Source organism: Doryrhamphus excisus, linkage group LG15, assembly GCF_037039965.1.
Source record: "Doryrhamphus excisus strain RoL-2023G ecotype Guam linkage group LG15, RoL_Dexc_Guam_v1.1, whole genome shotgun sequence".
NCBI lineage: Eukaryota > Metazoa > Chordata > Actinopteri > Syngnathiformes > Syngnathidae > Doryrhamphus > Doryrhamphus excisus.
In genome coordinates, this window is record NC_136371.1 from 11892374 (window position 1) to 12036552 (window position 144179).

General features: G+C 45.0%; 4 protein-coding genes and 3 long non-coding RNA genes across 14 annotated transcripts; 3 read left to right on the forward strand and 4 right to left on the reverse strand.

The window, feature by feature from the left end:
• Nucleotides 1-2546: 2546 nt before the first annotated feature.
• LOC131104711 (transmembrane protein 182-like) lies at nt 2547-5257 on the reverse strand. Its single transcript, XM_078796818.1, has 5 exons — nt 5057-5257; nt 4903-4993; nt 4708-4830; nt 4499-4636; nt 2547-2856 (listed from the first exon to the last, which is right to left on the reverse strand). The coding sequence occupies exons 1-5, from the start codon at nt 5255-5257 to the stop codon at nt 2582-2584; spliced, it is 828 nt and encodes a 275-aa protein (XP_078652944.1). The 3' UTR covers nt 2547-2581.
• A 680-nt stretch (nt 5258-5937) lies between these two features.
• LOC131104207 (actin-related protein 3) lies at nt 5938-10849 on the reverse strand. Its single transcript, XM_058051146.2, has 12 exons — nt 10655-10849; nt 10227-10282; nt 9127-9251; nt 8945-9055; nt 8759-8854; nt 8575-8682; nt 8345-8488; nt 7586-7759; nt 7436-7528; nt 7230-7355; nt 6757-6840; nt 5938-6620 (listed from the first exon to the last, which is right to left on the reverse strand). Exons 1-12 carry the CDS (start codon nt 10696-10698, stop codon nt 6525-6527), a joined length of 1257 nt encoding a protein of 418 aa, XP_057907129.1. The 5' UTR covers nt 10699-10849; the 3' UTR covers nt 5938-6524.
• A 2907-nt stretch (nt 10850-13756) lies between these two features.
• Nucleotides 13757-18879, reverse strand: LOC131104479 (ly6/PLAUR domain-containing protein 1-like). Its single transcript, XM_078796575.1, has 3 exons — nt 18680-18879; nt 16426-16566; nt 13757-15064 (listed from the first exon to the last, which is right to left on the reverse strand). The coding sequence occupies exons 1-3, from the start codon at nt 18726-18728 to the stop codon at nt 14838-14840; spliced, it is 417 nt and encodes a 138-aa protein (XP_078652701.1). The 5' UTR covers nt 18729-18879; the 3' UTR covers nt 13757-14837.
• Nucleotides 18880-20341: 1462 nt separating this feature from the next.
• LOC131104068 (nck-associated protein 5-like) lies at nt 20342-101322 on the reverse strand. Of its 8 annotated transcripts, none has more exons than XM_078796930.1 (19): nt 101305-101322; nt 76656-76729; nt 61137-61200; nt 53401-53534; nt 44854-44944; nt 42215-42388; nt 41390-41458; nt 40140-40178; nt 39948-40067; nt 35342-35446; nt 33761-33949; nt 30126-33685; nt 29468-29573; nt 28798-28885; nt 26653-26958; nt 26129-26235; nt 25726-25864; nt 25479-25642; nt 20342-23063 (listed from the first exon to the last, which is right to left on the reverse strand). In XM_078796930.1, exons 2-19 carry the CDS (start codon nt 76721-76723, stop codon nt 22809-22811), a joined length of 5778 nt encoding a protein of 1925 aa, XP_078653056.1. In that variant the 5' UTR covers nt 76724-76729; nt 101305-101322; the 3' UTR covers nt 20342-22808. The 8 variants fall into 8 exon arrangements, with proteins under 8 accessions (XP_078653056.1, XP_057906801.2, XP_057906796.2 ...); XM_058050818.2 differs by lacking the exon at nt 101305-101322 and adding an exon at nt 89633-89744 and having other exon boundaries at nt 25479-25639; nt 30126-33682; XM_058050813.2 differs by lacking the exon at nt 101305-101322 and adding an exon at nt 89633-89744 and having other exon boundaries at nt 25479-25639.
• Nucleotides 101323-115635: 14313 nt separating this feature from the next.
• Nucleotides 115636-117086, forward strand: LOC131104404 (uncharacterized). Its single transcript, XR_013629870.1, has 6 exons — nt 115636-115697; nt 115796-115823; nt 115901-115983; nt 116089-116217; nt 116781-116883; nt 116967-117086. It is a non-coding gene; the product is annotated as an uncharacterized LOC131104404 (long non-coding RNA).
• An 11183-nt stretch (nt 117087-128269) lies between these two features.
• LOC131104580 (uncharacterized) lies at nt 128270-129349 on the forward strand. Its single transcript, XR_013629851.1, has 4 exons — nt 128270-128357; nt 128666-128794; nt 128986-129088; nt 129173-129349. It is a non-coding gene; the product is annotated as an uncharacterized LOC131104580 (long non-coding RNA).
• A 6805-nt stretch (nt 129350-136154) lies between these two features.
• On the forward strand, nt 136155-137234 carry LOC131104459 (uncharacterized). The gene is made up of 4 exons (XR_013629855.1): nt 136155-136242; nt 136551-136679; nt 136871-136973; nt 137058-137234. It is a non-coding gene; the product is annotated as an uncharacterized LOC131104459 (long non-coding RNA).
• The last annotated feature ends 6945 nt before the right edge of the window (nt 137235-144179 follow it).

Genomic DNA, 144179 nt, shown 5'->3' on the forward strand with positions numbered 1-144179 from the left:
GCTTTAGTCTGATAATTAATACCAGTGTCAGAAATAGATTTGAGATTTAGCAGGGCGGCCCTGATGCGATGATGTACGAGCTCGAATCCCGTCTGACTAATTCTCCTCTCAATGGTTGGGATTCTTTCTGCTAAAGCCGGTTAGCTCATTGAGACCCTGCCATGAGATGCGATGGCATCCTCACATCTGTGCTATTTTCTCTGCAAATTAGTCCTGACACGCTTTTTAAGAGAAGAAAAAAAAGATTCACAGACGAAGGGAAGGGGTGACAGGTTTGGGATCCTCTGTTAATTTTGGTTTTGAAAGAATTCAGTCTGTTTCTATGGCATAGATGTTAATGATATTTGGCTGTCGTAGAGTGAAACCCGCTTTTGAGTCTTTTGTTTTCATGTGATGTTGTAGCAACTGGAGAACAGTCGTCCCTCGCCAAATGAGAGTAGCCCAAACTCAACTCTGAAACCTCGGCATCACTTCCCGTGCACCCCACACCTAGCTGCCTTGCACTGGAACACATTTACAGCAACAGACAGTCACCAGTGACCTACATGTCGATGTCAATAAAACCCCAGGAGCACAATGACAGAAACACTTTCCTTCATTTGCAGTGTTATTATTGACCAGTGTTATCAATCTGCTAAATTCTTGTGACATATAACTGTCTTTATGTTTTTCGGCAACATGAAAAATAACAAATCTGGTCTTTTGGACCGTCATTTAGAGTAATTAATGGTTGTGCAGTGTACAAGGGTATGTTTACAACGCGATGTTTCCGGATTGTGCTCACCATCATGGCGGCCAAGTCCGCGTACGGTGCAATACGGAAGTTCAATGTGAGACGTGGACCTATTTTTAACTCTAGTGTCCTTGGTACTACTATCGGCGACAGTGCAGTTAGCATTAGCATTAGCATTAGCTCGTTAGTCGTCATGCATTTAACCTCGTGAACTCAACATGCACACGTACTTTAAGTGACACAGCCGTGAAGCAAACTACTTAGATGAGACAAGTTATACCTGAAAAGGGTGAATATTTGCGTATAGGACACAAAGTTTCCACACGTCACTTGTGCACTGAGAGGAGGATTCCAGGTGTCCCGTCATCCACGATGTGCGGATCGATACTGAAATATCGCTATGAATAAACGATTCTCAAATCAAAATGCCGATACTTTTGATAATTCAGTCATTTGCGATAAGGTTTGTCTGTTAAAGCACGTGTCGACAGAGGCCGAAGCACTGCAGGTTTTCTTTCCAAGCAGTTTCTCGAGCAGGTGATTTCATTGACGAGCTGCTTCCCTCAAACCAAAGGAGGGTTCATCATTCTAATCACCTGCTTTGAGAAGAAAACCTGGAGTGTCTCGGCCCTCCATGACAGGGATAGGCCATTGTAAACGGATAATTTGTGATTAAAGTTTTCATTCGTATTTGTCCTGTTGTATATTAATTTAGCTAATCTCAATCAATTTAAGATTAAAATAAAACTTTTTTCATTAAAACTTTCCTTACGTTCTTCATGATACGAAATACACAACGTTTAAACATTTACCACATATAGTACATATCGCCAATATCACCCTTAATGTTACAATCGGAAACGAAATCAGTGGTATCGTACACCACTTGTCCCTAAGAGCTCAATAGCGCCATTCACCCCATGTTGGAGATCCTCGGTACTACATTGAATGATAGCTGGTTGTATAGGTGGAATAGTTGCATTTTTGCTCCTTTTATTTCTTTACAACACACAGGAAAGAGAAAGACGTGTCTTCAAGGATTATGTGCAGTTTCAGTAGCATATCTACATTTGTTCTGTGTAGTTTTCCTTTCAAAGTGTATTTTCTTCAAATGTTTTTATTTGCTGATGTCAAAGGAGAGACAGAAGGCGACCTGCGCCGCCCTTCAGGAGCCACGAGGCACGCTGCGTGGGTGGCAGGGATGTTGAAGTGCGGCGTGTGCTTGTGACATGCTCAGGTGTAATGACACTCACCTAAATGGAAAAGTGGAGGATGCTGGCTGACGCCTCACCTAGCCCCACTTGCCTTTTCTCCCAATTATCAGCTTGTAAGCTTCCATGGCGCCACCTCATCCCTCCAATTACACCAAAGCGGATGGAATTGTGTTTTATGAGAAAGAATGAAATATGCATTCATTAATTATCACTCCAAAGGCCCCACTCTACCTTGTATGCCATGAGGGGTTGTTATGAGACAACACCCCTCTCTAGCGGCGGCGTAAAGTTGTCGTCCTGTCAGGAAATGGATTCTGACAGCCTCATTTATTATCTCCGTGCATCTCTCTCAAGTCCACGTTGGAGCTAGACAGCCTTCTTTTCAGCACTTCTGTCACATCGCATTCATCACTTATAATAAAGGAGGAACGCTTCTCAGCGTTAGATTAAAAAAAAGAGATTTAAACTTCAAATGAAGCATTCCAATTATCCTCACTGATAGAGGTCAGAAGGATGCTCTGGTTTATTTTACACTCAGTGAGATGGTGAGTGTGTGCACGAGATGTCATTTTCAGGTCGTGCGGGAGGATCTTGCTGTGACTTTCCGATGCTTGGGAGTGTGAAATACTGAGAGTTACAAGTCCGTTTCAAGCTCTGCAGGTTCTGGTCTTTTGTGTTTGTGGTCCCGCACTAAAGAGCGAGCGCTCCGTGCGAGCACAAGGAAGAGCGGGCCAGACAGCAGGCAGAAGAAAGAGGCCACGGGCGCCAGGAGGAAGGACGGCCCCTGCTGGACGCTGAGGTGGAAGGTCGGGCAGCCGCCGACACGCTGCCAAAGGGCATACTCCTCCAGGGTGTCCAGCGCCTGGACCCATATCAGATACATGAGCACCACGGCAAGCAGGCACGCACCTGTCAGACATAGATGAGGGTTGCTCAGGGACGCAGCAGCGGCGCCAATATGGATTATGTGTGACATCACACATTTCCACATCAACACGAGCGTATCATGCATACGCGTAGCGCTGTTCATTTTTACATGTTTATGTCTTTACGCGTCACTGACGTTTTTTTGTCAAGCGTTGAGATTTCACACTTTTTTGGTACTCCTCCAATGCATCATTAATACAAATTTGTTCATGCAAAGTTTTGGATGCCCATTTGATTTTACACCTTTTCTTTTCTTTGAAGTTACAGTGGACCGAGGCACAATCGCAGATTTTTGGTAATTTTTTAAATCTATTTGTATTAGAAAATGTAATTTATTAAATTTTTTTATATTATAAACTGAGGGCGGCACGGCGGTCTAGTGGTTAGCGTGCAGACCTCACAGCTAGGAGACCAGGGTTAAATTCCCACCCTCGGCCATCTCTGTGTGGAGCATGTTCTCCCCATGCACGCGTGGGTTTTCTCCGGGTACTCCGGTTTCCTCCCACATTCCAAAAACATGCTAGGTTAATTGGTGACTCCAAATTGTCCATAGGCATGAATGTGAGTGTGAATGGTTGTTTGTCTATATGTGCCCTGTGATTGGCTGGCCACCAGTCCAGGGTGTACCCCGCCTCTCGCCCAAAGACAGCTGGGATAGGCTCCAGCACCCCCCGCGACCCTTGTGAGGAAAAAGCGGTAGAAAATGAATGAATGAATATTATAAACTGCATTTTACTATACTTTATTACATCATTGTATATATAGTCAAGCATTGATTTGATTATATAATTTTATTTTCTGATTCTTTATATTTTTTCAAATTCTATTTTAGGGGCTGCACAACGGTCGAGTGGTTAGCGCGCAGACCTCAAAGCTATGACACCCGAGTTCAATCTCACCCTCGGCCATCTCTGTGTGGAGTTTGCATGTTCTCCCCGTGCATGCGTGGGTTTTCTCCGGGTACTCCGGTTTCCTCCCACATTCCAAAAACATGCTAGGTTAATTGGCGACTCCAAATTGTCCATAGGTATGAATGTGGGTGGGAATGGTTGTTTGTCTATATGTGCCCTGTGATTGGCTGGCCACCAGTCCAGGGTGTACCCCGCCTCTTGCCCGAAGACAGCTGGGATAGGCTCCAGCACCCCCGCAACTCTTGTGAGGATAAGCGGTAGAAAATGAATGAAATTCTATTTTATTTTTTTACTTATTTATTTTTTGGAGGGTCATACGCTGAGAGGTCTGTGAATGCACCGTAGAACCCAAATCTGTTCATGCTAACTTTTAGATGTCCATGTAAGTTTTTCTCCCTAAAAATAGGCCGTTTATTTTGTCCAGAAAACAGTTATCTCATACACCAAGCGTACAGCGTAGATGTTCCACTGTTGAAAAAGCTTGCAGGTTTATGTCTTTACATGTTTGGGAAATTATTATTATTATGTACTATTGAGGAATTTGAATTTTAGATATTTTTTTAATCAAATTGCTAAATAAATTGTGTGGTATTATTTAGTATCAGAATATCAGCATTGAAGTAAGCACTTTGTAAACAAAAGGCCTCTCCAAACTGGCCTTTCCATGTTCACACTGGAGTGCAAAGACAAGCAAATGGTAGGTTTATACTCACCGCCACAAAGCAGAAGGACCCCACCCACTTTGTAAAGCTTGTGATTGGTGAGAGGAGCGGCGCAGACAACGGTGAGCCCACCAGCGACCACACTGACCACACCCCCAATAAGGAAGACGCTCCAGAAGGTTCTGAAAACTGATAAAAGTGACACTGAGGTACTCTGAAGATGGAGTGTGCCGTCACGCGTGAATGTTGAGGTGTCCCACCAACAGCGGTGTGATGCTCATAGGGCTCGGCAGGTGTGTCTCCTGGCTCCGCCCAAAATGCTACCTTTGGGGGGAATGGGAAGAGGAATGCAGCATGGCACCCTTTTACATGCGGCGGCTTCACTGCAGGGAGAAAGCATTCCTTGGAATCAGAGTCAAACACAGCGGAAGGGAAATGTGTGCAAGGGGTCTCACTGATCCACAGATCCCAAACCGAGTACTTAGGAGACGGTGCTGGCAAGGTGCAGCGCCAGAACAGACCCTCATGGAAGATCCTCACAACATCCTTGTGTCAGAACATGGCGGCATGATGAATACTTGGCCTAGACTCTCAATGAGTGGACTGTACCTGAGGAACGTTTGATCCCCTTCCCGAGTCGCAGAGCTCAGCGGCACCCAACAGCCAGTAGTCAGTGGCACAGGAGATGAGTGTGGACAGAACCCCCACTGTCCCGGTGAATAAAGCAAAGAAGAGAAGCACACTTAAGCTCCCTTTGCCTGTCAGAGGCCCGCACTCCGGCACACCTCCATGCTTCTGGTTTGGGAGCATGGTGATAGGATTGAGTGACCAGCCGATTGAGGGACGGAAATAAATGCTTACGTCACGTGTTGGGGGGCTCAGTTTCAAGGAGAGGAGGGGCACTGACAGAGCTGGCACCACCCAAAACGAAATAAAATACAGTAAGTCAACATTTATGGCGTTAAGGGAAGTGCATTAGACAGAATCAAATATTTTCATAGTTTGAGCATAGAAAACCTGTTTACAACCTTGTACTGTTAACATTAGAGTCCTCTTCACATGATATACATAACACCCCTATAGTCAGCTTTACACTGGTATTACCCAATATGGTGGACATGCATAAGACTTATGCTCATGTGGGGGGCGGACAGGAAGTGACATTGCAGGTTCATGGCATGTGTTACAGCCAGGGGTAGTCCACGTTAGAGACCGTCTGTGAACGTCAGAGGAATATTACAGACATTTAGCGACCAATGTAGGACACTACAGACCACCACGTCTTCTGAATGCCTTATACTTGTATATTAATTTTTATGTTTGAAAATTCTTAATTCAGGATAGACATATCGAATGTGCTTAACGAATAGGCCGTAGTCCACCATTATCTTATGAATATGTTGTGAAAAACCATTAGGAGGCCACAGCATCCTTAGCACCAACATTGCCTGTTGGCAAGGCATACTGAGTGGAAAGTCAAGAGAAATGTGTCAAAATATCTCAGCATTTATTGGAATGGCAGTAACACCGAGATTCAACAACAGTCATACTGCACGTTCATACAGGATTTCTTTTGACATGATCAAGATGCCACAGACAAGACAAAGAGTTAAAAGGTTAAAGTAGTGAATATTCTAGCCAGACTCGGTACCGTGCACGAGAGCATGGCGTGGGCTGGTGTTCTTCCAGATTGCCGTTTGGTTTATTTCACTAATTCATCGTAAAACACGCTGGAATGAAGTATTCTTCTTCTGAAAGAATTTGCCAAACTTTGTGCAGCCATTAGACGACACATCTTTTATTTGCAAAGCCTGACAGACAAGAAGCTGACTGAAGTGTGTTCAAAAAGGACTGGTGGGGTAAGAAGGTGGCCAACATGGAAGGATGCTTGCCACGCAGAAATCTAAACATTTACCAGCCATTATTCAACTACTTGCAGGAAACTTGATTGGTGTCGTCACGTGTCCCTTCTCATCGATGGAGGATGTTGCCAGTTTGGTTGGGTGCCGCTCGATCCGAATGAACAGGTCTGTTGGGAGTACCAAAGGCGGATGGGTCCCCTGGAGCTCCGCCTGGCCTAGGACATCACCCCGAACACAGGGTTGTGACGGCAGATGCTTGGCCCGATTTCCTCATAGTCTTTCTTGGTGTGGCACACTTGGTAGAACTCAGGCTGCAGAAACAATGTTTGTTACATGAACAAATAAAAAGCATTGAAATAAAATGTTAGAATCATTCAAATGGAATGTAAAAATAATTATGAATTCAAAACTAGAAAATATTGGCAAGCAAAACCATTTTATACTCACAGTGGACGCCAGCATCGATCCTCCGAACCAGACGGCATAGCGCTGCATGTGATGCGTGATGACCTGCACATCAATGGGTTTTGGCTGCAAGGAACAAAACCCAGAGAAAACATTTGAAGTCCAGCATACTAATCTCAACACATCCTGACTGGGATCACACCTTCCCAGAAAGCCACCTCCAGCATATGCTTGACTATCACAACAGTCCGGTACAGGAATCCCTCGTTTATCACGGCTAACTGGTTCCAGGCCTGACAGTGATACATGAATTTTCATGAAGTCGGATTCCTTACTTCCAATTGGAATCTTTTCATGGTTCGAGATTAGACCTTGTAGAGTTGATCATCTTCTAAATGGGTGTTTTAACCTCAACCAGGAACGATATGAATTTAGTAATATTAATCCTCCCGGTGCAAAATTGCGACAAGTCAACAAGCAGCACATTTCCCACAACTTCCTTCGTGGCGTCTCACCTTCAACTTGCCGCCACTCAGCTCCTCGCTGATCTTCAGCCGGGCGTCCACCGTCCGCTTAAGATCCCGCTGCAGACGTCTGCCGAAGTCTCGGAACATAGTCGACCCTCCGGAGAGCACAATGTTCTGCGGCACAGGTGACAAAGTAAGCTCAAGTAAGTCAGCCAAAGCAGACGCTTGCGACCTGCTTGCGGCTATTCCCATACCTTGTACAGCGGACGACGGACATCGATAGGGCAGTTCTGGATGACCTCATCGACCACCTCCGAGATCGGCTGTGTGAAATCTGGGTTGGCAAACTACACAAAGAGGAAAAGTTACCTCAGATATGGTTGGAGACAGGACTTGCTTCTCACCTCCGGGTGGAAGAAGATCTCAGGCCCTAAGAAGCGCTCGTAGCCGACATCTATCAGGAACTCTTTCTTGGTGATGGCGTTGACGCCCGTGTACTGCTTGATCCACTTGGACCCGTCCGTGTCGTACTTGTTAAACTCCTTGACGAGGTCAGGGCACACGTAACTGAAACGTTCCTGCAGTGACACAATCATTTTTAATTGGCCCACGAGAACGTTCTAAAAATGAACTAAAAAATAAGAATAACAATAATGAAAATGTGTTTTTTTCCTCAAATGTGGAAAAAATCTGCAATAATTAAAATAAAATAATAAAATAAATAAATTATATTATTATAATAATTATATTAAACATATTAAAATAATAAAAGAATAAAATCAAAATATTAAGACAAAAGTCACATATTGAATGAGACTATTGAGGAAAAACAACAGCATTTTAGAAGCATAAGACTGAATTATTAAAGAACATCTACATTACTTTTAAGTTACAATATTCTGAAAAACAAACTAAAAAAACTAACAAAGTTGTCATTTGTACAAGAATAAAGTAATGGTCAAAAAACTGGTCAAAAATGAGCAGAAAGCTGAGATGCAGTTTTTCTTGGAAATACATAACATCTTAGCATATCTACATTTGTTCTTTTACAAAATATCAAGTTTGGTCACCCCTACTTTATGGAAAAGGCTGGAGTTGTGCTGCCCTCTTGTGGACGCCTGGAGAAATGAATGGCATGGTGTTAAACGGCCCTTAAAACCAACCTTGACAGCTTTAGCCGTCTCCAGCGACTGCTCGGGAGGTATCCCCACTTCCCGCTCTCTGAGCAGCTGCTGGATGAAGTAGGTGATGTCCCGACCCGCGATGGGGATGTGTTTGATGCAGCTGCCAATGACGTAGCCCTCAGCCTGGAGGGTGGGGGGGGCACACAAGAAAGAGGATAAGGGCTGGGGAGGAAGCGGAAAATAGTTACGCACATGACCGGCGAGCGCACCACTGGGATGACGTGTGTGACACCGTCGCCGCTGTCGATCACTGTCCCGGTCAGTGTCCGCTCGCCCACCTGTCGGGAAGTCCAGGAGGCTGCGAGCGCCAGGACAGCCTGGTGGCCACAATTCATATTACTTTAAGTCACTAACGACTAGTGTCAAACTCAGGAGCTTTTCTCAGGGAATAACCTGGACAGCGATGTAGAGACCGGGGACGTTGAAGGACTCAAACATGATCTCTGCTGTGTACTCTCTGTTTTCTGGTGTGTTCAATGGCGGCTCCGTCTGAAGACACATAATGCAAGGTGGTACAGAAAACAAACCAACCTTCTGCTCTCCAAACACATTCCCAATGTAAGAAGTGTTTGCTTCTACCAGAAGAAAATAGTGATCTTCAGGTTCTGCCCGCAGATACTTGAAGATGACCTGCTCCATGAAGCGCTCCATCAGGTCCCAGTCTTCCACGATGCCGTGACGGATTGGCCACTGTGGGAGGATAAAAGGGAACAAGTGGTGATGCCCGCTACCGCGTTACTCAAGGCTAAAGGACGTCCCACCTTTGTTGCGTAGGAGGGTTTATCGATGGCCTCGTCCCCGATGTAAAAGTCCAGATCGTCCACGCCCTTCATCATCCTGCGCTGTGCCTGGTCGCCAACCTTTGCTGACTCTTTGATGGCAATGCCTGGTCATCAGTTCAAAGACATTAAACTCGCAGCTTTAGTTCAAATGCAACATCAGACAAGCGATAGTATAACTACTGAAGACCAGGGGTGTCCAAACTTTTTCCTCCAGGTGACAAAGATTTAAGGATGCAAAGACCACTCTTTTTTTTTTTTTTTTTACTTTTTCAAATATTTCAACAAAATTCCTTCTCGTAATATTGTAGGTTTATTCTCATATCATACCTCATTTTCCAAAATGTACAACTTCATTCATTCATTCTGTCTGTGTCTCACACTATGGTTTAAAAACATTTCAAACTTTGTAATATTTAACCTCTATGATCCTGTAAGGACATTTCCCTCCAAATATTAGGAGTTTATTCTCATAAAATTGTGATTTTTTTTTGCTTCTTCTTAGAATATGACTATTTCTGTAATATTTTGACTTAACTCTGGCAACATCACAGCTGTTTTTTAATTTGAGTTTTTTTGCTCTTAATAGTTTGATTTTATTCTTGAAAAATTAGACCGTTTTTTCTTAATTTCTGCTGGGTTTTGTTTTATGTTAATTTCCAACTCTTCTCTTCTTGTAAATTTTCTTCTCATGGCTGCACAGTGGAAGAGAGGTTAGTATTTAGGCCACAGTCAGGAGGTCGGGAAGCCCGGGTTTGATTCTCTGATGTTTTTATCTGATATAATTATGACTTCATCAATTCTTCAATATATATATATATATATATATATATATATATATATATATATATATATATATATATATATATATATATATATAAAATTCTTTTTTCCGGACCAAATTTTCCAAAAATTACCACTTTGTTTTCCATCAAATTATAACTATCTGTCTTTTGCCTTTTTTTTCACTTATTATTTTGCCTTTATTTTTCTAAAACCACTGGTGATTTTTTACTTTATCTTTCTCCTTTCCATTTTGGACACCCCCGTACTTCCTGTAGCACTTCTCTCTATTTACTTACATGACGGTATGATGAACTGTGGTTCTGTGTTTCCTGCATAGCCAAGCTTTGTGTACCTACGGAAGAACGGAATGAACATTTAGTGGAAAACCCCGCTTTTCCAGAAATTGCCGGGACTTGAAGGCGGCGGCAGCTAAAATAATGTTGACGTTGCGGTTTGTGTATGGAGGTTGAACCAGGAAGTAGCATTAGCTGCGGAAGCTAACTTAAGAAAACTGTATTAAAACGTAACTGTGTCGCTATAAGAACACGTTTAAAGTGTAATTCATTGCATTCGCCCTCTGTTAACTCAGAAGGAGAACGCGATACGGATAAACATGCTAGCGAACCACCTCTGTGGTTCAAGTGCTCCACTGCAGGGCGTTAGCTGGAACATTGGCATGCAAGCTAACAAGCAGCTAACAAGCGCTATCATGTTCCATACGTACCCTGTGCCACAGTCGACAACGCAAGCCGGTAGTCGACCAGCCATGCTCGTTCGCCTTCTCGCTAACTACAAAAGAAATATCCCCGGCGCCCGATATGGATGGATGCGCCGATCGCAGGTGATTGGAGTCGCCGCAGCCACAATGAACAGCAGCCGCTGTCGATGGATGAGCGCTTCCGGGTTCCGAGACGTCGAGATATTTGCTCAAGCTCAGACTACATTAAATGGTTAAACAGTGACCCCCTGTGGATGGTATTGTTATTGCAGTTTGTTTAGTAAGTGCAGAGCACATTTACCATAATATGTATCAAGGTACTGTGATAATATACATGTCTAAAAAAACATATTTCAATTAACAAAAAACAGTAAAGCAGTACGTTTAGGGGAACCACCACTTCATCAATGGCATTTTATAACTGTGAAAAAAAAACTTGATTTAAAAAAAAGGGGGGGGGGGGTGGCGAACTGAAATTACGAGAGGAAAGTCTAGGGGGCAGCAGTGCTCGATCAATTTATTTTAAAAAGTAAATCCCCCTTCACTAAGAAGAAGAATGTGATCAGCGTTTTGTTGAGGTGCATGATATTTGACATTGCTCTCATGAAGCTTATATTAATTTCTCCCCGTGAGTATGTTTGTACTGGACTGAAAATAGATGACAGAGGAGGCTTTAAGTAGCTTTTAACACTGCTCGTGTACTGAAGAGATGATTTTCGAGTCACCACGACGTGGATCCCTGCCCGTCCTCCAGGAAGAAATCTGGTGGATTATTTCAACCATAACGCTTGTGTGACTCCTTTGTGCCCACGTCGTTAGAGCCAGGCTTTAGGTTCACCTTATTATTTTTAATCATCTGCTGTTCTTGCTCTGAAAGTGTGTAGTGGGCGGTCGGCAATGGCCTGCACTGACCTCCTCGTCTACACTTGGCCTTAATGGCCGCCCTTGCTGCTGCACAAAGACAATGTGTTGAAGCAGCAGCCTGTTACAGCTGGAGAACAGGTCAGCACAAGGAGACACATTGGGCGGCTGTACTGAGGGAAACCAGGGGTGTTCAAACCTACTCCAACCAGGACCACATCGGGAATAATGAAAGGATGCAAGGGCCGCTTTGATACTTTGGAAAGTGACACATGTCGATATGCTAAGATCTTTCTTCACTCCATTCTTCATCCCATTTTTACTGTCCTTTGTTTTTCCAACTATTCGATTGTCTTCTCATAATGATGATTTTAATCCCATAATATTTTGACTTCATTCCCATAATATTATTACTTTTTCTGCTAACAAATTTCAAGTTTGCTTAAAAAAAAATAACTTTATCTTGAATATTTTGCTCTCCCTACTTCAAAAATTCAGTAGTCACAGAGGAACTAATGGAGTACTGATGAGGAACGAATGACTAAGGCACACAAATTTGGAGTAGTTACAGAAGAACTCATGAGGAGGCAATGACTAAGGCACGTACATTTAGAGTTCGTACTGAATAAATAATGACTAGAGTGGTAACAGAGGAACTAATAAAGAACCCATAAGGAGGTAATGACTAAGGCACGTACATTTAGAGTAGTTACTGAAGAACTAATGATTAGAGTGGTTACAGAGGAACTAATAAAGAACCCATAAGGAGGTAATGACTAAGGCACGTACATTTAGAGTTGTTGCTGAAGAAGTAATGATTAGAGTGGTTACAGAAAAGCTAATAAAGAACCCATGAGGAGGTAATGACTAAGGCACATACATTTAGAGTAGTTACTGAAGAACTAATGATTAGAGTGGTTACAGAAGAACTAATAAAGAACCAACGGGGAGGTAATGACTAAGCCACATACATTTAGAGTAGTTACTGAAGAAGTAATGATTAGAGTGGTTACAGAGGAACTAATAAAGAAGCAACGGGGAGGTAATGACTAAGCCACATACATTTAGAGTAGTTATTGAAGAACTAATGATTAGAGTGGTTACAGAGGAACTAATAAAGAATCAATGAGGAGGTAATGACTAAGGCACATACATTTAGAGTAGTTGCTGAAGAAGTAATGATTAGAGTGGTTACAGAGGAACTAATAAAGAACCAACGGGGAGGTAATGACTAAGCCACATACATTTAGAGTAGTTACTGAAGAACTAATGATTAGAGTGGTTACAGAAGAAATAATAAAGAACCAATGGGGAGGTAATGACTAAGCCACATACATTTAGAGTAGTTACTGAAGAATTAATAGAGTGGTTACAGAGGAACTAATAAAGAACCCATGAGGAGGTAATGACTAAGGCACATACATTTAGAATAGCTACTGAAGAACTAATGAGCAACTAATGAGTAGAGTAGTTGCAGAAGAACAAATGAAGAACTGATGAGGAAGTAATGAGAAGTTAGTGAGGAAATTATGAAGAAGGCAATATTTGAAATTTGAACATTTATTCTGGTACATGTCCATTTTTTTCTCATAAATGAATGTCTTTGTCCTCATATTCCAACGTTTTCCTTCTGGTACATTCATGAGTTACCCCTGGAAGTGGTACGTAAGAAGTGGCATGCAAATGCCATAAAACACTCGGTGCCGAGTCAATGCAATATTTATTTCCATCCCATATCAGCACAACACTTTGACTTATTATATCATAACATGAAGGATTTATTAGCCAACATACTGAGGGAACACAGACAGCGCATGACGGAGTCGTGGAAAGCATTTACTGTGTAATGCAGTGGAAATGGGTCCGTTTATGTCGACAGCCAGTCTGTGGGGACGTCAGTATATGTCATCACGCGGTGTCGACATCAAGAGATCCCGCTGTGTTATGCAACATGGCATCATGCACTAATCTTTCTAATTACACCCTGAAGCGGCTCTCAAGTGAGAGTTGGTTTGTGCTTATGGTCCTTATGTTCTCGCCACTCGTTGACTGCAAGGTAGCAGTGAGTCCTCTAAAGGCTTTTCTAGTGTCTCGTTGTCAGCTCTGCATGAGCACGTTCCAGGCGTTGTCCTTGCCTCCCAAAAGATGATGAACGTTTGTGAAAAAAGTTATTACGCTGACACAACAACTGATAGAAGCAGCTATTAAGGCCTAGGGTATCAGTGGACCCCCCCCCCCCCCCCCCCCCCCACAGTAATCTCTCTGAATTTTCATATAAATGTGTTATTTGTATTTTTTCCACATTAAACCCATCTCATTCACCCTAACTTGGTAATAACTCATAAATATGTGCTAATCCAGGTCCTATTTGACATGTTTACTGTATGTCTTTATGAATGGAGGTGACCCAAGATCATTTGGGTCAAATGACTAGAAGATCTACTTTTCGCTGAGCTTACAGTCCGGGACCACCAACAAATGATGAAAATTGTGAGTAATGGATACTAGGAATACTTCCCTTTTTCAAAGCGGATGGTAAATTTACAAACCTGACATTTCTAGTTCGTGGGGGCGGCCATGATGAACTCGCTGTTGCAGTTCAGCCTCTTTTCAGCGGGGTGACACCTCTCAGTTAAATAAAACAAAACATCCTAATAATATCCTTTTTCGCTGATATCACCATGCATTTTTGTTCCTGAAATATATTTGGGATGTTCGATATTGGCTTTTTTGCCGATAACCGATATTGACCAACTCTCACCTTCCAGATACCGATACGTGTCACATCACATCTATTTTTATTGATTAAGTTGTTGTCAAGCAGTGGTCCTCATTACGTCCTGTCATGCCCCCACCCCCGATTTGAAATACTAGAGGAACTGATAATGGTCGGTGGAATATCAACCGCCCGCCATTTCAATCAAGCTGGGGAGGTCATTATGGGCTCTGACGTTGAAGAGAGAAGGTGGGGCTTCTGGATCTGAATCTAATCCAACAGGTACAACAGTCCTTTCTATCGCAAATCCCAAATCCTGGGACAACGGCAATGTCAAGCAAAGGAGGTTTTGGAGGGGGAGGAGCCAACCGTGTGTCTAAAATAGACATTTTTATGGGCGTATCAATAACTGGTGGCGGTCCTAGATCACCCCTGTGTGAAGCGGGGATCTACTGTACTGGAACAGACCTCACAGTCCCCCCACAAAAGGTTGTTGCGCTTCCGGTACAAGAGCAGAAAGTGGTCGAGAAAGGGTGCTTTTTTCCAAAAAACGTCCACTCTCTTCCAACCGGTTGAGACCAAACAACATGTGGCGAGCAGGAGATGAGGCGTCTATATCAGAGACAGCAACGGCATGAGGAGGGCGAGAACGACACTTGTGTGTGGGTGGGGCCTGGCCGCAGAGGGAACAGGCCGCTTCTTCCTAGGACCGTTGCAGAGCGGCGTGTTGCAGCAGTAAATGCAGACGGAGTTCAGCCTCCCGGTGCAGAACTGCTGGTAGCCAGAGGAGGCGATGAGACACGCCCCGGAGGACGCACATGACTTCCGGTAATGAATCCCTACAAAGGATGGACAGGTTTGAAGATGAATTTTCGTCTTTTGGACTAGTGCCACTTCCACTGTGGGGCCCCTTGACACAAAGTCGTAAAAGTTTGAAAAACATTGGATATTTATTGTCTATCCCTTAATGGTTCATGTCTAAACCATTCATGGTTCATGTCTAACCATTGATGGTTCATGTCCAAACCATTCATGGTTCATGGCTAAGCCTTAATGGTTCATGTCTAAACCATTCATGGTTCATGTCTAACCCTTAATGGTTCATGCCTAAACCATTCATGGTTCATGTCTAAACCATTCATGGTTCATGTCTAAACCATTCATGGTTCATGGCTAACCATTCATGGTTCATGGCTAACCATTCATGGTTCATGGCTAACCATTCATGGTTCATGTCTAAACCATTCATGGTTCATGGCTAACCATTCATGGTTCATGGCTAACCATTCATGGTTCATGGCTAACCATTCATGGTTCATGGCTAACCATTCATGGTTCATGTCTAACCCTTAATGGTTCATGTCTAAACCATTCATGGTTCATGGCTAACCATTCATGGTTCATGTCTAACCCTTAATGGTTCATGTCTAAACCATTCATGGTTCATGGCTAACCATTCATGGTTCGTGTCTAAACCATTCATGGTTCATGGCTAACCATTCATGGTTTGTGTCTAACTATTCATGGTTCGTGTCTAACCATTAATGGTTCACGGCTAACCATTCATGGTTCATGGCTAAACCTTAATGGTTCGTGTCTAAACCATTAATGGTTCATGTGTGACTGCAGTACAAGAAGAGAAAGTCTAAGTAAAAAGCCGATATAGTTGGGGAAAAAAAATCAAAACAGCAACAGCAGAAACGAAACAAAAACAACTGGAATTTTATGAAAATAAAGTCAAAATATTACAAGAAAAAAAGTCTGATTCTAACAACAAAAAAGTCAAAATTTTACAAGAATAAATTATAAATTATAAATTAAGAATGTAATATTATATGTCATTTTTGTAGCAGAGAGTTGAAATAGGTAAAAAAAACCGTTTGAAACAAAAGTTGTAATATTATGAGAAAAAAAGTCATAATATTACCTGAATAAAGTCAAAATATGAGGGGAATAAAGCCATAATTGCAAGAAAAAAATTAAAAATTTTACAAGAAGAGAAATTAAAATGCAAAAATGGGGGGACGCAGAAAACTCTCTGAAAGCGAGCCATCCCAAACCTCATGATCTGAAACTTTGAGTCATTTAAAGCATCCTGTAGGGGTGTAGTCACCTCTGTGTCATACCGTATTTCTGTCTAAGAGGTGTTGAATGTAGCACAGAGGAAGTAGGAAAAAGCCTGGCGAAGATTGGCACTCACCATCAGATCTGACCAGCACCTCCTTCTGGCACATGTCCTGCACATTGACGGTGCAGTTGACGATGTACTCGGGCGTGGAGCAGTCGTTGTGCTTCATCTCCTCGCACTGGTAGCACTGGATCTGAAGGGCGTCTCCCACAGCTAAGTGGAAAGACAAAACACTCCCATTACTGCCGCCGCCGTTGGACCAGAGGTGGTAGAGTGTGGTACTCCAGCTTGCCTACAATAAACTGTGTTTACATTACATCATTAGAGGAGTGTGTTTAGCTGTCAGTGTTTTCTAACAAGACATATTGTGTAAGAAGCGATTTATCGTTTATGCCAAGGGTGTCCAAAATGTGAAAATGTGTCCATTATGGCATGCGGCTGCTTTTTTTCCCTTCAGCACATTCTAAAAATAAAACTTACAAGAAAACTAACACAAACAAAAATAATAATACCAAACATTTCAAAATGAGCAGCCATTTTAAACAATTAAGTGATGCTATTAACAGAAAAAAGTTATTTTATTCATCATTTTATCATTTTGTGGGAATTATTACATTGTAATATTGCGAGGAAAAATAACCAAAATAATAATCATTTTGGTAACATTTTGGTTCAAATATTAGAGTCTATATATATGTATTAGAGTCAAAACATTAAAATACATTAGGGGCAGAAAGTTTAAATAAAATGTAAAAAAAAAACAAGACTAGCAGAATCATAATTTTTCTTACAAGAATGAAGTCAAACTGTTTGTTTGTCTTCTAACAAGTAAAAAGTTGCAATTTCACAAGAATAAACTCAGAATATTAAACTTTGGTTCTCTCTTTCAGGCATTCTCCTCTCCAGCAGATATCTGCAGCTGTGTCGGACAGTCGAACAGCAGTCACGTCTCCTGCTCTACAATAGTTTCATGTCCTTCATGGCTGTGGTGGACCTCGGCATGCTGGGGATTACCTGACCGAGGTCAGCCAGGTTGTGTGTGACGTTAGCATGCACAACAACGCCGCTGCGTGTGAAAAGACAAGCAAATGACTTCCTGCTCTACTCTTAACTCTCTAATGCTGCAATTTCGCAGAATGTGAGGGTTACGTGTCAGAATAGCGATGAGTCCACGTGAGTGTGGGATGAGTGCTGATGGTAGCCATTAGCCGCGCACCCTCACCCCGCCATTCGCCTCAACCTGACTCACGTCTTTGCCGGCTTGTTTACGCCGCCTCTCACTTCTGAAAGTTTCCAAAGGCCATTGGAAGGTTTGTCTTTTGAGAGCACAGCCGCTCCAAACAAGACTAATGGAGCCGTCTCCCTGCTGCAGTGCCAGCTTGACATCACCTCTAGCTGGAGGGCGGCGCAGAACTGGGCGAAGGACGCCGAGCACATAATGACGTGTCCAGGAGGCGAGGGAAGGCCGTAAAAATAAGTCAGTCGCGCCTTTAACGGCCTGCTTTCTTAAGGTCGGTAAAGTTTGGTTTACAATGCAAACAGGGACGTCAGGAAGTGTTGATCTAAAACAAAAACAACTGATGTCTACCGCAGTATAAATGGTGATGTCAGAGCACCCACCCCTGGCACAAAACGGCCTTGCTTGGCCTGTTTCATAGTTCCTGTCAATGTCGTGTATTTTAGCTTTGGTGCAGGTGACAATGGCGGTGGATCCACACAGACTTTAACGCCAACGTTGACCATCTCCTATTGGGACCTGATGTGACGAAATGATACGCAGGATTCAAGTCCAACATCCTGACTTGCAATCACGGGAAAGGGGGCAGCTATTCATTTGTGACACCACGACCAGCCACTAGAAAAACCAAGCCATCAGTCTGTTGCTATCAGATTATGGACGCAAACAGCCCCCCCAGAGGGACTCTGTCATGCTGGGAGGCGAAATGAAGCTTATCAGCATTAACAGATAGCAGGCTATTCCATTATCCAGCAGGGGAATTGAGGACTGATAAGACGAATAAAGCACTTTGCTTTCAAGTGAGGCAGTAGAAAGGAAACAACGACATTATTCCAAAGGTAGTGGAGAAGTCCTATCACTCTGTTTGACAACATTTAGGAATAAAGTCATCCTAAATGGTTTGAGCCGTGCGTAATCCTCCTGACCAAAATAGCGCAAAAAGATTCCCAATTCCTCACGTTGCCGTAAAGTTTGCTCAAATTTGCTGTCTTATCAATGAAAGTGTAGCACGTTACATTTCAATACATTGGAACACACGCACGTCTCGCACCTCATCCATAGCGGGGCTGTGTTGCCATGCGCACCCACCTGCGAGCACCGAGAGTCCCAACAAAGTCACCACAACGAGGAGACTCATGTCTCCCGGTGGGAAGCATCCGACGACCGGGTGGAAGTGCTTCAGACGTCTGCCCGCGGGTGGCAGCGCCGCGAAAGGAGCGCAGAAACGCGCGCGCTCGTCAGCATCCTCCGAGCGGGGAGAAGGAAGTGTTTGCCTCCAGTGTGCGTGCGCGACGAGCCCGGAACCTTAATGAGAACCGGAGGAGGAGCAGCAAACGGGACGGAGGTTTGCTGCAGGGGGGGCATAGTCGCTTCTCAGCACCACTGGGACACGCCCCCGAATAGTGTAGATGAAATAATCATAATAAAATAATACATTTTCAAGCAGCTTAATGACCTAAAATACTAATATAAGGCATTGAGGAAATGCATTCAAAGACATTGTGAGGGGTGTCACGAGACGAGATTTGGTCTACGAGACGAGATGATATTTTAACATGACTTTTAAGTTGACTGAAAAAAATATGACAATATATTGCAAAATATCAATTACCGTGCATTGCTCCTCTTCTGCACTCTTCTGTTTTTATGCTACTTTGTATACTTTTCTACTATCTACTTTGTTATCATTGTTATCATCAACAGATTAACCACAATAAACTGGCGATTATTGTATATTATGGATAAATACTGGCCTAAAAATAAGATACTGTTCATAATGGTGTTGGTTCCTTGGAAGTATCGGAAGGTGTGCTTTGCTGCCCAGGTGTGTCCTACTGCATTGATTATTCAATCAATAAGTAGCACCGAATGGCTCCACTTAGTTTCAGATTGGCTTGGGGAGGTTCCGCTTGTGTGTTCTGCAATTACAGGTGAAAACAACATGGCAACCAGAGAGCTAACATCACGCTTCATGATAGCATTGAAGCGTTGACTCGTCATTGGTGTTCCGTTTTTTGTTTGATAGTCTTATCTAACACAGCTGCTGGGTTCATTTTGTTGTATGTTTTTGACTCAAACGACAATAAAGCTTCCGTACACGGGCAAATCCTTCTTCCGGCGGCTAGCAATCACGAACAAAGCACCATATTTTAGCAAACAAGGCAGCCACGTGCCATGTTAGCCTTACTCATTGCTTACAGAGGTACAGGACTGCTGTCCGCTTCCTACGACTTCTGTCATGCATCAGGGCGGAGACCAATGCAATCATCAACAAACTCGAAAGGAGATGTGAGTTGCAAAGAAGAGAAGAGAAGGGAGAGGGTCTGGCTATCCGCGGTTCGTAGAAGACCTCATGATAGTACGATGACTACACCAGAGAATGTACTCCACTTATTAGCAAGATGGAGAAAGTTTAAGGACTGATTTCCAGCATGGAACCTATGTTCTTATCCCGGCCCCAGCCAGCATAATATTCTGGATAGCTCGGTGATCTTTAAACCTCGGTAAAATAGCTAAGAAGCTTACTCATGCATGAGCGTCCTGTTGCAGCGCCACGCCAATGCAGAATATGAGGCCGATTATGGTGGAGATAAACTAATGGCATCTGTAATGAAGCATCATGGGACTGCTTTCTTGGAACTCCCTGCGAGTCTTGGCTGACTCCTGCTGACAGATTGTTAGGAGGAAACTGATTACAGGCAAAGTCCTTCTGAGCGTGCACGAGGGCAGACCATCACACTCACACTTGGCTAAACAGGAAATATTTCTCATTTTTATTTAAGAAATGGTTACATAAAATAGAGCATTAGTGTAACAGACAAGATTGCACGCAGGAATAATTATAATAATTAATAGTATTTACCAAAGTAACACTGTTGGTAACCGTTTTAAGGAGAGAGGTGAAACATGACACGATACTCTTGACAGTACAAAAACATGGGTATAAATACTGGACATCTCCAAAAATACACACACTCTCCGCATTCTATTCATACACTATAAACAGTTTCATAGAAAAATCGAGACGCACAGTCGGCTGTGTTGATTAGCACCAGCTTGCTCAGGCTCCGCATACGTCACCTTTTCAAATAAAACATATTTTAACTCTTTTTCTCATCAAAATAAAGATTTCTATTAGAACAAGAATCCCCACTTTACAAGCCATTTTCAAAAGCTTTACTTAAAAGGAACATTTTTGTGTGTATTGTTTTGCATATATCAATCAGCGATGGCCGTCTGATTGTAGCTTACACCGCATTTTATTTACAAAATCTTATACGCATGGGAGGAGAAGTGAGGTTTGCTTCAGGTTTGCCGCAGGAGACCATTTTGCATCGGGGGAAAAGAAACAATTACACCAGTCACTATTTTATGGTACAATCTACTTGAGTTCAGTTTGTTCCCTGAGCTACCCACAGTCTGATCAAAGTGGACTTTAATATGGAAAGAAGAACTTCAACGTCAACAGAAAGACGACATCCATCCATCATCCATCCATTCATTCTTCCATTCTTTCATCCATTGATCCATTCTTCCATCCATCCATCATCCATCCATCCATCCATCCATCCATCCATTCATCCATTCTTCCATCCATCCATCCATCCATCTATCCATTCTTCCATCCATCCATCATCCATCCATGCATCATCCATCCATTCATTCTTCCATCCATCCATCATCCATCCATGTATCCATCCATACATCCACCCATCCATCCATCCATTCATTCTTCCATCCATGCATCCATCATCCATCCATGTATCCATCCATACATCCACCCATCCATCCATACATCCACCCATCCATCCATCCATCCATCCATTCATTCTTCCATCCATCCATCCACCCATCCATCCATGAGGCGTTCCCAGGCCAGCTGACCAGCTGACAGATATAGCCTCTCCAACGGGTCCGAGGTTTTCCCCAAGGACTCCTCCCGTTTGGACGTGCCCTCCCCAGGGAGGCATCCTAACCGAATGGCTGAACGACCAGAGGAGCAGTGCTTCTCACGTTATACAGAGGAAACCCATTTTGGCCACTTGTGCCCACGATCTTGTTCTTTTGGTCACGGTGACCACGACCCAAAGCTCGTGACCAAAGGTGAGGGTCTGGATGGTCGGGACGTCATGTATTTAGTTGTCGAAGGATGAACTAAATGACACGCTAGCCAGTAAAAGCAAACTTTGCCCCGCCTTGTGTCACCTGTTTGTGGGATGGATTTTGGTAAAAAAAAAAGAGATAAGTGAAGAGTGGAATCCGCTTATCTTGACATCTCTTCAACCGGCTGACTGATGTCACCACCGGCGGTTATTGACAAAACTAACCCACTAACTTGTGTTTGGTTCCCAACTGTGATTCAGGGGTGGCTTCTATGGGGGCAGGGGTGTTTGCCTGGTGCTTGGACCTAGCTCAAGAAAGAAGAGTTGGCCAGCCGCATTTACCGCATTGAAGCGTGGACTCGTGCTGCGTCATTTCTTGTTTGATAGTCTTATCTAAGACAGCTGCTGGGTTCATTTTGTTGTATGTTTTTGACTCAAACGACAATAAAGCTTCCGTACACGGGCAAATCCTTCTTCCGGCGGCTAGCAATCGTGAACAAAGCACCATATTTTAGCAAATAGGTGTAGAACCTAGGTTACGTAATACTGCCATGATTTTATTTGGAAGCTTACTTGGCACTGAACAGGAAGTTCATGTTAAGTGACTAAGCAATCTTTTTGTTGCTGCTGTCACTTCCAGTGCTTAGCGATAATGAGGAAGTTGACAATGCTACATGACGTCATGGAAATCACCCCTGGGGACATACTGTATCGAAATGGATGGCGACAACAGCGGTCGACCGTCCTTAAGCGGCCACTTTTTCGATGTGTTGTGGACTTAAGCGGGTTCCAATGTATCATTCCAGACTACATGTAATAGCAGTTTACACTTCTTGGAGGATCCAAAGAAACCGCAAGTATGGTCACCGCCTCCCCGAACTGTACAGTGCAAACACAACAGGTCTCCGCCAGTTGCAACGATTGGTGTGTCTCTACCATCAAACTACATTCGTCCTGGTGTGAGCTGCCCTCCTCTAAGTGCTTTTTGTTGAGCTCTTCACGGATAGGCGGGAGGCAGGCCTGCAGTCACCCCCAAATCAAACGTGATTCTTCAAGGCCGCGGGGCAGTCAGTAAATCCAACCCTCGGACATCCAAATAATCACACATAATCCCGTCACACGTCATTGGAGCCCTGGCTGGTGCAGGACGAGAAGCTGTCGTAAAGCGAGTCGCTGAGGGAGCCCGTTGGATCAGCCCGAGCCTTGCTGGAGGACGGCTCGCACACCACCGCGTCAGGCCTTCCGCCGTCAGCAGCGGCCTCTTTCCGGATGCTGCTGCGACTGAGATTGCTGAGGGACTTTTCCATGGCGTCATCCAGGGAGCCCGGCTTGTTGGCGCCAACAACGGTTTTCTCCAGCGAAACCTCCATCTGCAAATATGCAAACATTAACATCCTCGGACTGAGTGAGAGAACAAAGGGGCGTCCGATATCAAAACATTAAAAAAGCTTCTTGTTTCAATTAATTGAGTGATTGGTTAGGCCAGGGGTGGGCAAACTACGGCCCGGGGGCCACATCCGGCCCGCCAAGTGTTCAAATACGGCGCGCCCGTTCTTTCCAAAGTATTTCATTGAAGCTTAACATTCAACCTGGCATCATGGCTTGAGCCAACCTTTTGATGGTTTAGGTAGCTTTTTTAACAATTTGTGGTCTGCACCTGAAAAAAGGGACACAAGTACATATAGCAGGTTGCATGACACTTTTATAGATACAATAATTCCAGGTGGACTATTAGAATTATATGTGTAAAATATATAATCTGGGCCCCCGTCAATTTTGTTAAATTAATGCGGCCCGTGAGTCAAAAAGTTTGTCCACCCCTGGGTTAGGCCCTAGACCAGGGATCAGCAACCCAGCGTCATTGTTGTGGCTCCCTTTGTAATGCTCAAGTATTTTTTGAAAAAGCACATGTCCTACTCTCATTTCCTGACTTCTCAGTTCTTCTTTCATTCATTTTTGTGAAACTGAACTCAGAACTCAGCCAAGATGCATTCATGGTCTAAGAGAAAGTGAGATATTTTTAAGTCTTTGCTGCTGTACAATCAGACCTAATAGTGATGGAATTTGTGGTCCAAATAACAAATATGGCTGAGCTGGCAGCTTAGTTATACTGCAGAGTAAACAAATTGATCTCAGCAGGAAACTCAAATTTCACATTCCTTGTGGGCAGCAATGTTCCTTTTCCACTCCCTCTCCATGCAAGCTAAACAAAAGTCAGGAACCGAGATGCATTGCATGCTAATGCTGGCCACTCTGGACCAAAAGCCACCAAGAATGGATCCAAGACTCCAACAATCCATTGTTCCTGTGACAATCTTATTCCCTGGCACCGACGATGAGAAGATGTGTGGGACAAGAATGAAAGAAGGGGAGACGGATGACGAGGTGAAAATAAAAGCGAGACAAGAGACCAAAGAGAGACATCAAACCGAGAGGATTACGGCAGGAGACGCGCTCCTGAAAATGGAGACTCAGAGGGAGGCGGGGAGAAGGTGCTGTTAGCTGGACTGTCAGGTGCTGTCAGGATGATGAATGGGGGGCCAGTGGGGGCCATGAGGGCTCTGATGAGAGCCACTGAGCTTTGCATCGCTCTCCCGAGTGTTTGCGGAAGGTTGTTAAAGGCGCTTAAATCTTTGAGCTTTGACAGCAGGCACCAAACTTGGCCAACGTGCCAACGACACCTCAGCGGTGGGACGCTTTAGTTTATTTTTGTAAAAACTGTTCCTCCTTAGAATACAACTTTTTTCTCTTAATGTTCCGACCTCATTCTTACTTTTTTTTTCTTCTTGTAAAATGTCTTCTAATAATTGTGACTTTATTCCCACAATAATTTGACTTTATTATTGACTGTATAATACCAGAACTTTTTTCTTGAATCAATTTTCCAAAAATGTACTCTTTGAAAATACTTTTTTTCTTAAATATTTAAACTCTATGCTACTAAAATAACATTTATTTTTCCTCATGATTAATTTTATTCCACTAGAGAATATGACTTTTTCTATTTCCGTTGTTTTTTTTCTCCAAAATATTTCAGCTTTCTTCTTACGTTGGAGTTATGTTCTCATAATTTGATCCATAATATTTTGACTTAATTTTGGTAACATTATAACGTGTTTTTGCATATTATTGAGTTTCATGAATATTTCCACTTTATGCTACTAAAATGGCATTCATTTTCTTCATGATATTATATTGTTATTGTCATGACATTACAGCTCTTTCTCTTAATATTTTCAATCTGTTAATAATGAAATTACTACTGATAAAAAGAGAGTTTCATTTGTTAAAATTCTGTTTTTAGAATGTGCCCCCAAATGGCCCCCAGACCCCTCTTTGAACAGCCCTGTTTTTGCATTTTAAAGTAATTGTACCGCACTGGTGGAGATCACTTGACAACGGCCACATCACTACTGCACGTCGGCCAAAGTGACAGTAAAGTTTGATTCCATTTAAAGTCGTCTCGTTTGAGTTCAGCGAAGGTCAAGAATAAAACCCACTGAACAAAGTCAAACGTACACAAGTGTTGAGTCAGATGCTTTTTCCCCGGAATATAGATTTTGATGTCAGGCCCGGCATCAGGGCAGTGGAGGGAAGCTGGGCTGTCCTGGGCAGCGGCTGGAGGCCATTTCACGGTCTCTGGTCCTCATTTGTCATTGACCGTTGTTAAATATGGGTAGGCAAATACCCGCTGACACGAGATGGCGAGCCGATCGAAAGCAATTAGTCGGCTTTTGCTATGAAAATCTCCCCATGAAAGAAAGCCTTGGGGCTTCAGCACTCACGCTGAGTATGTCTCCTGCTTGGAGGGGCGTGTCTTTGCACAACAGGTTGTAGTCGCAGATCCTGTTGCTGTCCTCCGCCAGGTGAGAGAACATCTCCTGCTGGTAGAAGTGCATGATGGACAGGGAGCTGTCCATACTGCCCCTCCTCAGTGTCTTCTCGGCTGCTGTGGAGGAAGCACGGGGACAATAGCTGTGACTTCCTGCTTTTCGAAAATGCGGTCTTATCTTCGGCAGGAAGGTGCCTGACCTGCGTCGTCCGTTTGGCAGCGGTTGATCCGCGGCCTTTGGAGCGGACTCAAAGAGCTCCTGGGTCGCTCCAGCTCTGTCTCGGTGTCGCTGCCACTGCTGCTGCCCGAATACATATTGCACACCAACAAGGCTCTCTCCTTGTTGGACGAAGAAGAAGAAGCTTGTTAAAGGCTTGACATGAAGAATAATCTACATTTGAGTCTTATGTTTGATTTGTCTGAAGGAAAATTAAGTTTATAGACACCCTTAGTAATATTGATGTTATTGTAGTTATAATAACAGTAACCCCCTCGGTAGCAGAGTTTGCTTGTACTGCACATGCTATGATTTTACTGCACATACTCATTTGCATCAGCTTTTGGAGTTAGATAGCCCCTACCCTCACCCGCAAACTAACTTACAGCAGGAACATCATTCTTCCTTCCGGTTTCATCCTCTATGGCCTCAGTGGAGGACAAGACGCTGCTCTGCGGGGTGAAGAGACTTAGCCTCTTGGTCCGACTGGCACCTGCAAGTCCAAAAAGACAGCAAAGGGATGAGTCACGCAAGGCACACGACTGCAGTGGCACGACTGCACCGAGGTGAAACGGGTTGCGGACATAATCAGCCAACTGATTACATCCCATGAATCCCGCCAATGGCGAGGCTGGGGGTGTTTTATGATCTTCACTGACAAACGAATAGCATTTCTGTGGCGTCCTTGACGCATACTAAGCTGCTGGAGAAAGTGAAGTCGTCAAGCTGTTAGCTAACACCAGATGCCTTAGTGTCCAAATGAGTGGAATCAACAACCTTAGCTGCTCAGCCATGAAAGACGTACACCACTGATTCCATGTGGAGCAAAGCAAAAGTGTGATGAGAACAACAGAATGAAGCCATAAGTAGAGTTTTTCTGACTGAATAAATTCATGAAGAGATGACTTACGGGACGGTTGGGGCAATCGAGTCTGGGCGTCCGAGGCGTCACCACCGTAGGTCACAGATGGGTCGGAAAGGGAGTGACTCAAGCTGGCAGGAGCATGCAGGGGGGATTTGGGAAGGGAAGGCACTTTGACACTGGATTGTGAGGGGTCTGTATGAGGAGAGGAAGACTCCGCCTGGAACTGGGCGGTCACCCCATCTGGGCTCGACTCAGATTTGGGGATGTGGCGACCACTAGCTCGGGTGACCGAGTCGGGGAGAGGAAAGGTGCCGATCCCGCTGTCCAGCGTTCTCATCTGACACCCGGTGCCTAAAGTGACAAGGAAAGGAGTGTGACAGGAGTGTGGGGAGGCAGGGGTCAACACAGGATGAGGGCAGAGGGCTTCACACACAACGGAAAGGCTGGTGAGCGTACAGGCCGTCTGCAGAGGGTTCAGCCACCGGTGGAAAGGAAAGAAAAGAAACATTTGAACCATGTTAAAAGGAATCCAAATCAATGATGCCTAATTGTCCGGTCAGAAAAGTCCTGGAGTAAAAACTGGCATGGAGCAAGTCCTGCTACAACTCAAGGACACGCTGGAGCCATTGGTCAGGGTGCATGAACAACAGCAGATGGTCATCGTTAAGTGAGCGCCCGTCTGCAGGCGGGAACAGACGGAGGGACACCGCGTGGCCCATGTCCTGGCGACATACTGGGTACATGGGGCTGCTTACTGAATTGCGTTTCTGGACATAAACTTTGTACTGTAGAACTTGACATTGGTATCTCCACAAATTAATTGTCTTTTCAGCAGAATTACGACTTGCCATTTTCATTTGTGCCTCTAGAAATTTAAGAACGCAAAAGAAAAACATGGCCAAGTCATCTTGTGTACACGTCGTCCAGCCGACATCTGCCAGCACATGCAGAACCTGCGAAATTGATTTGATGTAAACATGCACGGGCAGGCACAGACAGCTTGGTGCTCAAGAACATTCACTGTGCAGTATACAAGTGCTGCACAAATAACACACAGGAATGGTGTTGGGGGGGGGCTTTATTTGCAGGAGAGAAGGAGAAGAGCAGAGGCAGGCGTAGATTACTAAGCTGTATAATCGAATGCCAGACCTGGCGGTTCAAAATGCTCTCTATAAGCAAACTATAACAAGTTCCTCCGTAACTCCAGCCCCAGGCAACAGCAAGCAGACATAATGTAGTTTTTCACGAGCTGATATCAAGTCCACGCTGCATGCTCGGAGGCAAGAAAAAGCTGGTGTGATGACACCTTCACCGTCTGTTGGTTAGCTACGATTTGTTTCATTGTATTTATTGGTTTTGTGCTCTGGACCCTAAAAAGTTTGTATTGCTCATTTATAAGTCAAAGTGCAGAGAGAGTTTCCAAGTGTGTTGACTTTCCGTTCTAGTGTTTTATAGGGCGACCATACTTTCATTACAGAGAACAGATACTCCAGTCGTACTGGACGGTTACTCACAGATGCCTTATAATTTCAGTACATTTAAAGTATGGATAGAAAATGGTGATATTACAAAATGTATTACCAAAAACGCAGATTCCAAAGACAACATTTAAATGATGCCAGAAAGAGAATTTACCAGAGCTCAACAACAAGCTTCAGAGCATTAGCGTTCTTTTTCTTTGGATTTTTAGTCTTAATTCGAATCCCAGGACATTTTCATTTTCATTGAGTTTGATCTCCCACCCGAGAGTCTGATATGTGCTATAATTTAGAATATACATCCCGTCTGCTCTTCACATTGATGTGCCCCTTCAGGATTGGTTATTCCCTGTGTCAAGCCCTTAATTCCCAGCATATTGATGGCTGGTTGAGAGTTTTGTCAGATTCGACATAATTTAATTGTGTTTCTCCAAAGTTGTAACTTTGAAAGTGCAGCTTTGCCACTTTCCCCAAAGAGCGTAATGATGTGCAGTCACTGACATCGTGACCTTTTAGTTGGATGACTGAGTGACCAACACTGTAATTCCCCTGTGCTGAGTAAGCTGCTGTCACAATGCAATAATAGCCATCCTGTTGAACACATTTGTTTTATTTTATCCCGCTTCAGTGACTGCTAAGACATTGCCACATATCATCTGGGTGCACGTCATGTTTGACTGGACTTCTCCTTTTGCTCAGTGGTAACACTTACCCATCACGTGGTCTTGACAGCCGTTGTCTGCCATCCGCCCCTCTTTGTTGTCCACCCTGAGGTTGCTCTTCTCACTAATGAGGAGGGTCTGTGTGGTAAAACACAGATATTACATAGAAATGAGGGTATTGTTAATTACGTTTATTATGGGCTTGTTCTTAAAACTTGTGTTTTTCTGTGAGAGTCAAAGCGGCCGTAAAGTGTCAGCTTTGTGGTGTTTTGTAGGGAGAAGACGGATGGAAGGCTTGGGGAATGGTATTAAATGGCCTCTTTGTCAAATTGAGTGCCTCTGATAAGGGGGCTCTCCTCGGTGCTATCAAAACCCCACATCAGAATTAAATTCCCTACGTTATTCTGCAGGGCTCTCTTCTTGTCTCCATTTAGCTTTCTCCTTTCACATCCCTTTTATTGCTTTTTCCCAACCTCTCTCAACAACTCTTTTACTCATTCATAATAAAGAATAAAGATGCCAAGCCCTCACAAAATGGAGTTATTCTGAACAATCAAGGCAGTAAGCACAGTCTTAATTTAATGGCCCGACGCCTGCCTCGGAGGGAGATACGAACCAAAGTATGGATTGCTGGGGGGGTATCATACCAAAGAGGCAGACATTTGTTGATGCAGACACGTGGAGACAGACCCGTCCAAACAAAGCAAAATGTCCACTTACTGCCGCGTCTGGACAGATCTTCATATTGCCCTTCGTCTCCGTGTGTTTCCTGGGGCTAGAGATTCCAGTTGGAGAGCCAACCACCGAGTTGCTCTTTCCGGCAGCCCTGTGAGGAGACATAAAGAAAGAAAGGAAAGCTTTATTTCACATCTCATATTGTACAGCCACATTTGTCTCTGTATTTAACCCATCCGCGTGAGGAGCAGTGCAACGCCCGGGGACCAAATTTGGATCGTTGGGTGAAATATTTTTCCCAAGGACACAACAACAGTGACTGGCGGAGGAGGAAGTGAGATTTGAACCAAGAACACTCCAGTTACCAGATAACCAAGCTAGCGTCTGAGCCATGCCCCCCCAGGGAAGATTTCATCTCTATCTACAATTCCAGTAGAAATGAGTCTCTTCATGTTTGGACACTAAATCAAATGTGGAGTGAAGCGTTGGTGTGTGCTCGTACAAGTCAGAACTGGAGTATACAGCTGCTGTTGGGAAATTGATCTCACACTTTTTCGGCATGACGGCTCGTGCCTGGATGAAGGCAACCCATTTGTTAGAAAGATACAAATCGTTGGGTTGAGAGAGAGCGTGGGATAGCAACAGTCACAGGACGTCCCCAGCAATAGCTTAAAAAAAATGATGATTTAGTTGATTTACTCACCTGCCAAGAAGCTCCTTCACAAACTGGTCCTTGCCAATGAACGCTGTTGTGCATTGGATCTGTGTGGCAATCTGACCCATTTGATTGTTGCAGTGGTCCATGATGGAGCTGAGCTTGTTATTCATCTCAGACTGTTTCTGTGCCTCCTGACTCTCATTCTTCTTCTTCTCCTTCTTCTTGTCCACCCTGGTCTGTTTGCCTGCAAGCACTGAGCCGATCTTCAGTTCTTTCCTCTCATCTTTTCCTTTTGGTGACTCTGCTTTCTTTCCAGTCATAGCTGGAAGTTTGCTCTTCCGGAAACCAAACCAGTTTGCCAGAGAGGGACCCGTCTTCTGTTTAGACTCACTCGCTGCAACCTTCTGTTGCTCTTGACATTTGTGCAGATTTTCTTCGATTCCCATCATGACCTTCTCTTCAATAGTACAGGCTGAAGGGCTGATTCTTTTCTCCTCCATATCTGGGGGTTTGTTTGGCGAGTCTGACTGGGTTTTTACCTCTGAGCTAAATTCTGGCTCATTAGGGCTGCTCGCAGTGACTCCTGCATTTCGAACACGGTTTTCTGAGCCATAAGGACAGGAGGCCGGAGACTGAAACTGGGAGGTGACTTTACCAGACTTACAGATGTTTACAGATTGGTGATTCAGACCAGTCTTTTCACTGGTGGGAAAACCATGTGCCTCCTTGTGAGGGGTTACTGTCTCCCCCTCCACAGTGGACTGATGGCCATCGTATTTGAAGCTTAACTTGGAAGTTTTCTCAGGTAGTCCATCTAGATTGTTCACCCCAGTCATACCTCCATAGTAGCTGAGCCTTGCCCTGGGAGAACGGACTGGACTCTCTGCTAGTCCAGCAACACTGGGTGCCTCTAAGGAAGCCTGTCTAGACAGAGAATTCCCTCTTTCCGTTGAGTTGGTGATAATCTGAGTTCTGATTTTTCCTGGGCCCTCCAGAACATTAATGTGGGGCTTTTCAGTGCAGTTGGTGCTGAAACTCTGGCTGCGGGCCTTGGCCCCGTTCATTCCCAAGGCTGGCTTTAGATGGGTTTTGGTAGTGACAGATATGGATCTAGAGAAGAGTTGACTGTTCCTTTTCCCTTTATCGCAGACATCCTCCTCCTCCGCTGTCAGAGTGGGATTTATTTCTCCCTCCAGTGACCGACAGTGGACCTCACTTTTCCCCTCTGGAAGAGACATCTTGGGTGGGGAATCGATACTATACGAAGGCTGCAAGATGTCACACTGGCTAGAGGCATTTGCAGCCACGTTCTCCTTGGAGACTAAGTTGATATGATCTTTTTCTTGCTTTGCTGGTAAAGAGGGATTATTTTTGTGAGTAGGAGGTGATTTCAAAAATGCTTTGAAACCCATCGGGATGCGAGTCTTTTGGCTATTTTCCGCTGAATTAGGCGATGTGGCCACCGAGTTTGGTGGGCTGGCGACATTTTTAGCATTTTGTAGCTCTGTTTTAGATTGAGGAGCTTCCTTGACTGGTACAGCTAAGTGAACTTGGGGCTTTTGCACAGACTGATAGTCGTTTTCATGGCTAGATCCTCTCTTGCTTACAAATGAGTTGTGAAGATGGGGTCCTCTGAGGGCGCCATAAGGAGGAGGGACATTCCTTGAGTTTTTAGGTGCATTTTCGGAATCTAGGTCCAGTCCTGAGTTTGCGGGAGGGAGGTAGTCTTTTGTCATCGTACGCTTGGGAGTGCCTGTAGAAGGTGTCTCGGCGGGGGACTTTTGAAGGTGCTGACTAGTTTTGTCAACCAGTTTCTGAGGTGCAAGTGCAGTCCCGTAGCCCGCATCCGTATCCAAACACTCTTTATCTTTAATGGGAAGTGTAGCTTGCATATTTGGTTGAAGAGATGTGTGATAACTTGGGGGAGGGCCCCTCACAGTGGTTGGGTTGGATGGCTGAGCCACCCCTATTTTATGTGCTCGAGGCGACCCGTCATAATTTGGTTTGATCAGTAAAGAGGTGGTGCGGCCAGGAGGAAGGGGTGGCGAAGGGGACCTGAGTTTGTTTTTGATGCTTTCACAGTGTTTGTCTCTGGTTGGCTGTTCACCGTTGTCAGCGTACTGCACATGTCTCCTTGAGAGTTTAGGCGAACTAGGGGACGAGCCCTTACTCCATTCGGCCCTGCTCTGCAACTTGGAGTTGGCCACCTTGGGGCTCTGTGAGCTCTTCATGAACCTGGACATTTTAGTTGTTGGAGGTGGAGGTGTTTTTTCCTGACCAGGACTTCCTGAGTTTCCACTGTTACTGGGCTCAGTGGTGGTGCCCTTAGACAATCTGATTGGGGATGAGTAAGGTTTATTGTAACCAGGTAGTTTTACACCACCAGACTTAGTACTGGTAGACTCATGAAGGGGGGGGATAGAATGTCCTTTACTTGCTCGACCGCCCGGTGGTTTGATCAGCTTCTTCTGGGGAGTTAGCTGCATTGACAAACGTTCTGTGTTTCCCCCCCTGCTGTTGTTTGTTTTGCTTGTCCTGATCTCACATTCCGATGGTTCCACGACTGTATAGTTTCCTGTATTTGATGATTTCTGTCTTGTTGGCATCTCCTGGGGGGCTAGTCCATTGTATTCGGCCACCACTTTACCAAGCGTAACACTAATTTCAGGCATAGAGCTTTTGTCAAGTTTCTGAGGACTCAGTTCAATCGGCTGTCCCTGTGCATCAAATACTGCCAAGATGCTCTCCTCAGACATACTCTTGGCCGCTTTAGCTTCCTTAATTAGGCTGACAGGTTCTGGTCGCCCGTCTGCAGACTGGGTGCGTCCTTGGTCCCTATGCAAGCGCTGTGGGATGAGTAGCTTGGCACTATCCCTAGAAATCCTCTCTTTTTGCTCAGCTTGTTGGCTTAAGGGTGTCCACAAGTCTCTAGAATCACAGCTGAGCTCTTCTAGATCGTCCATATCTGACAAGCAATTCGAGGTGTCTGGGTTTGAAGGGGTCACATGCAGCATCGAAACTCGAGTGAAAGCTGACGGCCGCCCGGCCTCAGAAAGGCAACTGTTGATGAAACTCATGAGTTTCTCAGGACGCTCCTTTGAGTCCATCGCAGTGGGGGGCTTTGTCGCTGCAAGGCCTGAGCTACTGTCGCCTCCACCGCCAATCTCCTGGAATCCCTCCCAGCTAGACAGGCTGTCTGAGATGCTGTGGGAGAGCCTTGTGCAGTACAACCAGCTGTCTTTAGTGGGGACGTCATCTACATGGCCAGATTGTGCAAGCTCATCGTCTGCATCATCGGAATCATACAAGAACTTCTTGCCTACAAAGGCAGAAGCTCTTCCCGTGTGGGTTGGCTTGGACACCCCTTTCTTGCCTTTCTTGATACCAAGTGAGTAAATGCCCTCGTTGGAGTTCATGCAGTCTTTGTAGCCAGACTTGGAGACTCTGGAAGAGGATTTATGCTTTCTTCTCTGTAGCTTTCTCAGCCCCTCTAGGATGTTGGTCTCCTTGCGCCTGGTGGGCATCTGCTCCTCTACCGGCCCACTGACGTTACTTGGGGCAGATGACCCCAAACTTCGCCTCTTCTCCCATGTGAGGGACGACTGCTGTTAAACAAGAATAAATAAGAATAAAACTCTCCTCAAAATTTCCTCCGGGGCGCTGGAGTGAAGAATGCTTACCGCTTTCCCACAGGAGCGTCCATCATTCCAGGTGTAGGAGCCGCTGGAGAGCTCGCTGCATGCACTCGACAAAGACAACTCACTGCTGCTACAGCTGCTGCGTGGGTAGGCTGGCGCTTGTGCCGTCAGACTCAGCTGGCTCAGACACTTGGTGATGGGCAGACCGGACTTCCCATTCATCTGGATCTCCTGAGAGATCAAACGCAAACTGAACAGCTGTCCCCAACAAACATGTTTTAACTCGGCTCTAATAAACAAGACCAGGAAGTCTCACACGTGTTTATCATGCAAGGAAATCATCCATTTTGGACATGATTATTTCACAGCCAACTCACTTTGGAGCCTTAATGCCTCATGTAGAAGGTGACTCCACCCTCACCAACTGCTTAGCTGATATCAAAACGTGGATGGAACAAAATTTTCTTAAACTGAATAGTGACAAAACTGATATTATCATCAGTCCCAAAAACATCACAACACCCACCCAAAACTTCTATCTTCAATTTGACAGCGCCAACCTCACTCCATCCCCGCTCATCCGCAACCTTGGTATCCTCCTAGACTCCACCCTTTCATTTGAACCCCACATCAAACAGTTAACCCGGACTGCATTCTTCCATCTTAAGAACATAGCCCGACTCCGTCCATCACTTATATTCTCTGCCGCTGAATCCCTGATCCATGCATTCATCACAACCAGAATGGACTACTGCAACAGCATTCTCTACGGTACACCATCCAAAACCCTCAACAAACTACAATATATTCAGAACTCCGCTGCCCGCCTCCTCACCTCCACCCGCTCCCATGAACACATTACCCCGGTCCTTAAAAACCTCAGCTGGCTTCCTGTCCCCCAATGCATTCACTTCAAAGTTCTTCTCATAACCTCCTGGCACTCCCCTGTAAGACCAAGCTCCGAACCTGGGTGACAGAGCCTTCTCCATCGCTGCCCCCATCCTCTGGAACTCTTTGCCCCATTCACTCCGTGCTTGCCCTGACCTTCCCAGTTTCAAAAAACAACTAAAAACCCACCTCTTTAAATCTGTTTTTAATGTCTAACTTTTTATACCCGACTGCTGTGCCCCACCCTGCTTTTACTCATGTTTTAACTGTGTATAAACGAATGAATGTTGTATTTTAACGTATCTTTTACTCTGTTTACTTGTTTTTAATTCAACTCCATTTTCTGTAAACTGTATACAAATAAAATGTATTATTATTATTATTATTATTATTATTATTATTATTATTATTATTATTATTATTATTATTATTATTATTATTATTATTATTATTATTATTATTATTATTATTAATGCAGCACATTGTCCCATAAAGTCACTTTTACTGAAAACCACTCTCAATCGATGGCTTTCTGGTAATATGATAAGGATGTATTCTTCCTTGCGTTAGGTGATACCAGTAGCTCTCTCTGTGGAGAGTGGGTAGGGGTCAGGCCTTTAGATAGTCTGGTCTGTATTTTAATATCATGCAATGATTTCTTGAGTGGGTCGAGGGCACACTAATGGAAAATGTAAAAAAAAAAAAAAAAGACAAGATGCCTCCCATTAAGCTTACAGTCGAAGGAGAATCTGCGTTCCTAGCCAGTAAAAAGGCTTTGCTTTTCTCTGGTTCCTGGAGCAAGTCAGCTGCAGACAGATCCATGATTCGTGAATGGAGTTTCTGTAATGAAAAAATGATGAAGACTTAACATCTGGGATTCGAGGGCATTCAAAGGAGGCTGGCTATGAATTTGTGCAGCATGCAGCATAAAATGCATGTTTAAACTGAATGAGGTTAAGTCATACATTGATGTTATTTCCTGAAAAAGTCCATCAGATCCTCTCCAGTGGTGCCGTGTGCAGGCCGGATTCCAACTTACTGACATTTATATCATCAGTTGGAATAAAACATAAGTGAACAAGAAATAATTGCATCGGGGAATAAGGGACCCCTTTTAATTTCTCCCCCAATTCATTTGCTTGAGTGGGAAGAAGACAAATCCAAATACATTTCCAGCCATTCATCTTACAGCTTAATTAGCCTGGATTTTCTGTGATCATATTAACCTGTTTTGAATTTGCTCGCCAGAGATCACAATATATGTTTGTAAATGTATGTTTTGCCATGCATGCCGCAGTTATACAAAGTACATTTGCATGTTAATAGAAACAGCCTCACATTGAATCAATTGCAAAGCTCCAACGCCACCAGCTACCATTCCATTGGAGCGCTGTGTTTTCTAAAATCGGGATTTCTGTGGATGTCCTCAACATTTTTCAGAGAATAAAAAGACAAGGCTCCAAACGAGACAACATTTGTCTCTCATGAGCAAACTAGCAACACTTCGCCTGCAGCCAAAACACAACATGCATCTAAGCAACTTTTGTCAACTGTGAATACACTTTCATAGATGTTGCAAGATAGGTCATGGCGCCATGGAAACCAATCAATGCGTATTTCAGCATGAACAGAGCAAAGAGGGTCTTGTTCAAACGCTAGAGATTTACCAGTTACTGCAGTTCCCTTTTAATGGTACCACCATTTTAATGTCTACATTTAATGGTGGCATCGCCTTCCTGCGACATGTGACTGAAGCATCACAGGGTTTCCGATCTTATCGTAAGGTGCAGGATTTCACCTCCGCAGCATCCTCATAAAACATTCAGTCAATAATGTCGCCGGGTCACGGGGGGTGGGGTTTTAGTTGGCCAAAAAGTCGAGCGGGTGACACGGCAGCATGGATTTTTCTCTTTTTGGGGCTGAAGGCCAGAGTCAAAGTCAAATACACTGGCAAGCCTGCAGTTTTCTTAGGAATTATATCATGATATCATCTCACATGCAATACAGTATGTGTAATTACTGGGGATGTCCCATGTTAGCTTTTTTGGCAGAAAATAGATACTGTATGCAGATATTGCCCAACTCAATATTTTCCGATATCAGCCGATACGGATACCGATATGTATAGCATGACATGAACATTCATTCATTCATTTTCTACCGCTTGTCCTCACGAGGGTCACATATATTTTAAATATCGGTTTTCACGATTGGGAAAAAATCCGATACCGATATCGAGTGATATCACATTTTTATACTGATATTGATTCGGTGATTACCGGACATCCCTTGTAATTAAAAGCTACTATTTGAAAGATGGTCTCACTATGAAAGGCTCACTAGCGTGTTCCATTCCATGTTTCTACTATCTGCAGATTCTCGCTCCACACACAAATGAATAACAAACACTCCCACAGGACAACCACAAAGTGTGTGGCTCTATTTAGAGCTTTTCATACTGACAAAATGCCTCATGCGGTGCAACAGCAGCAATGAGGTCACACTCTGTCCTTGAGGCCCTGAAGTAGCGCAGCGTTTGTCCCAAGTAATGGGCCACTTAATTGCCAATTGCCAACCATATTTGATAAGCACTACAGGCGGGTCGGAGGTGGGGGGCAGCTGCACACCCATACTCCATTTCTATCAGAGAGAAGCAGTCATTGTTTTTCATTCCTACTTCCACAGTCCAGGTCAGTTTTGCTGTTGCTATGCGCCGTGAATGAGCAGCCTGAGGCGGCGAAGGTGCACCGCCATCAAAGGCGTGATGGCGTTTTATCAGGGAAGCTCAAGATGCCCATAGGGAAACAAAGAACATTTTAATTACTGATAAGCAAAAGCTTCAGAGCTGGACTAGAAAAAGCTGGTGATTAAGTCTCTGAGCGCTTGGCGCCGCAGGGAAGAGAAGTTATTTCATAATTCTACAACGTGAATGTTTGCGCCACCATATTGATCTTCCACATTCATCATACGACCATTCTTTACAGGGACAGCACATCGGAATCATTTGTGGGGAAGCAAAACTCTGAAATTGTATGTGAATGCTGACATATGCTTGAGTCCGAATAAAAAACAAAGAAACCATCAGCGCATCTTATGAGGTGAGCTGGGGGCGGGGGGGTAAGAGGCATAACATTTCTTCAAGGTCGGCAGGACTGTTAGCTCTGGACATTGTCATGCTACAACGATGCTGCTGCCAGCAACTCATACAGTGGTTTGTACAGATCAATAAAAAACAGTATCAATCCCATTGACAGAAACAGCCCAGCAATCTTGAACTGACTGTTGATAAAGTTCCAATGAAATATTGTTTTCTGTTATTAATTTGTTCCGAAGGGTCTACGAAAACCGAGGCAATTCCTCTCATAGGACATAACGGTAATGCAATGAATCCACTCCAGACACCCAAAAATATTAACTCAAAATAAATTTTATTTGAGAATAATTATAGTTAATTATAGTTAATTAAAAACCATGAATGGATGCAATGTTGGAATGTTGATGTGGATTTACTATACATTCTGGCAAGATGGGATTCAATAGTGTTACTCACCTTCTTCAACAACTTGCTGGCACTCGCAACTTTGTTTGGAAGACTATTTAGTCGCCATACTCAACAACAACAACAATGAACGGAGAGGGAGTCAGCAATGCATAGGATGCTTTGTTTTGGCACTAGATAGTGTACCAAAATGGTAGCCAACATTTTCTACAAAAACCGAGGGTTGACTGTTTTTCTCAAGTGAGTCTCAAGTCTCAACATGTAAATTGAGCTCTGAGCCAAAGGGCAAAGCTCTTCACCACAATGGACCAATGCAGAGTCCACATCACCGCAACAATCTGGCTGTCGATCTTGCATTTGATCCTTCCCTTGAAGGATCAATTCCTATTGAATATTAAACAATATTCAATAGTCCATGTTAACAAAGCACATTTCTTAGCATTACCTTGGAACAGGAATCCAAGGTACTTCAACTCCTCCACTTGGGGCAGATTCTGGAGCTGGTACTCTAATCTTTTCTGGTCGAGAACTATGGAGCAACACTTGCACTTGTCTTGGAGGTGCTGATTCTCATTTCAGCGGCTTTCGGCTTTCACTGGCTGGGCTGTGAACCCAGCCAGTGAAAGCCAAACATCATGCCCCGATGAGGCCAGGAGGACCACATCATCTGCACAAAGCAGAGACCCATAATATAAGTCTGACTTATTGCTGGCCATGCGAACCAGACTCTGACAAAGGTCATGACAAACCTGAATTAGGGGATCTGGTACCCAATAGTCCCTGAGTACTCAGGATCTCTAAAAGAACATGGTCAATTGCTTTCTCAAGGACCATCAGTCATTGATGTCATAATCCAAGTTGAGTTGCAAGTCTTTGGTGTTATTGTCAAGTCGAGTTCAAAGTCATGAAAATAGTGACACGACTCCACACCTCTGAGAACGCGGTCTGCAGTGGAAACGTGTATATTGAGTGTGGGCAAACACAGATATGGTGACTATCCAGAGAAGTCCAATCAATCCTGCACGTGCACCTCCCTCATGCACACGTATTAAACTGACCGACTACCTTTAAGCTCAATTATCCTGGAAGGCAAGAAAAATGACTGCAGAGGCTGAAGGAGCTCTACCGGTCGCCTTAGCAACATCATCACTATCCACTTGAAGCCTCTGACATATTTCAGATTGACACCAAACCCGCTTTTGTTTCACTCCTCCTTTCTCCGTCTGCTTTCTCCTCTTTCCCTGTGGCACCGGGACTCACTGATAGCTCCATTTTCAACTCCCGTTCTTCCCTTCTTATCTCCCCTGGCGGTCCCCAATGCCCGCTCATCCTCTCTCATCTATTTTGGTTCATTTTTTCAGCACTGACAGCTCTGTCCACTTTTTTTCACCAGCCTGTTTTGATATTGACAGCGAGGACCCGGTGGCCCAAGCGCTGACCTTCCACGCCTGCAATATTATACCATGACTAACAACAGATGGGTCCGTCTGTCTCATTACTTCTCCTTCAGACTGGCACTTTGCAGTAGATTGGTGCTGTTCAGGTGGACCTGCGATGATTTGAGGCAATTTCCAGCCATATCCTTTTATGAAGCAGAATAAACCTCTCAGGATCCAAATATTTGCTAAGTGCAAATAGTATACTTCTGCATCCAGGATGAAGTGGGAATATGAAGATAAACAAATCAGTTTTCCTGCCTATTTTGTCAGTCATGGCTTCATCACCAGCTGAGTCCAATCAGCCTTTGAGGAACAAATCAAGTGGAAAATAACTTCAGATGTGCTCAGAATGAGTTGCATGCTATTTGGGTGCCCAGCATGTGAGCAGAGCCAGGTAGCCCACCTGGAGGAGCAGGTCCGACGCAGGCTTGATCCGCTGCTGGAACAGAAAGCCCAGCGCCCGATTCTGCTGCTCCAAATCAAAAACCCGAGTGCGCAGCTTTAGACATTCCTCCCTCAGATCCTGATGGCAGCACAGATCAGAAGATGTAATGGTGCATTTTTACATCACGTACACGGGAAGAGGAAGACCGACCTTCTGGGTGACCAGCGCCTGAACCACTTGATTGGCAACCTGGAATGGTAAACAGAGATGCACAAACCAAACAATCAGACTGAGACTATATAGCAATGATAGTCCAAACTGTGGCCCGGGGACCATTTGCGGCCACAGCTGTTTTTTTAGTTGGCCATTCACATATCCTTGTTCTCACGATGGACAGTGATCTTGGATAAACAAATGACAAAATAAATCAAATCCAGAGTTAATCATCACGGACCTCATCCGAATTGACACTCCAGTGGGCTCATTGAGGTCCAAGGGCCAGCTCCAACGTGTGCCTAAGACGAGACGTGAGACCAGGAGAGACCTGGCCATTTCTAGTCGGCCCCAAGCTCTACCCCCTCATGGAAAAATGGCTGAGCGTGAGTTAAAAGCTTTAATTTGATCAGGTTTTACTCTTTTCTTTTTGTTGTTATACATTGTTTTTATTTATTTACTAGTTATTGTATCATTTGTATGTTTTTATTATTGATTGATTTACAGTTTTGTGCAGCACTTTTTTGAAACAGTTTGTGTTTCATAAATAAAGTGGACTGGATTTAAGAATCTTGTATATTAGTGTGTATAAGTACGTTTAACTGCACGGCACATCTTGGTGGAAGGTGCTTGGTCGCTACTGTTGTCAGATAATGAGAGAAAAGAGCAGAGATGTGACATTTGCTTTACTGCTAATCAATGAAAAAGTTTCAGCATTTTATTCAGCACTCGGAGTTGAACTTGCAACTCATAAAGAGAAAGCAGACCAGGCGTGTAGGACTTAAGTGCTGTTGCGTCTGGACCTTGTCTTCACGCTGACCACAGTTTAATAGAGAAGCAGCTCAGGTTGCCAGTATCGATCCCTCATTAAGACGCCGGCTCTGGAGTGTTCTGGCTTATTGAATGAGGAAAGGTGAGAGTAAATATGGCGAGTTGAGACTCAGCCTCTGATTGGACTCTTCAGGGTCCGGTGTCTGTAAATAATGAGGACTTAATGTGTTTGGCCAAATGCTCAGCAAGCCTGTGTAAACAATAAGCTCCCTTAATCAGCTACTTTCATCTCCAATCTCCGTCCCCCTCCAGCAGATGCTGATGCTGTCTCCATGAGAACTCCCACTCACTGTGATTCAGCAAGCAGTTACGTTTGTTTATTTCCCTCATGTTGCTCCCTGAGCAGCACCAGCTCACAAACAGCCACAGTGAAATGATCCTTTTGTTTTATTCAAGACAACTAACATCTCACTCACCTCGTCCAGGCAACGTTCGTACTGCTCTCTTTGGCTTTCGTTCTCCGAGGCCAAGACCGAGTTCCTCTCCTGGCAAGAAACGTGGTATGTTCAGATATTGTGGATGTTGTTTACGTGCAACCAGTGAAGGGGGTGAATGCAACAATTTAGCAGCTTCAGAAAGGTCAAGAAAGAGGCCGTGTGGCCAATAAAACTCTCCAAGGTACCACAGAGGAAAAGGTCAAGGGGATGCGAGTCATGATGCTGAACTTTAAGGTTCACATCTAATAAGAATATCTCCTCCAACTGACGAGGGACCGGTCAGAGCGCTATTGATCTCCTGGGGTTTTCAATTTGTCAGAGGCCGGCTGCGTGTTAGGAGCTGTCAGCCAGCCTGGCGCCGCTCACCCTCTGTCCTTTAGGAGGAGCTCACCATCCCTCTATGGGAATGCTGGAGACGTAATTATAGCCCCAAAGATTCTGGGGGAGGACCATAATTAAATCCCCAAAGCTTAGAAGATGGGGGAAGAGAGCACTTCAACCTCCTCCTGGAGCAGAGGCTTGCAGGCCCAGCAGGTCGACAGGAGACCCATAACATGAGGTAGAACAACACGGAGGATCGTGCAGGTCCAGGATGATCTGGTATGGTATGTGTATCATGTGGCGTAGCGTGACAGGATTAAATGGCCGCTCGCTTGTGATGAAAGCATCGCAGATGTAATGTACTCCATCAAACTTGAAAGATAACACACGCAGCAACAGGAAATGATGCTCCGCTGAGTCCAGGGTGTGGGTGTATTTCCTGTCAGTAAAAGGGAGGGATAGAGTGGCAGGTAGAGTAGTTACCTCCAGGGCCTTGAGGCGTTCCAACAACAGCTTGGTTCTGCCATCGTCCTCGTCAGTTTGGCTGGCATCGGCCTGCAGCGGCATCACGGATTCCTGCCCAGTCTGAGTTGCCGGCAGGGGGCTGGTCTTTTCTGGGCAGTCATGCTGCTTGTGGACTTCCTCTGAGAGTTTCTCCTGAGGCACAGCGATAGAGAGGCCAGGTTAGAGGAGGGAGGGGGCAAGAGGGAGATTTGGCAGGACCAAGCCACAGCAGATGGGATACAAACAGGAAAAAAGAGGGATGACCGGCCTGTGAAAAGCGAAGAAGAAGCTGTGAAAGGAATAAATCAGAGACGAAGGAGAAAGTGAAAGACAAGATGAAAGCAGGGGAGGGGAGCGGGTGGGGGGGAGCGGATCAAATGGGCAGATGGGCCGACGGGGAGGCAGCTTCAACTAAACATCCCATAATCCCTAATCATGTATCTCTTGTTTTCCAAATTGTAGCAGCGACCTTGATGGCGCTCCCGCTTGGCCCTCCTGCGTCTCTCTGCCATCTTCGATGGCTGATGATGTAGATGTATGTTCTGGCATCTCATTGCTAACTATTCTAATAGGGCGCTTTCTGTAGATGTGTAAGATGTGTATGGAGGACATCCACAGGTGCCCCCATAAAATGCTCAGGGATAGCCATAGCATTGTTAGCACTCAACATCCATCCATCCCATCATTTTCTATGCCGCCTGTCCAGGTATGCTGGAGCCTATCCCAGCTGACTTTGGGCGGGAGGTGGGGTACACCCATACAGGCCACATATAGGCAAACAACTAGCACGCAACATGAATGCAATAAAAATACAAAACCTCAGGTTGGCCACAATAAAAGGCCACTCCAAAATGTACTGGAGGGGAGGTGTCAGTATCTGATGTGACCACCATTGGCCTCAAATATAATATCCACTGATCTAGAGCATCCGGACATGACCAATGGGTGGCATGTCCCACGAGTATGAGTAGTACGAGCGTACAGACCCTTGCAACATGGTGCAATGCATTCATGGTTGTGGATGGATGAATGGATGGATGGACAATGGATGGATAAACCATGGATGGCTGAACCATGGATGGATGAACCATGGATGACCAGACCATGGATGGCCGGACCATGGATGGCTGGACCATGGATGGCTTGACCATGGATGGCTGGAACATGGATGGCTGGAGCATGGATGGATGGCTGGAGCATGAATGGATAGACCATGGATGGCTGGACCATGGGTATCTGAACCATGCGCCTCAGGATCTATAAAATGCTCCTGTGTTGGTTGTCCCCAACATAACCCCAGGGCCTCAATGGGTCACTCCATCATTTGTCTTTAGACGTAACAACGTGCAAGTGTTTTTGTCTCTAGCTTCATCCTATTTCCTTCATATTTCCTTTGGTTTTCAAAAAGTCTTGTAAGAGTCCATCTTAAAATTGTGGTCGATTCGATGCTTTATTGTGGCGGGCTCCAGTGAGCTGGTCTGCAGTTTGCTCTGAGAGGCTGCTCATCAGGCAGCATTAAAGGGACCCTGTAATGGCGTCCGCAGAGACAGGGGTGGGAACCTTGTCCCTGCCGCTGCCCTTTGAAGTTATTGAGTTGAGTTGTGCCTGCTGAATGCACAGAAAGCGCCTGGGTAGGACTGGCTGGCCTTCCGTTATGAAGCAACTGGGAATTGCCTAATAACCCTCCGTGTTTGCTCTTGTCCGCAATGTCCACAGGCGGCTGATCACAGGAGCCACCGAAACCTCAGCAGGGAAAACTTCAGCGGGAAGTTAGGACATGTAAAGCCAACTTCTAATGCTTAATGTTAGTAAAATCTACTTTTCATCAAACCTTCCAACAAACCTTTTCTTCATCGTATCACTTTTCAATCATGTAACACATATCTCATGAGGCATTGTTTTGACAATAAAGCTATTGCACCTCAGGCCAACCACCAGACTATCAGTCAAACAGGCTGCTAATCCTCGCTGGAGCGCATTAGCAGTGTGACATTTAGCCACATGCGAGCCATGGTTTTCTTCTGCCCTCGTTTATTTGCACTCATCACTCAATGCTAGGTTTTGTCACCAGTTCAGCCTTTTCTTGCACAATAATGAAAGCACGCGCTCATTCAGATGATCCTGCATGTGCCAAACTTGATGCCCTTTACTTCTAATCCCTTGCAGGCATTATGTTCTCTTTTGGGCATTTGGGGCTTAAAAGAATTAATTTGGTTGCCGCACCAAAGTAAGCGATAAAGAATGGACATCTGGATGTAAAGCATTCTTTTTTTGCTCATCTACAACTTTCTCTGCGGTGTTTAAAACAACGGAAGACAAATCTAGGCAGGTGCAAAAACAAATTGTCAAGTGTGACCTAAAAGGTGACCCTGTGCAATGTTTCTAATTCCCTCGCCTTTCCTGCTCCATCCCAGCAGCTATTTCTGCTACATAACAAGGTCAGCGATGATTGTTTTCCTCTCGGCTCTCGCTTTTTTTTCACGCCTAAACTGAAAAATACGTCAAACTCAGGCAGCTATTCCCAAGTCCCGAGTTCTTAGGGGGAACATGTCTTTGTAATGATACAGAGAAACCACAAATAACGACATTCATCTTAATTGCACTAATGAATTGTTTACTTTGTAGGCCTTCATGATGTCCGCCGTGTCTGCCGCAGTCGGTTCCACGATTCCCTGATTCTGCAGCAGCGACCGCACCGTCTCTTCCATCCTGCACATACAAGACAAGGCATTGGACTTTAGTTTATTGAATCACGTAGATGAGTGGTGCCCATTCCATTGTTACCCAAGTCATATATGTCACTTTTGAGATGTCATATCAGAGGGGGGGGCATACCAATAAGGGGGGGTGACATACCAAGAAGAGGGGGGACATAGCGAGAACAGGGGGGTACATACCAAGAAGAGTGGGTACATACCAATAAGAGGGGGGACATACCAAGAAGTGGGGATACATACCAATAAGAGGAGGGACATACCAAGAAGAGGGGGGACATACCAATAAGAGAAGGGACATACCAAGAAGAGGGGGTGACATACCAAGAAGAGGGGGGACATACCAATGAGAAAGGGGACATACAAAGAAGAGGGGGTTCGTACCAATAAGAGAAGGGACATACCAAGAAGTTGGGGGGACATACCAAGAAGAGGGGGGAGATACAGTATCGCTTTTTCACTTGTCTTGCTGTCCTCTCCGTACTGCACCCTGTCACCCTGTCATTTAACACACTTCAATATTTGACTGACTGTGGGTCTGGGTCCGTATCACATGCTTTCATGCTTTGTACTTGGACCGCGGGCCACCAGTTAGCGACCCCTGATGTAGCAGATCACGTCCAAGGAGTGCTCTTCAGTAGATGGCAGGTTTTCCTCGATTGTTCTAAGTAAGCAGGATCCTTGGATTAAGACTGACTTCCAGATTCTGCTTTGCAAGACAATATGCGCTTTCAAATGAGTGGCCACATGCGTACGTGGCGTCGGCTTGAATAAAGTGCAATCACAGCAGCAAGCAGCGACCGAGTGACTTTGACCTTCAGGGCTTGCTCTCCTCAAAACAATCAGCTGCCAAACATGCAGGCTGCATGCAAAGCAGGCGGCCAAGAGAGTGAGTTAAAATGGTCCTCAACGTGTGCATCATCATACAAACTCCTTTCAGCTGTCGTATGAACTTTGCTTCTGCATGCATTCAGCTTCCAGAGGCAACATAGGCTGTTCGAGTTGGTGTCATGTAAGTCACACGTGATGCCAACTCAGACAGCTGCTGAGGAGAAAAAGTCATGCACGTTTTGTCATGTGCAAACTGTTGCTAGTCTGCTGATCAACCCTGATGAGCAACATGCAGAGGAGGTTGGCCTCGCCATCTGTCCAGGCCGTGCTGCCGCCGGTAATCAGGCTGCGAGGGACTGAGTGAACAGCGAGGCAGCCTGTGCGATCGAGTGCTTTGAACGGGCTTAGCTCAGCACAGCGGAGAGGAAGGTGCAACACGGACGGCGCTCGGGGGCAGAAGAAGACGCTTGAGGTAATCAGATCATAAATCTAAGCAGCTTGTATGAAATGATATTTGCACTTGGAATCTGAAACCCAACACAATCCCAAATGTCCCCGCACATTTTGAGTGGGAATGAATCAGTGTGCATCATCATGCCGCATACTAAATCCCTGATATCGTGCTGTCAGTATGTGTACCACGCAGGTTTACATCATTTATTAGCAATTCTTTTTTGTCTGAAAATAGGCACATTTTTCCACAGCAAACACATCTCATTCTCTTTCAGGTGGTACTAAGTCCTAAATATGTGATAATATGTGATAATAGAGGCCGAAAGTACAGCATACATGTACCAGTCCCCAGCTTTTACATGTTTACGGCTTCATACTTCACTGCTAATATTTTTAATGCCTTGAGATGGCACACTTTGTTTGGCTGTCCTTGAACACACCACCGTTACATGGGGTGAAGCAAAAGTCAAACTTGTATCCAACTTCCCGCGACACTGACACAGCTTTACATTATCATTATCACTTAATGTGTTTATTAAGTGTGTGAGGCTGAAACCTGCATTCTGTTGCCAGTTCACAATGGCCAAAAACTGGCCTTTTTAAGGGTGTTAGGACTGGCCCATTTACAGGATTTTAAAACTTTGCTGTGAAATGAGTCTTGGAGTCTTGAGGACAGTTTACAATTAAATTCAAACAAGACCACAAACAAACAATTACAATGGCAGCAATGGAGAGAGCAATTAGTGGTCTGGCCCAGTCCAATGGATCTGAGGAAGTCCGATGAGGAACTCTGGTAGGATATTAGACTCCAGCAAGTCAAAACTGGACAGCTAATCGCTCTTCCGAAGGAGATTAAAAAGGTGGCATATTGAGATACAATATGTGTGGGTGCCCGTTGTTCCAAGCAAAAGGTTTTATGAATATGTTATGTCTCTGTGTTTGGTAAGCAAAAACCACCATTCTCCTACAAAACATATTCCATTCCTACAATTGGCGTCCCAATTGGTGGTGAACTGACATAGCGACTGAAGTACCCTCCAGGTTGAAGGAAACAAACCCTAGAATCACAACAAGCACTGTGAAACCATGCCACCCCTACATATCACACAGAAATGATACACGCTGTAGCATGGTGAGTTGAAAAAAAGACTTGAGTGGTGTTGTACTGAGGAAGGACAAATGTGACGTAGAGGGCGGTGAAAGTAAATGAATCACTTGACCCGTGGCAGCTTGAGCTGAATTTCAAAAAACGCCTCAGCAGTCCAGGAAATACAATTAAGGGTGCAATCAATTTATAGCCTGAGGGCTGACAATTTTCACACTTTCTTTCTCCTTCCTACACACACCATGATAACACGAGAAGTAACGTGGGGATTTGAACATGTTTACTGTCAGAACATCACACAGGCCGTCTTGTAAGACCTGGGACTAGATCCCGCCTCGTCCATTTTTAAAGGGCCCTAAAGAGCAACACATATATTTGGCAATTCTGATGTTGAATTGAGGAAATGATGCGCACACTGACAGTGAGTTGACATGACTCCAGAGTGTCACCAAACCACAAAACAATAAAAAAGATGTTAATTAGTTTTCTCGTCTAACCTTTAGAGATGAAAATCCTAGTTAGAATTTCTAAAATTCCATTTTCAATGACCTGAAATGTACTTTAGACAGATTCCCTGAATGGCTTGAGCAGAAGAAGCTGGTGTCAAACGTTAAAGGTGCTGCTCCAACTTACCCTAGCTGGAGTTTATCCATTTTTAATGCTGCCATCCTTCCTTCCTGAAAAATGTCATAAACACGCTGCGGATCTGACTGAGGTCCACATGTAGCGCCATCGCCACACAAGGCAAAAATAGGCCATGCTGTCATCAGTAAGCCTGAGTGCTCAGGGCTCAAATCAGCGCCAGGATGGGTCAGTGCGGGTTTCTGAGCCGGCCTGGAACAGATCCTCTCTTCGTTGCATCTCCGCTATGTCATTATCTCACAGTGGCGCTGTCCAGTGATGTGGCAGCCCCAGACTTTCTCCTGTGGGCCGTGTTAAGCCCCCCTCCCGCTGGGACACAAACAAGCTGGTAGTCTTGAATCAGATGGGAAACACGGAGACACTTGGCGGGATGAACTATCGATGAGGATCACCCGCTTCTGTCTGCCATTGTGGGTCTGTGTGTGTGTGACTCTTTAATGGTGAATAAGAGGCTTTGGCCACACTAAAGTCACTCCCTCGCCACACGCTGTCTTAGATGCTTGCCTCTTTATTTCCACAAACGCAATTATTTCTACACGCATGTTTGTTTTCTTTGAGGAACTGCGCTCCTTCTGTTGCACATTTCAGACAAAGAGGGAGTGCCATGATTGGATATTTGGGCTGCCAACAATCTTTTCATTCTCCCGAAGACCAATATGGAGATTGTTAAAGTCAATTTGGCTTTAAAAAAAAAGCAGAGATAAAATATACTTGGGGTAGACTTCCTGTAGTGGAGGCCAACTAGAGCTTACTGACACCTTAAAAGCTTGATGGCTTGCGCTCTTTCCTCTCATTCTGGGACCAGACGGGGTACACCGGCATCTTTACTGGGCTTGAGTATAATGGATTTTAGGTTGGCAAACCTCACTCCCTATACCTACACCAGGACATCGAGTTGACAGGCCGGGCTTTTAGTTTGATGCCGCTCATTCTGTAGAATGATCTTGGGCAGGACATGGGGCTGCCTGAAGCAGGCGGGTTACATTCTAGCTCATGCGAGTGCTGGCCCAGGATGGTGAACTATGACATATCCAACAGGTCACAATCTCACTTCATCGCCACTGTCAGACCCCCATGTTGACCTGACCCGCTAATCAGATTTGACAAAAGCACATTGCAAAACTCCAAAGCGGCTGGAACGATAGGAATAACAATCACCTGGTTTGTGCTGCTGAATCAAGGCCGTCGGGAGGCGGTTTGCGTGACTGGGTGACGACAATCGCCTTATGTGACCTGCATGGACCCCATGCAAAAGTGTGTGCTTTGGCCCAAGAATATTCCATTATTCTTTCCTCGCTCCTTATGAGCAGCAAACAGATGATTGCCTGACTTAGCCGATACTAAGCTACTCTGATCCTCTCAGAGCTGTTGTGCAGAAAACAACAAGTAGACCCTTTCTTGACCTAAACGCTGAAACTCAAAAAAAGGCTTTCCAAAACCATGCAAGTGCATGTTATACAAATACGCTGATATACAAATATATGTTTTTGCTCTTCGCAAAAAGGGACATTGGTAGGGAAGCAAATAAGCGAGTGTAGGCGTCTCATGGACATTTTACAATTCATTCTTTGCTCATTTTGTCTGAAAAAAGGCGTTGACTGCTGTTTGATTGCCCTGTTTTGAACTATTGCTTGGCTTTATTCAAGTCATCATGCACATTAACATGATGCCAACTACAATTATTGGCCTCCATTCCTGTCAATCTGGGTTTTGGTATATTCCCTCTCTGGCAAGAAAGCATCCTCAGCTTTCAGCTTTCATAGCTGTTTTTCTCACTGTCATATGCGTGGGGCGAGGCCTTCATCATGGAAGTCTTCAGTGGACTGGTCATGTTCATGTGAGCACAGAGAAACTACCACGAGCTCTTTTATACGCCAAACTATCTGATGGTTTTTGGAAAGTTGGTGCACCGAAGAAGTGTTTTAAAGATCAGCTGAACATCACGCTGAACAAATGTGGCATAAGTGACTTTGTAACGCTAGCAAACAATCAAGGCAAGTGAAAGACCGCTGTCAGGACTGGGATCGCTAATATGCTGGAGTTGAAGATCTGAAGGAAAGTGGTTGCCGCCGCAAGGAGCGTATCCCAGCACGAGGTTGCTATCCATGCAGTAAATGTCCAAGTCTGCCACTCAGCACTCACGACCGCTAGGGAGATTGAACATCCATTTAATGCTTCAAAACTTGGGTCTGTCCCTCCCGACAGCCAAACCAATGTTATATTCCCGTTATGGTTTGTGCAATTGTAATTTGGTTTGCCTTTAATGATGTGTTTCCTGACATGCTAACTAGTTTTGCCTTTGCCAGGAAGAACATGGTCAGATATGGTATCCCCTCGGAAGCAATACTGTATAGCAATGTATAGCAATGTATAAGCAATACAGGATGTCCACAGAAAGTCCAGCATTGGTAGAGTCAGAGGTCAATATTTCGGCCCCCAATCTCTGCATGCCTTCATTCACTGAAGCACGGTCAGGTTGGTAGAGAAAAGGAACTTCCCCAAACTGTTTCCACAACTGATTAAGAGGTAGGGGTCCATGATGTCCGTATGGAGGAGGTGAACCAATGATTTAACAGTCAAAGAGCAACTCGACCCAGTGTCTGTGTTTACTAAAACAACCAAATCTATACTGCAATAATGAGGTCAATTTGAATCACAGGCGGCCATCTACAAACCAGCTTGTGAGTTGTGAGAATATGCCCTACATCCGCAAAGTCTTGTAATCCGACCTCTTCCGGCATGCCTACATACATGAAAACCCACATGTTTAATCCACAGGCTGCCACTCGTGTGTGTGTGGGGGGGGCTTTATGATGAGCCGACAGGACGTAACGGCCCATCTGAAGCACACATCCAGAATGGTGAGATGTGTTTGAAACATACGTAGGTGGCGCCAAAGGTAGTACTTCAGTGTTGGCGTTAAATTACCCAAAGTGGGTTAAATCAACGTTAATTCCCGGTTCTAAAAAGGAGAGCTAGTAAATCCACTAAATGTGCGCTGCTCAACACTTATCTATTTAACAGCCCTCACCGTCATTTGCGAGGAGCGGGAAAGTGACTTCAAAAGAGCGACCCAACGTCCCGTTATTGGCCCCAGATGTGTGGCTTGGAACAGGGGCCCCACTCATGTGGCAGCAACCCAAGCCCAGCAGGGGCTTTTCCAGGGTGGCAAATAAAGACGTGGGCCAGTCGTGGCAGGGTACGTATGATTAGAAGAGAGGGCATTGATCTGCAAACGGAGCGCAATGACTGGTCTCGTTCGTTGACAACGTTTGTCTCAGCTGCTCCAGCTGTGCGGCCCACAGCGCTGTGGAGCTAACAAGACAATAACACACCAACTGTGAAGAGAGGCATCACATTGTGACCGTCCAATCAACACGTCCACACTTGAAAAGCGTCTCCATTCCTGCCTGTCTGCATCACTCATGCATATTATGCTGAAAGAGTCTTCTTATCACAGTGCACGTGGGAGCACAGAGCGACTGTCAACACGACGGATGTGCAGTGTGGTCAACGAGCACGACACAATTAAACTCTGCTCCCAGGCTGTGTATATCTTGCAGGAGATAAACCCCAGCATTGTCAACGAAGGGTAGCACAGGGATCATGATAAGAAACACGAGCTTGTGTGTGAGAAAGGGTTAGAGAGTGACAAAACAGTTTGAGGAAGGATTCCAAAGGAGTGGTGGAGAGGATAAGCTAGTTGTGCTCATTACCTGACAGCCGCCGCCTTCATCCTCGGGCAAGTGAAGGTGAACTTGCACTGAGCAGTTTCCCCGCTGCCGCCTGCATAGCAGCCATCCAGCATGGTCTCAGGGCCTCACGACGCCCTTGCAACATACTAGTCCAAATGTTGTTGACAGATACGTCCCCAAGTAGATTGATAAATCCCCGCCCGGCCCTGGACGCAGCGCTGGTATAGACGTAAGGCTGCCGTCTGCCTCTAATCCTTGTAGTTTAATGGTGGTGGTGTTGAAGCCCTGGGGGGTTGACCCAAGTCAGGAGGGGTTGGGCATGTGACCTGCACCAGGCTTAGAACCCAGCCGGCTGGGGGAGGGGGGCATGCATGTCGGCATGTGTGCACCTTCGTCTGCAGCTAAGTGACCAGTCACTTGAGGAATGCAGACTTTTGGATCTCAAGGGGAGGTAGACAAGAAAAGCTGGTTGTTCACCCCAGCCCAGACGTATAGGAAACAAACATCAGTGTGTTTGGTGAGGAGATATGCATGTCGGCCTTTGGCAACACGTTGACTCTCAGCAAGAGCCGTGCGCCAACAACTGAAAATAGCAGAGCAAGTAGCAGATGCCAGCAGATGCCAGCAGGGCGAAGGTTCATGAGAAGACACAGCAGAGCGTAGCTTGCTAATCTGCTAATTAAAGTTACCACACTGTTCTTACCCATCTGTCACCTGGGCTCTGCGCCATGGAACACCAGGCTGGCGTATCAATCCAGTGAATGGGCTGGTTGGAGGAAACGCTCATTCACAAAAATCCCACTGACTTCTTTGTGTGCCGCCGGATGGAGCCGGTCGCCAACCTCGGTGACCCCTGCTCCCTCCAGGTGTCTTCAGCCCATTGGTGGCGCACGGAAATTACAGCAATCCAGCATGCCGACAATGAGAACCCTCACGGAATGACAACAATAGCTGAGCTGAGCGGCGATAAGCGCTTTCTTTTTGGCGGGCATAATGGAATCTTTGCCGAGTCTGAGTAGTCTGGCGCCCAATGAGAGCAATCCATCTGGGTGACCCCGCGCCGTAGCGACAAATTCATTTGAGAGCGATGCAGGACACAATCGGGGATAAGCTTTATGTGTTCCTCCCCGATGAAAGCTGCTACGCTATCTCCGAGGAGTCCCACTCCAAGGAGAGGCTGCGGCACTACATCACCCAAATTATCATCACATGTCTGTGCACGTTGGCAGTGCACGTTGGCAGACAGGGAGCCACTGGTCTGAATGAACAATTCAACACAATAAAACCCAGACCAGAAGGCAGCCTGCGACTACTGTGTATAAAAAGTGTCTCTGACTACAGACAGTAAAACATCATCACTTGCTGTGGCGCGGAGATGATAGACGATGAGCACAAGCAAGAGTATTATTGCATCAACGGCACATTTAAAATATGCACTCATCATCGGAATGGCCCTTTAAATATTCCACCCTTGCAGAAGAGTCATTATAGGGAGAAGCGCCTTTTCTAATGAGGAGATAAGCAGCTAATTTGAAGTCCTAATGTGCAGACTCCTGCATGACCACTGAATGCCTATCGCCAATGATGGGCTCCGGACGGGTTGGGAAAAAAGAGGTTAGACAGGCTTTGTTCCAACACGTCACAGTTTGCTCTCCTCCTCATAGCTCAGGTGTCATAGAAGGCGACAAGGTCAAGTGAACCCATCGGGCTCCCGTGCTGCATCACCTGGAGAATTGCTGCTGCAGGCAGACGATCTGCGCCCGTCCCAGCTCGGATTCCTCCGTCACTTCCCGGAGACGCTTCTCGCTCTCCAGACGCAGGCGGCGCTCTTCTTCTAGCTCGTGGATCAGCTTTTCTCGCTGTGGAGGCACGCAAACACCAACATGTCACTCTCAAGCTGTGGACCAAAATACTCCTTAATGCAGTATTGTTCTGCAGTATACTGCGTATTTATCTGTACAAACCACTGTATGAGTTGCTGGCACCAGCACCTTTCAAACATGACTGAAGACACTAACCAAATGTAAGGAAAATTATGTAACAAGGATGGCCAAATGGTGGTGCAGAGGCCATTTGCGGTACATAGCTGTTTTTCAATGCTCGTGGAACATTTGAAAAAAAGAATTTAACAGGAAAACAACAATACTGGCAAAAATGGGAAAATCTGTCATCATTTGTCAAAAACAAAGTCTAAATATGTAAAAAAGTTGCAATGCTATGATGTCATAATAACACCATTTTAGTAGCATAAAGTTGGAATATTATTTTATATTTTCATATGTTGTAATATTATGAGAAACAAACAAAACAACGAATATAGCCGTAATTTTGGGAAAATTAAGCTGCGAAAAAAGTTTGACTATGAGAATAGAGTCAAAATATTATCATAATAAAGTCAAAATTAAAGAAGAAAGTTGAAAGAGTTGGAAAATTAAAAAAAGACAGCAGATCTGTTGAGCTATTGTCACCAACATCACAATGCTTTTTTTTCTTAAAAAAAGCTGGAAACTCAGCAAAAATCATTGTTCAGCTAGGACACCCCATAGTCAGCTTGGACACCCTTATGCTTATGACCCCAAGGGGGTCTCACTATTTGAGAAGCACTGCTAGATTAATGGAGAAAATTGTGTTATTCAGAATAAAAATGTATAATAATATCCGTAAAATTCTAACGGTATCTCAATGGATTTGACATACTGGCGATTCCATCATATCATCCATCTTTTCCAAAACAGATGTAACAGGAACATGTTTGATGAATTATTAAAGACTAGGAGAGTTGCTAGCCACTTGTCCACCGTGTTGATTAAGACTTGCATATCCTGTAAAGACAGCTTTGTGTCATCAGACGCAGTTTTATCCACCCTTTTCTCACCAAAGGGCAGTCTGGAATCAAAGATCTTTGTTTAATTGGATTCTTCTGTCTGGTAGCCTCAGCTATCTGCTCCCCAAAAGAGGAGCGTCCTCAAACTAAGCACTTCAAAAGTTTAGTGACGCTAAACTAAACTAAACACTAAACTACTGCTGATTTTGGGGGGTTTCTTTTGTCATTTCATTCTTATTTATGAAAAACTAAAATCATGGCGCTAAATAGAGATAATTATCTTGTCAATGCACCTTTTAACCATCTTATATTTTATGAGATTATGCCGGTAAATGTGCTGGACTCCATTCTTGTGGATTTAAGTAAATGGTCAACCTTTCTCTTTTGTCGTCTTGCAGGAGTTTGCAGGTAAAAGCATAAGGGCGACATCTAGTGGCCGAATGGGGGAGACGCATTTCCTCACACACATGCACGGTGAACAGCCCAATTAAAAAATATACAACCCTATGTTGTAACAAAGTATGTTTCGCCAACAAATGGCCAATTTTCCACCGAGGGCTACAAACTGAAAGATGACAGGATGGAGGGTCATTATTACTACAGTATGAACATGGGTTCTAAACTTTATTCCCCAAATACATATTGTGACACATTTTTTCCCAACCTAATCCTCCCACCTAATTTGCCAAATATTACACATGTAATATCTTCACATGTACTATGCCTTCTCGTTTGAATATAATTCACATGATATTTACACTTTATTTGTTTAACGTTGCAACTTATCTGTAACCTAATTTAAAAAAAATCTTAAATTTTGTAATGTTATGCTGTGAATATATAAATATATACAATATACGTACATATACATAATATACACAATATATATTATATACATAATATATAATATATACAATATATTTTCTCATAATATTGCATTATTCTCATAAAAATGTAAACTTTTTATCTAGAGTAATATTCTCTAATCTACTCTCTATTCTCTAGTCTTTATTTCGACTTAATTCTTGTTAAAAAAATACTGCTTTAAAAAAAACATGTATGTGTTTTCTTGATAACTTGTGTTTATGTGCTGTGGGCCAATAAAAACCTAACCCTGGGCTACAAATGGTTCCCGGGCACCCCTATATTAAGGGACCCAAGACACCGGGCCCATTTACAGGACATTTAAAGTGTTGGTGGGGTTCTTAAGGGTTGATGTTGGCACTGCAAGCAAGCATTCTTTAACAAAAAAATGGAGGGAGTGGATTTGGAATGCCAAAAGGGCTTTACTGTGCTCAGTACTGTTCAACTTCCTGGTTGGTCATGCCCACGTGGCTCCGCTACAAGCCGGAAGTAGAAGGCGCCAAGCACCTTATGTCTGCCGAAAGACTCATGTCAGGATTTACAGTCTCGTTGCAGTAAATGCCCTCAGTGGCTTTTTGTTCAATATATAATTTCAACAGTTTAACAAGGCGCGGGGCTGTTAAATGAAACATTACCATATCTTTATGTGGCCACAAATCCACTGGAATACGCCAGGCCGCCTCTGAAATGTTGAACGCTTACGCCGCCTACACAGGTTTTTATTCCCCCGAGTGTTCTTTAATGAGATTGAAGGACATTTTCTTCTGTGGAACACAAACGACCTCCCCTTTCCCGCCGTAAGACGTAATACTGGCTTTGCCCTCTAGAGGGCGCCGTTTTGCAGGCAACAACAAAACTAGCCATACACGTCAAAGGAGATGGGAGAAGTAATTTATAAAATGGGCCGGAAGCCACGGAGCCATATACATGCAATAAGCACAGATTGGGTCTTTGAGGATAAAATTTGACCTCTATCCTTTGGATGATTAAAAAAAGGGCCCATCTACAGATGGAAAAATGTATTGCGAGACTGGCAAGTAATTGGTCATACCGTATAATGGGACCATGCTTGTTATATAGTCTTAAACTGCATTAACTGCAAGTGGACTCTGCTTCTGAAATGGCATCGCATTAAAACATAATGGTATCCATCCACAATGAATTACTGGAAGACACAACAGCACCCTCCCAAACCTCCCCTCAAACTGCTCTTCCCCCCATAGATCCACAGAGGACTCTAAATGAATTAGAGACCTCAGCCTCCGCTTGTTGTTTCCAGTCCCATTTAGGAACAGCTACATCAAAGCATTATCGGATTAAATATATCACTCAATGTCCGCCTGGATGTGTATACATCTTCAAATAGTTTTTTGGGGGGGTGGGGGTTAATAATAACCCCTCATTACGCAGACCCCCAAACCTCCCATCCTCATTCAGATTATAATCAACAGACCAGGAGCGATCTTTGGCTCGTTGTTAAAGCAAACATCAGGGACACAATCAACCATGCAGGTTCTTAGCTCATTAATAAAACATGCAAGTGGGCTGTGGGTTGTGCGCGTGTGCACGTGTGCGCATGTGCACGTGTGTGCTCACAAAAGGAAGGGTACCCAAGCAGGATTTGGGCTGTCTTGCTGGCACACAGAATGTGTTTTCATGAAAATGTATTTCCAGCAGTCAATTAGTTGAATGTTTTGCAAGCTTATTGACTGCAGTGCCTGCTTCAAAAATCCAGCTTGCAGGCTCCCTGTCTGATTGGTTGATCAGAGCAGAACTGTTCAAAGTCATGCCGAGAGGGTCTGACTGAGGAGAAATCTCTGGTTAGTAGATGTACTTTAATTGAAAAGTTTTATATTCTTGCCATGTTATTAGGTAAATATTGATTGTTAACTGCTTTGGATTGGTTGTCTGAACCTACAGTACAAACACGAGTGGGAATTTGTCACTAACTGGAAGTTATTAGCAGCCTGGCGTATTGGTGACTGTGTATCCCTTCATATGGGAATTATATTGATAAGTAAAGTATTGTATTGTAAATTACTGTATTTGACGACATGGCGCATTGCTCGCAAGGCTGTTGCTCTATACAAGCAACCAACCGTGGGTCGAAGCCCCACCGTGGCATGTTTACCAACATTTACACCGCTTCTCATGGTGTCATTTTGTTGGTCCACTGAAGACCCAGGTACCAAATGCAGCCCCAGCTACTGGTCAAAAGATCGGGGTTGGAATCGCTGTTGGGGCATCTCTGCATGGAGTTGCATGTTCTTGCCGTGCGTGCTTGGCATTTTTCCAGGTACTCCGGCATCCTCAGGCTAATTCTGTGGTATCAATTATTTTCTGACATGCTCCCACAAATTTGTACGAGTTGCTGGCACATGTATCGTTGAAGCATCAATAGGGACACTAATAGATTTGCCAACATTGAAGAAATGTTATTAGAGCAGTCACCCAAACACTCTCCCCCCCCACGTCTCATGCCTCTCTTTGCCCGGTGTTTTCCTGATTAGAATCATCATGGTCATTCAGGGAAAAATCACAAAATCCTTTGATGATCTTGAAAGTGTCCACATCCCAGTGTTGGTATTAGCAGTGTAACTGGCTCTATAATTACTTGGTATTGGATTGATACCAACATTTGTAGTATCGCACAACCTGAAAATACATTAAGATATTTTTCCATCTCAGGGGGCTTCATCAATTCAATTATAATGGAGAGCCACCTGATTCCAGAGTAGCGTGCTCTTAACCGGCCTCTGGCACTACAGCGAAGAATACACACTCCCCAGGAATAAGCTAAATCATACCACTGGCCATTCATCATTGCCAGGGGAGAACCCCCACCACCCACGCACTCTAGGTCATTCAGTCAGCGCCTGGACGAGCGATGGTGCGGAGACCTGATTTGTGCCTGGCTGTCGGCACTGGTCCGTGGATCGACGTGTGAAGGGAGAGGTCAGCTTTCCCAGGGCCCCCTGGATGTGGGTGATAAGCCCGATCTGCAGAGAGAGCACCTGAGTCCAGCCCTTAGTGAAGACCCCACTGCCACACATTCAAGCGCGGCTGTCAGAAGCAGTCAGTGAGGACCGAGAGGCCCCACCGGGAGTTTCTTTATCTGCTCCACAAAAGAGCTTCAGCTTCAAGATCCTGTCATTGTGGTTTAATGATGAATGTATGGTCATTAATCATGATGTCATAGCACTATTTAATTAGCACAAACTAATTACCCCTTCATCAGAGTGGTGTGGGCTCCTGGTGACCATGCATGGCGGAAATCTGACCTAACTGTGATGTCTAAGTTGACTGGCGCCTGGTTGATGAAGAACAGATGGGTGGTGCCATTCTTTGAGGGCACGGACGGTTTCACCGGTGTCATCGTGACTTGGGTAAAACTCATTCCAGCACCTGGATCTTATGCAACGCCGGCCACCCACACAATGTGGCCATGGAGCCGTCTGGCTCGAACCCAATTCCCCACATCCCCTATATAATGAGAGTTGAACAGTTTATATAATCTTTAAAATCAGCACTTATGTATGTAAAGCTAGCGAAAGCGAGCTAGCTAAATACGATCGCTGCTCACTCATCTTGTATTTTGCCGTCAATCTGTCAGTCACACACAATTGATGGCCGATTTTTGTGGGTGTGTTGTATCATATGCAGCATCGGTTGTTTATCTATGTTGCTTATTATTCCCTATTATTATTATGCTTATTATTGTCCTAAAATAAAAAGGCCTTTACTTGTCACACTATAACACAGACTTTTCTCACTTTTACATTCCCTTTTACACTCTTTTATTGTTGATTTTCAATCAAGCACCGCCCCAGGCATGACAGGAGCACTTGTGTGCGTCTTGGCTGGTGTATCAGCAAGCGTCCACAGACCCCAAAGAAGAATAAAGCTGCTGAAGGCGAGATGGTTTATTTTGCCATGTTGTTTACACAGCCGTTTCCAGTGGCCATAATCTTAGCCAACAGTCCGAACGCCTCTTTAATGGAGAACCCCACCCCCTCCGCAGCGCAGGCACCGCTCCCTTTACGAGTCTACATGTGGATGTGTGTTTTGAGGCTGACAGGAAACCCCAACATCCTGCCCCCCCAGAAGGACTGAGGCTGTGGCATCAAACGACTGAGACCTTGCCCTGCACCACACCTTTGGGCCGGGCTATGAAGAATTCCAGAGGAAGCCTATCGGGACGACGAGCACATGAATACACGATTTGACTCGACAGGACACACAAGGCTTGTTGGAAAGGGAACTCGCACCATGCGAGCCGCCATGACTTCTGTCTAACATTTATGTTTTACTTGTGTTTTTAACATCAAGGCTGCGATGTCAAATTCCAACAGCACCAATAACAAATCCTCTCAATCCTCCCAAATGATCTATAAACAGAAGTGTTGTAGTTGGTTGTTGCGTTTCTCAACAGGAGCGCCAAGGAAAACATGCTGGACCATAAACAACCTGCACCAACCAGCACCAACCAGCACCAACCAGCACCAACCAGCACCAACCTGCACCAACCAGCACCAACCTGCACCAACCAGCACCAACCAGCACCAACCTGCACCAACCAGCACCAACCAGCACCAACCTGCACCAACCAGCACCAACCTGCACCAACCAGCATGATGCCCCACTAGAGGTGCCAACGTCCCTGCAGAGATGTGCCAGCCAGTCGGCCACTTTGCTCTTCTCTACTCAATCTCTACTGGCTTAATCTCGTCCGCTTTGCAAAGTCAGACGGACACTGGGGGAAGTGGGCATCCGCACAAGTCACTGCTGGTTCCCACTTTCCACCCACCGCCAGCATTTTTGACAAGTTATTATCTCTTCCATGCAGCTTGGTTCCTTTCTTGTGAGGCGCTGTGACGCCTCCCAGGAATGCCAGAGAAATACAGAAAGGGAGTGTGAGGGGACTCCAACTGGGATAATCCCAATTTCAAATGGAGCTTAGTGATACACCCCCACCTCCTCCTGTCTGGCACAGATAACTCATCCCTCGCTCGTCACCACGTACGACCCGACAACACACACACAATCCTCCAAAGACATACTTAGCACGTCATGTACCCGCCCGAGTGAGAGCTGCTCTATGTGGAAGTTGCCGCACGGCCAGTGATATGTTTTTCTTGGCGGGGGCCGTGAGGTTAGTGTTACAAGAGGAGGCGCTGACACAGATACGGCACACAAAGAATTGCAGTGTGTGCATGTATAAAGTGTGTGTACGCACACAGTGAGGAAGCGGTGGCCGTGACCAGGCAACAAATTGAGAAAGACAAGTGCCCGTTTCACAGCACTGCATGTGACTCTAATGGCTGTGCAGCCATATAGATGTAAGTTGGACATATATGCATGAGAGCACGTTCACTCATTCGCATGTACTTAAACCTCCATGGCAGGAAGAATATGCTCAAGTGCCTTTGAGGAATACGTAGCGAGCCTGTGCTCTGACCTCCATGACCGAGAGGCGAGGCAACAAGAAGAAAAAAAAAAACTTTTCTCCCTCAGGGCAAGAATCACATACGCCAATCAGATTCAGGCGGGCGTCAGAGCAATCGGCTGGGCTCCATCGCATCACATGGTTCAGGCGTTTACCTTGTGAAATCCTCGCATGCACGGTGAAGCCTCGCTGAACATTAGGATGCTATCTGTCGCCTTTTCTAGACTGTTTCATTTCCATAATGGTCTCCTACAAGATGGGTTGCCGAGCTTGCATAATGTGATTTGTGTGTGTTTGTGTGTGTACATTCATTCCAGGGTACTTTACCATTGTTCCCTCGCTCTTGGTCCGCGCGACTTCCCTCTGCAGTCGAGCCAAGGCCAGTTTTTCCCTGCAAAGAGGTATAGAGAGACAATTTCTTATGGTTGCTTGTGCCCTAAAAATCATGCTGTATGGATGCAAAGGTGGCAGTTCTGTCCAAACCAAAATAGATCAGAGCAAACAAAACCCAGGAACCCTGTGTGCCGATCTCTCTTGCCTCTCAAACACATCAAGCATCAAGCTTATGCCAACTTGCAGTTGTTAAACCAGGTCGGCCTACCTATTGTTCCATATTGTTGCGGACATTGTTCAAAACATTGCCATTGAAAACCATTGGAAAAGTTCTGATGAAGGACGGCAGTCTCATCTTTCTTTTGGTAGGTTCCATGTTCTCGAGCCATACAACACAATATTCTGTGTGCCTTGACAGACCAGTCTAAATCATCTAAAACGACCCGGGTTGTCTTTAGAAAAATAGCTGGGATTCCGTGAGATAATAATGCAGCTTCACAAATGGCAGAAGAGACAGTCAGAGGCGGTTCAACTGCTTGAAGAGGACATTACTTTTTCATGCAGAACGTCAGGAAGCTTAACATGCAGTGACGTCAACAGCGTTGTGGGCGTGCCTGGAGGCATTCGATGAAATTAAACAGACTGTTTGGGTCAGAAGCAGGAAATCAATGTAAACACTGCACAAAGAGGTGCAGAATCTGGAAGATCTAGAAGGCTTGATTTGCGGGTTATCATGTGTAGCTGCTCTACAGGACTCCGCAAGTAAATACAAAGAGCTAAAACTAGCATAGTAGGTCTCAACTGGAAAAATAATGGCATTCAATATCTTTTGTAAGCATATGGAAGGGGGTGCCATATAAAATCTTGCCAAGGTGACACATTGGGTGGGACCAAAGATGGTCTTATGTACCCACTTCTTTCTAACCAGTCGACTCAACATTTGGATGAAATATCTGCTGACTTTTTTTCCTCTCCTCTTGATTGTACAATAATAATTTTGCTGTAGTTCTCAGTTTGAACGCACTTATGCAATTAGAAGTCTTCAGTTGAGAAACAACCAAAGACACCTGAACGGCCCCCCGCAAACCAACCCCAGACTAATATCTGCCCCTGCCTGCTGTGACATGACATCACTGCGTTCCAGCTGCTTGCTTACCGACCCAGAAGGGAGAAACACCTGGTGATTAGGAACCCATGGATGAATGGGCCGTCTGGACTGAAACAACAGTATTCTTATTCTAGCAACACCAGCGGGAGGAAGGGTGCCTGCGTGTGTGCATGTAGTCATGAAGGTGTGGCAATTCATTCAAAAGCTGAATGGGAGTGTCCTTATAATAATGTTCACTTGAGTCAGGCTGGGTGTTTTGTGCATTTCTGGAATATCACTGTTTTTCTTTTGTACCAACAAGATGAGCCCACTCAGTCCACTTAGTGTTAAGACGCTGTGTCCTGACTTCTGTTTCAGGCTCCCCGGGCCTGTTGCACCCTGAGAAAAAACACCGGATTACCCAGGAGTGGTAGTTTCCACCTTTACATGAGCAGAAAAACAAAATATTTTTTACGTATGGCATCCCCCACTCTCTTTTTCACTTTATTCCTACCTTACTGAACACTTTAACAGCAGCGCTCACTTCCAACACCATATACTGGATGTATCTCAAAGTGTCAAACTATGGACAGCAATGTTTTGCGGACAAAATACAAAGGTAGATTTGGAGAAAAGGGAACTCTATTGAACAGTCTGTATGCTTTCTGTAAGTCTTTGAGCTGGCAGGTCCTTTCTACTCTTGCATGACCAAGTAGCTCATATTTCAACACTATAGGCGTGGCCTGTGTGGTATTTCCACAAGGATAAGCAAGAACGCACATTGTGACGACATTAAGTTTGTTACCCTTCTCTTTCAAATTCATTGACTATGGGTGGGCGACTTCATCATCTCCATCATCATCATTTGCAACCCCAACTGCATGCTGAGGCATGATCAGTCAGGGTATGGGCAGTCAATCACAGCAAGGGTGCAGACATGTAGGACTTTGAACTGCATTGTGGGTTTGCAAGTGTTCCCATTGCTGTCATCACCATTTGCTGTTAATGAGAGAGAAAGCCACAAGCTGGCGGTGTTTCATCTCTCCTCCATGCAGAAAGAGGTTACCAGATCAAGCGTTCCATGAAAATCTGAGCGTTTTATGCTTTTTTTTTTCTTCATTTCTGCAGGTTGTAGAAGCGATACATAAATAGTTTCCACTATTGTCACAGCGGATGAACGCAGAAATGTACACAAGGATGCACAAATGTTTGCAAGTGGGTTGCCGCATGCATTTATGTATTAGTGTCGGTGCCCCTGCTGGGTTAAGAGCTGTGATGCGCACGCAATCCTGTGGCCGACATGGAGGGGCTGCCTTCATATTGGCCGGAGTTCAGGCCTGGTCATTCCCATCCATAATCAGCCGTTGGCTGCTTTATGTAACTGACAGATCTGATCCAAAATCCCTCTCACACCCTCCCCGTGGCCCAGTGAGCCTCCGGAGGCAGTCTGGGCAGCAGACATGCAGATATGTCATCTTCTGATGCACCTTTTAATGAATTGTACTGAGAATAACACCGTTTAAAAACAAGCCCGTCAGCATCAAGACAAGAAACACACATCTGTTTCAAGTGTCTGAGGGACAGGGTTCACACATCTGTGAGCACTCAACTGGCTGGTCCCATCCGTCAGTCAGATACCCCATTCAGGATGGGCCCTCGCCAACAGCTGGAGACCTCCTGTCTGCAGCCGGCCACACTGAGTGTGTGCTGAGAAACAAACAGGAGCCACGCGTCAGCGCCTGATGAGCCTTACCTCACCGGCAGACCATCAATTATTGACAAGCTGAAATGTGAAGCTGGTGCACAGACACAACCGCCTCGTGCCGTAAGTACCACGTTGGCGGCATTTGGTGTTTTTTTAAGACAAGCTTTGTTGAGAGAAGGATCCTTTTCATTCCATGTCTCTGACGAATCAAACACAGACTGCAGTATCTCTAACTCCACCCTGATGACAAGACTAATGGATGCAATCAAGAGGAAATCCCAGAGGAACGACGTGTCCTGGTTTAACCTGAGAAATGCATCACAGAGCCCGGAGACTGTCGGGATGCTCAACGCAGGAATGTCGCCGTGCACACCCAGATTGCATCAAACAAATAAACAGACCTCCCCCAACATCTCAAGCAGCACAAATCAGACACACGCTTTTCTCCCAGACGCAGGGCCCAACCTCCACTGGTTTAAGGACGCATTCCTGCTCAGACAGAATAAAAGGCTACGGATGAGCAGATGCACGCCTGCCCCTCGAATGCCAAAGCGTGGTCTGAAATTATTTATCTACGTCCTGTCCAGTGACTTCCAAGACAGGCGCAGACGAGATTTCAATTTTGAGAAAAATACAATGAAAAAAATAAGACTGGACAAACACACTTTATGTAACAGTGCCACAAAACAACACGAGTACGTTTGGAATAATGTATAACGACATTTTTGGAGGCCAAATAAACCACTAATATTATGGTAATATGCCATCATAGTTGCCTTGAATATTCATATTGGGTCATACTTCACCCTAAAGTTGTGAAATTGCTGCTTGTGATGTGGCAATTCGTACTGTCTAATGTTTGCAGCATTTCATGGGAGAGGAGCATTTTTTTCTTTACTTTTTGTGAACATACAAAATTATGTGCTGTTCCGTTTCTATTTACTTTACTGACCAAACGTCTCAGGGAGTGTTGAATGTCGGGACCAAGGTGTTGCATCTCCATGTGTATTCTCCAGATGAGAAAGCGGAGTTGGGTGAATGCTGCTTATTTATCTGCTGCTGCTTTGGAAGTCATTTGGCATCCTGCCTCTTTCGTGTTACTGGGCTCACCTTGCTCATCATTAATATTGAATGCCCCCACATGGGGGCTTTGGTCTTTTCCCCTCCTAACTTCTGCTATGTCACCTTGCATTGCTCCTCACAAAGCGACTGTTTGACTGACAAGAGGTCTCACTCTGTTCGCCGTTGTTTAAGAAGCGCCTCCTGTCTGTCAGTAGGCGTGAGATGAGGAAAACAGACACACATGGCAATATATGGAGGCCTGCAAAATCAGTTCATTTTCGTGATTATTGTATGATTAATTAATTAATTACTTTGACCATTAGCAATATAGCAATACGGTGTTTTTTGACAAAAACTAAAAAGGTATAAAAATGAAGGCATTTTGTCTGTTACATTTTCCATTCCACACATCTAAATATACAACAAAACAAAAAAAGAAAACAATGATGAATGGCAAACGTATGAGACTTATTGTTGGTTAGATTGAATTCAGTTGTGTTTCACAACTTCTTTATGAAATTGCTAGCAATCACAACTTTTGTTGCCCCCATGGCGGGTTATTTTACCACCAGGGCAAACTGGCTCATTTGTTAAATGCGTGATTGTACAAAAACAAGACAGTGTACAAACCTTAGCAAAAATATTTGACGAAAACCAAATGATATGAAAACTGGGCTGTATGAAAACCAAGGTTTGGCTGTACTGTGCAGCACAGCCAAAGCCTCTATCATTGAAGTACTTCAGAGAAATGATTAACGATTTTAAAGAGACATTTCCAGACGTACCTAGTCGTCACGCACTCCACAAGCACGATGTTGGGTAATTATCTCGTGTTTGTTTCATCTTTTCCAATGATCATTATCTCATTTCTTTTGAAGAAGTTGCCTCCAGGCGGCTGTTCAAGCTCGACAAGCCTGCTGGCAGGAGCGACATCAAAACTGCATATGCAGAATCCATGGTGTGTTTTTTGTATTAACATGATTTGTTAGCTTTGCCTGGCTTGACACGTGACAGGAAGTTGGAAGCAGAACAAGCAAAGAACTCTGACCGTCTCCGAACAAATCCCTTCATGAACATTCAGCAACATGCCAAAAGTTGCTGATTTGGGCTAAACTTGACCAAATCCAAGCTTTAAAAGCCCATTACAATGCTCACTGTGTGCAGTGTAATTCACACTTTTCGTGCATTGTTTTGCATTACTGCCCGTCCTGGCTCCACGCACCTGGGCAGCAGGGACTCATATTTACGACTGGAAAGTTCTGCTGACTAATGGAGACCTTGCGGCGGCTATAGGATGTTTTACACTGGCTGTCAACACGTCGTTTTCTGAGCACCAAGCAAACAGTAGCCCTTTACAGTGGCGGACAAACGGTTTCACATACAAAAGGAACACGTGTAAACAGGCGTGCTCGAGCCAAGGGGGGGGGGGGGGGGGGTATTCTCCATAGCAGCCTCATGTTGGCCCTCTGGCATCCCAGCAATGAAGTCATCAGAGGGCTGTTACTCGCAGTAATTCACTCTCGGCAAACACAGAAGGCAAACAGCCAAAAAGTTTCGACAGAGGAAAGAGCTGCTGAAAAAAAAAAAGAGCGACAACGTGAGCTTCTCCAGCTGTGCCGACACCTCCAGCAGTTGGAAGCCGGCCTGCATGTTCCTGCGACTTATTGCAGGCTGATTTATAGGCCAGATAGTTGGGAGCTCAAGTTTGTTGACATTCCCTGCCCCATCGCAGCCTCATATCCGACCCCTCCCTTTTCAGCCAATGCCATAAAAGTGTCGAGCAAAGAAATGTGGAAGAACCATAAGCTCGGATATTTTGCAGCTGAGATCCCCAAGCACATGTGAGCATGAAAGTGTGTCAGCAGGGGGGCCTGAGCGCGGCCAACAAGGACAGCACCGTGTTATCTCGCGAGCAGGAATGCAGGATCATCATACGACCTAAAGAACATGCCGTTCAGGAGCTGAAACCCACGAGAGTTATCAGGTTTGTGTCAGCTCCCGTTCTTGGAAAGTAGGTTGTTTCCATGCACACCTTAGTGTACTCACATGGAGCCAGTCCAGCCATTCAGAGCACAAAAAGCCAGACGGTCGAGACAAACGTGTCTCCAGGCAAGAGTCTCTGCCTGCAGTAGACCATTGATTGCAAGCAAATAAAAGCCATTTATTGGTCATAAACTGTGTTGGGTAATTGAGCCAGTGAGGCTTTGTGGTCACATGAAACCAGAGACCAAATCTTCCAGATTTTGCATGAACCTCCAGCGGAAGATGTTGGGGGAGGATGAATGTGGAGCCCCTCCACAAGTTCCTGAAATGAGCCAAACACATCCATGCTGTGCGAAGGCGGTGGGAATCACATGGGAAAGTTGTCTAGAAGGACAACTCTTCCCCCGAGTCACCCCTCGTTTGTCAAAGAAGGGGGAACACCTCCTTGGCAGGCCATTACACGGGGGGGACATTCCTCAGTAATTCACTTTGACTCAGCCCAATGCTGGACGAGGGTGCCACAGGCAGGCGGGGGGCACATGGTGGGGTGGGGGTTAGGAAGTGAAACAGCAAGTCAAGTCAGAGGGATTCTCAGGGTGATGTTTTTTACAGAAGCCACTAGATCATATACTATATATATTATATATACTATATATATACTAGATCATTTAACACGTGTTGCCTTTAAGTTCAAATTAGTCGGAAAATACTCTCATCACTCATCAAGATTAACAATTCTGACTCATTCTTTTCCAAACAGCCCCAATTCACGTGCAAATGAAAGAACGGCCACATGGAGGGAATTAGACTTTTAAATCGACATCATCAAATCCTTCCACTCGCCAAGCCGCTTATTCATTAATCCCCAGGTAGGTTTCCCAGGGAGGAAATGTGGCAACACATCTGGCTGGGTGGCAAGTCCCATGTACGGTGACCTGCATGTTACCCAAGCTATACGTGTGCCCACGATGCCGCAGGCCACGAGACAACATTTGCACCACATATCGGAGCTACTGCTGCTGTATTTTTGTTCTTAGTTAAGAAACGCTGACCCTGGGTGTGGACGTTCTTTTGGATGTTGCTATGCGAGGGGTTGGGGTAATGCTTAAAAGGACTCGTGTGCCTGTCCCTCCATGGTTACAACATGGATGTCCAACCATAAACCTTGTTGGAGGTGTCCTACTCAGGGATGGATGAGGAGGTAGGTTAGAACGTTACAATAGGTTAGAACGCACAGAAAAGAGAAAGACGTGTTCATGTCATGGGCTCAATTCCTTTAAAGGCACATATGGAAACGGCACTTTGTGTGTGACTTCCTCTGGCAGAATGGGGAAATACCTTTTCCTCTTGATGCTCGCCATTCTCAAGCCATGACTTCATGGAACATTTATTTTGCTGCTCAGCATATACTGCATATACTCTATTCCCATGACAAAAAATGTGGACAAGTTTTGTTCTGGCAACGCGTCAAAACTAACAAGAGTGATACCTCCCCCCTCTGTCTCCCAGACTCTCCCTATCATCTTCTCGTGTGTTTCTGTTTTTAGAGATAACAGAGCATCTAAAAATGTGCAGTCAGAGCTCCTTGTAGATTTGAAAGGACTGTCTGAAAGCACGAAAAATGTAAGAATAACACCGCCGGCTAGAAACCTCTACCAATAGTCTTTTTTCCAAACAATTACCAATTAAACTGCATAAAAAATGTCATAAATTGTCTGTGGTGCATATACACACATTAACCTTAGTAGCTAAACTTTGTCAAATAGCTATCATTATCTAACTAGTGCACATGGCCCAGGTTACGTTCTCAAAGCAAGAAGAGGCGAGATATAATGCTAGCAGTACGATAAAATGTTGGCGCCATCTAGGCAGCTGGTGGAACCCACTGCGTACACTCCCTGGAAGAACCGCAAGCATGTCTGTGTTCTTTAAATATGGCCGAGCATCTCAGTGCCTTACAGCTTGTGGGGTCCAAAATTAGATGCTAACAGGGATGCCACATCATCCCAATACATATTCACGTCGTCACAGGCCAGTCATTCCACTGCGGGATTAGTGGGCCGGCAGGAAAATCTTAATCTTCTTGAGAGAGCGTGTGAGGGGACAAAAGGGGGGACAAAATTCCTGCACATATAAATCCCCCTGCAATGCTGGATTCTAAATGACAGCTATCCATTTCCTGCTGCTATCAATCGCAATCAACATGGTTCGTGCCACATGCTGTTGCCACGAGCAACAGGACACGCAATTCCCCCTCAAGTAACCCCCTCCCAACTGGCCTGTCCGGCCGGCTTGGTGTAAATCCCAGATCATCTCCTGCACATGTATGAAAGCCCTTCCCTGGGGGTCGGCGGCTCAAAGTTAAGACAAATAATGACCTAATCATGTCCAAATATTAGGGACACTGGGTCTTACCCTGGTGGAGATGCAGCATCCTGCTGGATTCAGAGGACACTCATGATAATCCCGTTCTTCAGCTTGTGCCGGCTTATCCCCACAGATGATAAAGTTTACATCCACAACTGGTCACGGCGCCTGCACCTCCCAAGCCAACTGATCCCCGCTTCCCTACGCCCCCCTTTAACAGTCAGTGTCTCCGCTCTCTCCAGTCTGCCGACATGCACGAACACTCCTCCTGATTCCGCTTCCCTCTCCTCTCCCCTACATGCGCTCTGCCTTTCTGCTGTGGTGGCTTTCACAACAACACTGAGAGCTGTGAGCCTTCCCCCTGCCCGCCCCGCCCCCGAGCTTTATCTCGCCTCATGAGTATATCACAGCTTCTGACTCTCCCTCAGACCTCGTCTCTCCTCCAAGCAGGACACTGCCGTTACTGCATTTGGGAAGAGGGGGGGTAGGGGTTGCAAAGCTTCGAGGCATGACCACACTGTAAGCTCCTGCATGCGATGCTGGAATAAACAGCGTTTAGAACAGGGGAAGTAGGACTGTTGAAAGCAAAAGGGGGCCAAGTCAAGCCGACGAAGGGTCGGAAACAGCAAGGAAGGCAAAAAACAACGTGGAAAGAGAGAAGACACACTCAGGTCTTCCTGGGCTTCGCTCTGGCCCATCTGCCACAATCACAATCAGTCTCAGCTGAATGGCTGTGACAAACTGCAGCCTCCACAGCGCCTGCAAGCAAGAAGAACAGAGAGGGACGGCACACTGGGGGAGGAAGAGGATGAGGAAGGGGGGGGCCCTCTTTTGTCTGCCTCCCAATGGGACCGGTGCAAAAGGAGGCGGGTACGGCATGGGGGCAAAGGGGAATTAAAAGGGTCTCGTTGACAGGAGCGGACAGTTAAAGAGGGAAGAAAGGTCGGGTCTGACTTGGAGTCAGGGCCATCGCTGCCACTTGGCCCCACATTCACTGTCACTAATGTGCTAAAAGAACAATGACACCAACCATGAGAGGAAATTAGCCAGCCACAGAAAGGAGAAGTGTGTAGCGGGGCCTTCCAGAGAAGGTGGCTGAAGAACTAGGAACGAGGCTTACAATGTTTGAATCCACTTGTGTCATTTGTCATCGTAAAACTCAGAAAGATTCACAGAAAGATTCATGATGGCTGCTGATGAGAGCAAGGTGTCATGCAGAGATAATCATGTTGGGCAGAAGCTCAGCTGTTTCTCAGCCCAATCACAATATGGGGCGAGAGCAATTTGACTCTCGGAGCAGGTGGCTGAAAAACAGACATTGTGTGCCCCACTTGAGTAAAAAAGACAAATGGCAACACTAATCAACACTAATAGTACATAATCCAAAAATATCGAAGGGATGTCCCACCCTAATTCCATCAACATCAAGCTGCCGTTGACTGACATTGACTGTGGCCCCTCGTTTAGGAAACACAACAGGGTTGTTTAGTTTCATTTTCTAAAGTTTTACCCACGTGACGAGCGACCCTGCAGCCATGTGTGTGCATGAGTGCTTGTTAGAATGTGCAAAATGGTGGCGAGTGATCTGCTGGGCTCATTAAGGCGCCGCTTGCTGCTCGACTAGGGGTGTCGGTGACAGACTCCACTGTTTAGAAACACTTGGCCGCCTGCACAGCCAGCCTGGCTCCACCGGTGTGGCTCGCACGCACGCATTCACGCACGTACACAGAAAGTGAGGCTGGGATAGCATTCCATCGGGAGGTTGTGGGTGAAAGGAAGGAGACGGGACTGTGGTGGGACAGTCGCTGGAGGGGCGGCAGATCGATAGGGGTTTGTGATGAGGTGTTGGGTGGTCTGAGGGGAGGGTGGTGGAAGTGCAAGTGCGGGGGAGCGGGGCCTTTGTCAAAGGATGCTGATCATCGGGACATTTAGAATTAAAAAGCCTATCATGTGTATGTTGTCTTCCATCACTGGGTTTGGTTTGGTTTGATTTGGCATCGGGCTGCACGGCGGGCGAGTGGTTAGCGCGCAGACCCGGCATGTGGAGTTTTTCCTTCTTTATTTTGAACATCATCCAAAGCACAACAAACCAAACATAAATCAACACAAATAAAAATACCTATGTATACGTATATAAACGTACACATGTTCGAAATGGAATGGGAAGAAGTCAAGACTTATCTAGTCCCACCCCCCTAACCACCCAGATTCCAACCTCATCCCAACAAAACATATATTATTCCTTGTCTACAAGAATGAAAACCCCACATCCAACCACCCTCACCCAGCTTGAGGCACCCAACTACGTGCCAAGAGCAACCAGTTCATTACTAGTCATTGCATCGTACACCACTCCAACTATACAGTCACCACACCAGTCATCACAAGCTAACATCAATATTATGGTATTGTTTCAGTGAGATTAAAAAATAAATGTGAGAGAAAAAACAAACATATTCTTTAAAATACCTCAAATTAAATAATCACATTTGAGTCTTACCTTAGTTGGGGTACTAGTGTACTAGGGCTACTTCCAATGTTAACCTGAACTTGCTGATTGGTTGACAGTACATTGTCACTGTCAAGTTACTGCAGAAAACAAAAGGCTCCATTTCAAAATACAGCACAGACTGCAGAATTAATGGTTCCATTTATCACAGCAAAACAGCCCCAGACCATCACACTACTACCACGATATTTTACTGTTTTACACTCTTTTCAATAGTTTGGATAGAGATGTTAACATGCACCACTATACCGTGTTGCATTCATGTTGTACATGTTTATATGTACAGCATATTATCTTTACTGACATTGACAGCACGGTGGGACACCTTTCTCTTTAACATCACCTTCCTGTTTTGCGATGAGTTTTTTCTTCGATCCATTAGTTCAATAGTTTCTCAACTCGATAACCCAAAATGTAGGCAATGTTCAAAAGGCCAGCATTTGGATAAACACTATTGAACTCAAGAAATAACTCATGGCAAAACAGGAAGGTGGTGTTAAAGAGGAAGGTGTTGCTGTCATCGTGTCTTTGGGAACAATCACATCAATGAAGATAAGAGTAATCCTAACCTTAGAAAATACATTAAGAACACAGTTGGACTCATGCAGTGTAGTAATAACACATATTGCACGCTATGTACGCCAACTGAGGCAGAACTTTATGGTAATTGTTCTATGTCAACCTCACTAAGTGAGGTCCCATTGTATTCTGTTGTCCGGGTGTGTGCACCACAGGACAGTTAGTCGTGCTTAAGCATCTCAGCGTGACCGTCGTCACTGATCGTCAAGGGATCCAGGGAACGTCAAGAGAACGTCAACACGGCGACCCTGGCTCATTTCCTGCAGCAGTATAAGCAAAGGAAATTCCAGAATGCAGACAGGGAGCCTGTTTGTGTACCCAACACAAACCCACTTAGATCTGCAAGTAGCCAGACAGATGCAAATCACATGACGGGTCACGCTGACAGAACCCATGAGTGTCTGTGTTTGAACTTGTGTGTGGCAAGGCCAGTGTGTAATACAACCAAAGCGATAATGCCCCTCTGTCATGTCTCATTAAGTGAGGGGGGGCGGGTGCTGGTGCAAAGGCAGGGGCATGGGGGATTGTGGAATGGAGGTCCGGCGAGACATCATCAGTGGAGACATTCATTTCCTCTCTGAATGCGGGGAAAATCTTCCATGAACAGGATTAATGCTGATTGCGTGTGATGATCACATGATCACAAACACACCATCCTCATGACAGTGCCAGTTTGTGTTCTCTTTTTTTGTCCTAAAACATCAAAACCCAAAGTGTCTCGGATTGTTTTGGTTTTTCCTGCTTCCTGTTTCCTCAAGACAAAGGAATGTTTTCAAAAGAGCTCCAGGCTGAAGGTGAACATCAGGAATACAACATCAGCCGCACAAACGTATGAGAAGAAAGAACACTGAGGATGTTTTGGAGACGCTCGGCAGCGCAGGAATCGGTCCAAATAATGTCACGCTAGCATGAACACCAAAGGAGACATTGCATAGTCTCCCGGTGCAGATAGACCATCTTTCATTAAAGAGGGGAGAATACTTCAACCCGCATGTTGAAGCAACCTTGGTTTCCATTTGAGTGCTTCTCAAGTCGTATAATGGAAGATGTATGGATGCTGGGAAGGCCAGGGGTGAATAAACAGCAGCTTAATGTTTTGTGCTTCACCTTGACCGTGTCACCATCACAGGATGTGCGGACAGGCGCTAGCATACTCACGCTTAAGTGGGGTACTCTCATTTGTCTTCGACCTTGGGGAGGCACCAATAAACGGCTTCATTAGCCCACTTGATTAACCTCTCATAGGCTCTATAAAATGTGTAGCCAGAGACTCCATATACAGTACTTACAGCGAGCCAATATACTGAATAACGGGCTGGCTTTTATGCAAGAAAAAAATCAATCATCTTTTGATTCTGCCGCACTTGAAGGTTCTGACAAAAGTTTTACAGATTGAATTATCCGACCACTCTGAAGGTTTCGAGGTCATTTCACGTCTGGACACCAGAAAGTGACTTCAAATAGCTGGATTAGGCAAAGTTATTCACTTCAGAGGGCACAAATACACTTTGGAAGCATGTTAGACCTCTTTGGGGCTTAGCGTGATCAAATTATTGCATTGGACCGGTCAACTTATCCAATTAAAGTTGTATAATGCACAGCTTTGGCCCAAGTGAGACGGCAGATCGACAGACTGAAGCCAACCCGCCTCCACATCGGCAGAACAGACATGGCGCATACTCGGGCGGAGGATTACGCTCTTTCATATGGCTCAGCGTGCTGGCAGCGCACAGGCGTCTCGCTGGGCGACGTGCCTTGTAGTAACATCAGCAAGGTCCTGATTAGTAAAGCTGTCTTCCGGCTCGGAACTCCTACACTGGTCTTCTGGTCTCTTGTGTGTACAGTTCTAGTGTTGAAGGACATTTCTGTCCCATTTTTCCTAGCTGCCACATTCATGGTCATTTTTTTAAATAATTTGACCATTCTCTACTACAATAATTTGTAGATATGGAATGCATTCAAGGGTTTGACCATCATTTCCATTTCATATCATTTCCAATAATAATAATAATAATAATACATTTTATTCATAGGCACCTTTCAGGGCACTAAAGGTCACTGTACAGAGTTCATGAATAAAATATTATTAATACAGTAAATAAAACACAGTGACAATTACACACATAAAGGATGAAGAGTCTCGAACCAGTCATGATGTGATATACATACTAATATTGTTAATATTGACATTTACTATGGTACCCATTATGTCATTGTATGGTCATATCACCTCTTCGGTACGAGGTGCATTATTTAAAAAAAAAGCCTTAAACTGTATTATGGAAAGCAGGAAGTGAACAAATGTAACAGTTACTGATTGTAAAAGTACCAGATGGAGGGGTAGGATTTAATAAGCTTTGCTTCTTCCTACTCCTTTTGGACATGTGGAACTGTGAACTGATTATGGGATGCACTCAATTGTAATCTGATGCATGTTCAAATGAAATAAAACCATTACCATTACCATTACCATTACATTACCATTACCATTACCATTACCATTACCATTACCAATTTTTAAAACACATAGATACATAAAATGGCAGAATTTGAATTACGGGATAAAGTAAACCTGTCTGAATAAATAAGTTTTAAGCTGGGATTTGAAGGTGGTAACTGAGTCTGAAGTTTTGATGTGTTCTGGGAGGGCATTCCAGAAGGACTATATAAGTTGAAATTCAAGTGTACGTATGTTTCACCTCTCATCCAAAAGGCTCCTTCACTTCCAACATTCTAGGTGTGGAGTTCCCTTCTTTATGTCCCTCGTGGGTGTGTCCCCCAGGGGTGGCCACAATAGGGTTGTCGTTACTGTCATCAGGCATGGCTACTGTTTTGTTCAACTTACATGTCACATAATTTGATTAATATGGAAACCAAACCCAATCCTACGCATGACGAATGCTCATTAATCAGCAGATGCCACTTCCCATGTTCATGAGGTTCTCATCCTCTCCACAACGCTTGCTGCCACTAATGATGCTCCTACATGCAGAAAAAGCAGCAGGTGAAGCCTCATGTCTTGTTCAACAACTTGTGGAAACGCCGCTTCAGCACATCAGCATCTCGTCTGCGCTGGTTAAATCCATAGAGATGATTTCCCAGCAGCTTATTTTACAGGTCAGGCACCCTGCCCATGTTGTATATGTGTCAAAGTTCAGGTGGTGGTGAGGAAGAAATACAGTAGATGCTTTTGATGCACTGTGAAATCAACAATCAATCAACAATCAAACACACTTTCTTGGATTGCAGTCAGATATCATCAGTATGCTTTAGCAGTTTAAAGTGGCCAATAATGCAGCATGCATGGAGGAATGGGAGAGCTTTATCAGACTGATGGATCCTGTTTGCTGACGTTGTTACACTCTGCGGCGCTGCTTAAACGTAATGTGGTAAATCTCGCTCCTAATGTACAAGTGAAACCCAACCAGGCTATTTGATCGTGTATTGTTATCATTGTCTAACTTGTCACGGCATAATTATCTGGAGGAAATGATATGATCAGGTTTCAATGCAAACCAAGCAGCCGCGAGATTCATGGCCTTTCTAGAAACATCCATCAGGACCCTGCCAGGATATCGCAGCCTTGCTAAGAGGCCATTAGGTTACTGACGATGATTCTCTTGTGTCTAAAAAGGGGGTGTGGATGACTTGGACAGAGGGTCATTCCTTTACACATCCCCTTCTTTATTAAAGGCCACCCAGCCAAGTCAATGGGACGGTCAGTGGTCATCCATCCCCCACCCGTCCTTGGACCCCTCACCCCCTGTGTTCAACCCCCAGCATCTCTCTGCCCACTCAGGGAGAAAATTACTTTGAGGCAGGGGAATACAGCTCCATTGAGATGGAGAGAGGGTTCTTTCAAAGGAGGATGAAGTTTAAAAAATCGTTTTGCTCGTCTTTGGAAGGATGGTAGGAGCACAGAGGGGACAAGGTCATTAGATTGGCATCTCCATCAGGGCTACTCACCCATTGTCTGGACAAATCCTCTTCATGAGAAATGCCATCAGTCACCCGACGCCGGGCTCAGAGTTGAACCCCAACAGCCATTGTTGCCACGGTTTAGATTGTTTTTGACACAAAAGCATCTCTCAAGATACAAAGCTTGTCTTGGGCTCAAAACCAAACAACATTGTTCAGCTGCCTCGGACTGGGAATGGCCTGCTGGCAGCTGCTCACGTTCCTCGGCTGTACATCTGCCCTCAAGTCTTTAGAAGCTCTTACCTTCGGAGGTTCCGACGTTCCTCCTCGAGCTGCTTGAGAAGCTCATCAATGCACCGGTTGGCGTCCATGTATTCCTGCCAAGAGGACGAGAACAGTAAACAATTGAGTTGACTGGAACCAGAATCTCCATCCTAACCATGAACACCAGACAGCAACAGAAAAGCGTCACTGATAACTGAACGGTCTCCTCACTTTGCACCCATAAACGGCAGCCAAGCGGAACCAAGTGTCTGACTCCAGAACCACCTTTGCTGCTTCGGAAGCTGTGTCATGTCAACTGGGAATACTTCCTACTCCGGAATGTCCAGGCTAAAGTGGACGAAGGGAGCAAAGGCTACTGGGAAAGACAATAAAGGAAGGATGTCATCTTTTTCTGGCCTGTGATCAAATCATTTACCAGATGAAGCATGAATTTTTACCTGACAAGAACAGAAGCGCTTCATTGATTTCTAACTGCTGAATATTACCATGAAGGCACATTTTAATCATGTGTGTCATGTTCAAGTGCATCCACACAAAATGGAGAAAACCCCCTCTCAGAGTGGGCTTGTTCTGGACCAGTGGTTCTCAAATGGTCTCAGCCTGGGACTCACATTGTCCAATTCATTTTCATTATGTCACGACCCTCCTTTATTGCAGTCATTTTTTTTTTTATTTATTGGGGGGTTGTTATAGTGTCATGTATTTGTTATAGTTGTATTTATTAATTTCTTGTATTTCTTATTTTATTCCCATTTTTCCAACCAAGTCTAACCAGGAAAATGTATATTTTGTATCACATTTTAACCCAACAAGTGCATTTTAGAGGAATTTCTGAATCATCCATGCCAGACGTGTCGGCCATTTGTGATTAAACATGCACCAAAAAAGACGGAAGTTGATACTAACAATACACTTAGCTATACCACCTGGATCACAAAGCTGATCACAAAATATTTATTTACAGTATATAACTTCTTAGCATGCCTTAAAAATATCCTTTCATTTTTTAATACGTGTCTCTTGGTAGAAAACATTTGGAGATGCCTCGCATGAAGCAAGGACCATACAAAACCCTAGAGCCTTGACCTCAACCTTAGAACTGAGACCAAAACTGAAACTGAGAATGCAATAGAGACACCTTATCCAATGGTTTTGTGGATATATAAACCTCAGAGGTCTTTCCAGAACAGTGGTAGGGAGGGCTGCAGGGAGCAGCTTTAATAGCGGCTGTAATAATAGTGGCTGTAATTGCAGGGTATACACGTCCTTGTGTATACATAATGTACATGTAGGCTACAGCATGATGCTGCAGTTCCTTATTCACAGGAGCCCTGCCTTGGGAGACGTGACCGGAACACGACAGTACATCTTCATGGCTGAGTAACCTTCAGTCGGAACACTGAACAATAATTCTATAGAATTATGTGGCCTGATTTCAACCCTCTTTTGGCCCACCCTCAGGGCTTCCTGCAGTCTTGAAGGACTGCCGCCACATTTGTTTGTACTTTAATAACCTGTGGCCTTGCGAGCAAACTGGACCAGATGTTCTGAAGCCACAGAGCCAAATGCTACGCTGTTGTTTCTCGGACCATCAGCGCTGCTAAGTCTCACATCTGAGATAGAAACAACCTGAGAGTTTCATCCAATTCCAGAGGAACATGCTGCCCATGCTGCCTGGAGAGATGCAGTGACCATAAAGGTCGACAGCACCATACAGTACGTATATGCTTACTCCACTCTAAAAGTCAATTATATAGAGATACTATATCTACAGCAATCCCTCGCTATATTGGTTGGAATATGGCTTCCTCACATATATTGTTTTTAACAAATAATGATCGCTGTTTTGTGGTTGGCTGGTAGTCCAAACATTTTGAAAGACAAGTTATATATCGTATTGTGGTCACTAGGCATCCGGAATGGCGTTAGGTTACATGACCTTTAACACTACGTCAGAGGTCTTTTCCAGAAGGGGGGGGGTTGCGGGGGTCCAGCTTTGTGGCTGTAATAGCAGGGTAATACAGTCTTTTCCCAAGATGGGCCCTCCTGAACTTAACTGTTCTGTATCTTCGCCCTGAAGGTAGTGAGATGAGGTATTGATTCAGTGGGGCGATGACATCCTGTGCAATGTTATTGGCTGACATTGATCATTATCAGAAACTGAGCCACTGAATGGCGTTCACCGCCATCTGATGAGCCTGCAGCTGTGTGATCAAGCAAGGACGATGAGTCTTGATTGTCAAATGCTCGGAGTGGTCTTCTGTCGCTGGATAACAGTTGGTGGCCTCGGAGGTCAGTGGGTCAGAGTACGTGGCAACCAAATTACCAATCCCGAACTGAACTGCCATTTTGTTTCTGTTGCTTCTAAGAACAAATCAGATTGATATCATGTAAAATACATATTAATACAATTGTTCCTAGCAGTGGCTGTCTATGCTTCAGCTGCTCCATTCCTATAGAATCTATAGCGGCGCCTTCCACAATCAGCCAAACCTAATCTCTGATGCACTGGTCCAACTAATGACTTGAGAAAAAAAAAGCATTACATTAAGTAAGTTACAGCTGAGACAGGTTACAAATTGGTCACCGTTGAACAGAACTGCCAAACAGGAAGGGGGTTTGCTCAAGCAGACAAAAGAACCGTCTGGCCTCAAACGTTTGTCTCCCAAAGACCAGGATCAACACCGTCCATAATCATTGGGGGATTCTTCTTTGTGAAAGACCCACGCCGGGAGAGATATTGACAGGCCACATGATACACATAGAGTGTGTCCGAGTCCGTGTTGTCATCGTGTAGCCTCTTCTAATGACAGGGCATGGAATCCTTCTCCGCACACGTGCAACAATGTCAGGAATGTTCTCTGTCACGTGAAGGTGAGATTTCAATCACTGCTCACGTATGTAATGTACTGCGTCGTTGTCTCAGATGCCGTTATTTACAGTGTTCCCGCTGGGCCCAGTTCCTCGCGGATCTGGACTTGCTCAGACTTTATCTGTGCCGAGTTTCTTTTCTTCTTCAGCTCTGTAGTAGCTTGTTGTAGCTTGGAAGTGCTGGAAATGATGAAACATCACCGCCTTGGTGCCTTTTTAATTCTCATAGTTGAGATTTTCTGGTAATAAACACCAGATGCATTATTCATCCACGTGCGCCTTTTATGCATTCTTGAAGATCAGCAGCGTCTGGTTCTGATATTGACTTCTCCGCAGCAGACTGGAGAAAAATAAATAAAACCATAAGCTAGATAAAAATGCTGGTTGCAGCAAGGGTTAACTGTTTCTCAAACCCTCCTCTATTTTGCTGCATCCTTAAATCAGCACCCCAGTCTGCATTTACAGATAAGATGGCTCATGGTGGTCAGCAGAGCCCACCAAAGACAAGGTCGTGACCTGGCCGTCTTTTGTGTCCCTGCAGTGGTCCCGTAGCCTGTGCTTTAGCAATGTGGTGTAAGCAATGAAAAATACGTCTATAAAGGTTACTATAGGGGTGTTATTTGATGTATACAGTGCTCTAGTAATGGCGGGTCTCGACTAGTTGAACAATTAATTGCAATAAACAAAGGACTACTGTACAGTAGTCCCTCATCACATCACAGTTCAACAGTATCAATTAACAAATAATACTATTTATTGGTTGAATACGGCCTATTATTTGTAAAGCAAAAAAATAAAAAAATTTAAAAATATATATATATATATATATATATATAGTGTGTGTATGTAAAAACCGTGTGTGTGTCTGCATTTTAAGCATATTGTATGTATTTTCTGGCTAAATTAAGCATTTTTAAGCATGATGAATGTTTTTTTTTTTTCCAGAAATCCAAACAATAACTAAAAATGATTAAAAATGAAATAATGACGGCTGTTGCAGCTGCTACTCTTCATCATTTATGTTGATGTGTGGTTATGTAAAGACACGTGAAATGGATTGCAGACTGCAGTAGATTTGAAGTGTCGTTGATGAAATGTACAATGACTACAGCGTCTGCTTGGACAGTAACACCACAGCACTTGTTGAACTCAGCCAAAAAAAAAAAACAGTCACACATCACAAGCAAGTGATGTTGGGAACACAGAGGTAGGTTGGATTGCAAGGTTTATAGTGTGCGTAAAGTACTAATATGCGGTTCCAATCCCTCCCATGTTTATTGTACATCTACTATCATGTATTCAAGGTTGTGGAAATCAACATCCGTGGTCAGTTCATGGTCCGACTGTACTGGCCTTATGCACCTTCACAATGACATCTGTATAGGTCAAAGGTCAAACCAGCAGATTATGGATGTGTGCCACACACACACCTCATACACAAATGTAGAAAACCCCCCACCAACAACAACAAAAATGTAATCAGTGTGATCATATCACGGTAAGCTGCCAAACTAATCACCAAATGACTAATTGTGATCCTCTTCCTATCAGTGACATCCTTTCAATCTATGAGTCTTATCAGCGTATGTCGGGTTCTGCACTTTGTAATCCTTTGCTCTGGGGTCATCCCAATATCCGCTCTCACATCCTCGCTAGGGAACCAGCCCACTGAGCTGCCGCTCACGCTGATTTGTGTGATTCATCTTCATTTTTCCCCCACCATTATTGTGTGGCGAAAGAGATGTGAATGTTGAGAGAGGGAAGGTCTTAGAACTGAATTCCTCGTTTATGGCGGTCACTTGCTTCCAAACCCGACTGTAAAGAGTGAAGTGGGATTCCTTATTTGTAAATGGAATATTTTCTAGTTGCAGCATCAAAAAACCTTGTAAATTCAATTTTTAACCTTATTAGAAACATGAAATTGTGGCTTCTTGAAATACCACACCTGTGAGGTGAATGGATTTTCTGGGTGAAGCAGAAGTGCTCACCAACAGACATTTAGGGAGATTTGTAAATGATATTTAAGAGAGATAAACTTAGAGATCCATGAGCTCAGTTCATGAAAAATGGGAGTTGTCTTTATGTTTTTGGTGTGTGTAGTTGCATTGTTATGTTGTGCAAGGAGTTTGTAAAGAAGGTTCTTTGGTGCAAAGGTAAAGTTCAAGCAGTGGCTTCAGACAGTTATGCCAATAGCGCCTTATTAAGATAAAGACTTTCACAGGCCAAATGCATCCAGTTCTTGGAAGCCTGTCTGGCCTGAAAGGAATGGTCTCAGCCAATATGGATTACCTGGGACACAAAAGCAACCCTGTTCATCCTCTCCAGTCGGTTTGGGCTATCTGATGTCCCAGCTCCAGCAGCACCTTCAGCTGGGTCCAGCCCCAAACATCACAAACACATCACTACAGTCAAGAGCCTCAAGCGGATTATCTTTCCAAACATGAGCCACAACCGGTGCTGGAAATAGTCCCCCTTGTGTTGGAATCGTCCTCGGGCCGTCTGAGACGCACAGAGCCGCCTATTCATGCCAACAGGGAACAGTGGCCGAGCTGTTCGCGGCACAAACCTCTCGGAGGAAATGTGAAAAAGGATCCGAGGAGTCTACAAACTGTACCAACTTGTGGCATCATTATGGGATGGAAGTCTTTCTATGGGCATCCCCATACCCACAAACTGTTCGTTGTTATTGAGACTAGCTGCTGCAAATACAGGTGTTGCTTGAATAGAGCTTTGGTAACACCACTCGATGACGTAGATGACGTATTGGCACACTTCACTACAGGTAAAGTTCCAAAGTATCGTCTATATTGCATTTTTATATGCTTTTCTTTCAAAACGCCGTCTGGAACCTCTGTGTGGACGGTGGGGATGATGGGGGTAGAATTGCCCACATTTTTACAAGCGCAGAGTTTATGGTCATCAGGAGGCTCATATTCTGCCAGGTGTAGTCGTAGCGGGAAAGTTCAGGTGGGGTGGGGGGTGTGGGTTGTCGATGAAAGAAATGAAAAGGAAACCAGGAGCTGGAGTTGGAGTTGGGTGGGGTTGCGTATGCAAAGCAAAACCAGGTCAAGGAGCAAAGACAAGACGCTTGACACCAAACTGGACCCCAGTCTCAACATTCCAGTCATGGAAATGAAGGGAAGGGGAGGGACGGAGGGATGCTAAACAGATGTTTGCTTAGCCCTTGACGGGCAGACACCTCACAAGCATTTTCAATTGACTGCTACGAAGTCTGGGTGGAGTCAGTACGTTTTAAACAAAAAACAAAACGTTGGATTGCTGCTCTAGTTTTTTCCCTTATTGTGTTTTCACACGTCTCTTTGGCCGTTGTGCCCTTGGGATGGCAGGGAGCAGTTTTGCTCATTTTAGCTTCATTTTAGCTGTATGAGTTTCTCAACACGGCTAATGATGCTACAAGCCAGTGTAGAAGCAGTCAAATGAATAACATCTTGTAGATTTCTGGAACTCCTGCGTGTGGTCGCTAACTTTTTCATGTGCGTTTAAATGGCATCTGCTTTGGCTCTTGTGGTTATAGCACTCTTCAAAGCAGACAAAAAAATCACTGACTACTCCTGTAGTGCCTAAAATACTGTTATTTTCAACTACAAAGTAAAGGCTACACAAATACAATAAGTGTTACTCTTCTAAAGTGGATGAAATAAAGAAACTAAATTCTGATGACTTTGAAAACAAATATTCCCTAAAGGAAGGACTTTTATGACATTCACACTCTCGTGAATAAAAACACAAGATTCCGCATCTCGCCCATGAATGGGGATAGCGAGGCCGCACCCTAGAAGTGGACAGACACAACGGTGCACATCGGGCCTCAAATGACAACACTTTCACTGACGGCCATTCGAGACGATTTTGACCGGTCTTTCAAGGCATACAGAATATTGTGTTCTATGGCTCCCATTTTACCTTCTGCACGCTACACTCCTCCACACTCCCACTTCCTCCTTGCAGCCATGTGCAAATTCACCTCTGCCTCCTAGTTGCTGTTTTTTTATGCCTTTAAATTGCTCTGAAGGCAAATCCATCGGTGGGGAGTTGAGTCATCACATCCTTTTGCCTCTTCCGCAAGAAAAACGTAAAAGACACATAAACAAGTGGTTGGGATCAGTTACTGTTTATAAAAACGTATACCTGTATGTATGTCTTCGGTATTGAATGAGACAGCAGACAACACGAGTTGACGTCTCATGAAAGTGAATGGTTGTCACTCTAAATATTATGTGTGCCCTACCATCCATCGACAGCCAGCCCCCAAAGGTAAGCTGAGACCGGCGCTTCCTTGGACCCTGGACAGGGGACGAATGGATGGCTGGGTGTTATGTCAAGGGGACACCCAGTAGCAGCAACAATGTGTTTCTTCTTTGCGGGCAATTGCCAACACAGATTGATTGTAACCCGCATCCCTTTGAGCCTCGGGCTGATTTATTATCAGTCCCTTTATGCGCCCAGCGGGTCGGCCCAGGTGTTGGGCAGATGTTGAGGATGCTGCAGAGCCTTTATGTCAGCTCCTGCTTTCCCCAATTCCTTAGAATCGAAGAAGGGAATGTTGCAATGTTTGCACACACCTGTGCCACTCATCACACTTCCTGTGTGGGTTGAGAAAGCTGGAGACACGGCAATTCCATCCACAGGAAGGCCAGTGTCATATATGAATAACAATGAGAAAGAGATGGTTATGGATTGAGCGCTATGGTTAATCCCAGTGTCATGAATTATTTCTTGTCTTTTTCCTGCAGACTGTGGGGGAGGCTTCAGCCCCCGGGTGTGCAAACACACTGGGCCAAAAGGTTTGAACTTGGACGGAGACACCCAGAAGACACGGAGTCTTCATCCTTCCCACCGCCTCACCCCCCTCAGGCCGAACCGTAAATAACGTCCTCACTGACCCTTCCATGTTGAATATTACATGCTTTGGTTTTTTTCTTTGGTGCAAGGTCAGCAATGTTCTTTTTTTGTTTTTCTGTCTGAGCTGGGTTCTCCACCCTCACGTGCATGTCGAATACATCCATCATTGCTCAGAGATGGTTCCACAAAGTCAGCAGGGTGAAATACTTAAACGGGCCGCCATCGCAGGCTTGGAATTCCAGTGTGAGTCCAGAGCCAGAAGCATGCTGTATTTACACAGTTAATGGCACTAAATCCTTGTTATCTTCTCAAGTGCAGTCTTATTTTTAGCAGCTACACGCTTTTTATTTCTTCCAGATGCGCGCAGGCCAGGAATTTGACAGCGCTGGTTCTCATTAAGCTTCTCAGACGGAGTGACATCAGTGCTTTTTTCAGCACATTTCATCGGAGCTTCAACAATCCGTCTGTTTAATGGCTAAACATCCATCACTATAATAATCCGTTTTGCTGAGAGCAACCTGTTTGTTTTCAAAGTGTCGCTCTTGTATTCCAGTGATTACGCCACCGCTGTGGGAAAATGTCGTCGCAAGGACCTGAACTTCCTTTGCTTAGGCCAGCTATTTGCTTTTACAATACCAACCCTGTTCTATCATTACTACATGTTTACTCAGCTAACCCTTTTTATCTGGGGCAACCCCCAGCCCCAGCTCTTTCCAACCAACGATTGCGCTCCCATTCTCTGAAGCCTCTGGAAGCCATTTCTCAAGCGGCACTGGCCAACGGGCTGATTGAAGCGGGGTAGCGGCTTCATTCTGAGGCAGTACAATGGCTCGCCCATCCGATCCCCTCTGCCCTGAAAACATTAGCTTCAGCATGAGCTATTTGCCATGGCTCACACACTGGCTCATTCTGCATTGTTCCGTTGTAGGTCACAAGTTGCCCCGACCACATGGGGTGTATTATTTATGGAGTCGCCGTAAAACATATATGGAGCATATCGTAAAGAAAGGCCAGTTTAAGTCTCGCCAGGTTGTCCACGCTGGAAGTCGTGTACTTGTTTTAATTCGTATTAATTCGCTAATCCCCGGAGTCAAATATGTTAGAGGTTCAGAGAGACTCCCTGCGTCAAAATGACAGGAATTCAACTGAGACTGTGATTATGATGGCTGGAACTCCCCTGACTAGGCCAGCTGTAGTACCAGATGGATGTTGAGTCGCAGCTCCATAGCCCGCTGGCTGTGCGGGTCACCACAATTGTCCCTCGGTGACCGCCGCAGCCACAGACAAAGACAAGCCCTGACCACTGACTCCACATTCAACCCTTCATCGTCATCCCCCCTGTTGAAAGTGTTCACCTGGGGTCCAGGCCGCCTCATAAAAACCCAATCACTGCTCTGATGTCTGGCCAGTGAGAGCGGTAGCACGCCAGAAAATCATTGAGGGCCACGAGCGCATCACCGTAAAGATGAGTTATAGAGCCATGAGAGGCGCACAGTCCACGTGTCCTCTGGAAGTGAATCCATCAAGACCCCAATGGGCAATGTTACTCGATGCAGATTATATTGGTTGTTGCCAGGGATCTTTGTCCGTGGCGAAACATTGATCTAGTGACTACTGAGACACAGAGGAGTAGGATTAAATCAGCTCTGCTTCTTCCTGCTCCCCTTCGACCTTTTGGTTAGTGCAAGTCGTCCTTCACTACATCGCCATTTCAACTTGCTGCCTCATGCTGTCCCTTTTTATTTTTAATGTTTTGTGGTTGAATACTGCCTATTTATTTCAAGATAAGCAAATTACATTTTTGATGTCGAAATGAACAAAAATATAAATACTCTACAAGGCATTTAGATGAAGTCATGTAGTATGTATATATATATGTGGCGTGTGTGCCTTTAAGAGGCGGGGCCTCTGAGTTATTGGGTGTAGCTGCTTTATAGGAGTCCACAACTCAATATATAAGGTCCAAAATGAGCATAATATGTCCCCTATACATCTTCTATACCGCTTATCCTCATTAGGGTGGGGGTGCTGGAGCCTATCCCAGCTGTCTTCGGACGAAAGGCGGGGTACACCCTGGACTGGTGGCCAGCCAATCACAGGGCACATATAGACAAACAACCATTCACACTCACATTCATACCTGGAAGGACAATTTGGAGTGGCCAATGAAGCTAACATGAACATGCAAACTCCAACCAAGCCCAAGCAGAGAATCAAACCCATGTCTTCCCCATCTCCTGACTGTGTGGCCTGGGTGCTAACAATTCAGCCACGGCGAGGCCTATTTTAGCTATTTTAATTATTTTTCCAATTGTATTTCTTCCTTTCCCTTACTTAGGAATAAATAAGCGCTGCTTCCTGCTACTCCTTTTCCGGCATGTTGAACTGTGCAAATGTAACCTAGATGTTCCTTCATGTAACTTGCTGTCATGTCTTACCCAAATGATGTTAGTGTGAAAATACCACAAGGCAGTAAAATGAAGCAGGTTTGCTTTCTTACCTGTAAGAAGAAGTAAAAGTGGGATATTAATGCCATGAATGGCAGGTTCCCTGCAACACCCTGTTGAACACCAGTCACCGGTCACAGGTTTATGCCACCTCTACAAAAGCACTTTAGTGACAAACGAAGGGAGCGGCTCCGGCTCTGAAAACCACCACTTTAAAACATGCCAGACAGGATTTAAACCATTTTGTGACTATGAGCAATACAGGCCGGCTCTGCACAGGCTCAAACAAGAACATGCAAAAACGCTGTGGGTGACACATCCACCGCCAGGCAGGCAGGTGATTTCCTGCACATGACACCTCCCAATGTGATCCTGAAGGACAGGCCCGCTCCCTCGTGCACAGGCGACACACAAGAGTGTATTGTGCGACGGGGCCTTTGAAGCTGTCTGTCATCAGTGAAAAAGTACACGAGCCCCGGGGAGGCTGGGTTGGGGTCGCTGCAGGGACAGCTGGAGGGGGCGCGCACACGCATACATACAGTGGGCAAACAGATGATGCCGCAAACCCCGGGGGACACCCGCATGCAGTGTGTGTCCTGCATTCATTTTTGCTGATGTTACATAGGATGGTCTCTTTTCTGCAGAAGAAAAACAAGCACTTGCAAAAAAGATCCAACCTGCAACAAGCAATGACCTCAATATTTTGGAAGTGTGTTTGTGTGCGAGATAATCTATGCAAATCTCTAAAGCAGAGACTCAGTATGTTTAAAGCCAATAAGGCACTATCAAAACGAGGGCAGAGTTAATTAATCATCTCGGGATTCTTTTCACAGCCCTCCCATGACTGTCCCAAGGGCATATGTGTGTCTGTGTGTGGGTGTGTGTGTGTGTGTGCGCTTGCAGAGATTCAGCGGGGTGGTGCAGCTTGCAGCTGGGGGGTATTTGCATAAAGTTATATGAGGCAGCAAATTGCAGTATAATCCCCAAGATACTCAAGATTTGCAGTCATGGAAAAAGAAGTAACATTCTATCCTATGCCATGCTGTGTCATTCATACTTTATGATGTGATTTCTCAATTGAAAAGTAGGATCATTTAAGATGCTTCACAGTCAAAACTGATTTGGGTGATTTAGGAAAAACATGAAATATTGATTTCTCAGATAAATGTTAATATTATTTGCTATCCTTCCATTCTATTTGCAAATAAAGCTTTCACTTTGAAAGCTGAGAATAATGAGAAGTACCCACCCTGGCCAAAGAGCACCTGTCGGACATAAATATCTGCGAGTCCATGTAAAGCTTTCATTGGATTGGCCGTAAAAGCAAGACGCAAACAGCTCCAGGCCCTGATGAATGTTTATTTTGATCCGGGCTGGAGAGAAATACGACATCAGCGGCGACGCCAGTGCTGGTGATATATGCTGCTGGGTACTGGGTCAGTGTGTGAGCGTGTGAGTAGGTTCAAGTTGGGAAGTGGGGAGGGGGGAGGTGCACGAGAGGGTGAAATAGGATGGAAAATGCAATCATGCATCGCCAATTTCTGGCAGTTTTTTCTCCCATCTTTCCTTTTCATGAGACATTAGTGCCTAGCCGGCTCCTGTTCATGTCATCAATCCAAAGATAGATGAGTATCTGTGATGTGTCTGCAATGATTCTCTGGTGAGCCGTTTGTGGGGCTCAAAACAATAATCATGTCATGACTCTGGTAACCCAAGGAGCGCTCCTAACCGCCGTGTTTGGGCACTGGTTTTTGTACACCCCTATATTTATTTACAATAGTATTACCCAATACAGTAGACATAATAAGATCTATCTCATAATATACTGTATGTCATTAGAACGAACAAAGAACAATCTGTGAACTGAAAATAGCTCCTGAGAGGTTTTTGGACACCCCTGGTTTCCGGGGTTCAAGTGTTCAAAAACAATGTCGGGACCAGGAAGGGGGGGGGGGACTCGCCGACACAGATGGACGAAGCCGTGCAGCTGCTGTTGCCTATACTTATCACCTTGCCTTGCCTAGTCATCCGCTTTTAGGAAGAATGTCCATCATTTCCAATAGTTACAGTGGGAAATGGGATACAATGTCAAATTGTATTGAAAAAGCTCCAGTTCACAAGGTGGATGGTTCTGTGCTGGACCGAACCATATGGTCATGTCTGTGTATGCACTTTACATTCTGGTCTGTGTCTTGTCGGTGCTATTTGTATGGTACGCAGACATGAGGTCCATGCCTCGGCAGCCGAGTGACCATCGCAGGCAGTCCCTCCAAATATAAGATATTTCAAATTTGGGTTGCCACTACCAAACCAGGCAGGAACCATTCTCTTTGATTTGATGATTTGATGTACTAGCATGGATGGAAAAAGACAATTCAGATGGCTGACAAATCTGCCCACATTTGGAGCAATCGTAGTCCAAACTGCACAGATGGCACCCGGGTCCCCTAAATCCATGTAAAGATGCAAGCTTGTATCACAGCTTGTATGTACAGTACATATGCTGGGTGGAGTGTACATAGTCGCTAACATAGCAGCATAACAGCACTGAGCTGGTTATTTATCTTAACAAAATGACAAAACTGCATGCACACTTGCTATAACATCACCTCTGGCATGCCCCCTACAACCCCCCCCCGACCATGGCTGACTAGCCCACGCGATTCCTGACTGGCCCAACATACCGCAGAAGGTCGTAAATTTGGGTTGACTGGAGGGCGGCCTGATTATCAGCTAGCCCCACACGGTCTGCCTCCTGCCCCAGATATCTCTTCCACAGACGGGATGGAGGGCGCAACGTCGATTGGCACTCACCGCCTGGAGCTCCAACAGGGGAACGCTCCGGATCCTGGGGGCGGGATCTGCAAAGTGGCTCATCCTCTCTCCTCTGTCCTCCTCGCCCGCTCCGCTCACTCTTCGTCCACCTTCTGCACCATCTGAGTCTCAGCTGCTGGATGCCGCTTTGTGTGTGCATGCGTGTTCTGTGGCGTATGTGTGTGCTTCTGTGTGTTTATGTGTGTAACGGAACGATGATGCAGCAGCCACCTAAGACAATATTTAAGTATCTAATTCATCTTTGAATGTTTCTCCTGCAGCCTACTACTCTTTGGACGTGTTGGTCCAAAAGTAAAACATTTCTCCTTTCAGACCAAGAGTTCTGTTGGTCATTTAGGATCATGGTCCAAACCACCATCGAAGGAGTTTTGCTCAACGTGGGTCGACACATAACATTGGTTTCACTACATGACCTTTAACGAAACACTGTTTAAATTTACATTGCTCCCTGGAAACCCAGCCATTTTTCTGGACAATGTTCTGGAAACATTCCTCCTAAAGTCAACCAAATTTGGCTTGTATTTCCTGGAACAGTTCTCAAACTCAGAGTCATTCCCAAACCATTCATCTTGTACAAAACGAGGAATGTGCCAGCTGATATTGGCTGCTACCGTATGCTCTGAATCCTGCGAGCAATAAAAAACTGGGGCAAGACAGTCTCAAAAGAAAAACACACAAGACTACAACGGCGTGCTGCAAAAACCGCAGCCAAATCCCCAAACTCCAAATGGAATCAGTACCAAGATGTACACAACCAACTCCAGATAGCGAGCTGACAATTATCAGTGGGCGATATGATGGAACATCCCTGATTTTTACCTCCATAATCTATTGTTTCATCTATAAAACATCTATTTAAGCAACAAAACAATCTGAGGAGCTATTGCAGAAGCAAAAGAGACGATTCCCTAAGAGTCAAAATTCCCGTGCTACTGCCAACAAACAAAATTGTGAGTTCATTTGGCGCAGTTGTCTTCTTCCAGCATTAATATTTGTTTGGTAACAGTTTGGTAACAGCAGAAAGGACACGTACCAGCAAATACAAATAGACGGTGTAGACATTGAAAGGGTGAAGGAAAATACATTTCTGGGAATCACAATAGATGAAAATATGAGCTGGAAGTCTCATATTACAAATATACAACATAAGGTGGTCAGAAATATTTTAGTATTGAACAAAGCAAAATTTGTTCTCAATCAGAAATCACTCCACACTCTTTATTGCTCTCTGGTTCTACCATATCTTACTTATTGTGTGGAAATATGGGCTAATAACTATAAAAGCAATCTTCACTCGCTCAATGTACTGCAAAAAAGGTAAATAAAAAGCCATAGCATTTCAGTATGTGGAATCAAACTATGGAATGGATTGAGTAAGGACCTCAAACAATGCACAACGATGAGCCAATTCAAGAAACAATACAAGCAGTTGATGTTTGCTAAATACAAGGATGAAGAGTCTTGAACCAGTCATGATGTGCTATACATATCACTATATTGACACTTACTATGGTACCCATTATGTCATTGGATGGTCATATCACCTCGTACTTCGGTACAAGGTACATTATTTAAAAATAAATAATAAATAAAAAATTTAAACTGTATTATGGAAAGCAGGAAGTGAACAAATGTAACAGTTACTGATTGTAAAAGTACCAGATGGAGGGGTAGGATTTAATAAGCTTTGCTTCTTCCTACTCCTTTTGGACATGTGGAACTGTGAACTGATTATGGGATGCACTCAATTGTAATCTGATGCATGTTCTAATGAAATAAAACCATTACCATTACCATTACCATTACCATTATATTGTAGTATTGGAAGAGTCGATCAGAGAGCATGTGACCTGCGGCTGCAGTGATGATTAATGGGAGCCGAGAGCCAGGTAGCGTTCCTGGCGCCGTGCGCCAGGCCGAGCCTCACCGAGGAATTTATGACATCATAGCGTCCTGTCAACCGGCCCATGTGAAGTTGCGGGTGTGCAATCATCACAACAATACACTTGGCACATTCCTAGAAGTGACTAATTGTTTTGGGCTAAATGGGTTAACTCCTAATCATTTATGACACACTTTCGTAAATGTGGTGAGCAACTCCAATTTGCATGTGCGGTATTTAAACAGGTAAATGAGCACCATCTATTGACGTTAGTTATTCATCATGCAGTCACTGATCATGACTGTTTGACTATTGTAGTTGCATATTCAGGTCAAGTTTATTTATACAGCACGTTTAATGTGATGCTTGTCAGTTCTTCCAATGTAAGATACATAAAAATGATGAATAAGGTTATGATATTGCTTTGCAGAGGCATTAGCATTATATATGTATATGGAAATTACAATGTGCAGACAAATAACACCCCCGCAAGCCAGTTCAGTTTTGTCCCTTTACATACAAATAGGTCACCAGGTGCAAAAAAGCAAGTCAAATCAGGAAAATGTTTTTTTGGAACCTCTGACGACCGCCCCTCTGATGAAGATGACACAGAGAAGAGATGTACACGTTGATGTCGACAAAGTATGCTAATCATGCATAAAAGTCACACTGTCTATGTTAGCTGTTGGCCCGGCAGCAGGCGTTCATCCATCAGCTCACAGCAAGACAAACAACTGTGGTCTGCAGCACTTATGGAGATCAAATGGCCGCTTTCCAGGGGTTTCTGCATGTATTTGCTCAGCGGTCACAACTATTGCAGAGTCATATAAAGGGTCCACACGCTGGGCAGGAAGTGATTCCGGGCTGGTTAAAAACCACCAACGAGGCTAAGGCTAAGGAGAGAACTTACAATCATGAAGCAAACAATATTTCTTTCAGAAAACTCCAAAAGAAAAAGACTGAGAATGAATGAATCTTTTACAGACCGAAGCTGAAGGTTTGGCCGGATGCTCGACAAGAAGGATTCGATCACAGGGCACAAGACGTTCACCAGGACCTTCTAGTACTCATCGCTCTTCTGCCACCAAGCAGTACCAGGACAAACGTTATGAAAGATACCTAAATAATGGCACACAACTGTAAGACCTGATCAAAATCTTGAGACCAGTTGAGCTAGAATTGACATTTTGCACATTTGGATCCCAGTGACGTTGGAAGCCATCTGGACCGTCAAGGTTCCATTTTTTCTTATCAGTGAATAAAACTTGTGTCCACCCTTCAATGTCTCATGTTTGATGCTCCCTGACAAAGTCTAAATGGGCAGTGGCGTTGAAGGAGACAAGATCTTTGAGTTCCTTTTTTGTTTTTGAAAGCCTTTTTCCACAGATGGCTCTGATGGTTATTACACTGCAGTTGCACCAGTAAGGGTCCAGGACCGCTTTGTGTCTTGATTGACAGCTCATCCAAACCTCCGGCTCAGCGCAGGTGTAATTTTTTGGGGGTCTACCGCTTGATTTTTTTGTTCTGTAATGCTCAGGATCGTTCCAAAAATGTAGTATGACTGTCTTACTGCGTCCAAACTCATCTGCCAGGGGCCTGCCTTACACAGATCCACCATCCCACCACCTTCAAGAAGAGAAAGGTCCTTAGCTTTAGCCATCAGGAGGGCATTACCGTGTCAGTGCCTGACAGAAAATGAAAATATTGAGCAGATTTTTCAGTTTGTTTGTTATTTAAATTACCAGTCCCAAATGTTTTTTTTTTTTGTCTCACACACCCTCCTTGCTTTTGCGTATTTTAGCTCCACTGAAAACCTCATTAAGGTCCAAATGTCCAAAATACATATTCTACCAATTCTTCAACTGGTCTTTTGATGAGGTCTTGTCGCAGTGCTTGGTGAAAACATGGCTTTAAAGCCTTTTGTTCACACTCCCATCCCAACCAACCACTCCCCCACACAAACACCCCTCGGGGTTACTTCAGGTTTTAATCTGCATATCCAATCCTGTTAGCCACCTTCTGCCATTTTCACCACATTTAAACCTGTGATGGGAAGACAGTGACTTATTTCCTTATGGAAAACAAACATTCAAACATTCTTCATGCCAGCTGGGGGACATAAACACTAGGGCAGAGGTAAGGAACCTATGGCTCGGGAGCCAGGTAGGGCTCTTTTGATGACTGTATCTGGCTCTCAAGCATTTCTTACTACAATAAAAATGTATTTTTGCTAACATTTTAAAGTAAACCATCACAGAAATGAAAAAATAAAATTCAAAATCAACAACTTTCTTATGCATTTTAATCCCTCCATCTATTTTCTACTGCAATACGGCCAACCATATCTATCTTTCCTGAAGATATTTTCCAGGTCAAACACCAAAACTTGATTATTACTGGGTAATGTTGTAGTCTACCTCGGTCATTGAGATGTCAAAAAACATGTAAATGTAAACTTTCCTCCTTTAGTCAAATAGTCACTTAGCTAAAGCTGCAGAACCAAGCCTTCTGACAAAGATGGCCAAAAGAATGAAATAAGTCTACGGAGTACGGTGCAAAACTATGCAGCAGCAGAAGTTGTATTAATGGCAACAAGTATTTGATTTATTATTAGACACTGCCCTGCTCACGAAAGTGTGCTGGCCACACCCCATTGGCGTGCGGTAATGTGCCTGGTCTACGTAATTAGAGCCCATTATCTAAAACTGTTGGTCTTACATAAAAATGCACACATTTTATTGCATTCAATGTTTAAAAAAATGTATATGGCTCTCACAGATACACATTTTAAAATATCTGGCCTTCATGGCTCTCTTCGCCAAAAAGGTTCCCGACCCCTGCACTAGGGCTTAGCCAATCAATACAAATATTGATAGTATAGCTATCAAGTGATAAGCCTGACCCTATTCCAGCTGACTTTGGGAGAGTGTGGTCGCCAGCCAATCACAGGGCACATATAGACAAACAACCATTCCCACTCACATTCATACCTATGGACAATTTAGAGTGGCCAATAAAGCTAATGCACTCAGATCAGCAAGGGCAAACCTGAACCGTGCCATCAGAGCAGCAAAGCGTGCCCACAGTCAGAAGATCCAAAGCTTCTTCCAGGACCCATGCAACACCAGACAACTGTGGCAGGGCATCCAGTCTGTCACTTGGCTACAAAGCCACACCTGCACCCTGCCAGAATGACATCAGCTTCCTCAATGAGCTAAATAACTTCTTTGGAAGGTTCGAGGCTCTGAACAACGAGGAAGACTACCCCCCACCCCGATGAAGAGGCAGTCAAGTTGGATGCCGCTGCAGTGTGGAGAGTCCTGAGGAAGGTCGACGTGCGGAAAGCTGCAGGCCCCGACGCCATTCCTGGACGGGTGATCAAGGAATGTGCAGACCAGCTGGCCCACATGCTCACGGACATCTTCAACACCTCACTGGCCCAGGCTGTCGTCCCCCCGTGTTTCATTGCATTTACATCCACCATTATGAAATGCTTCGAGAGGGTGGACCATATAAGGACCATATCACCTCCATACTCCCTCCATCATGCCACCCATTCCAATTCGCATACCAGCCAAACCGCTCCACTGAGGACGCCATCTCCATTGCTCTCCACCTGAGCCTGGAGCACCTGGAGAAGAGAAACACCCATGTACGGATGCTGTTCCTGGAATTCAGCTCAGCATTCAACACAATCATCCCCCAGGACCTGGTATGCAAGTTGGAGCCGCTGGGCCTCAAGACCTCGATAGAACCCAGTATGTCAGAGTGGGCAACAACACATCCAGTGTCATCTCCCTGAACACCGGCTCACCCCAGGGATGTGTTCTTAGCCCCCTGTTGTTTACCCTGATGACCCGTGACTGTCGCCCCAGATACAGCAGCAACCATATCCTGAAGTACGCGGACGACACAACAGTTGTGGGCCTCATTCAGGACAACAACGAACTGGCTTACAGGGAGGAAGTGAAACACCTTGTGGATTGGTGCAAGGCGAACAACCTGGTCCTGAATGTTGACAAAACAAAAGAGATCATTGTCGACTTCAGGAGATCCAGACCCAGCCACACTCCGCTCTGCATCAACGACACAGCTGTAGAAGTTGTGCGCCCACCAAGTACTTGGGGGTGCACATCACAGACAGCCTCGGCTGATCACTCCACGCCTCCTCTCTGGCAAGGAAGGCACAGCAGCGACTGCACTTCCTGCGGCGGATGAGAAGAGCCTCCCTCTCCCCTCCTATCCTGACCACTTTCTACAGAGGGACCATCGAGAGCCTGCTGACCAGCTGCATCTCCGTCTGGTCTGGGAGCTGCAAGGCCTCGGACTGGATGTTACTGCAGAGAGTGTTGAGGACAGCGGAGAAGATCATTGGGACCCCGCTCCCCCCCCATTAAGGACATAGCAAACAGCCGCTGCGTATCAAGAGCCCATCGGATCTACTCTGACCCCACACACCCCCAGCATGGACTGTTTTCTCGCCTGGCGTCTGGGAGAAGGCTGTGCAGCATCCACTGTAGAACAACCAGGTTTAGAGACAGCTACTTCCCCCTGGCCATCAGACTGCTCAATGCCAAATAAGCCCCTCTGCCTGCCCACACGCACAACCAAAACTTTAAATTATTATTATTTATTCTAAATTATTTAAATTATTTGTACAAATTACTGTTTACGCTGTACATTGTTCATTTTTGATGTCATCTATTTATTCTCCACATTATTATTTATTCATTCATTTTCTACCGCTTTTGCCTCACGAGGGTCGCGGGGGTGCTGGAGCCTATCCCAGCTGTCTTTGGGCGAGAGGCGGGGTACACCCTGGACTGGTGGCCAGCCAATCACAGGGCACATATAGACAAATAACCATTCACACTCACATTCATACCTATGGACAATTTGGAGTGGCCAATTAACCTAGCATGTTTTTGGAATGTGCACATGGAGGGAGAACTCTGGTTCCCCTGCACACTTCTCAAAAGGCCTTTGTGCTCCAGCACTGAAAGAAGATCAGCGTGGGCACAAATGTTTGGGGAACATGTGACTCAGTCCCAACTTTGATCTTCATTGTGATTGGAAGAGTCTGTAACGCGCTCGTCAACCTGTAGACCACAAAGGAAACTGTCATTGGGTTATAGAAAGCAGACCCCCAATTAGAGCAGTGGGAACATGCCTCGGGACGGAAGGAGCTACACAACCCAAATGGCTTCTGCTTCCTAACCATGTGGAAGATAGCAGATGCTCAAGTTAGGTGACTTTTACTGAGCATCATTAGTGAGGTGCAACACGCAACCTGTGACACGGGTCAGAGACCTCAATGGCAGAGAAGCGGGTTCACATGCAAAGCTGGGAAAAACCAGGTCAGTCAGAAAATTCGGCTGCAACCCGGAGCAAAATGTGGCACCTTAAATCACCTGGAATCTCCACTGAATCCTCTGTGAAGCCAATGTTTTTTCACATGATTTCTGCAGTAGGCAGAGGGCCATGAAGTCTTCCGTAATCGCTCCAATAAAAGCACCGGCAATGGGGACAAACAATTTGCAAGTTGGAAAAACAAGCCTTATGTCAAAATGGCCTTGACAGCCACTAAACCTATTTTACAAAGCTATGGGTTGGGTGTGGACGAGGAAGAAAAGGAGCAACATGCTTTGTCAGAGAGCATTCCCTCTCCAGGTATGCGTCCTACAGGAGGTCACCTGCTGGAGGTGAGTGTCTCCAGAAGTGCACCGTCTGAGCCGTGAGTTGTCTTTGGCCAATATGTCTGTATCCTGCAGCCTTGTTCAAACGGGAGCACTCAGATTTATTTTTGGCAGGTTGAAAAAATGTAATGGTAATGGTTTTATTTCGTTTGAACATGCATCAGATTACAATTGAATGCATCACACAATCAGTAACTGTTACATTTGTTCACTTCCTGCTTTCAATAATATATATTTTTTTTAATAATGTACCTCGTACCGAAGTACGAGGTGATATAACCATCCAATGACATAATGGGTACCATAGTAAGTGTCAATATAGTGATATGTATAGCACATCATGACTGGTTCAAGACTCTTCATCCTTGTATTTAGCAAACATCAACTGCTTGTATTGTTTCTTGAATTGGCTCATCGTTGTGCATTGTTTGAGGTCCTTACTCAATCCATCCCATAGTTTGATTCCACATACTGAAATGCTATGACTTTTTAACGTAGTCCTAGCATATAAGTGTTTCACATTTAGTTCTTCCCTGAGATCATATTTCTCCTCTCTTGTAGAGAAGTATTGGATGACATTTTTAGCTAATTGGTTATTTTTAGCCTTATGCATTATTTTAGCTGTTTGAAGATTAACTATATCAGCAAGTTTAAGTACAGTAAACCTCGGATATATCGGACTCGGATATATCGGAAATTCGCTCACAACGGACAGATAAAAAAGAACCGATTTTTCTGTAATGCATTTCCAATAAAAATTCATTGCATATATCGGATTTTTTATAACGGATTTCGCCTATTTCGGACAAAATCTCCAGTCCCGTTCCAATTTCCCTCGCATATATCAGACGGCCGCATCGTGACGTCATTTGCAGCGTTGCCTGCGCGATTTATATTCACGTCGCTAGGAGTGGTTTGTCACTGGCTATTGTCTTTCTCCTGGCTCCAGATTTAGGACAAATATAAAAGTGAGTGACGTCAATAATACTAGCACAGCAGTGAATGAGATCTTAACCTCACTATTGGAAATAACGTAGGCCTGACGGGCGTAACAGGGCCTAGCTTAATTAACAATTTGTTATGCTCAGAGTCCAATAAAGTTAAATTCTCATTACCTTACGTCTCTTTTCATTGCCCAGTCCAGGTACATTGGAAACATAGTCAAGGAACTGCCTTTTTATAATGGATAAAATCTGATTTACGCATATACCGGATATAAATCCGATATATGCGTAAACGGACATTTTCCGGTATACGCATATAACGGATTTTGCTTATATCGGACAAAACCAGTGGGAACAATTGAATCCGATATATCCGAGGTTTACTGTATTTGTGATTTTAGATGTGGATGCACACTGTGCCGCATTCGTACCTTCTTCTACAATTGAGCTGCTGAAACCAAGCAATGTCCCTTGTTGATCTACTGTATGTCAAAGTCTAAATAGCGGCATCCAGATGGGAAAGGATCACTGAGAGAAAAAGACGTAATACACATGGCACACCTACATGTGGCGCTGTGAACAGGCATGCAGATGGAGAGAATATGACACACCAAAGCACAGAAGAAGAGCATAAATCCATCATCTTCTGCTGGAGGGGGTGGCCGGGGGCCGGGAAGACTGGGCTTCACTACTGAGACTGCAAAGGAAAATGGAATGGAATGGCACCCAAGACGGCATTTTCACATAGTTGAGAGGCTCCAGTCCATGTTTCTCTGTGAATGGCCCCTAACCATGAGCACCAACATAAGTCATTGTTCTTTCTCAGAGCTTTCCTACATGTTTCAGGTAAATTAGCCTGAGCTAAAACCTTTCTCAAGAGCAAATCAATTCATTGAGCATTTCAGCTGCAAAGCAGAGCATCTGTGATGGGCTGCAGGGGGCTGGAGAAAGACAGGAATCCAATCTCCAAGCCATCTTACAGTGTAATTCATGAGCACTTAAATTTTGAGTTAAAAAATCAAGTACAAGTGGTTTTTTGCCCCCTAAATGAACTTCCTTTATTGGAACATATTTCACAGGTGGCAACACAACAGGGAACTGGAACCCTTTTTTGCAGACTGATGCTCGTATGATCAGAAACACCAAGCGCTCTCCCTGCAGAATGTTTTCAAATTGCCCTCAGGTCCTCAGTTATCTCTGAGAATGAGTGCAGGCGGCACACATCAGTGGCTGGGAGGGACCAACAAGGGGGCATCAGGGAACAAATGAGGATTTTTTTTTGCCAGCCTTGGACTGGCAACTACACACTTCGAGGACGTGTTTGACACTGCTGCAGTTCTAGCAAGCATGAACAAGCCTTTTACAACAGTACACTTACTTTAATGGGACTCAGCGGGGGGAGCATCTTTCATTTCAGTACGATAAATCTGATATTTCATCATTTTATTCTAAAAAAAAAAAAAAAAGCTCCTCTACAGAACTTCTGGCCAACTGAACCGGTTCTGTGCATGTATGACCCCCAGCAGCATTTTGTCAGTGACCTAGATTAAAGCTCACTGGCAACTGCTCACCGTGCATGTCCCCACGTGACGACGAGTGCCTCCACCACAGGCGGGCACGGAGCGATAAAAATAAATAGTGCCGTGGAATCAACCCAGCAACACTGAGGTTATGTAATGCAAACAGCGCCCCAGTTACCCGCCATTACTGAGCTGAATAACCAGAGTCAGATTACATGATGCACCCAGCATGTAGCTCCTGTCAAAAAGAGGGAAGCAATAAAGTTAAAGATATCAATAAAATGTTGATACTGCTGCTGACTGCTGACACGGCATTCACGTCTCCACTCACACAAACAAGATAGAGGCCAAATCTCTAAGGAAGCCAACATGCAGTATGTAACCCGCCTGGCTAGAAGCCAGCCCCGTGTTCTGGGGTAGAATGAGAGTCAGGACATCAAGCTAAAAGGCCAAACCGTCAACTCGATGTCCATCACCACTCTGAAGGTGTTAGGAGGTGAGATTGACCAGCGTACATCCACAGAGCTGCACCAGCTGCTAAGCTCGCTCTCATTCGGGTCTGAACGTCAGCCACACAAGGTCCTAGCCATGGAGCTTGTACTGCCGCATTATGTAATAATGGAATTGGGGATGTCCAATAACTATCAGTAGCGATAATAACGGACCAATTTTACGGCTCAGGAGATGACTGAAGTGAACAATTTTAGCCGTAACACCAACATGAAGGATCCTGACCCGATGAGTTGGTCCACATAGATAGGTCTTCAGCATAAACAGGACTGATGTAAGCGGGTTTCATTGTTCTCCCACTGCTCTGATCTGTGATAATTAATCCGAAAGAGAAGAGAGCACAGAGGAAGCGAAGGGAGGCTGCGTGGATAATTGAGTGCACACATGAGAGAATGTGCTACATATCGCAAATATGACCTAGTTTCATTTTCACATCAGTCATCATGCACCCTGGATCTAAACGGAATGATGAAATCACAATTAGAAAAATATGATTTCTAATCGACAAGAGGATGTCTTTAAGACAACAACATAATACAGTATTTCCAGTGCATGTCCATTCGCAAATGTCCAAGTGGGGGGGGGGGGGGCTGGGAGCATTGGGGGTATTGTGACACAACACAGTGCTTGGCTGCACTTGACATTCCAAAGAGGCACTTGCAAGCGGAGTCACCTTAAGCTAACCTCCAGCCATAAAACCACTGCTCCATGTACATGTATATATGCATGTATATATCTCATTCATTATTACATGCACATGTGCAGTGGCCGACCGCGTGCAATAATTACATCAAAAAAGTGTCGATACCATCGATACCAGGGTAGTATCAGTATCATATCCATTCTAAACTGATGGAGTATTTTTTGCTTGGATTCTGTGTTTAAACTAACTAGTTTGTTGCGTGCAATATTTTACATCCTCTCTCCTATCTTGAATCTCCCTGGGAGGCACTTATGTAAACACAGGAAGTTGAGGATTACTTTGTTCCCAGGGGCTGATTCAGCAAAAGACATGTTTGCATGAACGTTGATGCCATGAAAGTACGCCTGCTATTTAGCTATTTTTAGTCACAAGAAGAGTGATGACATATTGACTCACCAGTGGCCTGAGGGGAAATCTCTTGAAGCGCTCGTCCCTCTCCACATGTCCATCCAGCAGCGTCTCAATCACCTGTGAAACCCTGCGGGGACGGAAAGGGGCGGGGCGAGTGAGCAACTGGGTCCGGCGGCCTTTCACTCTCTTTGAAGTTTCACCTTCCACACCAGATCAGAGTCCATCCAAGTCCCTGTGCCTTCCTTTTTCCCTGGCTTCAGAAAGATAGATCTTCCCGTCGACTGACCGTGTTGCCCGGGCTTCCCGCCCTTTCCACCCGCCCTAAGCTCTGAGCCTTTTGTTTTTCTAGGCTTCTCCAAACAGGGCTGGGAACCAGTCCGACCTGGCCGGACTAAGGCCACAGCCGAAGATAAACACCTCCCTTCATGCATACTACTCCTGTACAAAGAGGCTATATGAGCTTTAAAGAGGAGTCAACACATTTCCACACAGGCAAAGGAAAGGTCAAAGGTAGAGTGACCAAACGTCCTGTTATCCCAGGACATGCCCTGTTTTCATGTCCTGGGATGAAAATGTCCTGGTTCCCATTGTCTTTCATTGGGCCATTAAATTGGGAGGCATTAGCCACTCTGCTGCATGTGACGTAACCACTGACAGGCTGCTGAGGCTGTGAACAGCTCTTTAATTCATGTTGCCAACAAGCCAAAGAAAATCCAACACATGCAGAGTTAATTCGCTGAGCCTTTTCAACCATGAGTTGAAGGCTTGGAACATTGGGGGTTCACAGTCCCAAGTCCTGGCAACTTTAGAGGGCATATTTACCTTCAAAATATTGGTACCATTCTAAAACAACAATTTGATGCCATTGTAAGTCATCTTTGATTGGATCAGTGTGTCCTGTTTTCAGTATGGTCAAAGGTCTTCTGATGAATGGAAGCCTGATGAAGATGAATTTAACATGAAGATTCACAAAAAAGGCTGAATTCAGGCCACTTATGCACTTGTCTGCGTGGCATGTGCTGCTGGGCCTATCCGCTCTGCGAGGTCACCGCTGCGTGACTGCACTTGTCAAACATCCTCACACATCAACATGACACATCCTGTCCAGTCCCGGGCCGCCAAATCCAAAATGATCGACATGAAGCCTCGGCACATCAGAGCAACCGCGGTGTGTTTCCAAGCATAACTGATGCTGTGTTGCTAAACATGACACACACCCACTGCCCCATTTCTAAGCACCCACGGGCCATTTAGTGCAGAAGGAAGTCGGCTAATCAGTGGACAGGATGTGAAATGTGCTGCCTTTATTGACTAACCATGCAAGAGTCTTGCGTCACATCGTGGATCCATGTTTCAAGCTTGTTCTTGTAGAAATTACATGTGGATTTATACCTCCCACAGAGAACGTGCATGTGGGGTGGTGGTCTTAGGAAATGGAGATTAAAGGGGATCAACACGGAGCCTGATTGCACTGACTTGACTGTCTTGTCTTGCCCTGAGACTTGACTTGCACGTCTTGACTCGAGACATTCAATAATTTCAGTAAATGTGTTGAGTAAAATATGTCCCCACTCAAAGTCTGGTGATTGTTATTTCCAAAAGATAATATATTTTCCTTATGATGACAATGCTCATGACTTGTAAGGACTCCTACATTTCCAGCCTTTGGACTTTGGACTTGAATTGACTTGACTTGGCCTTGCACGTCTTGACTCGAGACTTGCAAACTACTGACTTGTGCCCACCTCTGTTAATAAACATCACCATGCCATACAAGCTATTTATCTTGGAGTTAGGAAACGCTGAGGTCTGAGGTTGTACTGAGGTCTGTGACCCTCCCCCAAAAAAAATTCTCTCCCATCATCCTGTCCTTAAAGATGCAATCATTTAGCCTCTAACAAATGAACAAGGCAAGGTTTCAGGTGCGTCCATGACCATCATTACATCTGAATGGAATGCTAACGCTAAGTTGGTTACCGCCCACAACCATCGTTGTCGGGTAGAGGCCCCCATCCATCCATCCATCCATCCATCTTCTCCCGCTTATCTGAGGTTGGTCATGGGGGAAGGAGCCTAGGCAGGGAGGCCCAAACTTCCCTCTCCTTGGTCACTTCGTCCACCTCCTTCCAGCGGATCCTGAGGCGTTTCCATGCCAGTTGGGAGACGTCGTCTCATAGCCACCTTCTACCGGGCGTGCCCTGAAGACCTCCCCAGCGGGGAAAAAACTCTAAGATAAATAGCTTGTATGGCATGGTGATGTTTATCAACAGAGGTGGGCACAAGTCAGTAGTTTGCAAGTCTCGAGTCAAGACGTGCAAGGCCAAGTCATACTCAGGGCAAGACAAGACACTCAAGTCAATTCAAGTCCAAAGTCCAAAGGCTGGAAATGTAGGAGTCCTTACAAGTCATCAGCATTGTCATCATAGGGAAAATATATTATCTTTTGGAAATAACAATCACCAGACTTTGAGTGGGGACACATTTTACTCAACACATTCACTGAAATTATTTTCAAGTCAAAGTCCAAGTCAAGCTGCAAGTCTGTGACGATATTGTCGAGTATTGTCCATGTCTGAAATCTGATGCAAATCAGATTGGAGTCCAAGTTGCGTGCCCCGAGCCCACACGTCTGTGAATCCATAGGACTTATTTCATCAGGTCTTGTTGGGAAGTTATTTATTACTTTGATGGGGTTCATTCGGGACTGTCCTCCCTTCCTCCTGAATTGCGGTGATTTACAGCTAAAGCAATTACTGATATGTTAAAGCAGTCTAGTGCTGACCTCCAGAGAGGGACACGCGCTAACGCCTACCACATGCACGGCCCCCAGCGGGCTAACAAACCAGTCTGTGGAGTGGAAAGGAGGCAATCAAAGGAGGCCAGGAAGACATTGACATCTGTGAGTCTTTGTGCTCTAGGCCTAATTAGATACCAGGGAGATGGGTGCTAGTTTGTGTGTGTGTGTGTGTGTGTGTGTGGTGGGGTGTTATAGGTCGGAAAAGGGTCTCTCTCTTTTTTTAACATCTGCTGGAGAAACGGGGGGGAGCCCCAGACAGCTTCAACACAACGATGAGGATAATGTGAGGGGATAACAGCTTAATGAGAACACTTAGGCCCATTGAGAGCTTGCCGCTCTGAAACAGACTGTGAGCTGTGTGGATAAATGGCAATAACAAGCGATGAGTCCATGAATATGGATTGTCATGGCTCTGATTCTGTTCTTTTGGAAGCTATTCTCTCGCCTTTTGTGCTGTTTTTGTGAGATACAGTCCATGGCTGCGTTTACCGCACCTTCTGTCACCATCACAAAGAAACATGTGATCTTAAGTTAACCAAGCTTTGGATGTTGAAACGGTTGACAAGCGGCCCACGGCCACCAAATACGTACGTGTGCCATTAAAGATACGCATAAACATAAACAAAAGTCCAAAGAGAATGAAGTCTGGGTATGCTGCACTACGAAGCAGGCTATGTCATTTATACGCCAGCCTGACTGCTATGTTTGGGGATACCAGATCAGAGCCAATAACAGCACCGCCCACTGACCAATAAGAGATCAAGTCTTTGTCTCTCAGAGGCCCCAATTTGGCAAAGATAGATGTAAGACCAAAGGTCTTCCGGGACCAGGAAAGATATTTTGGCTTATCTCTGCCAGCTTCTGGGGTCATTTGTTTACAATTACGCTGATGAGGCCCATTTTCCATTTTGGTGGTAAAGTGGTTGTCTACCAAATATCCAAGGGCAAGATATTTAACCGCCAGTTGCTCTTGGTGCTGTGTCATCAGGTGGATGAGGTGGATGAGTACCTGGAAGGTAGGAAAACTGAAACGTTCTCCGGGCGAAGGCCAAATGGTCGTTCATGGAAAAATCATAAATTCAGCTATTTTGCTTCCCTTGCGTCCATGCCAGTGGAAGGGAATCCCAAGCCTCCTGAATGACTTCTTAAATGTGAACAACAGCAACAATTACTCTTGGAACATTTTAACTGGCCTGTCACACTGGGAGGGGGAGTAGGAGGGGACCCAGAAAGAGTGGGTGGGGGTCAGGTTATTACTTTCCATTCACTGAGTGTGTGACAAGGGTTTAATGCTGGCAGAGAGGCATCCATCTGCAGCAGCACAGATGGTCCATGCTGATCAGATGCTTCAGGTCCCTCTGCTGGTCGATCCGTCTGAGCATGCTGGAGTCCGACTTGGAAAAACCAGTGCCTCAAACAACGGGGTATATTTCAAGGGCTGCTTTTTATAACTGTCTTCTCTACCACCTGCTAATTACACTTGATGTGGGCTCTGCATTTTCACAGAAAGGCGTTTGTAGCAAGCCTGTGCACAAACACACCTATAATGACATTTGGATACTGGATGTGAGAGGTTAGTGTGGAATCCATGGTCGACGGTCATAGCTGGTGAGGTCAACGCTGAGTTGTTGACAATGGAGTAATAGTAGGGGAAAGGGTTCTGTAAAATAAAATGAAATGGAAAAATAAGTCCACAATATATACCATATTTTCCGGACTATAAGTGACACTTTTTTCCATAGGTTGGCAGTTCATGCGACTTATACTCCAGAGCGACTTATAAATGAAATAACTGTTTATATTACATAAACACTGGATATCATTTCTGTTCATGTTTATATTTTGTGTAGCTAAATAATCATTGTGTTAGCATATCTTACACCTACTCAACCTGTTCTCAATTATTTATTGTTAGAACTTGCCTTAGTTTGTAGTAGTTTGTAAAATAAATTACCCGCAAAAATGCTACTTATACTCCAGTGCGACTTATATATGTTTTTTTTTCTACCTAATTATTTTTATTGTACGAATTATACTCCGGAGCGACTTATAGTAGAAAATAGATATAATTTATTAAAAAATTAAAAATAGATATAATAGAAAATATGGTATAACTACCGCTCAAAAGTTTGGGATCATTTGCAAATTTATTTGTTTTCCAAAAAAAAACATTTTCATGAATTTCACAAACAATTTTTCCCATTTCACAAACAATTAAAATGAATCAGATGATTTTCAAAGAACAATCGTATTTTTTGCATAGAGGCCTACTAACAACAACTGTCAGTCCTCTGCATCAATCTCCTGGTATGGCTGCTAATCCAAGTTAATCATTTTATAAGGATAATAGATTATTAAAAAAGCCATCTAAAAAAAATAAACTAAAACTAAAATCTCTTAACACTACTCCCTTCAGAGAGCAGCACAAACTGGGTCTAACAAGGACAGAAAAAAGAGTGGGAGGCCCCGATGCACAACTGTGCAAAAAGACAAATATCTGAGAGTGTGTAGTTTAAGACAAAGATTTTTTTTCCACTGATCATCCTTGAGATCTTTCTACAGCTTAATTGGAGTCCACCTGCAGTAAATTCAGTTGATTGGACATGATTTGGAAATATAATAACTGTCTATATAAGGTCCCACAGTTGACTGTGCATGTCAGAGCACAAACACCAAGCATGAAGTCAAAAGAACTGTCTGTAGACCTGCGAGACAGGATTGTCTTGAGGCACAAATCTGGGGAAGGATACAGAAACATTTCTGCTGCTTTGAAGGTCCCAATGAGCACAGTGGCCTCCATTATTCGTAAATGGAAGACGTTTGGAACCACCAGGACTCTTCCTAGAGCTGGCCGGCCTTCTAAACTGAGCGATCGGGGAAGAAGGGCCTTAGTCAGGGAGGTGACCAAGGCCCCGATGGTCACTCTGTCAGAGCTCCAGCGTTCCTCTGTGGAGAGAGGAGAGCCTTCCAGAAGGACAACCATCTCTGCAGCAATCCACCAATCAGGCCTGTATGGTAGAGTGGCCAGACGAAAGCCACTCCTTAGTAAAAGGAACATGGCAGCCCGTCTGGAATTTGCCAAAAAGCACCTGAATGACTCTCAGACCATGAGAAACAAAATTCTCTGGTCTGATGGCTTTTGTCTGGCCACTCTACCATACAGGCCCAACTGGTATTCAAATTTTGAGTGTCTACCTCTACAGTCGATCACCTTTCCTGGTCCCACTTTCCAAGCTTATAAAGAGACTATAATAGGAGACTAAATGACTTTTTGCACATAATTTATAGAATATAGAGCTTAGAATATAGAACTTGTGCAAAACGTTTGTGTGATGGAATGGTTTATCTGGCGTTTATCTGTTTGTTGTTCAAAATAGTTGAAACAGTTCTGAATATATTTGGAAGACATTTGGAAGAACTGATTCAATTTGGGGGGTGATCCTCATCACCATCCAGGAAATCCAAGAAGGATTCTTTAAGATTGGGCAAGAGGACTTTTTACTGCATATTTTTGTGCATATTATTATTTTTGCTTGAATCAGCATACGGGGGAACCATGGCCATTGGCAGAGATCTAGGCTCTCCGAGTGCTTCTCTGGTTAAATCATGTGACATGTTCACTACTGAGTGCCTCAGGATTATATCATACCACACATCAATACCTCAATATTTGTGTTTGCGTGTCCAACGAGACTGACAACACCATGGCCTCACCGAACCGGTTCTCGGTGAAAACGCTTTGAATTTTGCTGAAATATGGCGACACTCTGCTATGCTATGCTAACAAGAACATGGTGAGTCGCGTTTAGTCAGCATAGTCGCCAGCAGACAGACAGATTCATCTGAGGTGAAGTGGGGGGAAAAGAAAAACAATGACCGCCATGTTGTCATCTGGCACTTAAATATACTCTACATCCCCCATTGGTGCCGGGGGGCGGGGAACCTCTTCCTGGGCAATGACAAAGTGAACTTGCACGTCCTGTCTATCCTTTTGTTGCCTGAAGCCCTGGTTGGGAAGTGTGACTTAGAGATCACATCATTGGGGTTTTGGCACACACTTCAGCCATTGTTGTTGAAGTGCAACAGACAGCACTAGCATGTTGCTAACCAATCTATTATCTATTCCAATTAGGAGCTGCAAAGCTTTCTTCAGAGAAGAAGCCAGAAAGTTACTCTGGATGTACCCACACTCTCAGAGGCGTTGGAGGTGGAATTTCCTTTGATGGCAGCTGAAAAACATGCCTTTACAAATTCCCTAGGAAGTGTGGTAGTGAGGAGTGAGGGGGTGTGGTGGGGGGGGGGTAGTCTGCAGCAAGACGTGTAAAAAAGACAGAGTCAGGGTACGAGGAGAGCGAGTCAAGGTTCAACATGACAATACCAGCCACTGTTGACAGGATTGTGTTGGAATTCCATGACAAGAAGACCATCCTTATGATGGGAACTTTACACAATGTAGGAACGCTGCTGGGCCTGAGCTGTTTTCCTGACTCAGATGGCTGCTGCTGCTGCTGCATTCCTCCAGTATGTCGGCTTGGCAGCCTCAGGGTGTCTGTCCTGCATTGCCTTCTCATTTAAATGGACGCACATGACTCCAATTTTTACTGCCAAGTAGACCTCTCCATACCGGCCAGGAGCCACTGGAGCTCTGCTGTTCATTGGCTTCTCTGCAGGGCCGAGCATTCCTCATTGCCATCCACCCTTCAGCAGCAAAGATGTGCAAAGACTCTCCTCCCAGATGCTATATTTGTTTCTTTTATCTTTGCTGAGGATGCACATTAACTGAACATGAAATTGCACGTTTGTTAGTTTGCTGGACTGACAGTCGTGGTCTCAGCTGCCCACTGCCTGACTTGCACGACCGCAGCAAACAAACGGTTGACTTGAGTCCATCTCTGGCACATTCCTTGCGGTCACCAACACAATTGCTTGGATTGCATTCTGTTGTTGTGTCCTTGCCCTGAAAGATGGCTGCACGGCAACACTGTGGAGTTAGAGAATGCCACCGGCCAATCTGCAATCCTGGGAGGCTTTGGAACGGTCTCTGTGTTTTTGCTCACCAAAAACACATCTGTACACTTTTTGAGCTCAACCAGTACGGAAACAATAGATGGGGCTATTTCTTCTAGCTAGCCTTTCTTCCCAGTTCTTTGGACTGCCATGACTACAGACCACAGTCACGATGTTGAAGCTATCACCAGCGAACACTTGAACACTTCATTGTTGTGTGTAAAACACAATCTGATGGCAATTTCATCCCCTTTGCAGTCTGTGATAGTTGGGCCCAAAGACGATGACAGAAATAAAACCATAAGGTGCTCCTGTGTTTTCTGAAGTATTAACCAGATCACAAAGAACGCAAAGGTGCACACACACAGTTCAGTTGCAAATGTGAAAATTGTAAATAATTGTAAATAATTAATGTGTTTTAGACATTTTGGCAAAATATATATGGCTAAATTTTGTCACAATGAAAGTTATCTTTTGTGGAGGCCTGCTATTTGCTGACACCTATCTGTGTTTTACTGCTGCTTACTAAAAAATGGAAAAATCTAGAAACAGTTTTCTGATGAAAGAAAAAAGATATATACCATGTCTACTATATGACCCCCGTGTGCCTTGAAAAATCTGTCAAAATCATCAAAAATTTGCTACTTTGCCCATTTTCTAAGGTGAATAAATGAATGTGTGATGTTGCAGATTACTTCAGTGATATAGAAATAGATAACCAAGATAACAAGTAGAGGAGCTCAATGCGAATGTACATTAATAGTAATAAGATGACTAATAGAAAATACAAAACACCATTCAAGTTTACATTAAAAAATTATTGACGTATTTAATTTTAAGGATAACATTTGGACCTCACAAAGTCTTCAGGGGAAAATTCTGTCCCCTGGACAAAAGGAAATATTTGTTTATATTTGGCGCCATCTAGTGTTGGCTGCAAATGTATTGCAACAGCACGGAGCGCAAACAGAGGATACAATGACACGACTGAATGAAACGACTCGACATCCGCTTCCTGATCATGCTCTGGCCACTAAATAACACCCATCCATTTTATCAAAGTATAACAGCGTATAACTTTACTTTATAGTCGGTCCAGAGCTAGTGAATACCTTCTATTCCATTGGCCGGTTAGCCCCGCCATCTTCTTTTGCTTTCCATCACGACGGACTTTCAGCTCCATTCCAACCTTCACTACGTGCCATTCATTTGCGTTCGAGTCGCTCATCCTCGATCCTTCATGGGGGGGGGGGGGGGGGGGGGGGGTGGTAGCAACAAGAATTCCCATAACAACAACAGTGACAAACAGGACTGCATCAGTTAAATTAATTAATGATGACTAAGGGCCACAATGGAGATGATATCAGTGAAATGAAACAGTCCAACTTACCAGTGGCAATAGTAACAATGAAGACATGAACCGTGATAGTAAACACAATTACAGCAATACAGTTGCAGTAATTAAAATCTCACTGCTTGACATCATTATTACTGTAATAATAGCATAGCAATAGCATAAAGACATCAAGGATAAGACAGTAGATACATACATATGGAGGTGTGTACTTCTGTTGGTGTGAATATTCATATATGTGTGCGCAAGTGTGCTCATATGTGCGAATGCCTGTGTTTGAATGTGTAATTGCCACTGAGAATGACAAAAGGACAGGGACTGCCTTCTACCACCTAGTAAACCCCGCCCCGCGCAGCCAAGTCAAGCTCTCACCGCCAGAGATCCACCGGCCCCGTGGGTGCAGGCAAAGCCAGGGCCGACTCCCCAAGACCCGCCCCCGAAGCATCCCCCCGAAGAGACCAGCAAGGGGCCATGGAGGAGCAATCCCAACCAGCAACAGGGCACCATGAGAGCCATGCCCCCATGACCGGAGGGAAACCATACCCCACTAGGGCAGAAGGGCATCGAGGACCACACACCTGCGGGCACAAGGGCGCCTCCGCCAACTGGAAGGGAGCTCACCCACGGCCGGAGACGCCGCCACCCCCACACACCCCCAGGAGGCAGAAACAGGCCCGGCCCAGGTAACCCCAGGCCCGACCACCGACACACACACACACACACACATATATATATATATATATATAATCATAATAAAACTAATCATTCTTAAGTATTTAAAACAATAAATACATAAAAATAGCTCAGACACACACGCACACCCCTCCACTCAATACGCACACACGCAAGCCCACACCGTGGACGTCCCGGGTGGGGCGTCTGGGGCGTTACAGGCCAGGGGACCCAGGGGTCCCAGACCCACAACCAGGCCCCGAGGCCAGGGATCCATGAACCACCAAGGGATAGCACCGCAGACCCACCCCGACCACGCAGCAGTGAGGCAGACAAAGGAGCGGGAGAGGGGGGGAGACCCGCACATGAGTAGGCGAGCAGCAAGGCACCCCACCGCACCGGCGGACATCCGCCGGGCAGCTCACCCCCGGAGAGGAAGTGCCACAGCTCCAAGCCACGGGGAGGCCAAGCACCAGAGCCAAGAAGTCAAAACCAGTGCTAGGCCACCAACAGACCTCACTATCCACCGGGAGGCCCGACCCCTCTCCCAGAACCAGCAGCGCACCACCCACGTACCGGAGAACCATCGCCGATGAGTCCTAAGACAGACCGGGGACGGGCAAAGACAAGGAAAGCGATGCAGCAGAGCATAGAGACCAGTGGGAGCAGACACCCAAATTTCCGGGAGAGCATCCCCACCCCCCCAGCAGGCCCAACTCCGAGGTGCATTCCCCCCACCCCCACACGCCACCCAGCCCCCATCCCAACACACAGCCCGGCCCCCGCAGCAGCCACCACAGCGCAGCAACCCCAAGCCACCACCGCAGATTTCAGGCCACCAGCTGCAAGGACCCCACTGCCCGGAGACCACTGAACACCCCCTCAAGGGCACGGAAGTGCCCGCAACCCAAAGGAGACCAAGACCAAGACAGACCAAGGGAGGTACCACCAACCACGCCCCCAGGGCAAGCCCCAGCGTCAGCTGGTTCCAGCGGGACCCCCAGGAAGGCTAGGCAGACCAGACCAAAACATCCCGCAGCCCAGGGCACCCAAAGTGCCACTCCTAAATCTAGTATGCGGTGTCCCAGGGTGTAATGTAGCTTTTCACCCGCAGAGGGGGCCACTGGGCAGCTCATAGTTGTCATGAACTCGTTCAAAGTTCAGTTCATCCAGCTTCCAGCAGGTGTCGACAGAGGGCCAAGCACTGCACGTTTTCTTTCCAAGCAGTTTCTCCAGCAGGTGATTTCATTGACGAGCTCCTTCCCTCAAACCAAAGGAGGGTTCATCATTCAAATCACCTGCTTTAGTGACCGGCTGGAAACAAAACCTGGAGTGTCTCGGCCCTCCATGGCAGGAGTTTGACACCCCTGTTACAGTAAATAAGAATAGTTCATAGTTCATGATTTCAAATTACAACTAGTTCAAACTTCCGTTCATTTTTTTTGTTTGTCAAAAGAAAACGATCCTAAAACTCTTCACTCTTTCCAGTTCAAGTCATGGAAAAATGATTAGACCAGTTTTGTTTCTTAAGTTTCTAGTTCCTTTCAATGCCTAGAACAGGGGTCGGCAACCTTTACTATGAAAAGAGCCATTTTACCCCCTTGCACACTAAAGAAAAATAACCTGGAGCCGCAAAACATAGTATGTTTAAAACAATTAGGGGGTATCAAAGTAGTTCAGATAACAAAAGACGAGTTGGAGTACTCTTGCTAGTATTGGAGATAAACTTACTTAAATATATGTGTAAAGTACAGTAAACTTACCTGATTTGTTTACTCTGGCAAACAAGTTCCCATGCACCAGTTTTTTTAAAAAATGAGCTCTAATATATTTTTTGGAATTATCAAGTAGTTCTGGGAAAGTATTACTTCACCATTCAGTGGTGCCCAGCCAATCACAGGGCACATATAGACAAACAACCATTCACACTCACATTCATACCTATGGACAATTTGGAGTCGCTAATTAACCTAGCATGTTTTTGGAATGTGGGAGGAAACCGGAGTACCCGGAGAAAACCCACACATGCACGGGGAGAACATGCAAACACAGGGTGGAATTGAACTCGGGTCTTCTAGTTGTGAGGCCTGCGCGCTAACCACTCGTACGCCGTGCAGCCCATGATAAAGTATTACTTATTTTCCTTCATGTTTACTTGTGTGAGAGAGAACTGAATAGCATCCTGTCTGCTGTCAGAACTCAGTCAGGATGCATTCATGGTCTCACACAAAGTTGGATTTTTTTAAACTCATTACAAACACATGCATTTTCCCCACTCGGGTGTTAAAAAATATTCAAACATTGCAAAGGGAGCCACAACAAAGAAGCTGAAGAGCCACATGCGGCTCTGGAGCCGCAGGTTGCTGACCCCTGGCCTAGAACAACTAAAGGTACAGACCTGGGTGCAGTCTTAAGACCAGTTGACAAATTGCTACAGTATGCTTTATGCACGTTTGGACATGAATGAGGTTTTCAGGAGAGCTATAATATGCAAATGCAAGATGGGGAGTGACACAAAAATATTAAAAAAATACTAATAAACTGAAATTGGTAATTTTTCACCTGATCAAGTTTAAGACCACAGGCTATAAAAGCCAAAATCTGCTCAAAATTCTGGTCAACTTTTGATCCTTGTTTTCAACTTTATTTGTTGTTTTCAATAAATGACTTTTGTGGAAAAACCTGCTAGCCCCGTCATTAGTCCCCATCACATGGGATGAAATGGAACTGGCCTCTTTGCAATTTGGGTGATTTTTAATCCTTATGACGCAAGTCACCTCCTTCTTTTGATGTTTAATGGGTTGGTATGTCACCAGTCTTGTATGGCCATCCCACCTGTACTACATAGGTTGAGATCCTTTTTTTTGTTGAAGGTAAAGTCAGGGTTATTTTTTGGTATGATTGCTGAGATTTCATTTTAGAATGTTTTTATTTTTCAGGATTCTCCCCATCAAATCCCAGTTACAGGTTGATGATTATTGTTTTGTAGCTGTGTAGATACATTTTTGTCACGCAGCAGAGAATCTGTTTTGTTTGTTTGGTTGACGAGTTGCAAGTCAAGTCCAACTTTATTCATATCCTGCATTTAAAATAACCACAGAAAAGGCTTTGTCCCCTCTAGTGAGTCTAGAGCAAGGCAGTGCCGTCAATAGGTCTATTTTAGGGGGGCTTCAGGAGTGTCACGGCACTCGGCCCTTAAAATGTTCTTAAGATCCCCTGAATAATTTGATATTTTTTATTGATTTTTTTTTACAAAAAAAATCTCTGACAAATTTCATATAATAAGACAAAAGCATGCTAATAAGCAAGCCAATAAGCAGGCTAATACTAGCCTACTACTACTAGTAGTAGTAGTAATAATCAGAAGAAGAATAATGATGATAGTAATAACAATAGGCTAATTAATAATATAATAAAGATTATTAAACAATTGATCTCTGTCCACTGGACAGAATGGTTGCAGAGCTTGAGCAGTGGTTTTGCAGTATACGTAGATTGTGTGTACTAAATTTAATGGTGGCCTAAAACAATTTAGTATCTCTACTAAATCTGTCCAAAAGTGGAAAAGTTATATCCCTGTTCTTGTTCATTATTTGTGTTTTGGATTTTTTTGAACGTCCACTACATTAATTCATATCCTGTGCATCTCCAAGGAGCTAACCCCCCCTTGTCCTCAGCACCTAGTGACGCCCCTGGAGCAGGGGACAGGAGCATCTGCACACCTCTGGGCCCTACCTGGGGAGAGAGGCAGATAAGTGGACCAGTCCATGTAAGCATCTAAAAACCAGCAGCAGAACTTCCAAATTGTCCATAGGTATGACTGTGAGTGGGAATGGTTGTTTGTCTATATGTGCCCTGTGATTGGCTGGCCACCAGTCTCACCTGAAGATAGCTGGGATAGGCTCCAATATACTCCCACCCTAGTGAGGATAAGCATCATAGAAGATGGATGGATGGATGTTTTTTAGGAGGTATGTACATGGCTTCAGGTCAAATGTCTGAAGGGGAACGTGACTGTGAACAGTTTGGGATCCACTGAGCTGGTCCATTTGGGGCCAAAGCGGTTGGTTCGGTTCGGCTGCCCCCAACTTTGACTGTGGTTGTCAGAAGTTGTCGTTTGCCATTGAAACAAAGCCAAGCAGCTAGCAACACACCCAGCCGGATGGTCTGGAATCATCGTACTCTCAGGCCAGCTTGGTTTTCAACTCTTTGTTTTAGTTACCTGGATTTCCCTGACACCTTTCACCAACTTGGATCAGCTGATGTGGATTCCCAGTCCCTCGGTAACCGTCACGTTTATCTGTTTTCAAGAAAATCAGGACTCACGGATTGTGTCAGTGTTGTATGATGCGTCATGTGACACTAATATGAGTGAAATAGTCAACATTCCAAAGCTGTCCAGCTAGCATATAAAAGGATGGCTTTTGCTGTCCACAGCATTCGACATCAGCGCTGCAAAGGTAACATAACAACTTTACATGCTACTTTTCTAACTCCTTTTTTCATACATTTTTCATAAAACCGTATTTCTTCATTATTGCACAGATGGCATTTACTATTAGTGTGTTCTTCATCCTTTGTGGGATCAGTGGACTCCTGACCGGAGCCGTAAGTCCAGTTCTTACCTGCCGGCGTGTTGATAAAAACGTCATCCAGGCTATGCTAGTTGCGTACTGATGTGAACAAAGTGTTTTTCTTCTTCACAGTGGTGTGGGTCTTGCTACGAGGAGAAAGGTCGGTAGCTAGGACTAAATGAGACTTTTTCAAGTGAACAATTTCTTACTTGATGCTTTTTCTCCCTGATGTAAAAGGATGCTGTCCTCAGGGATGGACCCAGTTGGACGATCACTGTTACATCTTCCAATATGATGAAAGGACTTTTGGCGATGCAGAGGTAGGCAACAATTTCACACGGTCGTTGTCATGTAGCTCTAAACCATTGGTTCAGTGATCCATCTCTTCGTATTCGTGTTTATTTTCAACCTCTTTCTCCCATCAGAGTGTTTGCAAACTTCTTGGTGGGAATCTGGCCTCCATCCACAGTTACCTGGAAAATGTGGTTGTTGCGGGACTGATTAGAGAAGGCGGTGGAGACGTTGCCTGGATTGGACTGTATGATGCCATTGAGGTGATCCCAAACTGTCTGATGTGGGGTCGTGTTAACTCATTCATAGCAAAGAAGTTCTTACACTGTAGCTTCTTCTAAATCTGAAGACTCGATCTGAAAGAGGCAAAAAGAGGTGATGATGCAACGCCACACAATGGATGTCACGTTTTAAGCCATCCAAACAGCCACATGGCAAGGTGCCCTGTTTGAAAAGAACATGGCATGGATCATACAAGAAAGACACACGACAGCCAGGAGAGAAGAAAAAGTAGAAAGCATGGAGGAGAAGACTAGCATTGAAGGGAAATTTTAGCGCGTACGCACACACATGCACATACGCAGTTTATTTCCAAATGTGAAAAATAGTCAAATACAACAGCCCTGCTGTTGTAGCTGTCAAAAAAATGGTGTCCAAGTGAAAGTTACTCTTGAAATGTAGCTTTTCACAAAAAGCTTTATGGGAAACGATATTCTCCTGAAACATATCTATTTTCTACTGAAGAAAATGGCACGTTCCGAGCTAACGAATACAGCCATCGTTAAAATCCTCTAAAATGTTGGCTTGATGTGACTTTGTCTTCCAGAGAGGAAACTTGGTTTGGAGTGATGGCACATGCTTTGATTTCACCAACTTTGCTGTCGGAGAGCCTGACGGAACGGGTGCCTGTTTTGAACTTGTTGCATCTGGTATGAGTACAATCTTTGACTTCAGCTTGATGAAATACCGACTGTGGTATCATAGTGCATTCGTTTTCTTGTCTTCTTTACAGAGGGGAGTTTTCGTGATGAGAACTGCACCTTTTACCACCCCTATGTTTGCATCAGAGATACCGACTACTGTGGACACCACTAATCACACCTCATTGTCACCAGTCAGTCAAAAATCTCAGATCTAAATAAAGGACTCTGCATCAAAAATGTGTCTTATTTCAAATTTGGAGGATATCAGTCAGCCATAGAACCTACCTTACCGTACGCCATTATTCCATATTTTACCTTCCCATAACGCAAGTATGGAATTGGATTTGATCCATTTCCAGGTGTGGAAAAGTATGCAAAATGGAAACTAAATACTGATGTTTCCAAGACTGTTACCACTGTTGTGATTTCTAAAAGACACAATTGTGTATAACTAAAAGAAAATACAATGGTGCCCCTAACCCTTTGTGTGAACTACATGAACTGGAAATATTTCCTGGTAATGATATGGTGAGATGATTGCATACATATTCAGAATAATGACAACAAAGCATTAATATTAGATATAAAGTCTAGGCATCCTTCCGTCTTCGTGAGACGATGGAATAGTTCCGCAGAGATGGGAGGTCAGAGGCAACGGCGGGAGTGGCTGAACAGTCCCACCCTTGAGTGGCATTTTCCGCAGACGAATGTTGATTGTTGTTGCGGCTGGCACTCTCTCTGCTTCCGCCTTCTTCTCTTCTCAGCCAAAGCTGCATTTCTGACATCCTCAGCCACCTTTACGCCAGATTTAACAGTTAATTGCCAGGAGGACCAGTCCTCAGCAAGGCTCTCCCAGGAGGAGACGTCAATGTTGCACTGCTTCATGTCTCTTTTGCAGACATCTTTGAAGCGGAGATGGGGGCGCCCAATGGGTCGTGCGCCCTCAGCGAATTCTCTATAAAGGATGTCCTTTGGAATCCGACCTACATCCATCTTGCGCACGTGGCCGAGCCAGTGCAAGTGTCTCTCCCTCAAGATGGCCATTAGATATACGTATAATATACAGTATATAGTATATAATATTATATAATAATGTTTTCAAGCCTGATTTGAAAGAGCTGACACTCACGTCAGGTGTTCCAAAGGTGAGGACCAGAACAACTGAGCTGCTTGACTTTGTTTGGTTGTGATTCAGGGAACACCCTGTAGACCTGTTCCTGATGACCTGAGAGGTCTGGGTACTTCATATGGAGTCAATAAACCCTAGACCATCTAATACTTTGCAAACCAACAGTAAGATCTAAAGTCTATTCTTTGACTCACAGGAAGCCAAGGTAGCGATCTGAGGGCTGATCTGAATGCATGAACAAGTTTTCCCATGTCGGCTTTGGACAGACATCCCTGGATTGGGATGTTATTAGTCAGGTGGTAGTCGGCTGATTTGCTCATTTGCATTAAATGGCTGTTAAACCTCAGGTCGGGATCAATAATTACACCAAGATTTCTTGCTTTATCTATTGTTGTCAGTGACATGGACATCAGTTGAGCAAAGCTGTTCATTTTTGGGGCCACTTCTGTCTTATTTGCAATAAGCTGAAGAAAATGTATTGACTTGATGAATGCACTCACTCAGTGAGTGTAAGGGATTGTGGTCATATGATGACACAGCAACATAAAGTTGTGTATCATCTGTACAAGTGTGGTAAGAAATATTGTGCTGCTCCATAAGCTGAGCTCGGGGCAACATGTAGATATTGAAAAGAAGTGGTCCAAGAATGGACCCTTGTGGCACCCCACGCATCATCTTTTTCTTCTAAATAGGATTTGAACCAGTGTAGTACAGTCCTGCCCACTTTTCCAGTCTGTCAAAAAGTATGTCATGATCAACTGTATCAAAGGCAGCACTGAGATCTAATGAGATCTAATGGGATCTAATGAGATCTAATGGGATCTAATGGGATCTAATGAGATCTAACGAGATCTAATGATACTAGTACCGACATCATTCAGATGTAGGTCATTTAAAACTTTGATAAGTACTCTCAGTGCTGTGGCGTGGACGAAACCCGGACTGAGCAGACTGCATGAAAACGATCGTTCTGCATCATGAAAGCATGTGTTTGTTGAAAAACAACCCTTTCAATCATTTTTCCAAAAAAGGGAAGATTTGATATTGGCCTGAAGCATCCAGATGCGTCTCTTTTAGGAGAGATTTTATTACTGCAGTTTCCAAGGCCTGGTGAAAATAACCGGTCTGAAGAGACTTTATTATATAATATATATAATATTTATTATTTGCGACACATCCGGAGTTATGCAATTAAAAACATTGTTTTGTTTTTTTTTTGTTGGCAGAGTATCGAGGCAGCGTGTTGTGGCGTTTAACTGTGATACAGTTTCTGTCAGCCTTGTATGGTCTGATTAATCTTGATTAACTGGTGAACAAGAAGGCACAGATGGACGTTTGAGCTGTACACTGTTTGTACAATATTTATACACTGTTACACTATCTCAACCCAAAGGCGGAAATAGTGCTTTAGTTTTATGTATTTGAGTTCAGCTCATAAAAAATGGGTAAATAAAAATGAACAAATGAACAAATGAATGCAAGGTGCCTTTGCAGCTTTGAAATCTATGAAAATCTATGAAAATGTGTGTGGAATTTATTTTCAGGCTACATCTACTGCTCCAAATACAAATAAATGGACGGCTTTGTCATGATTAGCATTTGGATTAGCGCCACAAAGTACACTAGTGTGGGATTTTTTGCTCTCTGGTTTAAACGGCAAGCAAATTGGCCCCATTGATGACACACCCAGGATAATGATCTGGGGCCATCAGTCTCTGTGCTTATTTTACTTTGCTTTTGTGAACTAGGCTGACCATATTTTTAAAAGCAGGTCACTCAGCCTGGGAAAGAGATACTCCAAGATTATTATTGGGAAAACCGGCCAGTAAGACATATTTTCAATCTTACTGGACAAATATGGTCTAATACTGTCTAAGCTATGTTAGCAAATCCAGCCCCAACACAAATAGCTTTCACAATCTTGCTGATGTAATGACAGAAGTAAGAATCTCAGGGTACCTCATCATGTGATATCATTGCAATATATGGCTCACCATAACTTCTGGTTACAACATAAACAGGATGTTATTACAGGTGATGCTATTGTAACACATCTGGTGTCTCTCAAGTACATCATGTCTGCTAAGCATAAAAAAATATGTAGTGTAGAACTCATCGGAAAATTCCACAATTTTTCTTTTTCTGCGACTTCGGCTCAGTTTTCTGCCACAAGGAGCCTCTCCTGGATGACCTGCAAGATGCTGATTCGATTCAATGGGGCGGAATGGTGAATGAAGTGTACAGCAGCTATATATTTTATTCTTCAAAAAGTGAAACAAGAAGTTAAAAACCAAGCGAGTCCAACTGGTCTGATTCATCACTGTCGGTCAGTTCATCAATAGCGACGTTGATAGTGAAAGAGACGCCTCATGCGTCAGAGGACAAGGTGCCCAGACGAGAGTTAGGACACCGCATTGGACGAAGAGATTGCAACAGGCTGCCATAGAGCTATCAGCTCAGGTATCGGCTGTGGTGATCGGCCTTCAAAGGCATTTATCAGCATTTGCCAATCTTGTGATATTTCATGGAAATTGGCAGATACGGATTGGTGGTACGAAGCACAAACAGACCTTTCACAGACCCCAGATCTTTCCTCAAGCATTATGGAGGCAAATATCCATCTTTCTTTCTGTCCATTTATCCAAGAGTGAGAGCAAGCACTTGAGAGGAGACACATGAGATGAGGTAGCAGGTAAAATGATGCCAAACAACAAGAGCTCCATCCTAGTACAGATCCTAGTACATCCTAGTACAGGTCCTAGTACAGAACCTGGTACATCCCTGTAGAGATCCTAGTACAGATCCTAGCACATCCAAGTACATATCCTAATACAGCTCCTAGTACAGCTCCTAGCACAGATCCTAGCACATCGTAGTACATATCCTAGCACAGATCCTAGTACAGAGCCTAGCAAAGATCCTCGTACAGATCCTAGCACAGATCCTAGTACAGATCCTAGCACATCCTAGGACAGCTCCTAGTACATCCTAGTACAGTCCGAGTACATCCTAGTACAGGTCCTAGTACATCCTAGTACAGTTCCTACCACATCCTTGTACAGGTCCTAGTACATATCCTAGTACAGATCCTAGTACAGATCCTAGTACAGATCCTAGTATATCCTCGTACAGATCGTAGTACAGATCAGAGTACAGATCCCAACACATCAGAGTACAGATCCTAGTACAGATCCTAGTATATCCTAGTACAGATCGTAGTACAGATCAGAGTATAGATCCCAGCACATCCGATATCAGTATCACAAGACACCAAGATCCCTGACTCACAAGTTGACTTTTCTGTAACTAATTAAAACAAAAAAAACAGCCTAATCGTCCTCATTTGTGACAACCTGGCAAATACTCAAAAAACTAATTTCCCTGATGCCATCGCCAGCATGGATCAGCTGATGCCAATTAGCAGCCACCACCCAGGTGTCTACGTAACCTTCACGTTTATTTCTTTGACCCAATGCGTCAGTGCTGTATGATGTGTCATGTGACCCTAATATGAGTGAAATAGTCAACATTCCAGGAGTCAAACTAGCATATAAAAGGATGGCTTTTGCTGTCCTCGGCATCGAGCATCAACGCTGCAAAGGTAACATAACAACTTTACATCCGACTTTCTTACCTCCATTTCCGGTCACATAAGACAGTATTTGTCTATCATCGCACAGATGGCATTTACTCTTGTCATGTTCTTCGGCCTTTGTGGGATCAGTGGACTGTTGACTGGAGCCGTAAGTCCAAATCTCCCTGCTGGCGTGTAGCTTCTCAGTTATCCAGGTTATGGTAACTGGCATGTGCTTTCTTCTCCACAGTGGTCTTGGCCTCATCATGATCATCATGACATAGGTTGGTAGCTGTGACTAGCGTACTATAAATGACATATGTTATTGCTGTCTTTTGGACCATATGTCTAAATGGTGTTGCAGATGGCTGCTGTCCTCAGGGCTGGACTCAGGTGGATGATCACTGTTACATCTTCCAATCTGAAATCAGGACTTTTGCAGATGCAGAGGTAGGCAACAATTTCACACAGTCGTGATGTCCAGTCGTACCTCACCACATGGAGTTAAGCATTGGCAAGCTTAAAATACAAGAAGAAGCTGCTTGAAAATAGTGGCTGTCAGTCATTTGGGGAATCTGTATTTACAAGATTGGAGACAGGTTTTCTTTGCCGGAGTTCCATAAATATTCCATTTATAAATCAGGAATCCTACTTCACGGAAATTCCTTTATCACAGATGAACCGTGATAAAGGAGGGAGTAGTGTAGCTCTGAAACATCTGACTGATCATCGTTTTTTCACTCCGTTTCTCCCATTAGAGTGTTTGCAACGCTCTTGGCGGGAACCTGGCCTCCATCCACAGTTACCTGGAAAATCTGGCTGTTGCGGGACTGATTAAAGAAGGGGGTGCGGACTATGCTTGGATTGGACTCCATGATGCCATTAAGGTGAAGCATTCCTATTTTTAACAACCCGACTTTGTCCTCCTACATTAACATCTAATCTGACCTCAAACGTCAGCATTATTTCATGATGCTGTAGGACCAGTAAGTCATGTTTCAACATCAGCCATATGGACCATGTTGTGCTGTTGTGTCATCTTTAGAGAAACTTGTTCAAATGTGACTTTGTCTTCCAGAAAGGCGACTATATTTGGACTGATGGCACCAACGTTGAATTCCTCAACTTTGCTCCCGCAGAGCCTAACGGCACTGGTGCCTGTGTTGAGCTTTACGTAGCTGGTATGAGTACAATCCTTCAGTTCAGCTCATTGACTTACGGAACGTGGCATCATAGTGCATTGGTTTTCTGGTCTTTTTTCACAGATTTTACATTTTTTGATGAAGACTGCACCATATTCCACCCGTATGTTTGCACCAGCGAGACCTACTGTGGCCACCACTAATCAGACCTCCTACCAGCATCTTCTGGAACAATGTCTTTCATTGACCACCATGACTCCACTCAGTCCATATCAAACTTTACTGGTGTCTTTGTAACTCTGGGTTTACTATCACGTGTTCTTCATGTCTTCTACACTGTTCAGTCATTGGCAGCAGTCGGTCAAACACATTGGAAACCTCAAAGATGATCTCTCTACTAAAGAAAACTGAAATAAAAAAAATGGTCTGCAGTAAAAATGTGTCTTGTTTGAGTATTTCTGTCCTCAACATTCATTTTCAAACCTGGAATGAATATTGATCAGTCAAAGAAAGAACAGTATACAGTGGGGATATACAGTAGTTGCACACTACAAGTGGCCTCTACTAGTTTAGGAAGTACGACTTGCTTTCACGACTCCATAACTCCAAACATCAACCTTGTTCTTAAGATTGGCAGCACGACAATGCCCCCCTCATTCTTCAGCCATCCTTTCAATCTCCAAGACTCTCACTCATTTCTACGTTCATCAGTTCTTGGGAGTATTTGTTTTTTCCCCTCACATGATCCCATTCCCATCGCCATTCGTGATCCCACCAGCCTGCTGCACACCTTTCCCAACATGACCTCTCTATTTGGCCAGGCTATGAAGGTTCTTTTCTCCTTCTTTGTTGTCTGGTCTCCGCTACAACCCATCTAAGACAATTGATTTAGCTTTTAATTCCTCTTGCAAGCCCGATTCTTCTTCGGTCAACTTTTTCCAGCTCTCTATTCTTGGACCTCTTTGGCCCACCATCACGTGTCCAAATATTGTCTTCTCCTAGATGATGCACCCAACACCTTTTTTCCTTTTTCCCTGGTTACTTTTGTCGTGATTGCACAATCATTCCGCAGATCCTCGTTACCATCAAGACTCAACTTCTTTCCGAAGTCCTCACAGCAGTTATTTTTCCTCAAGTTCCACCATTTGGCCCCCTCTTCTGTCTTCCTTCATCTGTCTTCCCATTCCCAGCCTGCAGGTGATGAGAAAACTACTGCAAAATAGATCTACTGGCTGGTCTGATATGCTCTCTGTTGTCTCAAGCTGTCTTACGGCTATCAGAGAAACAGTCCATCAACCATCCCTGATCAAACGGTAAGCATTATAACCCCCACATACCCGGTTATGCTCGGCCCATCCCTTTGCTAATGTAGTCCTCATCTTAAGCTACAGTATGTGGGAAAAAGACAACGTTCACGGAAACAGTCTCTTCCATTGAAGCCTCTCCACCATCATTGGCTAAAGACCTCACATACAAGACTGTAGACCGACATGAGTCTGGAATAGTCTACAAGACCATGAACAAAAAACTTGTTGAGAAAGACACCGCTGTGTCTGGACCACTGAAGAACGGAAGAAATACATGGTAACAGCCATTGCCCTCGCTCTAGACCTCCATTCAAAAGTTCAGCTGGTACCATCAGAAAGACTTTGATGGCGGATTGGTCTCAGTGGCCCCAAATTCCCTGAATCTGATGGTCAGAAGTTGGTATTTCTGCAACTCCTTAAAGGAAACAACTGTGACTAAATGATTTTTGTTTCTGTTTATGTCCTACCTAAAACAACAATTGTGTTGCAGCTCGTTGCTTTCCAAAGGGCTGGACTCAGTTGATCACTGAAATTTCATGAACTTCTCCCAACCATCTAAGAACAGTTTGGTGACAACCAATGATCCCTTGGGGTCCCTTTGGGGACTTGTGGTCAGTCTTCAAGAAGGGGGTGGAAAAAAGAAAAACCTGCAGATTCTGACAAACTCCAAGCATTGATGATGCAAGGATGGGCTGCCATCAGTCAGGATGAGGACCAGAACAGTAAATCAGTAAAACAGTAAAGGCATAAGCATGCCATGCTGAATTGAAAGAGAAAGGGCAATACTGCAAATACTAACTTTTTACTTCAACTTAATGTATCTGAGAATACACGCCTTTGACACAAATGAAATGCTTGTCAGGATTCTTCAATATTTCACATCTGACAAAAATATCGTAAACACTGTGTCATTCTCAAAACATTTGGCCATGACTGTGAGTCCATCTTTTTCATGTCTCAAATGGCTTATTTTGTGTCTGGAACCCATTCACGACAATAAACAGGGGGTTACTGTGCACACATGATTACCTCATACGTGAAGGTCTTGGCATTCTTCATCAGCGCTGCCAGCTCATGGATCTTGTTCGGGAGGGAATTTATCAAGGTACCAAAAGATGGCCTACAGAGAACACCAAAAGGCCTGTTCCAAAGCCCTTAAAGATGCACGGTCGAAGTTCTATTCCAGAATCATCGGTAACAGCCCCAGCAATTCCAAACATCTCTTTCCCACTATACACAATCTCCTTGAACCCCAAACCCAGATACACAGAGAGAACACAGAGAAGCAGTGCTATGACTTCATGTCTTTCTTCAGAAGTAAGGTTGATGGCATTCGCTCTCTCCTCCCTGGCTCCTCTACTCTCCCTGCTCCAGCTGTCGTCCCGCAGCTTGAAGTCTCCCAGCCTCTCTGCTGTTTCTTCAACACCTCACAGCAAGAGGTGGAGCGCATCATCGGGAGGATGAAGAGCTCCACCTGTGCCCTGTATCCCTTCCCCACAGCCCTGGTGAAGGCTAAGATCGGTGCCATTGGTCCCCTGATCACCAATGTCATAAACCTCTCCCTACAGGCTGGCCATGTTCCGCCAGCTCTCAAATCCGGTATCATTACTCCCCTCCTGAAGAGGCCAACTCCGGACCCAGAAGCCCTCGGTAGCTACAGGCCTATCTCCAAGGTGCTGGAGAAAGTAGTTGCTACAAAGCTCCAAATCCACCTCAATGAAAACAACATCTTTGAGAAGTTCCAGTCTAGGTTTCGGTCAGCTCACAGCACTGAGACAGCCCTAGTAAGGGTCACTAATGACCTGCTGATGGCGGCAGATGCTGGATGTCCATCCCTTCTCGTCCTCCTCGACCTATCGGCAGCGTTTGACACAATCGACCACGCTATCCTCCTGGATCGTCTGCACTCCACCGTTGGTCTCTGTGACCTGGCCCTGAGCTGGTTCCAGTCCTATTTGGCTGGACGGACTGACTGCGTCTCCCTTGGAGGCACTAAATCACCAACCCAGCCTGTCTCCTGTGGTGTCCCACAGGGATCCGTCCTTGGCCGCCTCTTATTCACCTATACATGCTCCCCCTTGGCCGTGTCATCAGCAGGCACGGCGTGTCATTTCACTGCTATGCTGATGACACGCAGCTCTACATCAGGACAGATAGATATATAGATATACGGGGGTCTTTGCTTCTTCTGTCCCAGCCGGAGAGGTCCTGTGTCAGTGGTCGGGCCTGGGGTGCCTGGGGCGTGCCGGGTTCTGCTTCCTGGGGGGAGTGTGGGGGCAGCGCCTCCGGCCGTGGGCAGGCTCCTTTCCGGTCGGCGTGGGTGCCCTTGTGCCCGCTAGTGTGTGGCCCTCGATACCCTTCTGCCCTAGTGGGGTATGGTCTCCCGCCGGTCTCGGGGGTGTGGCTCTCCTCCAGCCTGCTGGCGCCCTGTTGCTGGTCGGGATTGCTCCTCCATGGCCCCTTGCTGGCCCCTTCGGGGGGATGCTTCAGGGGCGGGGTCTTGGGGAGTCGGCCCTTGTTTTGCTCGCACCCACGGGGCCGGTGGATCTCTGGCGGTGAGAGCTTGACCAGACTGCGCGGGGTTTACTCGGTGGTAGAAGGCAGTCCCAATTACAATTACACATTCACACACACGCATTCACACATAAGAACACATTTACGCACACATATATGAATATGCACATCAACAGAAGCTCACAGCACATGGGTGCTTCTCTACACAATCTACCATCTTATCCTTGATGTCTTTATGCTATTGCTATGCTATTATTACAGTAATAATGATGTCAAGCAGTGAGATTTTAATTACTGCAACTGTATTGCTGTAATTGTGTTTACTATCACGGTTCATGTCTTCATTGTTACTATTGCCACTGGTAAGTTGGACTGTTTCATTCCAGTGATATCATCTCCATTGTGGCCCTTAGTCATCATTAACATGTAACTGATGGAGTCCTGTTTGTCACTGTTGTTGTTCAATTCTTGTTGCTGCTGCTTTTGTCTTTCCCTCTACAGTCTCACCACCACCTTCTTCTGTATGTGTTTCTTCTTGCTCCGATCCGGCCGCTCCAAATTCGCATTAAAAAAACATCAAATAACGGCAAAAAAATTGTCACAGTACAGGGAAGTTGTAGCTTACACCTTTCCTGACAGGGCAAATCTGTTTAGGATGTAAGAGCATTTAGATCAACAATACTATCTGCCCCAATGACAATAAACAGGGGGTTACTGTGCACACATGATTACCTCATACGTGAAGGTCTTGGCATTCTTCATCAGCGCTGCCAGCTCATGGATCTTGTTCGGGAGGGAATTTATCAAAGTACCGAAAGCTTGGATCTCCACAGGTGGGAAGGGAGTGGCTGAAAACCGGCAAAAAAGAGCTACAGAATTTGGAAGAGATGAAAGAAGGTCAAGGGGAGACTTTTGACCATCACCAGCGGAATGTTAAGTGATGAACTCGACAAAGTCCAGGATTAACGACAGAAAACACGGCATCAGGACATCACCAATCTGGGTGAGAGGAAAACTAAATATCACCTGATGCTAATTTAGCCAATTCCGAAGTTGGCATTTCTGTAACTAATTAAAGCAAACGACAGCCTAATCATCCTAATTAATGACACATCCTGGCAAATAGTCTGAAAACATCAAACTGTGTGACCTGCGTAGTTTCCAACTCTGTTTTTGTGATGCTAATTCCCCGCCATCGCCAGCGTGGATCAGCTGATGCCAATTAGCAGCCACCACCCAGGTGTCTACGTAACCTTCACGTTTATTTGTTTGACCCAATGCGTCAGTGCTGTATGATGTGTCATGTGACCCTAATATGAGTGAAATAGTCAACATTCCAGGAGTCAAGCTAGCATATAAAAGGATGGCTTTTGCTGTCCTCGGCATCGAGCATCAGCGCTGCAAAGGTAACATAACAACTTTACATCCGACTTGTCTATCATCGCAAAGATGGCATTTACTCTTGTCGTGTTCTTCGGCCTTTGTGGGATCAGTGGACTGTTGACTGGAGCCGTAAGTCCAAATCTCCCTGCTGGCGTGTAGCTTCTCAGTTATCCAGGTTATGGTAACTGGCATGTGTTTTCTTCTCCACAGTGGTCTTGGCCTCATCATGATCATCATGATCATCATCATCATCATCATGACATAGGTTGGTAGCTGTGACTAGCGTACTATAAATGACATATGTTATTGCTGTCTTTTGGACCATATGTCTAAATGGTGTTGCAGATGGCTGCTGTCCTCAGGGCTGGACTCAGGTGGATGATCACTGTTACATCTTCCAATCTGAAGTCAGGACTTTTGCAGATGCAGAGGTAGGCAACAATTTCACACAGTCGTGATGTCCAGTCGTACCTCACCACATGGAGTTAAGCATTGGCAAGCTTAAAATACAAGAAGAAGCTGCTTGAAAATAGTGGCTGACAGTCATTTGGGGAATCTGTATTTACAAGATTGGAGACAGGTTTTCTTTGCCGGACCTCCAAAAATATTCCATTTATAAATCAGGAATCCTACTTCACGGAAATTCCTTTATCACAGATGAACCGTGATAAAGGAGGGAGTAGTGTAGCTCTGAAACATCTGACTGATCATCGTTTCTTCCCTCCGTTTCTCCCATTAGAGTGTTTGCAACACTCTTGGCGGGAATCTGGCCTCCATCCACAGTTACCTGGAAAATCTGGCTGTTGCGGGACTGATTAAAGAAGGGGGTGCGGACTATGCTTGGATTGGACTCCATGATGCCATTAAGGTGAAGCATTCCTATTTTTAACAACCCGACTTTGTCCTCCTACATTAACATCTAATCTGACCTCAAACGTCAGCATTATTTCATGATGCTGTAGGACCAGTAAGTCATGTTTCAACATCAGCCATATGGACCATGTTGTGCTGTTGTGTCATCTTTAGAGGGACTCGTTCAAATGTGACTTTGTCTTCCAGAAAGGCGACTATATTTGGACTGATGGCACCAACGTTGAATTCCTCAACTTTGCTCCCGCAGAGCCTAACGGCACTGGTGCCTGTGTTGAGCTTTACGTAGCTGGTATGAGTACAATCCTTCAGTTCAGCTCATTGAATTACGGAACGTGGCATCATAGTGCATTGGTTTTCTGGTCTTTTTTCACAGATTTTACATTTTTTGATGAGGACTGCACCATATTCCACCCCTATGTCTGCACCAGCGAGACCTACCACTGTGGCCACCACTAATCAGACCTCCTACCAGCATCTTCTGGAACAATGTCTTTCATTGACCACCATGACTCCACTCAGTCCATATCAAACTTTATTGGTGTCTTTGTAACTCTGGGTTTACTATACGTGTTCTTCATGTCTTCTACACTGTTCAGTCATTGGCAGCAGTCGGTCAAACACATTGGAAACCTCAAAGATGATCTCTCTACTAAAGAAAACTGAAATAAAGAAACCAGTCTGCAGTAAAAATGTGTCTTGTTTGAGTATTTCTGTCCTCAACATTCATTTTCAAACCTGGAATGAATATTGATCAGTCAAAGAAAGAACAGTATACAGTGGGGATATACAGTAGTTGCACACTACAAGTGGCCTCTACTAGTTTAGGATGTACGACTTGCTTCCATGACTCCATAATGCCAAACATCAACCTTGTTCTTAAGATTGGCAGCACGACAATGCCCCCCCCTCCCCCCATTCTTCAGCCATCCTTTCAATCTCCAAGACATTAGTGAATAATCTTGCTAAAAATCCAACTACTGCCTGACCTAAACCCTTCCACACCTCCCATCAGGCCAAACGGCTTCCCGTTACTCATCATATTTAGAGCTGCTCTAACTTCAGCCCTGATGTCGCCTGAACTTCCTGACTGAAAGTCCTCATTTCCAGCAATCACAACCTTCGCCCTCTCAAACTCTCACTCATGTCTATGTTCATCAGTTCTTGGGAGTATTTGTTTTGTCCCCTAGCATGATCCCATTCCCATTTCCATCCATGATCACACCAACCTGCTGCACACCTTTCCCATCACTTATACAGAAGTACAAGCGAAATTGTGCAATCATCCGTCCATACATATACAACATCCTATGCAGTGAGACAAGGGGTGACAGGATGGGATGATTGGGGGAAGAAGGGGGGGGCAACACTAGCAGAGGGGAGGGGAAAAAACAACTCCAAACTAGACTCTTAATGAAGCAGTACTGTGTGGGACTGTTAAAAAAACCTTGGCATACAAGTAAAACACATTGTTCACACACATAGACACAAGACCAGCACCACAAAGGGAAAATAGCAGATATAAGCAGCGGCCAGCCCGGCTACCTGCAGCCACTTACGGCGCAAGCCGTGGTCCCCGTGGGGTTAGTGGCGAAAGCTTTGGATGGAGGGGGGATGTGGGAATGAAGGAGGGTCAGAGCGTCCCGCTGCAGCAATCTCTTGGGAGAAGTTGTTTTCACAACACGACCTTGGTTAGCCGTGGTGGGGACGCCGAAATCCAGATTAAGAATATTCTTTAGGTTAGGTCGGGCAGCCACATTCCAATAGACCGGGACATCCTATTGTCCATTCTGGCCTCCCAATCGATCCAACTGCTTTCTTCACCAAGATGGCATCCTAGTTGTGATTGGCAGTCACAGTCAGTGTGTGAACGGCTTTGCCCACCAAATCATTCACGATGGGCAGCTGTGGGCCAACTCAATTCGCTGCCTTCATCATACGAATTTTGCAATACACCAGGAAAGTGCCCAATCCAATCAGCAACAGACCTGTTATCATGGTCCCGAATAGGTAGACATCTTCAATGTCCTCCACGGAAAGAATCGCCAGGCACATGACCTTCCACTTTCCCCAACTGTCCATCATGTACCCAGCGGTGTACGTTCCGTCAGGGCAGGCAGGTTCCCCCGTACCTGAGCTTCTCATCGATCGTGTCAATTGCGTGGAGAGACCAGTTGATCAATTCCATCATTTAGTTTTTTGGAGAGCAGTGCAGTGAGAGGCTCTTGAGAACGTACGAGACTAGACAAGACAAAGAAGCAAAGCAGGGAAGATAAAAAACTGTATATAAATTATTATTATATATGAAATATTAATAATATTATTATACACACATAACTACTTTTACCAATATATTATTATTATGATCAATTAATATATATCAATATCTCTATATATATTTATATATATCAACTAATAAAATCAACTAGTATTTTTGGTCGTTCACTTTTTTTTACTTTATTTTTAATTTTTTTTAACAAAATATCAACATTAATACAAACAAACTTAAAACAAAAAAGGGGGCCCTGGAGATACACAGTTTACAAGTTAGGATTTCACATTCCTTGTCATGGTGGAATTTGAGTCATTTCCTTGGTTTCTGTCCGTGAACAGTGTCCACTTCACCCATTTTTCTCCACATATGTCTTCTTCAGTCATCAATCTATGTGTTAATAATTCCATATTGTGTATTGTATTCATCACACAAAGCCAGTCCACCAGTACCGGGGATCTTGGATTAAGCCATTTCACTTTTGGCGTCCGTTGGGGTGTCGCTTTTCTCGTGGGCTCTGCCATGTGGTGTCTCTGTCCATCCCTGGCACTTTTGGCTCACGTGCCTTGGGGGCGTGGCTGCCTCATGTGGGTCCCGGTTCTCCTGCGGTCTCTGTGGTGTTGCTTCCAGGGCTTCCATAGTGATGGATGTGTTGCCGGGGCACGGTTCCTGCTGTTCTGGCGGTTGTAGGAGCTGTCTCGAGGTGCATGGCTTGTCCGCGACTCTTGGTGGTCTGGGGGTGGCAGATCTGGTGCAATCTTTAGTGGGCCCCCTGTGTGGGGTGGCCGGAGGCCATTGTTGGGGGGGTTGGCGAGCCGGACTGGTTGCCATGATGGGCCCGGTGGGGCCTGTGGCCCGTCCTGCAGCCCGGGCGGTGCTGGTATTGTGGGTAGGGTGTGTGTGGGCCCCGGGCCTCCCTGCTGCATTGCACCACCTCACTCACATTTAGGACCTTGGAGGGTGATCTGCAATTGGACGTGCCGGGGTTGAGGGGTTTCCTTGCGAATTCTTCTATGCCCTCAGAATTCCTCTGGCTTGGTCACCCTTCTATTTTAAACGCACTTTAGACACTCAGTTCTGGGGGAGGATCTGGGCAGGCATGGGACCCACCATTGCTCAGCTGTCCTCCACTATTAATTACTCCATATGATACATACACAAACATACACCAATCATAGGTCAGCCCTTTGGCGCAGGCCTATTTTTAATTGCACAATGTACACAATACCATCTCATTACACACACAGGCGTGGCGGGCTGGACCGGAGAGCCTTCTGCCTACCCCCGCGATTGGCCCGCTGGCTGCTGGGGCACGATGATATGGTCTGGTCTGCCTAGCCTTCCTGGGGGTCGCTGGGGCTTGCCCTAGGGGCGCGGTTGGCGGTACCTCCCTTGGACTGTCCTGGGTCGCGGGCACCTCTGTGCCCTTGGTGGGGCGTTCAGCAGTCTCCAGGCAGTGGGGTCCATGCTGCTGGTGGCCTGAAGTCTACGGTGGTGGCTTGGGGTTGCTGCGCTGTGGTGGCTGCTGTGAGGACCGGGCTGTGTGTTGGGATGGGGCCTGATCTCGCTCGTGGGGGCGGGGGCCTGGGTGACATGTGGAGGGCATGCGCCTCGGGGTCAGGCCTGCTGGGGGGGGGCCAATGCTCTCCCAGGTGTTTGGGTGTCTGCTACCACTGGTTTTTGTACTCTGCTGCATCGCTTTCCTTGTCTTTGCCCGTCCCCGGTCTGTCTTAGGGCTTCCCGGGGATGGTTCTCTGGTACGTGGGTGGTGCGCTGCTGGTTCTGGGGGTGGAGAGGGGAAGGTTGGGCCTCCCGGTGGATGGTGCGCTCCTATGCTGATACTTGGGGATTTTAATCACTGCAGCCTCAACAAAACTTTGCCAGGCTTCTACCAGCATGTGAAATGTAACACAAGAAACAATAACATCCTCCATAACTGCTATGGCAATGTCAAGGACGCCTATACAGCCAGAGCCAAACCTCCTCTCAGCAATTCTGACCATAGCGTAGTCCATCTGCTACCCACATATAGGACAGTTTTCAAATGCCGCAAACCAGAAATCTGAACTGTCAAGGTGTGGTCAAATGATAAAGTCAAGGAACTGAAAGGATGCTTCCTATGTCCAGACTGGGAGATCTTGACGCTGACATTGACACCACTACAGAATCTATTACTGACTATATCTCCTTTTGTGTAGATTCAATCATACCACAGAAGATTGTTAAGATATATCCAAACAACAAGCCCTACATCACAAGTGGCATCAAGGAGTGTATTAACAGGAAAAAATCTGCCTTCAAACTGAGGAACACAGAAGGAGTCAGAACAGCTCAACAAGACCTCAACCAACAGATGAGAGCTGCTAGGCTGCAGTACAAGGAGTGGGCAGAACAGGATCTGTCCAGGCATAACTCCAAGAGACTGTGGGACTCAATCAGGGGAATGCCAAACATGGAGGCAAAAAGAAGCCTCTATTTGCACACGATGAAACTTTTAAGGCAAATGCACTGAACAATTTTTTCATGCATTTTGAAACTGACAATATCAGAGACTGCAGTGTTGTTTTAGAAAATGTAACTTGTGATGTGAAAGACAGGATTCACATAGATCCACATGCTGTTACCAAGGTTTTTAGATCTATGCACTTGAGAAAAGCGACAGGGCCTGACAACATGACCACTTTTCTTTTAAAAACATTTGCTGAGGAACTGACGCCTTCGTGGCATCAACTATTTCAGCTCTCCATCGACACACAAGTCATACCGGAGATCTGGAAAAAGTCCATTATAGTCCCAGTCCCGAAAACGGCATGTTCTCAGGAGAACAATGATTACAGGCCTGTCGCACCTCAAATGTTTTTAAATCTTTGGAAAGGCTCATGCTAAATGTTCTTCGGGCAATGGTTCAGTCGGAGTTGGATGAGTACCAGTTTGCTTATACAAACAAGCGCAGCACAAGTGATGCTATTTCCACCATAATGCACTTTACACTGAAACACCTTGAGACTCCAGGTGCATTAGCCAGATTGCTCCTTATTGATTTTAGTTCTGCTTTTAACTCCATCCAATCTCACATTCTCCTCAGGAAACTTTCTCAGTTGAATGTAAACCCCTTTTTAATCAGATGGTATCATTCTTTCCTGACTCACAGGCCTCAGCAGGTCAAATTTAACTTTACTCTGTCTGATACAGCAATAAGCAGCACTGGTGCCCCCCAGGGGTGTGTCAGTTCGCCATTCTTGTTTATTCTGTACACCAATGACTGTGTTAGTACTGAGCCAAATCAATATGCGGTGAAGTTTTCTGATGACACTGCTATCCTTAGTCTGCTCACCAAGAATTCCAATGCATCCATCCACAAAGGGGGTGTGAATAGATTTGTGCACTGGTGTGAGGACCAAAAACTTCACAATAACACCTGTAAAACTGTGGAAATGCTGTTTGACCCCAAATCAACTGGTGATCAAAGCCCTGTGACCATACATGGTAACAATACAAAACAGGTGACATCATACAAGTACCTGGGCATTCACATAGACAGTGACCTGAGCTGGCAGACACAAGTAGCCACTGTCTGTGCTAGAATCCATCGGCGCCTTCACTCCCTGCGGAGACTACAGTTGTTCGGTGTCAGCAAAAACATCATGCAAATTTTCTACAGAACAGTCGAGAACAATAGAGTCTATCTTACGGTACGGGATCACCAGTTGGTTTGGGAATCTCAACGTCAAATCAAAAACCCAGATTCTCAACCTGGTCAGAGTAGCAGGTAAGATTATGGGCAACTCCCCCCTCAACCCTCAGGAGCTGTTCAATCAGGCCGCCATCACCCAAGCAAAAAACATCCTCAATGACGGCTCTCACGTTCTGTTCAATGAATACGTATTAATGCACTCAGGGAGAAGGTACAGGGTTCCGCTATGTAAACACAACCGTTACAAACACTCATTTGTCCCTCTCTCAGTCAACCTCATAAACGAGCAAATGTGAAATCTGGTCTATATGTGAACTAGCACTTTAAATTAGCATTTTCAATACTGTGCATTTTAACTTACCAGCTTACCAGTTGGTAATTGCACAGCTCAGATGAGCCCCTTTTTTTGCACATTGATCCGTCTAGGAACCAGTATGCTTTTATGCTCTGTTTCTTTTATGCTCTTGTTTATGCTTGTTGTATATGGTTTTACTGTGTCTCTCATGTACTGTATGTCTCTGTTGGTTGTATGCAGCTGTACCCTGCCTGTAAACCAAATTTCTCCCAAGGGAGACAAATAAATTGAACTGAACTGAACTGAACTGAATGTAAAGTGATGAACTCGACAAAGTCCAGGATTAACGACAGAAAACACGGCATCAAGACATCACCAATCTGGGTGAGAGGAAAATTAATTATCACCTGACGCTAATCTGAAGTTGGCATTTCTGTAACTAATTAAAGCAAACAACGGCCTAATCATCCTAATTAATGACACATCCTGGCAAATAGTCTGAAAACATCAAACTGTGTGACCTGCGTAGTTTCCAACTCTGTTTTTGTGATGCTAATTCCCCGCCATCGCCAGCGTGGATCAGCTGATGCCAATTAGCAGCCACCACCCAGGTGTCTACGTAACCTTCACGTTTATTTGTTTGACCCAATGCGTCAGTGCTGTATGGTGTGTCATGTGACCCTAATATGAGTGAAATAGTCAACATTCCAGGAGTCAAGCTAGCATATAAAAGGATGGCTTTTGCTGTCCTCGGCATCGAGCATCAGCGCTGCAAAGGTAACATAACAACTTTACATCCGACTTGTCTATCATCGCAAAGATGGCATTTACTCTTGTCGTGTTCTTCGGCCTTTGTGGGATCAGTGGACTGTTGACTGGAGCCGTAAGTCCAAATCTCCCTGCTGGCGTGTAGCTTCTCAGTTATCCAGGTTATGGTAACTGGCATGTGTTTTCTTCTCCACAGTGGTCTTGGCCTCATCATGATCATCATGATCATCATCATCATCATCATGACATAGGTTGGTAGCTGTGACTAGCGTACTATAAATGACATATGTTATTGCTGTCTTTTGGACCATATGTCTAAATGGTGTTGCAGATGGCTGCTGTCCTCAGGGCTGGACTCAGGTGGATGATCACTGTTACATCTTCCAATCTGAAGTCAGGACTTTTGCAGATGCAGAGGTAGGCAACAATTTCACACAGTCGTGATGTCCAGTCGTACCTCACCACATGGAGTTAAGCATTGGCAAGCTTAAAATACAAGAAGAAGCTGCTTGAAAATAGTGGCTGACAGTCATTTGGGGAATCTGTATTTACAAGATTGGAGACAGGTTTTCTTTGCCGGACCTCCAAAAATATTCCATTTATAAATCAGGAATCCTACTTCACGGAAATTCCTTTATCACAGATGAACCGTGATAAAGGAGGGAGTAGTGTAGCTCTGAAACATCTGACTGATCATCGTTTCTTCCCTCCGTTTCTCCCATTAGAGTGTTTGCAACACTCTTGGCGGGAATCTGGCCTCCATCCACAGTTACCTGGAAAATCTGGCTGTTGCGGGACTGATTAAAGAAGGGGGTGCGGACTATGCTTGGATTGGACTCCATGATGCCATTAAGGTGAAGCATTCCTATTTTTAACAACCCGACTTTGTCCTCCTACATTAACATCTAATCTGACCTCAAACGTCAGCATTATTTCATGATGCTGTAGGACCAGTAAGTCATGTTTCAACATCAGCCATATGGACCATGTTGTGCTGTTGTGTCATCTTTAGAGGGACTCGTTCAAATGTGACTTTGTCTTCCAGAAAGGCGACTATATTTGGACTGATGGCACCAACGTTGAATTCCTCAACTTTGCTCCCGCAGAGCCTAACGGCACTGGTGCCTGTGTTGAGCTTTACGTAGCTGGTATGAGTACAATCCTTCAGTTCAGCTCATTGAATTACGGAACGTGGCATCATAGTGCATTGGTTTTCTGGTCTTTTTTCACAGATTTTACATTTTTTGATGAGGACTGCACCATATTCCACCCCTATGTCTGCACCAGCGAGACCTACCACTGTGGCCACCACTAATCAGACCTCCTACCAGCATCTTCTGGAACAATGTCTTTCATTGACCACCATGACTCCACTCAGTCCATATCAAACTTTATTGGTGTCTTTGTAACTCTGGGTTTACTATACGTGTTCTTCATGTCTTCTACACTGTTCAGTCATTGGCAGCAGTCGGTCAAACACATTGGAAACCTCAAAGATGATCTCTCTACTAAAGAAAACTGAAATAAAGAAACCAGTCTGCAGTAAAAATGTGTCTTGTTTGAGTATTTCTGTCCTCAACATTCATTTTCAAACCTGGAATGAATATTGATCAGTCAAAGAAAGAACAGTATACAGTGGGGATATACAGTAGTTGCACACTACAAGTGGCCTCTACTAGTTTAGGATGTACGACTTGCTTCCATGACTCCATAATGCCAAACATCAACCTTGTTCTTAAGATTGGCAGCACGACAATGCCCCCCCCTCCCCCCATTCTTCAGCCATCCTTTCAATCTCCAAGACATTAGTGAATAATCTTGCTAAAAATCCAACTACTGCCTGACCTAAACCCTTCCACACCTCCCATCAGGCCAAACGGCTTCCCGTTACTCATCATATTTAGAGCTGCTCTAACTTCAGCCCTGATGTCGCCTGAACTTCCTGACTGAAAGTCCTCATTTCCAGCAATCACAACCTTCGCCCTCTCAAACTCTCACTCATGTCTATGTTCATCAGTTCTTGGGAGTATTTGTTTTGTCCCCTAGCATGATCCCATTCCCATTTCCATCCATGATCACACCAACCTGCTGCACACCTTTCCCATCACTTATACAGAAGTACAAGCGAAATTGTGCAATCATCCGTCCATACATATACAACATCCTATGCAGTGAGACAAGGGGTGACAGGATGGGATGATTGGGGGAAGAAGGGGGGGGCAACACTAGCAGAGGGGAGGGGAAAAAACAACTCCAAACTAGACTCTTAATGAAGCAGTACTGTGTGGGACTGTTAAAAAAACCTTGGCATACAAGTAAAACACATTGTTCACACACATAGACACAAGACCAGCACCACAAAGGGAAAATAGCAGATATAAGCAGCGGCCAGCCCGGCTACCTGCAGCCACTTACGGCGCAAGCCGTGGTCCCCGTGGGGTTAGTGGCGAAAGCTTTGGATGGAGGGGGGATGTGGGAATGAAGGAGGGTCAGAGCGTCCCGCTGCAGCAATCTCTTGGGAGAAGTTGTTTTCACAACACGACCTTGGTTAGCCGTGGTGGGGACGCCGAAATCCAGATTAAGAATATTCTTTAGGTTAGGTCGGGCAGCCACATTCCAATAGACCGGGACATCCTATTGTCCATTCTGGCCTCCCAATCGATCCAACTGCTTTCTTCACCAAGATGGCATCCTAGTTGTGATTGGCAGTCACAGTCAGTGTGTGAACGGCTTTGCCCACCAAATCATTCACGATGGGCAGCTGTGGGCCAACTCAATTCGCTGCCTTCATCATACGAATTTTGCAATACACCAGGAAAGTGCCCAATCCAATCAGCAACAGACCTGTTATCATGGTCCCGAATAGGTAGACATCTTCAATGTCCTCCACGGAAAGAATCGCCAGGCACATGACCTTCCACTTTCCCCAACTGTCCATCATGTACCCAGCGGTGTACGTTCCGTCAGGGCAGGCAGGTTCCCCCGTACCTGAGCTTCTCATCGATCGTGTCAATTGCGTGGAGAGACCAGTTGATCAATTCCATCATTTAGTTTTTTGGAGAGCAGTGCAGTGAGAGGCTCTTGAGAACGTACGAGACTAGACAAGACAAAGAAGCAAAGCAGGGAAGATAAAAAACTGTATATAAATTATTATTATATATGAAATATTAATAATATTATTATACACACATAACTACTTTTACCAATATATTATTATTATGATCAATTAATATATATCAATATCTCTATATATATTTATATATATCAACTAATAAAATCAACTAGTATTTTTGGTCGTTCACTTTTTTTTACTTTATTTTTAATTTTTTTTAACAAAATATCAACATTAATACAAACAAACTTAAAACAAAAAAGGGGGCCCTGGAGATACACAGTTTACAAGTTAGGATTTCACATTCCTTGTCATGGTGGAATTTGAGTCATTTCCTTGGTTTCTGTCCGTGAACAGTGTCCACTTCACCCATTTTTCTCCACATATGTCTTCTTCAGTCATCAATCTATGTGTTAATAATTCCATATTGTGTATTGTATTCATCACACAAAGCCAGTCCACCAGTACCGGGGATCTTGGATTAAGCCATTTCACTTTTGGCGTCCGTTGGGGTGTCGCTTTTCTCGTGGGCTCTGCCATGTGGTGTCTCTGTCCATCCCTGGCACTTTTGGCTCACGTGCCTTGGGGGCGTGGCTGCCTCATGTGGGTCCCGGTTCTCCTGCGGTCTCTGTGGTGTTGCTTCCAGGGCTTCCATAGTGATGGATGTGTTGCCGGGGCACGGTTCCTGCTGTTCTGGCGGTTGTAGGAGCTGTCTCGAGGTGCATGGCTTGTCCGCGACTCTTGGTGGTCTGGGGGTGGCAGATCTGGTGCAATCTTTAGTGGGCCCCCTGTGTGGGGTGGCCGGAGGCCATTGTTGGGGGGGTTGGCGAGCCGGACTGGTTGCCATGATGGGCCCGGTGGGGCCTGTGGCCCGTCCTGCAGCCCGGGCGGTGCTGGTATTGTGGGTAGGGTGTGTGTGGGCCCCGGGCCTCCCTGCTGCATTGCACCACCTCACTCACATTTAGGACCTTGGAGGGTGATCTGCAATTGGACGTGCCGGGGTTGAGGGGTTTCCTTGCGAATTCTTCTATGCCCTCAGAATTCCTCTGGCTTGGTCACCCTTCTATTTTAAACGCACTTTAGACACTCAGTTCTGGGGGAGGATCTGGGCAGGCATGGGACCCACCATTGCTCAGCTGTCCTCCACTATTAATTACTCCATATGATACATACACAAACATACACCAATCATAGGTCAGCCCTTTGGCGCAGGCCTATTTTTAATTGCACAATGTACACAATACCATCTCATTACACACACAGGCGTGGCGGGCTGGACCGGAGAGCCTTCTGCCTACCCCCGCGATTGGCCCGCTGGCTGCTGGGGCACGATGATATGGTCTGGTCTGCCTAGCCTTCCTGGGGGTCGCTGGGGCTTGCCCTAGGGGCGCGGTTGGCGGTACCTCCCTTGGACTGTCCTGGGTCGCGGGCACCTCTGTGCCCTTGGTGGGGCGTTCAGCAGTCTCCAGGCAGTGGGGTCCATGCTGCTGGTGGCCTGAAGTCTACGGTGGTGGCTTGGGGTTGCTGCGCTGTGGTGGCTGCTGTGAGGACCGGGCTGTGTGTTGGGATGGGGCCTGATCTCGCTCGTGGGGGCGGGGGCCTGGGTGACATGTGGAGGGCATGCGCCTCGGGGTCAGGCCTGCTGGGGGGGGGCCAATGCTCTCCCAGGTGTTTGGGTGTCTGCTACCACTGGTTTTTGTACTCTGCTGCATCGCTTTCCTTGTCTTTGCCCGTCCCCGGTCTGTCTTAGGGCTTCCCGGGGATGGTTCTCTGGTACGTGGGTGGTGCGCTGCTGGTTCTGGGGGTGGAGAGGGGAAGGTTGGGCCTCCCGGTGGATGGTGCGCTCCTATGCTGATACTTGGGGATTTTAATCACTGCAGCCTCAACAAAACTTTGCCAGGCTTCTACCAGCATGTGAAATGTAACACAAGAAACAATAACATCCTCCATAACTGCTATGGCAATGTCAAGGACGCCTATACAGCCAGAGCCAAACCTCCTCTCAGCAATTCTGACCATAGCGTAGTCCATCTGCTACCCACATATAGGACAGTTTTCAAATGCCGCAAACCAGAAATCTGAACTGTCAAGGTGTGGTCAAATGATAAAGTCAAGGAACTGAAAGGATGCTTCCTATGTCCAGACTGGGAGATCTTGACGCTGACATTGACACCACTACAGAATCTATTACTGACTATATCTCCTTTTGTGTAGATTCAATCATACCACAGAAGATTGTTAAGATATATCCAAACAACAAGCCCTACATCACAAGTGGCATCAAGGAGTGTATTAACAGGAAAAAATCTGCCTTCAAACTGAGGAACACAGAAGGAGTCAGAACAGCTCAACAAGACCTCAACCAACAGATGAGAGCTGCTAGGCTGCAGTACAAGGAGTGGGCAGAACAGGATCTGTCCAGGCATAACTCCAAGAGACTGTGGGACTCAATCAGGGGAATGCCAAACATGGAGGCAAAAAGAAGCCTCTATTTGCACACGATGAAACTTTTAAGGCAAATGCACTGAACAATTTTTTCATGCATTTTGAAACTGACAATATCAGAGACTGCAGTGTTGTTTTAGAAAATGTAACTTGTGATGTGAAAGACAGGATTCACATAGATCCACATGCTGTTACCAAGGTTTTTAGATCTATGCACTTGAGAAAAGCGACAGGGCCTGACAACATGACCACTTTTCTTTTAAAAACATTTGCTGAGGAACTGACGCCTTCGTGGCATCAACTATTTCAGCTCTCCATCGACACACAAGTCATACCGGAGATCTGGAAAAAGTCCATTATAGTCCCAGTCCCGAAAACGGCATGTTCTCAGGAGAACAATGATTACAGGCCTGTCGCACCTCAAATGTTTTTAAATCTTTGGAAAGGCTCATGCTAAATGTTCTTCGGGCAATGGTTCAGTCGGAGTTGGATGAGTACCAGTTTGCTTATACAAACAAGCGCAGCACAAGTGATGCTATTTCCACCATAATGCACTTTACACTGAAACACCTTGAGACTCCAGGTGCATTAGCCAGATTGCTCCTTATTGATTTTAGTTCTGCTTTTAACTCCATCCAATCTCACATTCTCCTCAGGAAACTTTCTCAGTTGAATGTAAACCCCTTTTTAATCAGATGGTATCATTCTTTCCTGACTCACAGGCCTCAGCAGGTCAAATTTAACTTTACTCTGTCTGATACAGCAATAAGCAGCACTGGTGCCCCCCAGGGGTGTGTCAGTTCGCCATTCTTGTTTATTCTGTACACCAATGACTGTGTTAGTACTGAGCCAAATCAATATGCGGTGAAGTTTTCTGATGACACTGCTATCCTTAGTCTGCTCACCAAGAATTCCAATGCATCCATCCACAAAGGGGGTGTGAATAGATTTGTGCACTGGTGTGAGGACCAAAAACTTCACAATAACACCTGTAAAACTGTGGAAATGCTGTTTGACCCCAAATCAACTGGTGATCAAAGCCCTGTGACCATACATGGTAACAATACAAAACAGGTGACATCATACAAGTACCTGGGCATTCACATAGACAGTGACCTGAGCTGGCAGACACAAGTAGCCACTGTCTGTGCTAGAATCCATCGGCGCCTTCACTCCCTGCGGAGACTACAGTTGTTCGGTGTCAGCAAAAACATCATGCAAATTTTCTACAGAACAGTCGAGAACAATAGAGTCTATCTTACGGTACGGGATCACCAGTTGGTTTGGGAATCTCAACGTCAAATCAAAAACCCAGATTCTCAACCTGGTCAGAGTAGCAGGTAAGATTATGGGCAACTCCCCCCTCAACCCTCAGGAGCTGTTCAATCAGGCCGCCATCACCCAAGCAAAAAACATCCTCAATGACGGCTCTCACGTTCTGTTCAATGAATACGTATTAATGCACTCAGGGAGAAGGTACAGGGTTCCGCTATGTAAACACAACCGTTACAAACACTCATTTGTCCCTCTCTCAGTCAACCTCATAAACGAGCAAATGTGAAATCTGGTCTATATGTGAACTAGCACTTTAAATTAGCATTTTCAATACTGTGCATTTTAACTTACCAGCTTACCAGTTGGTAATTGCACAGCTCAGATGAGCCCCTTTTTTTGCACATTGATCCGTCTAGGAACCAGTATGCTTTTATGCTCTGTTTCTTTTATGCTCTTGTTTATGCTTGTTGTATATGGTTTTACTGTGTCTCTCATGTACTGTATGTCTCTGTTGGTTGTATGCAGCTGTACCCTGCCTGTAAACCAAATTTCTCCCAAGGGAGACAAATAAATTGAACTGAACTGAACTGAACTGAATGTAAAGTGATGAACTCGACAAAGTCCAGGATTAACGACAGAAAACACGGCATCAAGACATCACCAATCTGGGTGAGAGGAAAATTAATTATCACCTGACGCTAATCTGAAGTTGGCATTTCTGTAACTAATTAAAGCAAACAACGGCCTAATCATCCTAATTAATGACACATCCTGGCAAATAGTCTGAAAACATCAAACTGTGTGACCTGCGTAGTTTCCAACTCTGTTTTTGTGATGCTAATTCCCCGCCATCGCCAGCGTGGATCAGCTGATGCCAATTAGCAGCCACCACCCAGGTGTCTACGTAACCTTCACGTTTATTTGTTTGACCCAATGCGTCAGTGCTGTATGGTGTGTCATGTGACCCTAATATGAGTGAAATAGTCAACATTCCAGGAGTCAAGCTAGCATATAAAAGGATGGCTTTTGCTGTCCTCGGCATCGAGCATCAGCGCTGCAAAGGTAACATAACAACTTTACATCCGACTTGTCTATCATCGCAAAGATGGCATTTACTCTTGTCGTGTTCTTCGGCCTTTGTGGGATCAGTGGACTGTTGACTGGAGCCGTAAGTCCAAATCTCCCTGCTGGCGTGTAGCTTCTCAGTTATCCAGGTTATGGTAACTGGCATGTGCTTTCTTCTCCACAGTGGTCTTGGCCTCATCATCATCATCATGATCATCATCATCATCATCATGACATAGGTTGGTAGCTGTGACTAGCGTACTATAAATGACATATGTTATTTCTGTCTTTTGGACCATATGTCTAAATGGTGTTGCAGATGGCTGCTGTCCTCAGGGCTGGACTCAGGTGGATGATCACTGTTACATCTTCCAATCTGAAGTCAGGACTTTTGCAGATGCAGAGGTAGGCAACAATTTCACACAGTCGTGATGTCCAGTCGTACCTCACCACATGG

Coding starts and splice junctions, on each gene's coding strand:
- LOC131104711 (XM_078796818.1), bottom strand. CDS start 5,257: ATGCTCCCAAACCAGAAGCATGGAGGTGTGCCGGAGTGCGGGCCTCTG. Junction 4,994..5,056: donor GGGGATCAAACGTTCCTCAG/GTACAGTCCACT, acceptor TTCTGACACAAG/GATGTTGTGAGGATCTTCCA. Junction 4,637..4,707: donor TGAGCATCACACCGCTGTTG/GTGGGACACCTC, acceptor CACTTTTATCAG/TTTTCAGAACCTTCTGGAGC.
- LOC131104207 (XM_058051146.2), bottom strand. CDS start 10,698: ATGGCTGGTCGACTACCGGCTTGCGTTGTCGACTGTGGCACAGG. Junction 8,489..8,574: donor TCACACACGTCATCCCAGTG/GTGCGCTCGCCG, acceptor CCCACCCTCCAG/GCTGAGGGCTACGTCATTGG. Junction 6,841..7,229: donor TGAGTGGCGGCAAGTTGAAG/GTGAGACGCCAC, acceptor TGTTCCTTGCAG/CCAAAACCCATTGATGTGCA.
- LOC131104479 (XM_078796575.1), bottom strand. CDS start 18,728: ATGAGTCTCCTCGTTGTGGTGACTTTGTTGGGACTCTCGGTGCTCGCA. Junction 16,567..18,679: donor GGGACTCTCGGTGCTCGCAG/GTGGGTGCGCAT, acceptor CTTTCCACTTAG/CTGTGGGAGACGCCCTTCAG. Junction 15,065..16,425: donor GGTGCTGGTCAGATCTGATG/GTGAGTGCCAAT, acceptor CATCCTTTGTAG/GGATTCATTACCGGAAGTCA.
- LOC131104068 (XM_058050811.2), bottom strand. CDS start 89,695: ATGAGCCACTTTGCAGATCCCGCCCCCAGGATCCGGAGCGTTCCCCTG. Junction 42,389..44,853: donor ACATCATGAAGGCCTACAAA/GTAAACAATTCA, acceptor GCTGTGCCTCAG/GAGAAACTCTCAGAGGAAGT. Junction 28,886..29,467: donor AGATCTGTCCAGACGCGGCA/GTAAGTGGACAT, acceptor TTTACCACACAG/ACCCTCCTCATTAGTGAGAA.